This window comes from Bufo bufo, chromosome 2 (assembly GCF_905171765.1).
Source record: "Bufo bufo chromosome 2, aBufBuf1.1, whole genome shotgun sequence".
Lineage (NCBI taxonomy): Eukaryota > Metazoa > Chordata > Amphibia > Anura > Bufonidae > Bufo > Bufo bufo.
The window spans coordinates 541,278,474-541,412,565 of record NC_053390.1 but is presented as its reverse complement, the minus strand read 5'-3'; the positions used below and the strand labels follow the sequence as shown (position 1 = coordinate 541,412,565).

The following is a 134,092-nucleotide window of genomic DNA, read 5'->3' as shown; positions in this document are numbered from 1 at the left end:
CCCTTTTAATGATAACTGACTTGGAAAATGTATTTTCCCGAACACAATGAATATTGTAGTTATGATACTGTTGTCTCCTGCATTTACATATCCAAGAGGTTTTCATGTAATATGCACTGAAATATGCTTGTCCTCTAGAAACTAATTTTTGGAAATAAAGATTTTAATTTTTTGTTTCAAGAGTTTGCTTTACTTCAGTCCATATGAAAAAATATCCCTAACTTTTTGAAAATCAAATTTTCTTAAATTTTCCATTAAAAGAGTTTCCAAAAAATTAGCACAGGACAGGAACTTGTATAAAATAAAGGAAAAAGCATCACCCTTTAAATGTCCAGCTGCTCTGATCCTGTAGCGATCATGTGACCACTGCAACCCATCACTGGCATCAGCAGTCATGTGCTCATGTGCCTTCTGAAGCCAGCGACTGACTAGAGTGGTAATCTAAGCGACATGACATTGTTGCAGGACCAGTCAAACCGAGAGTGGAGGTGCACACAACTACAGCATATGGTTGTGAAGAAGAGAACAAAGAGTGGGAGAGAAGTAGAGTGAAATGTTTAAAATGGATAGACTCTAGATGAAGGTGTCTGAGAAATTTGCAGAAATTTCTTCATTTGTTACTATAGTATAAGTGAATATAATTTCATAGTAAACATTCAATAGGTTGCTGAAAACGCCCCACATTCTTAAAGCAATGACAACCGGCTGTGCAGGAAATTACAGGAGCTGGCTTAGCTACTGCTATCAATGCCAAATAGGCTTAAATCAGAGGTACAACTGAGAAATCACAAAAGAAACAACTAATAAAACATAAACTTAGCATGCAGTGTGGGACTGTGATGCCTAGGGGCCCCCAGTAAAATGTATTCTAAAGGGCCACTGCACAGCTGCATGCAAATATTACCTGCACACACAGTGGCAGACAGCAGCAAGACGCTACAAGATGATTATGGAAGACGGGTTCCTAGGAAATGAGAATAGTGACTCTCCTGCCTCTGTACCTAGAAGTCATCTCAGAAAACTCATGCGTCTATAATAATAAACTGGGTGGTTTGTTAAATGATGTACCCAGTTTTTATATGAACACTAGCATTTAATGTTTGTGTGTCGTTAAAAGATATCGACAGTGTCCCCCATAACAGTGACCTCTTCAGCACCCTGCCACTTTAAAATGGGACCTCCACAGCAGCTCATCCCCCTTAACTTTGACCTCAGGGGCCCACCCCCTTAACAGTGACGTTCACAGTACCCTGCTGCCTTAACAGTGACCTCCACAGCAGTTGCCCCTTTAATAGTGGCCCCTGCCCCCTTAACAGTGACCTCCACAGCGGCCTGTCCCCTTAACATTAACATCAGCATGCAGGAACTATGCCAGCAGTATGAAATAGGCCTTACTATTACATTGATATCTGCCTGCCTTTATTTCAGGCTGACATTGTAACTATACCTGAATTGGCTGCACAAAACTGACTAGGGTCTAGTGGTCACTGGTCTCTACTGCACTGGTGTCACAATGTAGGGGGAGGGGAGGAACCACCGAATGACCACAGAAGGAAAATGACCCGAATCTAGGCCTCACGGCTAGGAAAAGGAAAAAGGTCACCACCTAGGAAACCCTAAACCTAGCCCTGACTCCTGTCAGTATTAATAGACCAGAAACCTAGGCCTTAGAAACCCTGAAAATCCCTAGGCGTAGTGACAGGGTCTGAGACCACTGGTTCCTTCCCAGATGAACGATCCATCGTCTCCCTAAGGCCTAGGAAACAATGAGCGAAGGGGGACAACAAAATACAAAGGGGAGTACACTTATCTTCAATAGAAAATGGATGAGCAGGAACTCAGAAGAGGACAACACACCAGCTCTTCCAACTCCAGACAGATAATATCAACCGCATGGTAAGAAGTGTGAGTTCAGACTAAATAGAGGAGCAGTAATGACCACAAGCTACACCTAAAACAAGAGGTGTGGTCATACCAACAGCACTGCAAAGTGAAAACCGAGAGACTGTCAGATAACCTCATGTGATGCAAGTCTCTCACATCTTCTAACCTCTGTCACGGGAGGGATCATGACAACTGGGCTCTGCAGTTGTCTGTCTCTGGGATATTTTCAAGGTGCATATGACAGGAAGAGGAACTGTCCTCTAAAGTCATTCTCCCGCTAAATCCTTCCCTCCGATACTAGCTGAAACAACTCCAACCCCCTGGATCGCCATGTTTATTTCCATTGGTGTGGCAGTGACATCCTAACCAACCCCTTTGTCAGGCTTTTCATTGGTGGCAGTGGCTGGCCAGCATCACAGTTGGAAGGAAGGAGCGCTCTGCTTCCTTCCTGCTCTTCCACCTGAAGTTGAGTGTGATGTGCGTGTCCCGCGCGCATGCTCCTAGCATCTCTCCTCGTCTGTATTGCCGAGGCCCGGCAAACACTCATCCAGGGCCCGGTCCTGGGCTGCGTATCGGTGGTTGGGGACCACTGTACTAAGCTATGCCTCTAACTCCTCCTAGTGCATAACTATACTCGTCCAATCCCACCCAATTCCCTTAGGGTTATGGGTGAATAGTTTAAAATTTCTTTACAAATATCCTTACAAATTTTTCTACACCTGTTTTACGAGTAAAATTTGTTGCAAGCCCCCTTTTTTGTAACTATTTAGGAGTGGCAAGTGTGTGACAGGGGCTAGGACTTCAGCTTCAACACATTTACTATCTTTTACGCCTGAAAACAGGTGTAAAAGAGGAATAAAAACAACTCTGCTCAGGAGCCCGGATAGTTTTTACTCCACGCACACGGACTCCTGGATGTGCGCCTAATTCATAAATTAGGATAATCCTCTGGCAGTGCAGAGTTCGAACAAAGATCAGCATAAAAAACTGGTCTTTGTAAATGACCCCCAATAAGTACAACTGCTACATTCTATCATAGGGTACATGGCGATACCGATACATGAAAGAACCAACTGGTCCTACCGCATCCAGGATTTCTCTGGCATGTCGGTATGATGTCCACTGGAACCGGAACAAGGTCCCTGTGGTTTTGCAGCAATATGAAAAACCACATAAACAGGGGATGGTAACGGTCCCTGGTAAATCCCCAGCAGGGGGTGCTGTGGTGGCCCTGGAAGACCGAGCCATCCCAATGTTATAACAGGGTAATCTTTCTCTTTCCCCTTAGTGCTCAGTACTAATGCCCACATTGTGCCCCCTCACAATAGTTATGCCGAAATTGTGCCCCCTCACAATAGTTATGTCAACATTGTGCCCCTCACAGTACTAATGCCCACCTTGTGCCGCGTCACAGTAGTTATGCCCACATTGTGCCCCTTCACAGTAGTAATACCCACATTGTGCTCCCTCACAGAACGTATGTTCACATTGTGCCCTCTCTCAGTAGTTATGCCCACATTATGCCCCTTCACAGTAGTTATGCCCACATTGTGCCCCCTCACAGTAGTTGTATCCACATTGTGCACCCTGCACAGTAGTTATGCCTATATTGTGCCACCCTCACAGTAGTTATGCCCACATTATGCCACCTTCACAGTATTTTTGCCCACTTTGAGCCCCAATCACAGTAGTAATATCCACATCTTGCCCCCTCACAGTAGTAATGCCCAAATTGTGTCTCCTTCTCAGTAGTAATGGCCGCATTGTTCTCCCTCACAGTAGTAATGGCCGCATTGTGCCCCCTCACAGTAGTTATGCCCACATTGTGCCCCCCTCACAGTAGAAATGCCCTCATTTTGCCTTCCTCACAGTAGAAATGCCCACAATGTCCCCCCTCACAGTAGTTACGTCCACATTTTGACCCAGATGATCTGATCACATCCGGTACTTCCCAGGAGCAACAGCATGATTCTGTCACACACACATTGCACTAGGCTGTGTAGGAGGAGGCTGATTCTCAGGCCTGCATGCTCCTCCCACACAGCCCAGCATCCTACTGGCGAGTGGCGCAGGTGAGCTGAACTGTGAAGCAGGGAGCAGACGGCTCCTTTTTTCACCATGTAAATGAATGTCCTGGGCGCGCCCTCAACCCTCTGTGCCCAGAGCATGTGTCCCGCATCCGTCTCCCCCTCCCTCACCAGGCCTCCTCAAAGCATTGCCCACATGGTCCCAATCAATCTCCCGCTATTATTGTGTCTGAGAAAAAATGGGACTCCTCAATGAAGAGGATAAACCTCCATTCCAGCCTCCATTGCTGTCTTGCTGTCCACCATCAGACGATCCGTCCGTGCTGGGGTTTGCCTCTTTACACCTCTTGCTGTGATTCCATTGTATTACCAACCACCGGACGGGCAACATTGAACAGTGCTGACCTCCCATCCTAGCCACATAGTGATCTGCTGGAGTAATAAACCAAGGTATCTCAGTTCAATGACTCTGTCCCTTTCAGTTTGCAACAGCTTTCATGTGGCTAGGTCAGGGATGGGCAAACTACGGCCTGCGGGCCGTATATGGCCCGGCGGACCTTTTTATCCAGCCCACAGAGCTGTCTGGAGGCAGCAGGAGTGGAGATGAGTGCTTCCATTGTGGAAGCGCTCATCTCCATATTCATCTGTATTGCCGTCCGCAGGACAGCGATACAGATGAATGGTGCGGAGGAGCAGGGGAGAGGCATCTCCCTTGCCCGTTCCTCTGATAGGCTACAGGCACTAGGCCTGTAGCCTATCAGAGGCCAGTGCAGGCGGTGCGATGACGTCATTACACCGCCTGAGCCGCACAGAGCGGGACACAGGCCGGAAGAGGCATCGCATCACTCACAGCAGCATAAGGTAAGTATATGTGTTTATTGTTTTTATTATTTATAGTATACTGTGGCAATAAGGGGGGTGGGTGCCCTATATACTGGCACAATATGGATTGGTACTATGGAGAAAGGGGGAAGCACTATGGGGGCCACTATGGAGAAGAGGGGAAGCACTATGGGGGCCCTACATACTGCCAAAATATGAGGGGGCACTATGGAGAAGTAGAGGAAGCACTATGGGGGCCACTATGGAGAAGAGGGGAAGCACTGTGGGGGCCCTATATACTGGCACAATATGGGGGGGCAAATATTTTTTTGTGGAGCAGCTGCACAGATGAGGAAGACCACGTTAGCCCTTTGTATATCATGTACCTCCACTCCTTTTGCTATTACTTATTTAGAAGGACCGCACAATTCCAAACATATTGGAAAATCTCAGTTGTGATTTTGTGTGTGTCTCATCATTTTCAGAGGCGGATGATTGTGGCACGCTGCTGTTGACTTTTTCTTCTGCAGCCACTTGTATGCCACTTGTGGTCATGCCTCCTTCTATATAGGCCTCACCTTTTCCATGATGCATTTTCGGAACACGGCACACCCTTTCACAGCACATATGGGCACCAGTGCTGATGCAACATCCCAGCACTGCAGAGAGAGAGAGTACTGTGAGGAGGACGGGAGTGGTAGTCGTGGCTAGAAGTAGTTGCTCACTGTGGCGTTCTCCACTTTGGTGCTCCTTGGATGCAGTGGATGGAGGGGTGCAACCATTCCTCCCCTTGGGGCACACCCTGGTATTGGGGCTCCTGCCTGGGTGCCCTTGATGTTGAATGTGTGTTGGGATGGGGTGCAAAGCAGGAGTTCTGGGCAGAGTGATGGCGGATGGCGGTGCAAGCCAATGACCAGGCCTTATTTGAGGGTAACAAATCCAAGGCATTTTACTAGGGAAGTTTGGGCAGTTCATAAACAAAGTCACTGGTAGTAATAAGTTCAGTTTGACAATCTTTCCAAGGCTGAATATGGGAAAACAGGCTGTAAGATGACTGACACTGTGTGTCTACCTTTCTATTAAATCTGAACAACTTCCCAAATCAGCCAAAGGGGTGCAAAATGTCTCTTACAATATGTACAGTAGTTCACAGGCACAGATCCTCAATAGTGCAGCAATTAGAAAAAATGCCTGTTTGTCCTGCATTTACTATTTCCCATAGACTTCCATGCATCATCTGAAACTGGAACCTCTTGTCTAAAAAACACCACCAAAAAATACACCAAAAACCGCAAAACTCTTCAAAAACACCTGTAAGGGATCGCTCTCTCTCAGGAGTCGGCAATGACAGACTTCGCATAAACAGGGGCGTTTAAGTCCAAAAGGTGCTTTATTTTGGCACTTCAGCAGCAGCACAAAACATAAACACCTGCCCGTCTAGGCACTACCTAATACATAGGTTTTCTCTACCTCACCTATAGAGCACAGTTCACACTTAGGGTAAGATCCGGCTTTTCTCAGTCCGAAGATCCAGCAGCCTCCTGGCCTTCACACAGCCTCGTGACCCCAGCCCTCCTGGCTGGAACCACCCAGAGCCTCTGCAGGCTTCCTTTACCAAGTCCTCTCTGGACTCCTACACTGAGGGCTGGTTTGTCCCCCAGTGATTAAACCCAGCTGGCCTCACCTGTGGTGAAATAGGGGTGTGGACTGAAATATACACCCCCTCTATACCTCTATCATGTATGAGGCCTGTCACTGCCTCACACACCCCCAAAAAAAACTATGTGTGACATCACCTTTAGTCACTGGGAAAACCATCAGTTGGTACCTGGGCCCAAAAAAACTGCATGACGAGTTGCGCCAACTTTATCACAACACGTGCCTTTTTGATCAATTTGGTCCAATTTGCCAAATGTGCACGTTCATGAACATTTCAACATTATTGATAAATCCCCCAAACCACCCCCAATTATCTTTATCCAGGATGTGTGAACATTTGTATTGATAGGGGCTTGGCCTGAATAGGCTTTGCACCTCATGGTGCCATTGAAACATATGGTACTATTGGTTTTGGGTTTTCTGCCCTTTCCCCCCTTTTCTCTGTTCCCTTTGTGTCTCTGTTTATCTTCCTCAGGTGAAGTAAGCCAGTTGGATACCGGGCAGCTTCAGGATTGGTCAGTTTGGCTGAAGGGTCAGTGATTATTATTGGTTAAATCTGTTGCTGTCCGGTTGCTGGGCCTTGTTCTATTTTTATCTAGGTCCTGGATTGGTTTGCGGTGCGGTTCGGCGGGAAAGCTACCTATTTAAGAAGGTATCGTACCTGTGGAGATCAGTCGCCGTGTCAAGAACAGAGAAGAGGCTTGTTCTGCCCGCCCTCCCTGAATATTGTTGCGGTCTTTGTTTCATTTAAGGGGGGGGGTTAGTCGCTCAGAATTCTGGGTGGATTTAAATTAATTCAGTAAATGGACTTTAATATTATTAAATATGGTTTTATATTGGTTTAAAGTGGTTGAGTTATGTAACCCCCAATAATTTAATAAAGACCGCGGCCTTTTCATCCATTTGAAGTTTTGTTGTATTATTAATTATTTAAAAGGTTATTGTTGAATATGGCACCATGACTGTGCAGTAAAACATCATCTCTGCTCCATCCTGTTTTCTAGCACAGGATTAAAAACGCACCCCTGAATATCTGGCTATGCAATATGTACCCCTGAATATCGCTATGCAATATGTAATGGACCCTCACTCCCAAGCAAGACCACCCAAGTCAAAGATGATGAAAGAAATGCACAAAACACTTAAATTGGGTGTTAAATAGAATGAATTTATTTAACATCAAATGACTGTATTTTTATTCAGTGCCTCAAATGTATTCTCAGGCCAATTGCTATGAAAAGGGCACTGAAAATTGCACACCTCCGACTCATGAAGAGTCACCCCCAGCACTCAGGAGAGGAAAACCCCCTGTGGAGGAAACCTCTAGGGAACCGTGGCTGGAGGGTTGCCCTTCCCTTGGGCTTAGAAGGTTAATGCCAAAATGGAACAAGATATTTTCTCAGAATGTGTACATTTTCAATGAGACATGATAGAAATTCATTATAGATATGACAGAAAGGACATCAAATAGTCATACAGGTGAAAGAGTGAAATACACAGATTAGTAAGCAGTTACACAATATTAAACACTCTGTGCCAGCCTCTTACGGAGATAGCCAAATTCGACCACTCCTGGCCTTACACATAAGCGTTCAGCAGCTGGCGCTGGATGTGAGGGAGATCTGGCTGCAGAATCTGTCACCCCATTGATGGCTAGGGCTAATTTGGATGATCTGGCTGGCTAGGCGGATAGGGCTGATCTGGCTGGCTAGGCGGATAGGGCTGATCTGGCTGGCTAGGCGGATTGGGCTGATCTGACTGGCTAGGCCGATAGGGCTGATCTAGTTGGCTAGGCGGGCGTCCCCTTCCTCCCTCTACAGATGGTGAAGCTCCAGGTCTCCAGACACATCAAGCATGGCTCTGCATATGGCCGTTTGTCCTTCTGTTATGGAACCTTCGTCTGTGGGTTCTTTATGTCATAGACTTATGCATCTATGACATCAGCAGCACAGTTGCCATAGTTACTACAGGGGCTGATTACCTATACCTACCTCATTCACTTTCACTTTGAACTTTGCTGACTAAGGAAAACTGCCAGAGAAGTTCAGTGTCATGGAGGAGGACAAAGTGGCAGAGGATATTGGATCCACTCCTACCCATACCCCGCTACCTGAGTAAATGTGTGAGTCTAATGGATTAATGGGAGTCAAATTCTTATGGTATTTCCTTTGTTTAATATTATAGGTTAAGCCAAAAAAAGCAGTGTCTAAAAGAAGGAACATGGAATGTGCCTTATGTATGTTACTGTGTCAGTCTTGTATTGACAGGACTGTAGCTGAAGAGTCGCCTTCTTTTACAAGTGTTTGCAAGCCTTAATGAAATCGGAAGTTAGTTCTTCTTTAGCCAACAAAAAAGCTATGCTGGTTAAGGGCCATAGACAGGGTCGCCACAGTTCTCCATTAGTTCAGGATTCTTCTGCTTCTGACGGGGAAGAGGAATCTGTAAGATATTCTGATATTTCCTCTGGTTCCTCTTCTGATGAAGCAAAATAATAGCAAAGACAGGTGCACTCTGCGGTCTTACTAAACCCTCAAACTGATTTTAAAATTGAGAGATTAGCCAACATGTCCCACGGTGTAGGACATGTCTGAGCCCGAGCACCGCGCCAAGGTTTCTCAAGTAGCTCGGGACCTAACATTCACCTACCTGTGCCATGTGGGCAATACCAGGAGCCAGTGGGCAAATTACAGGAGCATCTGTAAGCATCTTCTGATGAAGAAATAGGAAGACAGTGTTTTCCTGTTGAAGATGTAGATAGACTAGTGAAAGCTATAAGATCTACTATGGGCATTGAGGAAGCTAAAGAACCTAGGTCTATGCAGGACATTATGTTTGGAGGGTTGGAATCCAGAAAGCATAAAACCTTCCTAATTCATAAGAATGTTACATCTTTGATAAAAGGAGAATGGAAAAGACCAAATAGAAGAGTTTTTATCTCAAAAAATCTTAAAAGAAAATATCCCTTTGAAGAGGATGCTTCCGCGACATGGAATAAAGCTCCAAAAATAGATGTCACGATCTCTAAGGTGTCCAGGAAAGTAGCGTTACCCTTTGAGGACACAGGAGTCTTAAAAGATCCCTTAGATAAAAAGGCAGAAGTATTTCTTAAAGGTGCATGGGAAGCATCTACTTCCTCCTTTAGGCCAGGAATTACTTCTACTTGTGCGGCAAGATCTATGATTGTTTGACTTTCTGAACTTGAGAATCAGATTCGCAATAGGGTTCCTAGGGAGGACATTCTTGCTTCTCTGCAGACCATTAAAAAAATCTGCGGATTGTCTGGCTGATGCTTCAGCAGACTCTGTCAGATTAGCCGGGAGATCCTCCGCATTATCTAACTCAGCTCGTAGGGCCCTGTGGTTAAAAAACTGGAAGGGAGATCTTCCCTCTAAAGAGAAGCTATGTGCAGTTCCGTGTGAGGGAGAATTTTTGTTTGGATCGGCGTTAGATGAATTACTTGAAAAAGCAGCAGATAACAAGAAAAAAATTCCGGGTTTATTTTCTTCTTCTTCTTTTGCGGGTAGAACAAATCGTTTCTTTCGTCCCTTCAAAAGGAATAGAGATAAAGATAAAAGAGAAAGAGAAGATAGATTCAGAAACCAAAGGGGAGAGGTGTCTTCTTTAATCAATCTGGAGGTGATAAAAAGAAGTCAGACCCCCAATGACGCCAGGAATCAGGTAGGGGGAAGGTTAAAAAAAATTCTCCCTGCCTGGGCCCAGATTTCCAACAGCAGTTGGGTCCTGGATATCATCAAATCAGGTCTAAAACTAGATATTCGTTCTTATCCTCCAGACAAATTTCTGATGACAAAGATACACCCATCAAAAGCAGGAGCTTCAGCCATGGAAGAAGAAGTCCTAAAATTGTTTTAAAAAAAAGGTGTTCTAATTCCAGTACCGGTAGAAGAGGAAGAAAAAGGTTTCTACTCCCATTTATTTCTGGTGAAAAAGCCAGATGGCTCTTACAGGACCATTATAAACTTAAAAAAATTAAATCTGTACCTAAATCTAAAAAAGTTCAAGATGGAATCAATAAAATCGGTGGTACACCTGATTTTCCCTTCTTGTTTCATGGCAGTCAAAGATTTAAAAGACACATACTACCACGTACCAGTTTACAACGAACATCAGAAGTTTCTAAGAGTGGCAGTACAGATAAAGGGAAAGTTATTACACCTACAGTTCGAGGCCATGCCTTTCGGCCTATCCATGGCCCCTCGGCTATTTACAAAAACAGTAGCCGAGATGAGCGCCCACATAAGAGAACAGGAAATTCTTTTTGCTCCTTATTTAGACGATTTTTTGATCATAGAAAAATCTGAAGAGAAATGCAGATGGGCGGTGTTAGGATGGATATTGAACAAAAATCTCGACCTTCCCCATCTCAGACTCAGGTATTTCTGGCTTCTCTGAGGCTTAAGACTCCTGACGAAGCCAGTGGGTTGGCGAAACGCGCGTTGAGGCATAAGTATACTGGGAGCCTCGGGTCACCTATCCGATATGGGTAATCTATTTATGTTGTTATAGCTGCCAGTATCATTATAGTGCTATGCAGTTTGTGTATCTATTCCCTGCTGTGCAGACCTGTTACTATGCATCCTTGATATTGGGCACTGGTTTCCGTTTTTTAATGGTCTCTACACAATGCAGGATTTCAGGATATTTTTGCTTACAAGTATATAATTTTTTCCAATTATGTTTACACTTTGTATTTAACCAGGCTGCATATACACTCACCTAAAGAATTATTAGGAACACCTGTTCTATTTCTCATTAATGCAATTATCTATTCAACCAATCACATGGCAGTTGCTTCAATGCATTTAAGGGTGACGTCCTGGTCAAGACAATCTCCTGAACTCCAAACTGAATGTCAGAATGGGAAAGAAAGGTGATTTAAGCTATTTTGAGCGTGGCATGGTTGTTGGTGCCAGACGGGCCGGTCTGAGTATTTCACTATCTGCTCAGTTACTGGGATTTTCACTCACAACCATTTCTAGGGTTTACAAAGAATGGTGTGAAAAGTGAAAAACATCCAGTATGCGGCAGTCCTGTGGGCAAAAATGCCTTGTGAATGCTAGAGGTCAGAGGAGAATGGGCCGACTGATTCAAGCTGATAGAAGAGCAACGTTGACTGAAATAACCACTCGTTACAACCGAGGTATGCAGCAAAGCATTTGTGAAGCCACAACACGCACAACCTTGAGGCGGATGGGCTACAACAGCAGAAGACCCCACCGGGTACCACTCATCTCCACTACAAATAGGAAAAAGAGGCTACAATTTGCACAAGCTCACCAAAATTGGACTGTTGAAGACTGGAAAAATGTTGCCTGGTCTGATGAGTCTCGATTTCTGTTGAGACATTCAAATGGTAGAGTCCGAATTTGGCGTAAACAGAATGAGAACATGTATCCATCCTCTGATGGCTACTTCCAGCAGGATAATGCACCATGTCACAAAGCTTGAATAATTTCAAATTGGTTTCTTGAACATGACAATGAGTTCACTGTACTAAAATGGCCCCCACAGTCACCAGATCTGGTGTTCCTAATAATTCTTTAGGTGAGTGTATATGTGTTGTTTGCTGGCACCATTAATTGTATATTCCATGGGCCTGTGACCTGTAGTTGCTCTTGGGTGATCTCTACTACCTGGGGTTTTGTGGTGAAGGGGTCCTACGGGCCCCCCCCCCCCCCATGTTTTCACCTATGTGTATGTATTTCTAATACTAATAAACATTTTTGCTATATTTTATAGAAGATTATTTGCATATTTATTAGTGGCTACTAGTTAGTTCTGTTGTCGGAGTTTGCTAAAGGCAGGAGCCTGATCATGCTTAGTACAATTGAACGTACACAAAAACATTTTATTTATTTTTTTAAATGCTTTTATTGTGCAAAAAAAAAATAAAAAATTAATACACATATTAGGTATCGCCGCATCCATAATGACCTGCTATATAAAAATGTTATGTGATCTTACCCGTTTGGTGAACGTCGTAAAAAAATAAAATAAAAAATGTGCCAAAAAAGCCATTTTTTTATTACCTCACATCACAAAAAGTGTAATACCAAGTGATCAAAAATTCATATGTGCCTCAAAATGGTATCAATCAAACCGTCACCTCCTCCGGCAATAAATGAGCCCCTAAATAAGACAATCGCCCTAAAAAAAATATATGGTTTTCAGAAAATGGAAACACAAAAACATGATTTTTTTTCAAAAAAATGTTTTATTGTGTAAATCCAAAATAAAATATAAAAAAATAGACATATTAGGTATCGCCGCGTCGTTACGACCTGCTATATAAAAATATCACATTATCTACTCTGTCAGGTGAACATTGTAAAAAACAAAAAATAAAAACTGTGCCAGAACAGCCATTTTTTGGTTACCTTGCCTCACAAAAAGAGTAATATATACTGTATACACACACAATTCACAACTACCTCTGGCAAAAGATTTATATACTGCAGGAATAACCCTAATATATATATATATATATATATATATATATAGAAGGAAACGGACAGCACTTCCAAATAGAAAACCGTAATATATTCAGCCACAGTGGCACAGTGAGGCAACGTTTCGGCTCGAACACAGAGCCTTTCTCAAGCATATGGGAACTTATGACTCTATTTCTTCCCATATAGACGGCTTGATATCCTATTCTTTCAGTATTAATCTTTCCGGTAGCTTTATGATGTGTACACAGTACTAGACAACCTTATCATGCCCCACATGTGACTTTTTATTCCCCTTTCACGTCTGGCTTTAGCGGTGCTCTGTCCGCCCTGGGTGGCTGTGGTTTGCCGGCTTTGGGGACGCTTTTCGGTTGCCGGATTACGGCTCATGTGATGCGTTCATGTGACCTGTGACTTGGTAGCTGGAGCGCCTCCCTCTGGCTCATCACGTGCACCTATGGTGGAGTCGGGTTGCCGGTTCACGCCTCGCGACTGACGTCACTGATCACGTGTGGTCAGGTGACGGGTCACGTGACGCAGTGTGTACTGGTATCCTGGTTACCGGGCATGCGCACTGACAGACCGGGGATGCTGAGATGGGCGCCATCCAAGTACACTGCTGTGTAAGTTGCTTTTTACATAATTTATGCGGCCGATTGACCGTTTATCACACAGGTGATCACTTTGATTAATGCACATGCCACTTTATGCGAATATACAATGAAGTATGTGATTTTTGAAGACTAATAATCATAGTTTCACGAGATGTATAATAGTTTGTTATGTCACTGATTTGATTACATGTTCTGTATCTTCTGTATAATTTTTTACACTTGATTATGTATTTTATCTCACTTTGTATATCTGAGGAAACGGACAGCACTTCCAAATAGAAAACCATAATTTATTCTGCCACAGTGGCACAGTGAGGCAAAGTATCGGCTTGAACACAGAGCCTTTCTCAAGCATAAACCATAAGTGTAATACAAGGTATAAATAGACAAACATGATTAGGGGTTGAGCAATCAATCAACATAATCATTATAGTATAAATGCATAAAAAAGTGAATACAATGTGATATAACATGATACAGTGTGTAGTAATAATTATAAGACACATGATTACATGTAAATTACTAAAGTTGATAATAATAAAGTGCAAACAATGAATAAAATCCATAAATGACACCAATATAAATCAGCTGCTGTGTATCATAACAATTAAATTAGAATAAAAACAGGAGAAGCAAAGGATAAGATCAGTAACATACCACATAGAACCATCGTACATCCACATGCGGTCAATGGCCAAACTTGGCGTCTGACAACTAGCAATGCGCAGGCGCCAGGTTGCGTCTCAACAGTATGATGTCATGCCGTGCCCGAGGTGGACGTCTCGCACATCTCCTCCCCATTCGGACGCGGCCAGACCGGAAGCTGCTGCCAGTGTTCCAACGCGCATGCCCACATCAAGACATGTCGGGGAGCGCCATATTGGATATTGGCAAAATCAACCCAAGTTGTAATATTATTGTAATAACAGCTAGCAGGAAGCAAAAATAGGAAGTGGGCACTCCTGATCAAGGGGGTACACCATCCTAATGATGGGCATGCAATATGAGCCCAATCGGCACTGCCGTGCCAATCGCGCATTCAAGCGCCGCCCCATACACACCTCCTGCCAAGAATAGGGTTCTCCTGACAACTATGGGATACATTGTACAGCATATACAAATATATATCAAGGCTCAACCTGGACAATAGCACAAGTAAGCAAAGAGTAAGTATAGGTGTGCTCAAACCCCGTCAAACCAAGCACAGACCACGCCGAGAACCACAGCGTTACTTGAAATAGAGAGAAAAAGGTCCAGCTTGGTTAAAAATATTACCTTTATTTTTCAGTGCAAATAAAAGCCAGTTACAGTCCAATCTACGCGTTTCGGATCAGAGACAGTAGCGATCCTTACTCATGACAATACACACACTAAGGAGAGGGTTGGATATATAGCGCCTCCACTATAAAACAGGTGGACACACTAACTACAAGCCCCTCCTTCAAATGAAATTGACAACATGTGCAGAAAGACATAATTGATTAAAACAAAAAACACACACAAGTCATGGATCAGAAATTCAATAGTGTAATATCAGATCGTGTTTCCGATTGAGTCCACTTGGTATAGTGGACCCCATTTTAAAAATCCAAAGAGACTCACGGTTCAAAAGCTTCTTTCTGTAATCACCACCCCTAGGTGGTGGAGTAACCCTTTGGTCCGTGCTTGGTGTGACGGGGTTTGAGCACACCTATACTTCCTCTTTGCTTACCTGTGCATGTGAACCCAGGTGATGCTCCCCTGTATTTAGCCTTTTTGTTACCAGTGCATACTTAGACATTTTTTGAGCCAGAAACATGTTATACTCCTCACTGCGTGAAATCGATAACTGTGATGAGAGATTATCTAAAATGGATGCTATATTTAATATGGACGATAAATCTGCTCAAGATTCTTTGGATCTAAAAATCCATATGGCTTCTTTGGAAAGGCTTCTGGTGAAGGAAATGAGAACTTGGTGGGACCTTACTACTCTAAAGAAATATGTGGATCGTTCCATGATACCTCGTGGACTTCGCTTAAGGAAAAAACCCACCACAGTGTATTCAGATGCCTTCGTTGCTAAATGGCAGGATATTTTATCAGACTGTTCCCTCAATCTGATGGGCTTGATTACCGCACATGAGGAGGAAACGCTAACAACACTCCGCGAGGAAATTAAGGCCACACAGGAAATCATTGTTCCTCTCTCCTCTACATCTATGTTCACGGACCTGGACTCTAAACTGCAACAAAATCTGAATAAACTTGAGGATAGTCTCATCTCCGTGAAACAAGCAAAATTCTATCGGGATCTCCAGGACTATAAAACGCAGTCAGTCTACATATGGTCTGACCAAAAATTCTGCACTCCATGTTCTATTATGAAGAAACATCATCGTTCTCAACGAGGAAGGAATCAGTCTAGGAGTGTGGTTTTTAGCTCCACTGACCCGGAATCTTCCGACTCGGTTTCGGAGCCCTTACCACCTGGAGCTCCAGATTTTGAATCGGATGACACGTCCGTTGCTGCTGAAAATATTTTCCCTACTAAGAAGGCAAAAAACGGCGTGCAGGACGCAAACATTCCAAAGGGAGGTCGATATCCTTCGTGCAACAGGAGAATGCGATGAATATCCAGGTCCTAAACCTATCCGCAAAGGTTTTTTCACAGTCACAACTAGATGTTCTATCTAGGGGTCTTTCATTCTCCCCGTCTTGTCAGGCCGATATGTATCGTACCATTATAGATTTAAATAGATTTGCACGGGGCCTAACTGTGAAAAAACATTTTGCGGATTGCCAGGATTCCACCCCAGCCTCTTCTGACGAGCCTACCATGCCTATGTGTAATACTGATGTAGTTTGTTTTGATGAGTCCCATCATTTACCTGTGTCCTCTTTTTCTTTTCAAGAACTGTCCAATTTATATTTTTTACAGCAATCCCGTACTATTGCTGATTTCGATCCGGGCAGTGATTTTGCACATAAGTTCATTACTTATAATCATGGGTTTTATCCCATTCATTCTCGTACTCCTGCTCTGGATCGATACCAGGAATTAGTTATACGGGATCTATTTGCTTTGCAAGGGGATATGCAATCACCTAGGGCGACTTTCTTTAATAATTTGTCATATAATGAACGACAAGCCCTGTCCGAACTTGAGTCAATGCCCGACATTTCCATCAAATCGGCTGATAAGGGGGGAGCAGTGGTCAGCCTGGATAAAGCTATTTATAAATCACAAAATTTATTGATGTTAGAAGACACCTCTGTTTATGAGGAGCTTCCAGGTGACCCTACTCCCCTGTTTCAGCAACAAATATAATGTCTCTTGGAGAAGGGATTGGAAAATGGCTATTTTGACCAACGTCAAAGTGATTTTATTTTTGTTCAATTTCCAGTGATCCCCATTTTCCACCCCCTTACCAAGATACACAAGGGAGGCTTCCCCCCCCCCCCATGCGCCCCATTGTGTCGGGCATTGGCTCTTTTTCGGAACATCTTTCAGCCTGGGTTGACTCTTTGCTGCAGCCATTGGTGCAGGAAATACCTGGTTTCCTACAAGACACCAGGAGTGTTTTACAGGCTTTTCATAGCCTGAAGTGGGAGCCACGTTTTGCATGGATTACTGCATATGTGGCTTCCCTCTATACAGCCATTTCACATGATTTGGCCATACAGGCATTACGTTGGTTTCTTGCTGTATATTCTGATTTTTCATCCTCTTTCCAGAGCTACGTGTGCGATGTGTTTTTTTTCTTATTAAAACATAATTTTTTTATGTTCAATGAAAGGTTTTTCCTACAATTGTCTGGAGTTTCCATGGGAGCTAAATTCTCCCCTTCCCTGGCCAATGTGTATATGGCCTGGTGGGAACATGCGTTTTTGGATCTCAGTATCTGAATGTCAGATCCAATTTCTGGATACCACTGTCAGGTACCACGAGGGACAATTACATACGTACTTATTTACTAAACCGACTGATAAGAATACCCTCCTGCACTTTGACAGTGGTCATCCACGCAATATGGTTAAGCATCTCCCTTTCTCCCAATTCCTGAGGGCCAAAAGGATTGTTTCTAACCCCGATGTTCTTGAAGACACGCTTGAGGTCATGGTTTACAAGTTCAAACAAAGGGGTTATCCTCCTAGGTTATTACAGTCTCAAATTGATATGGTCCATGCTATTGATAGACGAGATACATTGAAGAGGAAGGATGCTTAGGGATCCCACAATAGGATTCCATTTATCTCACGATATACTGAGCACAGTAGTGAGGTCAACCGTGTCATCAGTAAACATTGGGGCATTTTGGGAGGTTGCTTGAATCAAATTCCTGAATTCAGGTCCCCCCCTCTATTCTCCTATCGGAGATCCAGGAATTTGCATGACCAGCTGGTGAGAGCTGATATTGGTCCTGGTCCTGGATTAGTGCAGGGCACATTGACGCAGCAGAGCAAGGGATGTTTGCCATGTCTCAGCTGCGTCAATTGTAAACACATTTGCAAGGGCAAGGCTTTTGTACATCCCATGACGGATGTAAGGTATCCCATCTCTTTTTACCTCACATGTAATTCTAACTTTGTGATTTATGTCTTAAGCTGCCCTTGCAAATTATTATACGTAGGTGAGACATCAACTGATCTCAAAACCCGTCTAAACAACCATCGATCTACCATCAGGAAGAAACGTCAGGATTTACCTATTCCTAAACATTTTGTACAGATGAATCATTCATAGACGTGGAGGTAACAGAATCTTGCTATTAAAAAAAAAGGAATTGTTTTGGATACATACATTAAATACCTTGAGACCTAATGGTCTGAATATTGATTATAATCTAGGGGTATTTTCTTAAGGGAATGGTTTGCCCCACAATGTCTCTTTGCATTTTTTGTTTTGTCTTTGTCCTGTAGTGGTGATTGATGTTAAACATAAGTGTTTATATAAGATCTTACTCATGATCCTATTTTCTCTCTCTTGTAGAATTTTTGATGAAAGATGTGGAGCAATATGGAGAAGACATTAGCATACTATATGGATGAACATCGTTATCCCATGCCTGTCTAGTATAATTATGTTATGGTTATTTCTTTACTTGTGCTGTTGTCCAGGTTGAGCCTTGATATATATTTGTATATGCTGTACAATGTATCCCATAGTTGTCAGGAGAACCCTATTCTTGGCTATGTCAGGAGGCGTGTATGGGGCGGCGCTTGAATGCGCGATTGGCACGGCAGTGCCGATCGGGCTCATATTGCATGCCTATTATTAGGATGGTGTACCCCCTTGATCAGGAGTGTCCACTTCCTATGTTTGCTTCCTGCTAGCTGTTATTACAATAATATTACAACTTGGGTTGATTTTGCCAATATCCAATATGGCGCTCCCCGACATGTCTTGATGTGGGGATGCGCGTTGGAACACTGGCAGCAGCTTCCGGTCTGGCCACGTCCGAATGGGGAGGAGATGTGCGAGACGTCCACCTCGGGCACGGCATAACATCATACTGTTGAGATGCAACCTGGCGCCTGCGCATTGCTAGTTGTCAGATGCCAAGTTTGGCCATTGATCGCATGTGGATGTACGATGGTTCTATGTGGTATGTTACTGATCTTATCCTTTGCTCCTCCTGTTTTTATTCTAATTTAATTGTTATGATACACAGCAGCTGATTTATGTTTGTCTATTTATACCTTTTATTACACTTATGGTTTATGCTTGAGAAAGGCTCTGTGTTCGAGCCGAAACTTTGCCTCACTGTGCCACTGTGGCTGAAGAAATTACGGTTTTCTATTTGGAAGTGCTGTCCGTTTCCTTCTACATTTTTGGGTAAGAAGTTACACCCTGGGACATAGCACCCGTGACTACTATCGTGAAGTGGTGCTGCCATATAGTTCCCTTTATATATATATATATATATATATATATATATCGTATTTTTCGCCCCATAAGACGCACTTTTCCCCCCCCAAAAATGGTGGGAAAATGCCCCTGCGTCTTATGGGCCGAATGCTTCCATTTTACATCGCAGTCTGCGATGCTGCAGCTTCGCAGCCTGCGATGTATGAGCGGGGAGAGAGGAGGGGCTGGAGTCCGGAACTTGCGGCGGGGCCAGGTGCAGTCACTGTACTCTTACACCGGGCCCCGCCGCTCACCGAAGTATTTCAAGACGGTAATCCTTAACCTGTTATTAAGTTTAACTAACGCTGCACTCTCCCATCTTCCCCTGTATCTCCTGTATCAGTACACCACTTACTAACAAGCTTCCATACTAGGCAGAGCGAACGGCAGCAGTAACGTCACTCATTGACGTTGCGCGCCTGCTCCTCCAACTTTATGAAGGAAGCAGGCGGAGCAGGCGCGCGACGTCGGTGAGTGACGTAACGCTGACAGCCGCTCTGCCTGCTATGGAAGCTTGTTAGTAAGTGCTGTACTGATACAGGGAATAAAGGGGAACAGGGGAGAGCGCAGCTTTAGTTAAACTTATTAACAGGTTAAGGATTACGGTCTGGAAATACTTCGGTGAGCAGAGGGACGGTGTATTGGGGGGACACTGTTATGAGGATGATCTGTGGATGACACATATATAGCAGTGTCATCCACAGATCTCCCCATAACAGTGCCATCAACAGATCCCCCTCCCCATAACAATGCCATTCACAGATCCCCCACCCCATAGCAGTGCCATCCACAGATGCCCCTCCCCATAACAGTGCCATCCACAGATCCCCCATAAACAGTGCCATCCACAGATCGCCCATAACAGTACCATCCACAGATCCCCCATAACAGTGCCATCCACAGATCCCCAACATGACAGTGCGTTATCCACAGATCCCCCATAATAGTGTCATGCACAGACCACCATTAGTTCAAAACCCACCAAAAGCACACCTTTTGGTTAAAACATTTTTTTTTCTTATTTTCCTCCTCAAAAAACTAGGTGCGTCTTATAGGCTGGTGCATCTTACAGGGCAAAAAATACGGTATATATATATATATATATATATAGAAGCGAAAAAGAAAAAAGCAGCACACAAAGTAAGTGGGTGCAAAAAATCCTCCTGGGGACCTGTGACCAAGATCCCAAATTGCATAGAAAACGAAAAGAAGGCAGCACTCCAGGTGAACTTGAAAAAAGTGGACGGTTTATTCACTCATTCAGCGACGTTTCAGCTCTCTCAATGGAGCCTTTTTCAGCTGGAAAAAGGCTCCATTGAGAGAGCTGAAACGTCGCTGAATGAGTGAATAAACCGTCCACTTTTTTCAAGTTCACCTGGAGTGCTGCCTTGTTTTCGTTTTCTATATATATATATATATATATATATATATATATATATATACACTGCTCAAAAAAATAAAGGGAACACTTAAACAACACAATGTAACTCCAAGTCAATCACACTTCTGTGAAATCAAACTGTCCACTTAGGAAGCAACACTGAGTGACAATCAATTTCACATGCTGTTGTGCAAATGGGATAGACAACAGGTGGAAATTATAGGCAATTAGCAAGACACCCCCAATAAAAGATGGTTCTGCAGGTGGTGACCACAGACCACTTCTCACTTCCTATGCTTCCTGGCTGATGTTTTGGTCACTTTTGAATGCTGGCGGTGGTTTCACTCTAGTGGTAGCATGAGACGGAGTCTACAACCCACACAAGTGGCTCAGGTAGTGCAGCTTATCCAGGATGGCACATCAATGCGAGCTGTGGCAAGAAGGTTTGCTGTGTCTGTCAGCGTAGTGTCCAGAGCATGGAGGCGCTACCAGGAGACAGGCCAGTACATCAGGAGACGTGGAGTAGGCCGTAGGAGGGCAACAACCCAGCAGCAGGACCGCTACCTCCGCCTTTGTGCAAGGAGGAACAGGAGGAGCACTGCCAGAGCCCTGCAAAATGACCTCCAGCAGGCCACAAATGTGCATGTGTCTGCTCAAACGGTCAGAAACAAACTCCATGAGGGTGATATGAGGGCCCGACGTCCACAGGTGGGGGTTGTGCTTACAGCCCAACACCGTGCAGGACGTTTGGCATTTGCCAGAGAACACCAAGATTGGCAAATTCGCCAATGGCGCCCTGTGCTCTTCACAGATGATAGCAGGTTCACACTGAGCACATGTGACAGACGTGACAGAGTCTGGAGATGCAGTGGAGAACGTTCTGCTGCTGTAATGACCGGCGTCACGCACAGGGAGGGAAAAGGGAAAGCCCTGCCCAAGGGAGAGGGAAAGGTGGTGACCCCTGACTCACCTTGCGGCTGACACCTGACTACCCTGACGTCCCTAGACGGGTTCCTCACCCGTGCGGCGATCACGTGCCTAAACCCTGGCTTTTCCTACAATGAGCCCTAGATAGTGAACGGGCCGGTGGGATCGCTAGTCCGCACCACTGACACTAACACCAGGGAGAGGACAGACAATACAGACAAACACATACACCCAGGTGGGCGACCACAGCAGTCCACAAAGGTCCAACAGGGATCCGGAGGGTAGCGTTCTGGACCAACAACCAGAGAACGCAGCAACACAGCTCCAGAGGGTCAGAATAGATGTCCAGGCAGGAAGCTCTATATCTGGCAACCAGAGAAGTGTAAGAGGGGAATATAAGGAGGTTGGGAGTGCTGGACAAGGAACAGCTGAGGAGAAAGAGCTACGGATCCCTGAGTGAGCCAAAACGGTTGCAAAGCAAACCCAGAAAGCTACCATAAGGAAACAGCCCTATCTTACATAGAGCGCGCAGCCAACCGCTGCGACTTCCTGACCCCGGGTATAACGGAGTCAGGCGTGGTTCTTGACACCCTCGTGACAGTACCCCCCTCTCTACGAGGGGCCTCCGGACACTCAGGACCAGGTCTCTCAGGATGAGAGGCATGAAAAACCCGAACTAGCCTGTCGGCGTTTACCTCAGACGCAGGAAACCACATTCTTTCCTCGGGACCGTAACCTCTCCAATGCACCAGATATTGAAGAGAGCGGCGGACCCGACGAGAATTAACAATTTTGGATATCTGAAATTCTAGATTACCATCCACAACAACAGGAGGGGGTGGCAGCGGTGACGGTTCTAGAGGTGGAACATATTTTTGGAGTAACGACTTATGAAAAACATTATGGATTTTAAAAGTCTGAGGTAACTCCAGGCGAAAATCCACGGGGTTGATGATGGCTACAATTTTGTAAGGACCAATAAACCTAGGACCCAGTTTCCAAGAGGGAACCTTCAATTTAATATTCCTAGTAGACAACCACACATAGTCATTCACTCCTAGGTCCGGACCTGGCGACCGTCTCTTATCAGCCATGCATTTGTATTTACCTCCCATATTTTTCAAGTTAGCTTGCACCTTCTGCCATATCGATGAAAGAGATGACGAAAACCGTTCCTCTTCCGGAACCCCAGAAGACCCCCCCTCTTTGAAAGTACAGAATTGGGGATGAAAACCATATGCACCAAGAAATGGTGACTTGCCAGTGGATTCTTGACGACGATTATTTATGGCAAACTCAGCTAACGGTAAATATGATGACCACAACTCTTGGTTTTCAGGCACAAAACATCTTAGATGTGTCTCCAGGTTTTGGTTGGTATGCTCAGTCTGTCCATTCGACTGAGGATGGAAAGCTGAGGAAAAAGACAAGTGTACCCCCAAACGGGAACAAAAAGCTTTCCACAATTTAGAAATAAACTGGGTACCCCGATCCGAAACAACATCGGAGGGGACCCCGTGAAGCTTCACGATTTCACTGACGAATACCGGAGCAAGAGTCTTAGCATTAGGTAGTGTGGGTAACGCAATGAAGTGTACCATTTTGCTAAACCTGTCCACTACTACCAAAATAACTGTTTTACCCGCAGACAAAGGTAAGTCAGTGATAAAATCCATTGACAGATGTGTCCATGGTCTATTGGGAATGACGAGTGGTAATAGAGACCCTGCAGGACGTGTATGTGAAACTTTTGCGCGCGCACAAGTAGAACAAGAAGACACAAAATCCAATACATCCTGACGCAACCTTGGCCACCAAAAACGACGAGACAATAGCTCCAAGGTTGCTTTACTACCCGGGTGCCCAGCAAGTGCCGAATTATGATGTTCCTTTAATAATTCGAAACGCAGGTTCAACGGTACAAACAATTTCTCTGAGGGGCAAGAGACCGGGGCGTCCCCCTGGGCCTCTAACACCTTCCCCTCCAGAACAGATTGTACCGCAGAAACAACCACTCCTCTTTGAAGAATGGGCACCGGATCACTCACATTACCCCCTCCAGGGAAACAACGAGATAGTGCATCAGCCTTGGTATTCTTTGCCCCAGGACGATAGGCAATCAAAAAGTTAAACCTGGTAAAAAATAGCGACCACCTAGCTTGTCTAGGGGTGAGACGCTTAGCTGATTCGAGGTACAGAAGATTTTTGTGGTCCGTAATCACAGTGACAGGGTGGACTGCCCCCTCTAAAAAGTGACGCCATTCTTCAAACACTAGTTTAATAGCTAATATGTCACGGGGTTCCGAAGGTGCACTCGGTCCCCCATTGCCCGCAGACCTGTTGCTTAGCTTTGGGAATGAGGATTTGTGCTTGACCTCATTCCCAGGGCGGCTTTGCTGGCTGGGTGGCTCCCTGCTCCTAGTCTGCCTTGAGCGCCGAGCTGATCACTCGGTGCTCGACTGGTTGGCCTGTCGGTCATGTGACGCTGGCCACATCACATGACCCTCACTCCCCACTATAAATACAGGCAGCCTGCTGGCCACAGGTTGCCTGTTCATTTCTAGGTTCCTGGCTATTTGTTGGACTACTGAATACTTACCTGATCCTGTTCCCTGACGATCCTCTGCCTGCTCCTCCTGTACTGCGCATCCATCCTGGTATTGTGACCTCGGCTCCCACCTGACTACTCTCTTAGGACTCCTCTTGTACTTCGCTACTCTCCTGGTATTTGACCCCGGCTTCTCCTGACCATTCTTTGCTTAATCCGTTGTACTGCGCAGCTCTCTTGGTTCTGACCCGGTCCGTTCATGTTCCGTATTTTGTCTTGTCTGTCTTCCCTGCACATATCCTAAGTTAGGGACTGCCGTCCAGTTGTCCCCTGTCATCAGGACTCGTGAGGCAAGTAGGCAGGGCCAGGGGTGAGGGTGGAGCGCAGTGGTCACTACCCTTCCCCCTGTGTGTGTGTGGACGTGACCTTTACAGATTAACAGGCCCAACAACCACTGTATCATGAATCCTCTTATTACCCTGACTGACCATGTCTCTAACTTGACACAGATGGTGCAGGAGCTAGGAGGGAAACTCCGTTCTTTTGAGTTAGGGCAAGGTTTTTCTACTCCTCTGCCCCCCAGTCCACATGTTGAACCCCAGATCAAGCTCCCAGAACCCTTTTCTGGAGACCAGAGGAGGTTTCTCTCCTTTAAGGAGAGTTGCAAACTCTACTTCCGTTTGCGCCCCCTGTCCTCCGGTCCCGAGAGCCAACGCGTGGGGATTATTATTTCTCTACTACAGGGTGACCCCCAGGACTGGGCATTCTCGTTACCTCCTGGGGCCAGTTGTCTGACTTTCGTGGAGGTTTTTTTTCAGGCCCTGGGTACGCTCTATGACGAACCAGACAGGGCCCTGGTAGCCGAGACGGCTCTTAGGGCACTGGTTCAGGGCCATCTCCCTGCGGAGGAGTATTGCACCCAATTCAGACGGTGGTGTGTCCCCTCTGGATGGAATGAACCAGCCCTGAAGAGTCAGTTTAGGTCTGGTCTGTCTGATATTTTAAAAGATCTATTAGTCAGTTATCAAGTTCCAGAGACCTTAGAGGAGATGATGACCCTAGTTGTCCGACTTGACCGACGAGTTAGAGAGAGACGACAGGAACGACAGTTCTGTTCTCAGATGGTGGCCCAGCCAGAGTTCTTTTCCAGGGACAACACTGAGGTCTCCACCGAGGATCCCATGCAGGTTGGCATGACCCGGGGTAAACTTCGTCGCAGACGCGGAGAGTGCTTCTACTGTGGAGATCCTGGCCATTGGATAAACAAGTGTCCTAAGAGGGTCCTCTCTGACAAGTCTCCTAAGGCAAGACAACCTAAAGACCAGGTACACTCTGATTTTTCTAAATATAAGCTTTTGGTACCCATAACAATTTCTCTGGGGGTTAATAAGTGGCTGGGTATGGCCTTTTTTGATTCCGGTTCAGCGGCCAGCTTTATTGACTTAGAATTTGCTAGTAAATTGGGTATTCCAATGTTTGCTTTACCTACACCTATCCATGTCATGGCTATTGATGCTACTCCCCTGATTGGTGGTACGGTGAGGTCATGTACCTCTGAAATTTCTCTGACCGTGGGTGTGTGCCACTCTGAGAGATGTTCTCTTTTTGTCTTGGAGAACCTACCGGTTGAGGTGGTACTAGGGTTGCCTTGGCTCCGTTTACATAACCCCACAATTGATTGGTTCAAAGGAGAGTTGGTGAAATGGGGACCTAAGTGTGACTCATGCTTGTCCGTGGTCCAGGCTGGGGTTTCAGTAAGGTCTAATACATTACCTTCAGTTATTAAAGAATATTCTGATGTATTCTCATCCCCTATTCCAGAGGTTCTACTGTCCCATAGACCGTATGATTGCGCCATAGAGCTAATAGAGGGTGCCGAATTTCCTAAAGGGCGAATTTATAATCTTTCAGGGCCCGAACGCAAGGCTATGGAAGATTATATTAAGGAGAGCCTTGCTAATGGGCATATTAGACCTTCAATCTCTCCTATGGGAGCAGGGTTTTTCTTTGTTAAAAAGAGGGATGGTGGTCTTAGGCCTTGTATTGATTACCGGAGACTAAATAAGATCACTGTCCAAAATAGATACTCTCTCCCATTGATTCCGGATTTATTTACCAGGTTCTGGGGGCAACCTGGTTTTCCAAGATTGACCTGAAAGGGGCATACAATCTAATCCGAATCAAGGAGGGAGACGAATGGAAGACAGCGTTCAATACTCCGATAGGACCCTTTGAATATCAGGTGATGCCTTTTGGACTCAGCAATGCCCCAGCTGTGTTCCAAAACTTAATGAACGATATTCTTAGAGAGTTTTTAGGTAAATTTATTATTGTCTATCTTGACGACATTTTGATATTCTCTCCTGATTTCGAATCTCATGTGTCTCATGTCAAACAAGTATTAGAGGTGTTGAGGGAGAACCAGCTATCCGCTAAGCAAGAGAAATGTGTCTTTGGTGTACAGGAGATACTGTTTCCAGGGCATGTTTTGACTCCTCACGCCTTTAAGATGGATCCTGGTAAGGTTTTAGCAATTAAGGAATGGGTAAGGCCTTCATCCTTAAAGGCTTTACAACGGTTTTTGGGTTTCGCTAATAACTATCGTAAATTTATCATGAATTTTTCTGTAATTGCTAAGCCATTGACTGACCCTACTAAGAAAGGGGCGGATTTGGAAAATTGGTCTACCAAGGCCATTTCTTCATTTGAAACATTAAAAAAGGCATTTAGTAGTGCTCCCATTCTGATCCAGCCTGATCAGGAGAGACCCTTTATTGTGGAGGTAGATGCGTCTGAGGACGGCGCAGGAGCAGTTCTTTCACAGGGTCCTGCTAGCCTCACTAACCTGAGAGCGTGTGCCTTCTTCTCCAGGAAATTCTCTCCCACGGAAAGAAACTACGACATTGGGAATAGGGAGCTGCTGGCTATTAAATGGGCATTTGAGGAGTGGAGGCATTTTTTGGAGGGGGCAAGGCATCGAGTAACTGTTGTCACTGATGATAAAAACCTAATGTTTCTCGAGTCGGCTAAGAGGTTGAATCCCCGACAAGCCCGATGGGCTCTGTTTTTTACCCGTTTTGATTTCTCCATTACGTTCAGGCCGGGAAGTAAAAATGTGAAAGCAGATGCATTATCCCGGAGCTTCCATGCCTTTCAACCCACTGAGACGCCGCCTGAATTTATCCTACCAGCAAACATCTTCTTAGCAGCTCTAACCCAGGATATCTCGGCTTGCATTAAGGCTGAACAACATCTGGCACCGGCATCCACCCCAACAGATAAGTTGTTTGTTCCCGTACAATTTCGTCTCCAGCTGTTGGGGGAGTGTCACGATTCTGCCTTTTGTGGACATCCGGGTGTTGAGGGCACTAAGGATCTGGTTTCTAGATCCTATTGGTGGCCCACTCTGACCAGGGATGTCAAGTCCTACATGTCAGCCTGTGAGGTTTGTGCCAGGTCTAAGACACCTAGGACTCGCCCTGCTGGTAACCTACGACCCCTACCCATTCCCAGTAGACCCTGATCCCATATCTCGATGGACTTTATAACTGACCTACCGCTGGCGGAGGGTAAGACTGTGGTTTGGGTAGTGGTCGATAGTTTTAGCAAGATGGTTCATTTCATTCCCCTGTCTAAACTTCCGAATACTAAAACCCTGGCGTCTATTTTTGTGAGAGAGATTGTTCGTTTACATGGCATCCCGGAAAACATTGTTTCTGACAGGGGTGTGCAGTTTGTGTCCAAATTCTGGAGGGCCTTCTGTCAAAGATGTAAAATTTCATTGTCTTTTTCTTCCACCTACCATCCTGAGAGTAATGGGCAGACTGAACGCCTTAATCAGTCTGTGGAACAATTCTTGAGGTTGTATGTTGCTGATGACCAGCAATTATGGGTCAAATTCCTTCCGTTGGCTGAATTTGCTTTGAATAACCGTGTCAATTCTTCTGCTGGGGTCTCCCCTTTTTTTGTAACCATGGTTTTCATCCCCGTTTTCATTCTGGGTCGTCCGTCTCCTCCTCTAACCCTGAAGCGGATAAACTCTCCTCCGAACTGTGCACAGTTTGGGCCCGGGTTCAATCGAACGTAGAAAAGGCTCAAAGTTCTCAAAAACTCAAGGCCGATAGGAGACGTTCAAGGGGGGTGAACTTTCAGGTTCGGGATAAAGTATGGTTGTCCTCCAAGAATCTATCTCTCAAGGTAACTTCTAAAAAATTTGCTCCTCGTTTTATTGGACCATATAAGATCACGGAGGTGATTAACCCGGTATCTTTTAGGTTGGAGCTGCCCGAGTCATTCCACATTCATAATGTGTTCCATAAATCTCTGCTTAAAAAATATTTTGAACCGGTAGTACCATCAAAAGCCTCGCCTCCGCCGGTTCTTGTTAATGATGCTGTCGAGTATGTGGTGTCTAAAATAGTGGATGTCAGGAAGGTGCGTAATGCCTTGCAGTACCTGATTCACTGGAAGGGGTATGGACCTGAAGAGAGATCTTGGGTACCTGCTAGGGAGGTTCATGCTCCTAGACTTGTTCGTAAATTTCATTTAGAACACCCTGAAAAGCCATCGCCTGAAGTCTTGGGTCCGGTGGCCCCTCGTAAAAGGGGGGGTACTGTCACGGGGTTCCGAAGGTGCACTCGGTCCCCCATTGCCCGCAGACCTGTTGCTTAGCTTTGGGAATGAGGATTTGTGCTTGACCTCATTCCCAGGGCGGCTTTGCTGGCTGGGTGGCTCCCTGCTCCTAGTCTGCCTTGAGCGCCGAGCTGATCACTCGGTGCTCGACTGGTTGGCCTGTCGGTCATGTGACGCTGGCCACATCACATGACCCTCACTCCCCACTATAAATACAGGCAGCCTGCTGGCCACAGGTTGCCTGTTCATTTCTAGGTTCCTGGCTATTTGTTGGACTCTCTGAATACTTACCTGATCCTGTTCCCTGACGATCCTCTGCCTGCTCCTCCTGTACTGCGCATCCATCCTGGTATTGTGACCTCGACTCCCACCTGACTACTCTCTTAGGACTCTTCTTGTACTTCGCTACTCTCCTGGTATTTGACCCCGGCTTCTCCTGACCATTCTTTGCTTAATCCGTTGTACTGCGTAGCTCTCTTGGTTCTGACCCGGTCCGTTCATGTTCCGTATTTTGTCTTGTCTGTCTTCCCTGCACATATCCTAAGTTAGGGACTGCCGTCCAGTTGTCCCCTGTCATCAGGACTCGTGAGGCAAGTAGGCAGGGCTAGGGGTGAGGGTGGAGCGCAGTGGTCACTACCCTTCCCCCTGTGTGTGTGTGGACGTGACCATTACATAATAGTTCCCTATTGCCAATATCGTTGTTATTTTCTGCTGCAGATAGTTTTTTAGAAAAGAAAGCACAAGGACGCCATTTGCCAGGAGACGGACCCTGAGACAGCACCGCCCCCACTCCCACCTCTGACGCATCGACTTCAACAATAAAAGGCTGAGAGACATCAGGTTGGACTAGTACAGGCGCTGAGGTAAACCTCTCTTTTAGAGAGTAAAAAGCAACTTTAGCGGCGTCAGACCATTTAGAAAAATCAGTCCCCTTCCTAGTCATGTCAGTAAGGGGTTTTACAATAAGTGAATAATTTTTAATGAATTTCCTATAGAAATTTGCGAAGCCCAAAAACCGTTGCAGTGCTTTGAGGTTCTCAGGAAGATCCCAATCTAAAATTGCCTGGACCTTCCTGGGATCCATACGGAAACCTGAAGCAGATAAAAAATAACCTAGGAATTGTATCTCCTGAACGGCGAAGACACATTTTTCAATTTTAGCATATAATTTATTCGTCCGTAGGACCTGCAGTACTTGTCTGACATGCACCTCATGTGTTCTCAGATCAGACGAATAAATTAAAATATCATCTAGGTATATTACCACAAACCTGCCGATTAGATGACTAAAAATGTCATTAACGAAATGTTGAAAGACGGCAGGAGCATTGGTCAGACCGAAAGGCATAACTAGATTTTCATAATGCCCCTCAGGGGTGTTAAAGGCTGTCTTCCACTCATCCACCTCCTTAATACGAATCAGATTGTAGGCCCCCCTAAGATCAAGTTTGGAGAACCACCTAGCACCCGCAATCTGGTTAAACAGGTCAGGAATGAGAGGAAGAGGGTATGGGTCTCGGATGGTTATCCGATTTAATTCGCGAAAATCTAGGCAAGGACGCAGGCCCCCATCTTTCTTTTTAACGAAGAAAAACCCTGCAGCCACGGGTGAAGAAGAGGGTCTGATGTGTCCCTTAGCCAAGCTCTCGGAGATATAATCTTTCATGGCTTGTCTCTCTGGACCTGAAAGATTATATAACCTGGTCTTGGGTAATTTTGCGCCGGGAATAAGGTTAACCGGGCAATCATATGGACGATGAGGTGGTAACTTCTGACAACCCTTTTCAGAAAAAACGTCCTCAAAATCCGAAATAAATGTAGGTAGGGTAGTTATGGAGGCGACTAAGCAATTGCTATTTAAGCAATTTTCTCTGCACTGCTCACTCCACTTCAATATCTCCCTGGCCTGCCAATCCACCACTGGATTGTGCGCTACCAACCAGGGAAGACCCAGCACTACCGGAGTGGGAAGCCCCTCCAGAACATAACATGAAAGCATCTCGTTATGGTGGTCCCCTACCCGAAGGTGTAAATTATGAACAATGTGGGTGAGGTTTCTCTGAGACAGAGGAGCAGAATCAATAGCGAATATGGGAATAGGTCTCTGAAGAGTACAGAGAGACAAACCCATAGTGCGGGCAAAATGGGCATCTATCAAATTTACTCCTGCTCCACTGTCTAGAAAGAAAGAAATAGTCTCCGTCTTATCACCAAAAACAATAACCGCTGGCAACACAAATTGCGATGTACGTATGGAGGAAACGTATACCCCCCGGCTGACATCTTCCACACAGCCTGGGGTTAGTAGTTTTCCGACGGTCTTTTGTTTCTGAGGAAAGAAGGACAGACATTAATGTAATGACCGGCGTCACGCACAGGGAGGGAAAAGGGAAAGCCCTGCCCAAGGGAGAGGGAAAGGTGGTGACCCCTGACTCACCTTGCGGCTGGCACCTGACTACCCTGACGTCCCTAGACGGGTTCCTCACCCGTGCGGCAATCACGTGCCTAAACCCTGGCTTTCCCTACAATGAGCCCTAGATAGTGAACGGGCCGGTGGGATCGCTAGTCCGCACTACTAACACTAAGAGGGAAACACCAGGGAGAGGACAGACAATACAGACAAACACATACACCCAGGTGGGCGACCACAGCAGTCCACAAAGGTCCAACAGGGATCCGGAGGGTAGCGTTCTGGACCAACAACCAGAGAACGCAGCAACACAGCTCCAGAGGGTCAGAATAGATGTCCAGGCAGGAAGCTCTATATCTGGCAACCAGAGAAGTGTGAGAGGGGAATATAAGGAGGTTGGGAGTGCTGGACAAGGAACAGCTGAGGAGAAAGAGCTACGGATCCCTGAGTGAGCCAAAAGGGTTGCAAAGCAAACCCAGAAAGCTACCATAAGGAAACAGCCCTATCTTACATAGAGCGGGCAGCCAACCGCTGCGACTTCTTGACCCCGGGTATAACGGAGTCAGGCGTGGTTCTTGACACCCTCGTGACAGCTGCCTGCAACATCCTCCAGCATGACCGGTTTGGCATTGGGTCAGTAATGGTGTGGGGTGGCATTTCTTTGGAGGGCCGCACAGCCCTCAATGTGCTCGCCAGAGGTAGCCTGACTGCCATTAGGTACCGAGATGAGATCCTCAGACCCCTTGTGAGACCATATGCTGGTGCGGTTGGCCCTGGGTTCCTCCTAATGCAAGACAATGCTAGACCTCATGTGGCTGGAGTGTGTCAGCAGTTCCTGCAAGACGAAGGCATTGATGCTATGGACTGGCCCGCCCGTTCCCCAGACCTGAATCCAATTGAGCACATCTGGGACATCATGTCTCGCTCTATCCACCAACGTCACGTTGCACCACAGACTGTCCAGGAGTTGGCAGATGCTTTAGTCCAGGTCTGGGAGGAGATCCCTCAGGAGACCATCCGCCACCTCATCAGGAGCATGCACAGGCGTTGTAGGGAGGTCATACAGGCACGTGGAGGCCACACACACTACTGAGCCTCATTTTGACTTGTTTTAAGGACATTACATCAAAGTTGGATCAGCCTGTAGTGTGTTTTTCCACTTTAATTTTGAGTGTGACTCCAAATCCAGACCTCCGTGGCTTGAAAAATTAGATTTCCATTTTTTTATTTTTGTGTGATTTTGTTGTCAGCACATTCAACTATGTAAAGAACAAAGTATTTCAGAAGAATATTTAATTAATTCAGATCAAGGATGTGTTATTTTTGTGTTCCCTTAAATTTTTTGAGCAGTGTATATATATATATATATATATATATATATAAAACAATGGCAGCACATCAGACCAAATATAAATATGGAGGTGCATGCCAATGGATCCGGTGTAACGTTATACTTCCCTACTTCGTGAGATTTCCCTACCCTCGTCACTTCCGGACATGACGTGAGGAGGTGTGCAGCGCCGGGAGCCTCACCGGCGGTTAGGGTAGGGAAAAATTATGGGCCAGTGCGCAGGCGCGGTGATCGGATGGATGTTCTCAGCTGGACACCGGCCGACACTGCGCATGCGACGGGAGCCTCACCAGCGGTTAGAGAAGGGAAAAATTGCGTACGGGACAGTTCTTTTTTCCTACCCTAACCGTTGGTGAGGCTCCCAGCGTATGCGCAGTGTCGGCCGGTGTCCAGATGAGAACATCCATCCGATTACCGCGCCTGCACACTGGCCCATAATTTTTCCCTACCGTAACCGCCGGCGAGGCTCCCGGCGCATGCACACTCTGCTGTGAAATTTCTGAAATTTCCCTAACCCGTCGTTGTGCGCCTGCGCGGCGCTGCATACCTCCTCACGTCATGTCCGGTGCGACCGGAAGTGACAAGGGTAGGGAAATCTCACGAAGTAGGGAAGTATAACGTTACACTGGCAACAAATCCAGGACAATATAGGAATTTAAAAAAATGGCAGCACTCTCACAAAAAATTTGTGAAAAGAACACTTTATTCACCCCTGTGGTCGTAACTAGGGATGAGCAAACTTGTGTTTCAAGTTTGGCGTATAAGGTTCAGGTTCGGGTTATGTAAGAATTCCCATATGGATTCTGCTACCACGGACCATTACTAAGGTTCCATTCACACATCCGCATAATGGGTCCGCATCCGTTCCCCAATTTTGCAGAAAGGGTGCGGACCCATTAATTTTCAATAGGGCCGCACTTCCGTTCTGCGGCCCCGCAAAAAAAATAGAGCATGTCCTATTCTTGTCCACAGCCACGGACAAGAATAAGCATTTCTATCATAGTGCCGGCCATGTGTGGTCTGCAAAATGCGTAACGCACATGGCCGGTGTCCGTGTTTGGCAGATCCGCAATTTGTGGACCGCAAAACAGTTGAGGACATGTGAATGGACCCTCATGGTCCGTGGTAGCAAAATCCATAACGGTATTCTTAGATAACCTGAACCTTGTACGCCGAACTTGAAAACAGAAGTTCACTCAACACTAGTCGCAACGTTTTAGCTCATAGCTTGAAAAAAGACTGAGCTGAAAACATTGCAACCACAGGAGTGAATAAAGTGTTTGAGAGTGCAGACATTTTTTTCTCTACATATATTTATATGTCTTTATTAAACTGGTGTAAAGTAGAACTGGCTTCATTGGAAAATGAAAGGAGGAATCTTATTGGTTGCTATGGGCAACTAAGCCAGTTTTCCTTTGCACTAGTTTTGATAAATCTCCCCCACTGTGTACTTCTATGTGTATATAGCATTGTGTGTCGTCACACTGTACTAATCTGTGTGGGAAAAGTGACCGCTCACTGTGCAGACTGCACACAATACTGTATTCAGAAGAGAGTACATGTAGTGAGAGCTGTCAATAATGAGATCTATATCAGGCTTATAACGCCATGGTTCTGACTGTAGATCGCTGCACTAATGTTATCAGCAGAAATATCTATTGTGTCTACAAATAATGGACTTTCTACAGAATGAAAAGGAAGAAATAGATCTGCTGATTACAGGCTGTAGCATACTGTAAGACGCACCATGTTCTGGATTGGAATGAAATCTTACAAGTTCGAACAACTTATATGTAAGTGGCTGATAGCTGTGCTATGTAACAGGATGTGGGTGTAAGGGTCAGCCCCTAGAATCACCAAGTTGCATTGCATTGCTAGTGATAATGTTTTACACAGACTGTGATGACTTCTTTCAGCCGCAAGAGGCCACTGTGTCTTTGAGTAAGAAATAAATGAAGTTGTTTTGTCCCAGAGGATGTAGGGGGAGTTTCAAGTACCCGGGCTTGGGCAGGTGTGTCTTCCTGTTTGATGTGAGCTGGAACACTGACTGCTGTTGGACAGAGCAACAGAGACTGTAAAGTGTGTCTGAGAGAAGTGATATCGTCCAATTCAGAGAGTAGTGATGGGACAGGGACTTCTGGCAGAGCTGAACTGGCGGGATGCCTGTACCTACAATCTAGAGAGAGAGGAAAAGACCACGCGCTGGGACAAGCAGGACGACACCTGTCACCATGTACCAGACCAAGACAAGCAGCCACCTCGTGGGAGAATGCGACATGACCTATTCTCTGGCCAGCTACCTACAGAACTGTGAGTGTGCATCGGTGCTAATCTGCGATAGGGCACAGATCAGGATTCTTTAGTCAGAGCGTTGTAAAAACGTGCCCTGGTTAGCAGGGGGCAGACAGGAAAATATCAGAGGAGAGTAGCCTGTATTTTTTATGTGTTTGCTGGTTGGAGAGCATTTAGTATATCAGAGATCAGTTACCTTTCCTGTAAATCTGTGTAAACTTGTTAACACTGTTCCTGTCATTTGTCGATTGCGCCCCTGGTGCATCGGCACAATGCTGTTAAACCAATTTTCCGGCCGTTATATTTGTTATTTAATAAAGCCGGTATCTGCTTCAGCCTCCTCGTCTGCTGTACTGTATTTGAACTCTGCCCTGCGGTCTCTTCCTCCCCTTACCTCTACATGGGGGCAGCAGAGCTTGTGCTGGTGCATGTGAAATCCACAGTAACGCCCACAGAGCCTCACAGGAGATGACAGCAGTCAGCAAAACTCATAGAAGAGCATTTCTGAGAGCATGTGAAGGAAAGCTGATATCAGTAAACTAACAAGTGCAATTTTATTATGTGCTGCATTACGGTAAGATATGGGGGTTATTGATTTTTAGTGCACAAAGGAGTCCATTGCCTTTAATTTTAGCATAAAAGTATAGAAAATCCGACAGCGCAGTGTGTTTTTAAACTGGATTTTTTTTTACTACTGGCTACTCTGTGTTTACTCACAGACATATACTCTATGTTGCTGTCTTTTTACATTATTAATGCTGTCTTGACGTTAAGGAGCTTAAGGCTGGGTTCAGACCTTAGCGTACGGGATGGAGCGCTCTGTATGCGCGATTGTACGCGCGTTTACAGACGCGGCTCCGGAACAAGCAAACGCCCATTGTCGCGCGTTCCCGCTGAAGTCTATGTACGGGAACGCGCGACAAGATGCCCCAAAGAAGCTCCTGTACTTCTTGGGGCATCGGGCTTTTTACAGCGCAATCGTATGCGCTGTAAAACGCTCAGGTGAGAACCATGCCCATAGGGAAGCATTGGTTCTTGCCTGTTGAGCGTTTTACAGCGCGTAGGAACGCGCTGTAAAACGCTAAGGTCTGAACCCAGCCTAAAGCTTAAACAGGGTTGGATAAAAGGAGTGATTCCCTGAGTAAGGACTCAAAAGAAGCAAAGGGGTGCCAACAGGATGAAAGTGCGAGTGTAGTAATTTATATAAAGTGTATATACTGTAGATCAATAGTGAATTCTCTTTAACCCCTTAAGGACCCGCGCCATACATGTACGGCGCAGCTGGACGTGACTTAAGGACCAGCACCGTACATGTACGGTGCAGGTCCGCCGGGTGCTCGGGCAGGATTGCGGGGGAATCAGGGCACCATGGCTGCTGTTACCGGCAAGCATCCATGCTGGGTAAGGGCTGCATGGTGTCTTTCCGCCCCCCTGCAGCTCCTAGAGCTGCGATTGTCTGGTCAATGAAGACCGGCACATCACAGCCCTGGAAGCAGAAGGAAACTGCAGGGCAGGTCAGGGGGGACGCGGGTCATGGGGAGGTGACCGGTGATAAACTAATTTAGCACAGGTCTCCTCCGAGTTCAGGCAGGGGACTCCAATGTTTGGCGTCCCCTCTCAGCGCTGCGATTGGCTGAAACAATGATCTAGCCAATGGCAGTGCTATAGCAGCACAGGAAAGGGCTGAACCTCCCTGCATGCAGCCATTCTAGCTGGTGACTGCATGCAGAGAGGTTCTGTGCTTCTCTGTGCTGCATGTTGGCTTGCTGGGACTTGTGGTGCACCACCACTGCAATTTGAGCTTTTCCTGCTGAAAATAGAAAGAAGAAAAAAAGAAGAACATCTGGAATTGCTGCACAGATTTTTTTTTTCATTTGCAGCTGTTCCAGATCCCTAAACCACCCTCCATCCCTGTTCCTGTCCCTTCCCTTCCCGCCCCCCAGCCCCCCCCCCCCCCCGTCCTTTTTTGACGGACACCATTTAGTCTGTGCGCTTTTTGGGTAATTTTTTAAATTTTTTTATTTTCCAGCTCTGCAACACTTTTTCTGCGTGCGAGCTGTGACCGCCAAGCGCTGATCAGTCCGTAATTCACTGTTCAGCACCTGGACAAATTTTTTTGGTGCAGATATATTTTTCTTTTCATCTGTGCTTTTTTTTTTTAAGTAATAGTTAGAATTTTATATACAGTGAGGAACAGAAGTATTTGAACACCCTGCGATTTTGCAAGTTCTCCCACTTGGAGGGGTCTGAAATTCACATTGTAGGTGCATTCCCACTCTGAGAGACAGAATAAAAAAAAATCAGGAAATCACATTGTATGATTTTTAAAGAATTTATTTGTCTTGCACTGCTGAACATAAGTATTTGAACACCTGAGAAACAGCAAGAATTCTGGCTCTCAAAGACCTGTTACTGTGCCTTTAAAAAGTCCACCTCTACTCCACTCATTAATCTAACTTAGTAGCACCTGTCTGAGCTCTTTAAAGACACCTGTCCACCCCACAGTCAGTCAGACGCCAACTACTACCATGGGCAAGACCAAAGAGCTGTCAAAAGACACCAGAGACAAAATTGTGGACCTCCACAAGGCTGTAAAGTGCTACAGTGCAATTGCCAAGCAGCTTGGAAAATAGATCAACTGTTGGAGCAATTGTTAGAAAATGGAAGAGGCTAAAGACTACTGTCAGTCTCCCTCGGACTGGGGCTCCAAGCAAGATCTCACCTCGTGGGGTATCACTGATGATAAGAAAGGTGACGAGGAATCAGCCCAGAACTACAAGGGAGGAGCTGGTCAATGAAATGAAGAGAGCTGGGACCACAGTTTCAAAGGTTACTGTCGGTAGAACACTACGCTGTCATGGTTTCAAATCATGCATTGCACGGAAGGTTCCCCTGCTCAAGTCATCACATGTCCAGGCCCATCTGAAGTTTGCCAATGACCATCTGGATGATCCAGAGGAGGCATGGGGGGGAAGTCATGTGGTCAGATGAGACCAAAGTAGAACTTTTTGGTCTAAACTTCACTCGTCGTGTTTGGAGGAAAAAGAAGGATGAGTTGCATCCCAGGAACACCATCCCTACTGTAAAGCATGGGGGTGGTAACATCATGCTTTGGGGGTGCTTTTCTGCGAAGAGGACAGGACAACTGCACTGTATTAGGAGAGGATGAATGTGGCCATTTATTGTGAGATTCTGAGCAACAACCTCCTTCCCTCAGTCAGAGCATTGAAGATGGGTCGTGGCTGGGTCTTCCAACATGACAACGACCCGAAGCACGCAGCCAGGATAACCAAGGATTGGCTCCGTAAGAAGCATATCAAGGTTCTGGAGTGGCCTAGCCAGTCTCCAGACCTAAATACAATAGAACATCTTTGGAGGGAGCAGAAACTCTGTGTTGCTCAGCGACAGCCCCAAAACCTGACAGATCTAGAGGATATCTGTGTGGAGGAGTGGGCCAAAATCCCTGTTGCAGTGTGTGCAAACCTGGTCAAGAACTACAGGAAACTTAGTTAGGTAGTGTTAGTGTAGATTTTTGCATGCATGCAACATCTTTGTGTGTGCGTGCATCCTTCAATTTATTTTTTTAACTTTTTTATCGACTCCTTTTCTCTATATTTCAAATTTATTATAAGCCCCTTCACGTGTGAAAACACAATATACAAACCTCTCACAATAAATAAAGGTTTACATATTTCACACGTCACACCCCAATAAAAATAAAAATGGCCCGTCCGTCCCAACGAGTATACTCAGCTGAAGAGGCATACACCATGCTTGCCTCCAATACTGAGTCTGCCAGTGAGGGAGAAGAGGATGCCACTTTCCTCTACCCCCTCAATATCATCATCATCCGCTGACGAGGGACCCTCTAGAAGGTGTCCTAGAATAACAGCTGAGGCAGCACCCCAGAGTGAGCCCATATGGGCCCAACCCCTGACAATTATCAGCCCCAAATTCCGGATTTTGAGGGCAGCTCCGGAATACAGATAGACTGTACTGGCTTCACTGAGCTACATTTTTTCAAAATCTTCTTTTTTTTGTAAATTTAATGGAGGCCCAAACCAATTTATATTCCCAACAATTCATTGATCAGAAACCTACATTGGCATACGCTAGACCCCTAGGTTGGACCCCAGTAAGTGCAGCAGAGATGATGAAGTTTTGAGGACTCGTGCTGCATATGGGCGTTGTAAAGAAGCCAAACGTTAGACAATATTGGCGTTCGGACATTTTCTACCAGACTCCAATTTACAGTAAGACCATGACCCGGAAACGATTTGAGTCAATTCAGAAATTCCTACACTACAACGACAATGCACAGTGCCCACCCCAAAACGACCCAACATTTGACCGTCTGTTCAAGGTTAGGCCTGTCAATGACCACTTTAACACCAGGTTTGCTGAGGTGTACAACCCAGATAAAAATGTCTGTGTAGATGAGTCCCTATAACTTTTCAAAGGGAGGATTAGATTTTGCCAGTACCTGCCTAGCAAATGGGCAAGGTATGGCGTAAAGATATACAAACTTTGTGAGAGTAGCTCCGGGTACACCCACAAGTTCCACATTTATGAAGGGAAAGATTCCCGGATAGAACCCCCAGAATGCCCCTCCATCCTAGGAGTTAGTGGGAAGATCGTGTGGGACTTACTGCGCCCACTGCTGGATAAGGGTTACCACCTCTATGTGGATAACTATTATACCAGCATACCCCTATTCATGTCCCTAACTGCCAGAGGTACTGTGGCTTGCGGCACAGTGTGCAAAAATCTGAGAGGCCTCCCTAGATCCCTGGTAGGGCAACCACTGAGAATGGGTGAAAGTAGGGATCTCCTCCATGAGAACATGCTGGTGGTTACTGATCACCATTCACACTAACACCAGCTCCCCTGCTCCTGTACGAGGTACCACAACTACTACTCCCAAACCAGTTGGTATCGTGGACTACAACAGCCACATGGGAGGGGTGGATCTTTCAGATCAACTTCTGAAGCCCTACACACGAAAAAACGAAAGTGTGGTACAAAAAGCTGGCCGTACACATTGTACAAAATGCAATGTGCAATGCGTACATGTTATTTCAATCTGCAGGCCACACAGGAACATTCCTTCAGTTCTAAGAGGTGGTTATCAAGGCCCTAATTTTTCAAAGCCAGGACGGGGAGAATTCCAGTACTTCAGGAAGTCATGGTGCCCATGTTGTACCAGGGCAACATTTTCCAGGTCAAATCCCCCAGACAGCAAGGAAGGGAAGGACCCAAAAAAGATGCAGGGTGTTCCAAAAGGGGGATAAGGAAAGACACTATTTACCACTGCGAAACCTGCCCTGAAAAACCTGGCCTGTGCATGCTGGAGTGTTCTAAATTCTACCACTCATCCATGGAGTATTAATTTAATTTCATCCATGATGTACCCTTTAGTTTTACCATCTTATATCTCTGATTTAGTCCGCATACCTTACAGATCCACTTTTCACCAACCACTACATATTCATTTCTGTGAAACACCTGTTAGGTCAAAAGTGCCCTTTCCACCCCTAAATGTTTGTATGGGGGTGCTCTTTCCAAAATGGGCTCACTTCTTGGGGTTTTTAATTTCTGGGGACCTCATGAATCTTTTAAATGCGACATGGCACCTAAAATCCATGTCTGCCAATTCAAGCCAGCGAAACCCATATTTTGCTGTTTGACTCTAGAGACCTGCTGTGCTCTTATACATTATTTTTTGAGCACATATGGGGTGTTGCCTTATTCGAGGGGGGGGGGGGGGGAATTGGGAACAAAATGTGTGTGTTTTTTTTTTCATTTTCACTGCCAATCGTTTCCTAATTATAGGAAACACCTTTGAGGTCAAAGTGCTCACTACACACCGTGAAAGATTCCTAGAGAGATGCAGTTTCCAAAATGGGGTCACTTTTTGGGCGTTTTCCGCTGTAGGGCCACCTCAGGGTGTCTTCATATGCAACATAGCTCCCAATTACCATTCCAGCTAAATCCGCTCTCCTAAAGCCATATGGTGCTCCTTCCACTCTGAAGCCTGCTGTGCGCCCATACATCATTTTTTGAGCACATATGGGGTGTTTCTGTAAACTCCAGATTCAGAGTAATAGATTTTGAGTTTTGTTTGGCTGTATTTCTAAGCCTTCTAATGTGCCAAAAAAATAAAATGTCATTTTCAAAATGATCCAAACATGAACTAGACATATGGGGAATGTAAAGTACTAACTATTTTGGAGGTATTACTATTTTAAAAGTAGAGAAATTTAAATTTGCTAATTTTTCCAAGTTTTTTGTAAATTTGGTATTTTTTTATAAATAAAAATGAAATATTTTGACTTATATTTACTACTGTTATGAAGTACAACGTGTGACGAGAAAACAGTCTTAGAATGGCCTGTCAGATTTGCTAAAAATGGCCTGGTCCTTAAGGTGAAAAATGGCAGGGTCCTGAAGGGGCTAATCACATTTACCAACACTGTTTGTTGATGAATAAGGAAGAAGAGACAGCTGTCACTCAAAGATCACTCCCTTGGAAACCAGAGGAGAGGAACTATAACAGAAGAGTATATATAAAGTATGCGGTACCTGAATTAAAGTACCATACACAGAGTATATAGAGTATAAATAGAATATGTGGTACTCACTCCACCAGGGAGGTGGTCTACAAGATACTGTAAGTTCAAGACACCGACAAACCTGCTCCTCCCCCACCAAGGTCGCTTGTAGATATTAAGCACAGATGGTGTCCTAAAAGAATGAAGAAGGGCTCTCTTTTCATCAATTGCTCTTTATTGTAAGGCTCCATGCGTTTCAGGGAGTTCCAAAGCTCCCCTTCATCAGGAGAACAAAAAAGATATAATAATAAACCTACAACTTTAAAGGTGCCAATTTTTTTTTTTTACTGTGACACAGACAATAATTAAGAAAAAAAAAACTGAAAACTATGATAGGCATTAGTATTTACCCCCTAAAAGGTGGAGCCACCTTGTGCTGCATTTACAAATGCAAGTCTTTAGAAGTGCGTTGGTGTGCAGCAGTCTTCAAGTCACTTCACAGACTCACAATTAGATTCAGGTCTAGGCTTTGACTAGACCATTCCAAGACATTTAAATGTTTCCCCTTTAACCACTGTAGTGTAGCATTAGCAGTATGTTCATGGTCATTGTCCTGCTGGAAGGTGAATCTCTGTCCCAATCTCAAATCAGGTTATCCTCAAGAATTGTTCTGTATTTAATGCCGATGGAAACTGTTGTGTTTGTGCCACACATAGTGTTTTTCATGATGGGCAATAAGTTCCATTTTAATCTAATCTGACCAGATAACATTCTTCCATGTGTTTGGAGACTCTGCCATATGCTGATTGCCAAACTTCAAACATGTTTTCATTCAGGGAGAGCATTGGTAGGCTAAGAAGCCTGCCTGGATCTTACATTTATCAGTCTTCAGTGTTTAGCACTCGCTGATGAAGGAGCGTCTTTACTAACACCCAGTTGTAAGTACAAATAATTAAGTATATTACAAAATCACTTAACATCTATGTTCCAACACAAAGAAAATGACAGTTACTCTTTACCTTGTCTCTCATTTGGGCACCATTGGAAAACTCCTCTTTTAAAATCTTTCCTTTGCCCTGTAGGGTATGGTAAAACTGGAGATTTGCACATGAATTTAATGCAAGGTATTGGTTAGAAATTGGTAGAGCTTGCTACAAGCATATGTGTCATCTAGAGCTATATATTTCTATCTACGGTATATCAGTTATAAATTGTAACAATTTCCATTTGAAATATGATAAAGTCCAGGTACTTAACACTTAGAAGATATAATTAAGCCTCATTTCCACAACAGTGAAGAAAAAATTGCTGTTAAAAACCGCTAAGCAGTTGATTTATTTTTCACAGCCGTTTTTTCGTGGATGTCATAAACAACACCCTTGACTTGTATGGGTTCTGTTGCACCATGAAAACAGAAAACAGAACATGTCCTATTTCTTGATAGCCAGCATTCATGTATGTGTGAATACACTAATAGACTGTCATTGTTCGGAAACGGCTGCGTGACACCTGTTAAAAAACGACCTTTACGCGACTATTCTTTGTGTGAATAAGGCTTTAGATAAACAAATAGATGTTACAAACGTACAGAGTACCTGCCTGTAGTATATTGCACTGAGACATAAATTTATTTGACAGTGGGTCAGAAGAAAGAAGGACTGGCTGAATATAACATATGATATCGATTGCTACAAAGTGAAGTTAACATGACATGGCTACAGTTGTCAACAGTGATCTGACTACAATTGTCTGACTACGATGTGACAGAATTAGACATTGTAGCTATTAAGCCACATCTGTAGTGCAGGGGTGAAAATTAAAACAGAGCCTGTGATGGAGACAGTGAGGAAGAGCCAGAGAAAGATGCGATCGAGAACCTGAGCCACAAATTTCCAGTCCTGTACAACCTGGAATAAAAGAAATGTAAATTAATGAGGAGTTTTAAGGCTATGACCAATTTTTTTTATAATTACTCCAATGCATCTAAAATAAAAAATAAATCAGCTTTGTGAATAGTGTTCCGCAATCATTTCCTACCATTTTGTGTCTATTGGACCTATTTATCTCCATGGTAACAGACAACAAACAGACCCTGTGTAGTCTGATTCTGCATTCATTTCCCCCCCCCTGTCTGTTCCGCACCCTCTTCTAATATGAAATGGATGTAAGAAAGAAGTAGGGGACTAATAAAAGAGAGTACATAGAGAAATTAACAAAGGCCTTTGTTTCATACTAGTTTAAAATTCACAAATTTATTAAGAGGCAAGATCTCTTAAAGTGTACCTGACTTTTCAAAAAAGGTTTGCATAATGGCAGTGCTTCGTTGTAGAATCATAACTGTGAAAAGAGCAGGTCTTTTGGAGGATTTCCTATTGTCTGCCTCAGCCATATTATTTTCTGTTTTACTTGTTCAACTAGATGCATTTCTCTCACAGAAGGGGGTATTTTCTTTCTGTGGAATCTGCCAGTACTGTGTGCACTGATATCCTATCCCTTACTTCCCGCTATGTTTGCTTTCTTCTATTGAGCGCACAAAGCTGCTAATGAGAGAGAGATCACACTTTCAGACACACATGAGCTTCTCCGCCCTTCAGAAGCAGTGTAGAAGCAGTTCTTCTGTCAGGCTCAGGAGCTTAGCTATCTCTGACATGCCATATTTCCTGTAAACCGCCTTCTGGGTTTCTGTTACTAAAGAGAGATCTAGCCTAAAACAGGCAGTGGACTACAAGTTAGGATGTCTGCTTGGATGAAGGCAAATTTTTTAAATGAAGTCATTTAGAAATGTGATAATTGCACCATTCTCTATTAAATAAAATTGTGTAAAAGTACTGACTCTTTAATATATTTGTCACATCTTTGCTTATACGTGTGCCAGAGAAATCAAATGGACACCAGCTATGAGCAGCTATGACACCAACTACACTGACGAGTAAAAGGGTAACAATGTTTTGAACTGTTGACTTTTAGGCTCCATTTCTCACCATCCACTACAGCTACAAATGTGAGACTACCATAATTTTATAGAGAATCATCTTGGCTATCTCATACAGAAATTGGACTTGCAATTATTTAGCATATGATTAGTTATGCAGATTCTTGTTATATAACTGCATTGTTACTGCTTTGCTCCTTAAATTCTAAATTAAATTTTTTATTATTTTGTTAGTATTTTGTAAATCCACCTTTGGCTTTCAACACTGCTTGAATCCTTCTGGGTATGTTCTCGATCAGATTCAAGCATGTCTCGACCGAAATCTGTTCCCAGGTCTCTTCTACACGTTCCCAATGTTGGTGCATACTGGTAGACTCACTTAGGTATGAATACAGCTTTTTCTTCCACTGTACCCACCAGTTGAGGTCTGGGGACTGTAGGGACCAATCCAGCACCTCTACTTCATTGTCACTGAACCATTTCTTCACCTATCTCGATGTATGCTTCGGGACATTGTCCTGCTAGTACTCGAGTGTACGAAGTAACTCATCTTGTAGGATACTCACATATAGCTCAGCACTGAGACCACCATTGATCCTGGTCAAGAATACAACGGCTTTGGCTGGGAAACAACCCCATTTCATCAGGCTTCCTCCACTGGACTTGATAGTTCCTTTAATTTCTCGATCACCCTTTTCCCTTGTTCCTTCCAGACCCATTTTGTCACGCTCTAGTGTTGGGGGGAAACACCACACTGAACATAGGAGGGAAAGGGGAAAGGAAATAAGGCCTGAAAACTAGGGAAGGAAGATGGACAACTCCTAGTGAAAACCCTAACCAAAGCCCTGACTTACTAACAGTATGAACAGACCCCAGAGGCAGGTGAGTTCATACACAGGAATACCTTAAGTCCTATCTTAACACCCTAAAGGACCCTGGTACTAATGGCAGGACTGAGACAACCTGTTCCTCCAAAAGGAAAGATGAACGGGAGTCTCCCTAAGGCCTAATACAAAACGACAAGGAAATTCAACACACAGAAAAGCCAAAATACAAAGGGAAAGGTAACACTTAACTTCCAAGAAGCTATGGCAGCACCAGGAACTCAGCCGAGAACCAAATACAATCTATCCACAGGTCCAACTGAAGCTATAAACCGCACAGCATTGTGGGAGAAACAACTATAAATAGGGAAAGTTAAATGACCACAATAGCAACACCTGGAGGTTAAGGGTGTGGCCAGTACCAGAAACAACACAGATGCCTATTAATCCACAAGGTAAACATGTCAAATCAAACCACGTGTGGCCTGTATCAAAGATCTCCTGCCACGTTGCGGGGACGTCCGCATGTCTCGGTATGTCCGTGACACATTTACACCTATCAGACCCCAGTCTATTGACTTTTGCCTCATTGCTCCAAACCTGTTTCCAGTCTTCTTGTCACGTACGTTCCCGCGACAGGTGGCAGGAGATCGGTGAGACTGGCAACACGTGGTTTGATCTGACATGCTTTCTGTTTGGATTAAATGACGTCTGTGTTGTTTCTGGTTTTTGCCACACCTTCTTTCCCCAGGTGTGGCTATTAGGGTCATTTAACCTTCTCTATTTATAGTTGCTTCTTCGGTTTATAGCTTCTGTTCGGACCCTTAAATAGATTGTGGTTGGATCTCGGCTGAGTTCCTGATGCTTCCATTGCTTCTTTGAAGTTAAGTCTTTCCTTTACCTTTTTTATTTTGTTTGGGTTCTGTGTGTTGCATTTCCCTATTGCTTGTATTAGGCTTGAAGGAGACTCCTGTTCGTCCTTCCTTTTGGAGGAAGAGGTAGTCTCGTGCCTGCCGATAGTACTAGGGTCCTATAGGGCTTGATAGGACTCTAGGTATTCCTGCATATTAACTTACCTACCTTTGATTTTGGTAAGGATTTTCACTAGGAGGTGTCACTCACTATCCTTCCCTAGTTCTCAGGCCTGATTCCCTGTTCCCCCCTTTTCTCCTGTGCTTGATGTAATGTTTCCTTCCCACAACGAAGAGTGACACTTCTACTGTGCACTGTTCATACTTTTTTGCAAAGTTGAGCCGACACTTCTTATGTCATCTTTTTTCAGGCCACCATTCCAGATGTGTGTAATGCATATCGCATGGTGCTTTCATGTATGTCTGTGATCTCACTATTAAAAAGCATACGAGCCACCTCCACTGCCGTGTTTGTCGCGCCAGAACTGATAGACCTTGTGATGAGCCGACTAGTTGACTCCAATATTTTGCCTGGATGTCCAGCTCTTGGCTTTGGAATGGATGGACAGAGTTCATTTCGTATTCTTCCAATTGTCATGGCACTCACAGGAAGCAATTTGGAAATTTTCTTGGCCAAGATACCGCTATCGATGAGCTGGATGATGCTGTTTCTCTTTTCTTGGGAATTCTTCCTCATGGCTGCTTCTCAATTTGAACCAGTGACCTTTCGCTTGGGAATCAACCTAATAACACACTGAGCTATTAGGGAATGTGAGAACAGGTTGTAATTTGTAATATACAAGAAGAAAAAGATTGTTCCACCACCAGGAGCAAAACAGTAATAATGCAGTTACATGACAAGAATCTGCATAACTAATCATATGCTAAATAGTTGCAAGTCCAATTTATGTATGAGATAGCTAAGATAATTGTCTATAAAATTATAGTAGTCTCCTGTTCAAAGCTGTAGTGGATGGTGAGATATGGAGCCTGAAAGTCAAAAGTTCAAAACATTGTTACCCTTTTGCTCGGCAGAGTATGAGCTGGTGTATATTACTTAGTGCTCATGCACACGACCGCAAACAGCGGGTCCACAATATACATGCACCAACCGTTTGTGCACTGCATCACAGCTGTGAACCCATTTACAGATGTAGCAGGGTTAGCACTCAAGCTCTTAACTCAAATTTCTTAACTCATCGCATTATCTTGAGACAAAAGCCATTGAAAAGCAATTAAAGGTGTTTCCTTAACGCATTTAGTTTGGATAACACGTCTCATAAAGTACTACATCCGTACTTGAATGGGTCCGAAATCCAGAAGGTGCGGTGCGGAGTAGCACTATGGAGTGCATGCACTACTTTTTTGCTGTGCGGACCATCGGATGTGAATTGCGGATCCTATTTAGGTGAATCAGTCCTGCGTCCATATACGGCAGCACTGCAGTTAGTGCCCGTGCATTGTGGACTGCAATTTGTGATCCACAGCACGGGTCCAGCCAGCACACATTCCTGTGCATGAGCCCTTACTCTGATGGGGAGCACTGGACTTTAGGGTGGTGAGCATAGTATTTTTTATTGTTTTAATATCTTTTCTGCTTTTACAAAAAATATTAACTAGGATAACCTCTTTAAAGGAAATTTATGACTTATGTAAATAAACCTTACTCATAGCACTATGAAAAATTATACACCTTTCTTATTTACTTTGTTTTGTAACTCATGCTACTTTTCAAGATGTCTGCTTGTCAAGAAATTGGTATGGCTTTCATCTGCGAAATAAAATGTCCAAATGACACTACCATTCAGTTTATTAAATACATCAGAGCTTTCTCTTGAAAGAAACCATGCAGGTTTATTAGCTGGACATTTGCAGTAAAGGTTCTTAGCAGGGCCTGCCTTAGGGCTGTGCCATCTACACAATCACACAGGGCGCATTACCCTGGACTCATGAAGGGAATGCCTGTTGGTCCCCATTGCCAGGCACCTGGCATCTGATTCACGATTTCTGGGCACCCCTTCCGGGCCCGGACTTACCGGGCAGATTACCAGTGGGCCGGTCTGTCAGAGGGCAACCTGACAAGATTATACAGTACCTGCACTTATAATGCAAACCCTGCATCATCAGTGCAGTTTGGAGGCTTGAAAAGCTCAAGGACCTGTGATGATGTCATTACAGGTCCTGAACCCTCTCTGCACTGAAAATGGTGTAGTTCCGAGGTTAGGAGGGTGCAAGACCTATGATGACTAAGGATGGAGGAAAACAGCAGGAGAAGCTCTCTAACTCCAGCCTCACTGTTACTGTCCTGCCACAAGTGGGGAAGGGGTGGTCAGGGGACATTAATGATGGGTATTTTGTGCTTCATCATGGGGGTATTTATTTGGCGCTGTTGGGGAGCTATATTGTGCTGCATTGTGGTATTTGGTACTTCTGGGGTGGCATTTTGTTTTTATTTGGCACTGCTGGGAAGTATTATATGCTGCACAATGGTATCGGGTGCTGCTGGGACGTATTTTGAGCTTTATCATGGTATGTAGTGCTATAAGGGAGGGTAATGTCTGTCCCTGACCACATTATTAGGTATTTTTGTGTTACAATGTTATTTCCTATAGGATCAAGTTAATCAAAATTCACTACCACATGCATTGTGCACCTTTATTTTTATGAGATATCATGTGCTGTTAGGTAATCGGGGCTGTTTTGTAATCCACCAGATGCAGATATCGTTGAGTATTTGCATGCTATTCACCGGTCGCTGCTCTTCCCAGCAGCAGGTACGATGCGGTGACGTCATTGCACCTGCTGAACTGGGCAGGATACTGGAGAGCGCACAGGACGAAGATCATTCCCCAGACAGTAAATCAGCCTGTGTGCTGTCCGGCCCAGCTCAGCTCAGCAGGCACGATGTCACTCCATTTTGCCTGTTCCTGGAGACAGCAGGATGTTCTCCATTCATCATGGGAATGAGACTACGGTAGGTGAGTTACATTTTTTTATTTTATTAAAACTAAAAGTGCTACATTCTTGGGGAACTAAGGGGTAAGTGCAGTACTCTGGAGTAAGGCACTACCATTTCAACACCTAGCTACTGTCTCTAATGTCTAGAAGAGAATGTCATCTTTGTATTTTCTTCCAGGTCCTCTCATACTGTGCTTTGGTGATGTGTTTATGCAACTGTTGTGAGATGTAATGTGCCTGGTTTTCCAGCAGGTGGCATATGCTCTGACAGAGCCTTAGACAAGAATGAAACTAACCATTCCATTATTTTCCCCCCTTTGGGCAGGAGTGGGCCAATCCTTCTTCCCACCAAGGTTGGGGTTGCTGAGCAAGTAGTTGGTTAGACTATGAAAGAGACCAGACAACATGGCGCAGTGAGGGGATGTTTTCCCCTCCTGCTGCAGGAGCCCCTGGAAGCAGCTTGTAGAGCACACTGACTCCTTGTATTTAATAGTATTATGTTAAGAGTATTATGAGGGGGTCAACGGCCAAAGGCATCCCACTCAACAGTACCAGAACCTCTAGAAAGTCTGGTAACCAGCCTGATATTAGCATAGCAGAGAGAGCAGCATTTAGAAGACCTGCCACCATTTTGCATCCTGTTGGAACCAAGTAAAGCAGAATTGCACTACACCCTTTTGAAACTGATTGTATTTTACTGTGTGGGTGTACTAAGAGGCATAACTACTGTGTGGGTACACTAAGGGGAGCATTCTACTGTGAAGAGGCACTAAGGAGACACAACTACTGTCTGGAGACACTAATGGGGTATTCATAACTGTTGGGTCACTAACGACATACTTACTGTGAGGTGGCATAACTACTGTGAAGGCACAGTAAGATCCCTCCTTGGGCTTCTCAAAAGTTGGGAGATATACATTTGCCTCAGTGCTGGTAGGACAAGGGAATCATGGCAGCAACATTCTGCAGATGCCAATCTGGCCTCTTCTAATCAGGTCTGCATCCAGGGGAAGATTGGCCATAGACCCTACAGGGAAATTTCCCCGTGGGCCGATGCCTAGGAGAGCTACCCAAGCCCTCCTCACGGCCGCCAGTAAGGTACATAATGATCTCATTCTCTCCCACGCGCCTGGCCAGCAGCCACAGGTGTCCTCCTGAATTCAACTGTATCTATGTCCTCAGCACAGCGATACAGATGAATACTGTTGAATTATTCCATTCCCCGCCATTTGGAACCTTATTTTTTGTGATGCAGGTGGCATGTGTGACATTTTGCAGCTGAAGTCCTGGCCAGAAGAGGCCAGAACTGCATGACATCTTGAAATTGAGGACAGTTGAGTATAGTTATAGCATGAGGTACACAATAAGGGGGCTGAGACTATGAGGCACTATTGGGAGCACAAATCATGAAGCAGTATGGGGCAAAGAGCATGAGGCACTATTGGAAGACACAGAGGAAGAGGCACTCTTTAAAGTGGTCACAGATCCTAGCACTATATAAAGGAAGCACAGAATCTGGCACTATATAAATCAGACACAAATCCTGGCACCATATTAAAGGGCATCTGTCAGCAGATTTGTACCTATGAAACTGGCTGACCTGTTACATGTGCACTTGGCAGCTGAAGGCTTCAGTTTTTGTTCCATCTTTATATCTGTCCCCATGCTGAGAAACATGATGTTTTGGTATATGCAAACGAGCCTCTAGAAGGAATGGTGGCCTTGCCCTTACACCTAGAGGCTCTGCTCTCTCTGCAACTACAGTGACCACTGCACTTAAATTGACAAGGCCAAGAAGTGAAAACATAACTTCTGGCCCTGCCAATCAGAGTGGAGAGGGCATGGCAGTTGCAGAGAAAACATTGCCTCTAGGATACACCCCCGTTGCTCCTAGACGCTCATTTACATATCTTAAAAGATAATTTTTCTTAGCAATACACGCACATATGAACATGAGACCAACACAGATGCCTTCAGCTGCCAAGCGCACATATAACAGGTCAGCCAGTTTCATAGGTACAAATCTGCTGACAGATGCCCTGGCAGATGCACTGGCGGCCATGGTGAAAAGGAGGGGGGGGGGCAGCAGGGCACAGGGAGATGAGCGCTTCTATTGTGGAAGCGCTCATCTCCATAGTCATCTGTATAGCCGTCCTCAGGACAGCGATACAGATAGCTGTGCTGCGGCGGGGCAGGGGTGGCAGAGATGTGTCCCTTCCCTGTTCCTCTGATAGGCTGCACTAGGCCGGCAGCCTATCATAGGCCGGTGCAGGCGGCGCGATGACGTCATCGCGCCGCCTGAGCCGTACAGTGCAGGACACAGGCCGGAAGAGGCCTGCATCGCTGACATGGAGGTAAGTGTAACATTTTTTTTTTTTTATATGAACAATACTTTTACTGGCACCTTATGTGGGGGGGAAGGGGGATCTCTTGTTACTGGCACATGATGGGGCTCTTGTTACTGGCACATGATGGGGGCTCTTGTTACTGGCACATAATGGGGGTGCTCTTATTACTGGCACATGATGGGGTGGTCTTATTACTGGCACATGATGGGGGTGCTCTTATTACTGGCAAATGATTGGGGGGGTGCTCTTGTTACTGGCACAAGATAGGGGGGCTCTTGTTACTGGCACATGATTGGGGGTCATCTATGGGGGCACTTATTACTGGCACATTATTGGGGGAACTTATTACTGGCACATTATTGGTGGGCACTATAGGGGCATCTATTGAGGCCACAAAGAAGGGGTATTTTCTATGGGGGGCTCTGTATACTGGCATTTTATACTGGGACACATTATGGTGGGTACTATGGGGAAGGGGGGAGAGCAGTACTATGGGGTCATCTACAGGGGGCACTAGGAAGGGGTATTTTATACTTGCAAATTATGGGGGACACTGAGGGCATCTACTGGGGCACTATATATGGGGCATTGTATACTGGTACATTATGGGGGGCACTAGGAGGAAGGGGGGAGAGGAGCACAATGGGGGCATATACTGGGGCAGTATGTAGGGGTATTTTATACTGGCACATTATGGGGGCACTATGGGGACATTAGCTCAACTGTGGGCATTACAAGGGGGTCACATTATAAGGAGAATTATATATGCTGGGGAGGGGGGGCATTATGGTGGGCTTTATTACTCCCCCATGGTATGTGCTCCCTAGTAGCAGCACCAGCCTCTCCCTGCTCTGCTATCCCTCTGCCCCTTCTCCAAATCTTTATTATGAAATCTTTCTCATTAGGATAAAACACAACATCAGCTCCACGAGCCCCCCAGCCAAAGTGTTGAAGTGGCATCCGAGATCCCCAAGGGCCAAGCCAAGTAATTGTAAGTTTTCATGTGGAGTATGTTTATGCTATACAGATATAGCATACACTGTGCCACACAATATACAGTATACCTCTACACTGTGTAGTCTGTTCTATAAGCACCACATTCTTTTGTGGCAGTGGACAGAAAATAATCTGGAAGTGCCCTTTCCAAGACTGGGCTCTGGATCCGCCACTGCACAGAGCAAGAGGTACTATATACTAGTTTCACAGAACATGGCACGATATAAAAGGGGCACAGATCCTAGCACTATATATGGGGGCACAGATCCTAGCACTATATATGGGGGCACAGAACCTGGCACTATATATAGTTGGTACAACTCGTGTCGCACTATATACAGGGGCCAGAGCATGATGCTATATAAACGTGGAACACAGAGTATGTGGCACTATTTAAGGGGGCACATAGCATTAGGGAATATATATGTAAAACAGAGTGTTTGACACTCTACAGGGGACTGTGTGTGGTGCTTTATTTTCAAGAGGTATAGACATGACTGTATTAAGGGGAAAAATGTATATTGCTATAATATTCGGAGCACAGGCACCATGGCACTGAGGAATTTGTGGTGTGGATATGTTGGATGGCAAGAAGCTGAAGTCATCTGGGTGGCAAACTATGTAGATACAAGTTGTGGCAGGCAAATGTCACTATGGTGGCCTGAACAAGATGGGAAGAAAAGGAAAAAGAGGAGACGTCACCTGTAAGTCACTAAATGTAAATGATTACTCAGCCACTAACTGTGTCTTATCAGTGTGATGATGGTCACATTCTCTTTTGTGAAATTACTACTCCCAGCACACCTTTACACCTGCTCAGGCCTTACTGAGACCTGTAGTTACACTTTACATACTTATACAGCAAAGGGCTAATCTGATTAGGCAAATAGTACCTGCACTGAGCTGTATACACTCACCTAAAGAATTATTAGGAACACCATACTAATACGGTGTTGGACCCCCTTTTGCCTTCAGAACTGCCTTAATTCTACGTGGCATTGATTCAACAAGGTGCTGATAGCATTCTTTAGAAATGTTGGCCCATATTGATACGATAGCATCTTGCAGTTGATGGAGATTTGAGGGATGCACATCCAGGGCACGAAGCTCCCGTTTCACCACATCCCAAAGATGCTCTATTGGGTTGAGATCTGGTGACTGTGGGGGCCATTTTAGTACAGTGAACTCATTGTTATGTTCAAGAAACCAATTTGAAATGATTCGAGCTTTGTGACATGGTGCATTATCCTGCTGGAAGTAGCCATCAGAGGATGGATACATGTTCTCATTCTGTTTACGCCAAATTCGGACTCTACCATTTGAATGTCTCAACAGAAATCGAGACTCATCAGACCAGGCAACATTTTTCCAGTCTTCAACAGTCCAATTTTGGTGAGCTTGTGCAAATTGTAGCCTCTTTTTCCTATTTGTAGTGGAGATGAGTGGTACCCGGTGGGGTCTTCTGCTGTTGTAGCCCATCCGCCTCAAGGTTGTGCGTGTTGTGGCTTCACAAATGCTTTGCTGCATTTGCCTCAAGGTTGTGCGTGTTGCCTCAAGGTTGTGCGTGTTGTGGCTTTACAAATGCTTTGCTGCATACCTCGGTTGCAACGAGTGGTTATTTCAGTCAACGTTGCTCTTCTATCAGCTTGAATCAGTCGGCCCATTCTCCTCTGACCTCTAGCATCCACAAGGCATTTTTGCCCACAGGACTGCCGCATACTGGATGTTTTTCCCTTTTCACACCATTCTTTGTAAACCCTAGAAATGGTTGTGCGTGAAAATCCCAGTAACTGAGCAGATTGTGAAATACTCAGACCGGCCAGTCTGGCACCAACAACCATGCCACGCTCAAAATTGCTTAAATCACCTTTCTTTCCCATTCTGACATTCAGTTTGGAGTTCAGGAGATTGTCTTGACCAGGACCACACCCCTAAATGCATTGAAGCAACTGCCATGTGATTGGTTGACTAGATAATTGCATTAATGAGAAATAGAACAGGTGTTCCTAATAATTCTTTAGGTGAGTGTATATGTACCAGTACCAAGCTTGGTTCTAGTGTTGTATTTATGTCCTGAGTTTGGTTCTAGTGTTGTATTTATGTCCTGAGCTTGGTTCTGGTGCTGTATTTATGTCCTGAGCTTGTTTCTAGTGTTGTATTTATGTCCTGAGCTTGGTTTTGGTGCTGTATTTATGTCCTGAGCTTGGTTCTAGTGTTGTATTTATGTCCTGAGCTTGGTTCTAGTGTTGTATCTATGTCCTGAGCTTGGTTCTAGTGTTGTATTTATGTCCTGAGCTTGGTTCTAGGGTTGTATTTATGTCCTGAGCTTGGTTCTGGTGCTGTATTTATGTAATGTGCTTGGTTCAGGTGATGTAATTATGTCATGAGATTGGTTCTGGTGATGTGTTTATGTACTGTGCTTGGTTCTGGTGCTTTATATATGCACCAAGCTTGGTTCTGGTGCTGTATATATGTAACAAGCTTGGTTCTGGTGCTGTATTTATGTACCATGCTTGGTTCTGGTACTGTCACGCCCATATTTATGGTCGTGACTCCTGGACCCGCATGCTGTTGCCTGCGGTTTGGTTTTATTGTCAAACAAATGGTGAGGGCTGCTTGTATGTTGCCTCACGTGTGGTTGCCGCTGGCAACATGATTGTACTTGGCAGTATGGCAGCCTGAGCTGTTGCTAGGCAGCTTGCTGTCAAGTGCATGCGGTTATACCTGGTTGGGTGTGTGTGTGTGTATGTATGCACTTTCTATGTCTGGTGTGCACGAGGTTTATGTATGTGTGCACTGTCACACTTCCCTTCACTTGTGGCTGCCCGTGGCAACGTGTGTATTGTGTACATGTGGTGGCAGTGTCTCGGCCTTCTGGCTGACTCCCAGGACATGGTTGCCACGCATGTCGTTGCCTGCGGTAACAGCTGCAGTGTAATTGTTATTGTACACTTTCCCTTTAAGTGGCTTTTTCCCTTGCCTGGTGTAGGAAGGGTTAACTCCCTTCTTAGTGTGTGATCACTGGGTGTGTGTGTGGGTGTGGCTACTTGGGCTATTTAGCTTCCGCTGGATGCCTGTATCTGAGGGGTACTTCAGCCATGGTTAGCTGGAGGCATCCTCCTGGTTATATACCATCTGCCAGTGAGGGCCACCCTTGTGGTCATAAACTTTATGTCTGATGTTTGAAGATGTCTTTATGGTCTATCGGTTTATTGCAAATATGGATGTCCTGGATTACCTGTGTGATATGTGTTGTGTTCTGTGTCCCTCATATGTTTGTGGACAGCAGTAGTTATGCACGGGTTCCAGTTAGTGTGGCTGTGGCAGGTAGGTTTGGAACTGCTTTAGTTCACCTGCCATATTCATATGTTGTATTTGTTTCCCTTTCCTTGCAGCTTGGCCTGTGAGACTCCTGTTCGTCAGCATCTAGGAGGAACACGTCGTCTTACCCTGCTCCTAGTGCAGGGCCACCCTGAGGGCTAGTAGGGACCCCATAGGTTCCGGAGTATGAGCCCTCCTACCATCAGGGTCGGCTCATACAGCTAGGAGTCAGGGTCAGAACTAGGGACGTAATAGGAGGTGACAGGCTCCCTGATTCCTGTCCTGGCCAAGCAGCGACCACCATCTTCAGTCATCGCACGGCTGAGGGTTTTCCCCATCCGTGACAGGTACTGTATGCATGTAATGAGCTTGGTCCTGCTGATGTATTTTTCTAATGAGCTTAGTTCTGGTGCTGTATGTATGTACTATGCTGGGTTCTTGTGCTGTATTTATGTAATAAGCATGGTATGGCACAACTACAACTGCATAAGCACAACATCCTCTCTATTCACTGTGCTCAGCTGTTTTTGGAAGTCCCAAAGTGTTGAATAGAGGGGTGACCACTCATGTGCAGCTTGATCGCCATTCACTTTGGGGCCTGTTCCTGAAATAGGAGTAGCTCCTATTTGCCATAAATGTCCAAGATAGGACAACCTCTTTAACCCCTTCATGACATCTGCCGTACATGTACGGAGCATGTCAGGACTTAAAAGATGGCGCCCGCTCTGGATTGGGGCGAGTGCCATAGCCGCCGGGTGCCTGCTGTTTCACATAGCAGACACTCGCAGCTAATGTCTGTGATTGGTGGTAATGCCAACCGCGGACATTTAACCGCTCAGATGTCATCAAATGTGACCAGGGCAACTATGAGGGCTAAAAACGGGATCAAAAAGTAATACACACCCCATTAGCAAAAACTACAGCTCCTCCGGCATGTCTTGTTAGTCAGAATATGATGATGACAAGAAAAAAAAAGAATTTCAAAAGTTTTTTTTAGTATTAAAAAGCTAGAAAAACTATAAAAGTGTGGTATTGCCGTAATCATACTGAACCAGAGAATGAAGCACACAAGTCAATTGTACCACATAGTGAACACTGTAAAAACAAAATCTATAAAACTTCCCTCTACATTATACATGTAATATTAATTGGTGGCATTAGAAAGTACAACTTGTCTCACAAAAAAACAAGCCCTCATACGGCTATGTGAACGGTAAAATTAAAAAAGTTATGGCTCTGGGAAAGCAGAGAGCGAAAAATTAAAAAGCAAAAATGGACATTTGCTGCATAAGAAGAGGTTAAGCATTAATTGTGACTTCTTTTCGGGGGGAACGGTGATGACGTGAAGACGTGAAGTCACGCCTTCCTCCCCTCCCGCTGCTCGCTGCCCCGCTCACTGCTGTATCCTGATTGCGGCGTCTCTCCTCTCCTCTCAGGCCGGCCGAGTGCAGAGAATCGGGATCGCCTCCTGGCCTGGCCCCCCTGCCTTCTCCTTCCTGCTCCTTTCGCTGTGCTTCCGGGTGAGGTGTGGGGCCGTTCCGCTTTTCCTCCTGCCTTCCTGTGCTGTGGGCGGCTTGTGCGCCGCTGGAGACTGACTGTTTGGCTTCCCCCTCCTCTCCAGTTCCCTTTGCTGGTTCGGAGCTCCTTGCCGACTGCTGGTTGGTGGTGACCTGGACTCTCTCCTTGTGCCTGCCTGGTGGTAGGGTCCGGAGCCGGCGTGGGGTTCTGTGGCGTCCTCTTCTCCTGCTCTCCCTCCTGCTGTCTCCTGGAGCCGTTTGGAGTTGCTGGCCCTCGTTGGTGGCTGGGGGGTGGATTTTCCCTCCGTGGTGATTTCTGCTGCCGTGTATTGGGTCGCTGTGCTGTGTGGATGGTGGAGTCTGGTAGCCCGTCTTCGCTGGCGTTCTCTGGCGCCCCCCTCGATGGTCCTTTGGCTCCCTGGGTCCTGTCGGTCCTTTTGGCGGCTTTTCTTCTCTGCCCTCCAGCCGGGCGGACTGGGGGCGAAGAGCGGTGAGACTGTTCCTGTATCGTATTTTTCTGTATATTGAACTAACCATCTAACCAGCTAACTGTTCCCTGAACCATCCAAAGGATAATGTATGCACCCTATTTGAATTAACTAGCTAACCACGCTCCTAACCAGCCAAGGGACACTTATCCACTCCACTGAACTGACCAGCTAATTATTCTCCTAACCATTCAGGGGACACTTATGCATACTTAAAATAAATAGAGTGAGCAAGAAGGAGAGGAAAAAAAAAAAAAAAAGAGGACGAAAAAGAAATTAAAGGGAGAAACGAGATAGTTAATTCAGCAGAAAGGAAGGAAAGGGGGAGGGGAAAAGATAAATAAAAATGGCACCAAAAGCCAGTATGCGATCCACGGATCTATCGGGCCAGAAATCGGCCCCTAAAAGCTATGAGGGACCAAAAATAGATCAATTCCTAAAGTCCCCAAGGGTCAACACGAGAGGCACACAAAGGGATATTGGCAGTGGCACTAAAAAGCCTGATAATCCGGAAGTGACCGAATCGGACCCACAAAAAGATCCCCTCTACCATCAAAGGGAGGAGGGTATAGAGAAAGAAGATGTGCTTGACATTAACCCCTCCCCATCGAAAGAGATATTAATGGCGGTTGAACAAAACGGGGACCTAATACAGGCCATTGCAGTTCAACTTGGGGCCATTCAAGTCGATGTGAGTCTGATCAGAGACGATCTTTCTAAAATCCGGGAAAGAGTTGATAAGGTGGAAAGTACGATTGTCACTATACAGAATGATTGCCAAAAAATCAACCTAGAGATGTCCACTCTGAAGTTAGATGTTAATTTCCTTAAAAGAAAGGTTCTGGACTTAGAGGATAGATCGCGGAGATATAATGTAAAAATTCTGGGGATCCCAGAGGGTGCGGAAGAGAATAATCCTGCTCAATTTATACAAACGTTACTGGCGGAAAATTTTGGGAGGGAACATTTCTCACCCCAATTTTTAGTAGAAAGAGCACATCGGGTTCCAGGTGGTAAAATTATCCCGGGGAGACAACCACAGACATTTCTTGCTAAAATGCTCACTTCAAGAGATAGAGACATGGTACTAAGAAGGGCGAGGGAAAGTCCCCCCGTGATATATGATGGAAACAGACTGGCTTTTTTCGCAGACTTTTCAAAAGAAGTTCAAGAAAGGAGACGTTTGTTTAGCACCGTGAAAAAGACCCTGAGAGAAAGGGGCATCAAATATTCACTTATCTTCCTGGCTAAACTACGGATAATCTCTAATGGCTCAACCCTCTTTTTTGATACGCCGGATAGAGCCGCGGACTAGCTTGAACAAAATAATATGTAAATTTAGACAATTTTTTTTTTTCTTTCTTCGGTCATATAGCGGGGAGGTGTCGAGCGGTGGGGTGGGGGGGAGGGATGGTCATAGGTAAGAGATCTGCTGCATTGTGGTGGATTACTAGTTGGTTTGGTGGGGAGGCGGGAATGGGGTGGGTTGGGCTGCGGTGCGTCTCGGGGAGAGAGAGGGGAGAGAATTAGGAAAATGTATTTATTTATTTTTTAACCTCTATGTGTAATGGCTATCAGAATTATCACCTGGAATGTTAGGGGTTTGGGAGATAATAGAAAGAGACAAGCGGTTTTTGACTGGATGCGTAAACATCTCCCAGCAATTGTATCCCTTACTGAAACACATCTTACTAGGGATACCTCCAGGTTGGCCACCAGGGGATGAGCTGCGCACACGTATCATTCTACTTTTTCCAGCCACTCCAGGGGAGTGACGGTCTTTGTCCATAAAGCGATTGACTTCTTGTGCGAGGCGTCATCTGTTGACCAACAGGGGAGATATGTATTTCTATACTGCAGGCTGGCGGGGAAGATGTGTATTCTGGCATTTGTCTATATTCCACCTCCTTTTTCCTTCGTGGTACTTAAGTCCCTGTTGGAATTTATGGACAAATGGTCGGAATGCCCTACATTGATTATTGGGGATTTCAATTGTGTAATGAATCCTGCAGCAGATAGGGTCTATGGGTATCGAAGGAGAGGCCTCCGCCCAGGGGTCTCCCCTCGCACGGTTTTGTTCTGAGGCCGGGTTTGAAGATATCTGGGGAAGTCTGGGTCGGGGGAAAAGTTTTTTTTCATGCATTAGTAAACGAGGGAAATCTATGTCCAGAATTGATTATGCCCTGATTAATAGGAAATATTTACGGTATGTAAAGCGGCTGAAGTATGAAACTAGGTCATTTTCGGACCATTTACCACTGCTCCTTGAGTTTTGCTTGACCCAGGACAAACAAATAGTGAGGCTTCCTTTCAGATTGAATCCCTATTGGTTGTCAATATTGAAGAACCATGACACAATACAAAGGGAAATCGATCAATTTTGGGAGGCCAATTATGGGTCAACCAGGATTCAGGTAGTATGGGATACTCTTAAGGCATATATGAGGGGAATAATGGTTAGTAGCATTGCAAACCTAAGAAAGGAATATGGGGAAAGCAAGGAAATTTTTTTAAAACAAGCCTCTGTAGCAACACAAATCTTCTACATGAATAGCTCAGAGGAAAACAGGGAAACAATGCAGAAGACCACAGAAGCATATTCTAACTTTTTGCTGGAAATGGCGCAACATACTCTATTCTTCAAGGGCCAAAAATATTTCACCGAGTCAGGGCGACCAGGGAAACTCCTCTCTAGAGTGATCACGAGTCAGGACCCTAAAAAGAATATAGATAATATTCGGTTGCCCAATGGAAGGACCGTGACGGACCAAGCTTCCATTGAGGAGGCTTTCCGGGACTACTTTTCAGACATTTATAGAGCCGATGGTAGGATCACGGAGGAAAGGATGGACTCCTATTTGGATAATATTGTCTTCCCCACTATCAATGCGGCCCAAAAGAAGGCACTTGAGGCTGATCTTTCGATGCACGAGCTTGAAGGGGCAATTAAAGTATGCTCGTCCAACTCTACCCCCGGCTCAGACGGACTTCCATATGAATTTTATAGTAAATACAAGGAGGTAATTTTACCTAAACTTCTGGAGGTGCTGACTGAATCGGTGGTAGAAGGGAACCTTCCTGGCTCAATGATGGAAGGGTTAATAATTTTAGTTCTGAAAAAAGGGAAGGACCCCATAGATATGGGATCGTATAGACCAATCTCATTATTGAACACCGATGTAAAACTCCTTGCAAGGATTTTGGCGTCAAGACTTTCTGGGGTCATCTCTTCCATCGTCCATCCAGATCAGAACGGTTTCATGCCAAAGAAGGGTACGCATCATAACCTTCATCATCTCTTTGCAAACTTACAGGCTCCTGGGGGATCTGATCGCTCCATCCTGTCCTTATGCAGCGTACTCAAGTTGTGTTTTAGAAATGTTCCTGGGTGTTGTAGTGCAATGGACACTAACCTGAGACGCTGACTCTCTGCAAGGGTAGGGGATGATTAGGAAATGTTCGTGACGCCAGTGCCAATTAAACGGTGGCACGCCGTTTGCTGCTAGCAGGAATAACTGAGGAACACGTGATGTTAAAGCAGAACTCCAACTTTAGTAGTTATCAGGCATACAGGGACAATAACGGAAACACAGTTCCTTTGCATACAGTCGATCTTTCAATACGGTTGATGCAGGCAATACAGGTGTAGCAAGGTGACTTCAGAGTGTGAAACACAGGACTTGCAGTACAGGCAGCTTGCACTCTATTCCTGTCTGATCCTGGAATCTAGAAATTCTTCTCCAAGGTCCAATGCCCTAGCTCTGGCGTATATCCTTGGTTTTATCTATTAAAGTACCTCCTCTGTTGTCTTGAGTACCTCTTGCTTTCCTTGGCTTGCCTCTGTCCCTCTCAGCTTCCTCAGGCTCTGGAAATCAGATATTCCTGCTTCTGCATATGGGATCTCAGGAGGGGAACCTTCTGACTTGGATTTGGAACCCGGTTACAGGGACTTCAATACCCTCTCCTGGCACGCAGGCTTCCGGCCTGGACTGGTCTCTGACATCGTCTAATCTCTGGTTAGACTAGACTCTGAACTAGACTAGACTCTGGACTAGACTAGACTGACTTTCCCTTCCTTGACTGGGCCTTATATAAACTAGGGCTCCCTAGCTCCCTCTAATGACCAGGAGCTGGAATGACACCCCTAGCAGGCCTGTACATGCAAGTTTCACAGTAACAGGGAAAACATAGCATTACATTACATGACATTTTATAAAGATGACATATACCAACTTCCCCATAAGTAAGGGGGGGACGACAGCACACCAAGTGACCCTTTTGTAGTGACGGGCATTACAGTCCCCGTACACTACACTTAGATGCCTCTAAGGCCTTTGACAGGGTGGAGTGGCGATTCCTCTGGAAGTTGCTGCTCAGGATGGGCTTTAGGGGAGAGATTTATAAATATTATTAAAGCTTTGTATAGACATCCCATAGCTAGGCTGAGCCTTAATGGGAGCATTACTGCTAGCTTTGACTTAGAGCGAGGTACCCGGCAGGGCTGTCCCTTATCTCCTCTCTTATTCAATATATACATCGAGCCTTTGGCGTTGGCTATTAGGCAAGATCCTCAAATTAAAGGGTTCGGAACATTAAGAGAGGAAGATCGCATTTCCTTATATGCGGACGATGTCCTATTTTTTATAGAGGATACAGAAATAAATGCCCCAAGAATTATTCAATCGGTTAAATTATTTGGTGAGGTATCAGGTTTAGACATAAACTGGTCAAAGACAACTCTGATGCCATTAGACCATCTGCCGCAAAAAGAGCCCCTGTTAAACCAGCTAGAAGTTGTTGATACCTTCCAATATCTGGGCATGATGATATCCCCTAAGGTTGAAGTTTGGGGAAGGAAAAGAGTGAGACTAAAAATAGAATTTTTATATAAGCATCTGGAGTGTGGGGGCTTAAATCTCCATACCTCAAAGGCTATTTCGTCGCAGCTCAATTATGGATGTGCAACGAGTGGGTAAACAGTGTATCTTTGACTGACCTAATAAGTGCCTCTACGCATAACAAAATTTTTACGTTCCTAGAGTCTGGGTTAATGGTTGATGGGGACCGGGGTTATAAAGAAACCACAAAATCACTTTTTAAAATGTGGGCTATTACTAGAGGATGGTTGGGGGTAAAGGGATCACTTAATTTCACGTCTCTTTGGCATAATAAACACTTACAGTCTTTGGATAGTATAGCAACCGATCAATTTTGGCAAAAGAAGGGGATTTTATACCTGGCACAGGTTGTCAAGAATAAAGAAATCAAGACATTTGCGGAACTATCACATAGTGTACAGAACCTCTCATGGTTTAGGTATTTTCAGCTTCGTTCGGCACTTTTTAGCTTGGAAGATAAATCACGATTGGAAATAGATACGTTGTCACCACTAAATCAATGGTTAGGGAAGACATCACTAAAAATGAAGATTTCAAATATATATAAATTACTGATTAAGTCACGTTTTTCTGACACACAATCACCAGGTCAAAGGGCCTGGGAGGTGGACTGCCCAAATATAAAGTCGGTGGGATGGGGAAGTATTTTTACTAACCTTGACGTACTTTCTCATAATTTCAATCACGTTCTAACACAGTTTAACATCTATCATAGACTTTATGTTACCCCCGTTTGGTTAAACAGATGTGGATTAAGAGATACCTCTAATTGCCCTCGCTGTGATAATATAGGAGCGGATTATCTCCATATGATGTGGCTTTGTCCAGGTCTGTCAGCATACTGGAAGGGCATTAAAAATCTTCTCACCCACAAGTTAAAAATATGCATATCTCTTGACCCACAATTGTTTCTACTTAACGATTTGTCTTCATGAACTATTTATAAATATCAAAAGATTCTATTAGGTAGAGTACTACTACTGGCCAGACTATTGATCAGTTGAAATTGGTTTGCACGCCATCCCCCGAAATTAAATAACTGCATAAATTTGGTTATCAAGATTAAAAATTATGAACGGATCTTGTATAAGCAGAGAGGTGGATTAGAAAAATGGAATAAGATATGGGAGGCTTGGAGGCTTTGATAGGCTTCCTCTCTTTTTTTTTTTTTTTCTCTCTCTCTCTCTCTCTTTTCCTCTCTCGGGGGGGGGGGGGGGGGGGAGGACACTGGACGCATCGCAAGGGGGGTGGGGGGTGGGAGGAGAAAACATGGGACTGGGGGATAAAAGGGAGTCAGTTTAAATTATATCAAATGTTAATGATCATTTCTTTTGTTTTTTTCTTTCTGTCACTTCCTTGTATACTAATAAAGTTGTTGAATAAAAAAAAAAAAGAAAAGGAAGTCTAGATTAGTATAGTACTGGCAGACTGCCTTTATTTGGATATGTCCCCAGGAATGCGGAGAACTGCAGGATGCAGAAGCAGCACACTGAGGTAGCTAGAAGTCAATAACAGCAGATCACAGCATTGGGGGAAGCTGGATTGATCCTCACACTGTCCCCAGCAGAACATACTTTGTTAAGAAAAAAAAATTAAAAAAAATTGTGACTTCTTTTCCCCATCAACTTTAGTTACATTTTAAAATCGATGTTAGCAATTTAGCGCTTATAATAAAGTATCATATTAGAAAATGTACATTTAATATTACACTGATTAAAAGAATATTCTGGTTGTAAAAATGATCCCTTATCCACTGGATAGGGGGTAATTATCAGATTGGTGGGGCGGGGTCCTACTGCTGGGACCCCTATGGTTACAAGAAAGGAGACCCCATACCCCTCAGAGTTTCCCAAAATGAACGGAGGGGCAGCTTGAGCATGTGCAGTGCCACTCCATTCATCTCTACGGGAGTTCTGAAATTTGCTGAGCGAAACTCACATAGAAATGAATGGAGTGGCAGTTTGCATGCCCAATCTGCTACTCCATTCATTTCGGGGTGTGGAGTACAAGGTCCCTATTGTCATGATCCCAATGGTAGGAGGCCCATCGATCTAATAGTTATCCCCTATCCTATTGGAATACCCTTTAAAGATTCTTTTACATAAAACAAGAAAGCCTCAATCCCAGCATGGTTTCATGGATTACTGACACTTACCTGTCTAATAAAATGTTCCTTTTTGACATGAGTTGAAATATATTTAATAGAATCAGACGCCTTTTCCAAGAAAGCAATTAGAATTTTTTCTCCATCATTTGCTTGAATGTGTTTCCTTTTACCAGATATTTTTCCTTTGGAGGCCGGAGCAGTATTTTCAGAATCCAAAAAGGAGAATCGATCAACATGCCCTTTCATACATAACAGTCTCGGAAGCTTCTGCAAAAAAAGTCCTTTTACCCATGGGGCCATTGGATGGTACGTTGCAGAGGACCGGTGGTGGACGTTAATAACAAACACGGTGACAATGATAGACAGTGTCACAAATATCATGATAAATAAGAGATATTCTCCTATCAAGGGAATGACCTTAGAAGAGGATGGAATGATCTCTTCAATAACAAGAAGAAACACTGTAAGTGATACCAAGACAGATGTGGAGAGGGACAACTTTTCTCCTTCATCAGAAGGAAGGTAGAACACAAGGACCGTGAGGAAAGACAGTCCCAAGCAAGGGACGATAAGGAATAGTGTATAGAACAGTGGCAAACGCCTCAAAACAAAAGAATAGGTTATGTAAGGGTAAGAGTAAAGCCCGTCTTTCCTCATCCCTTTTAGACCAGTGGCATTTAAGATATCCCATTCTCCATTATCAAAAAAATCCTTTCTGTCTACATTTGCATCTAAAAGAATGAGATCAACCATGTTCCCATCATAAGTCCATGATCCAAATTTCATTGAGCAGTTCTGGCGGTCAAATGGAAAAAAAGTGACATCCATAGTGCAGGAGCTTTTATAGCTTGCTGGTGGAGTCCATATTACTGTCCCGTCATATCTTATTATTGCTTTTGTCATCAAAGATCCCTCAAAACGCCCATCTGCACTGAAAAACAGTCAAACCAACAATTACTGCAGGCTAAGGTGGCAGATTCAATAATAGGTGATGTAAAGACACAAAATCGTACTGATATTGTAATTTACAACCATTCACAAATAAGATTTGGACATATAAAAAGGGTTCAATCTCACCTTAAATGCAGCTTATCTAAGTAACCAGTCTAACCATGTTAGGTGTGCTAGGCATCACACTACATTACTAAGGTCAGGCATAATACACTAGGAACACTGCCTCTATGACGAGGACTTTCAATATTTGCTGTAGAAGTCAGAGTACCTGCATCCTAGAGGTCCTCTGTTGTCAGTGACCAATCTTGGTTCTTGCAGGAGCTCTGTACAGTATACTACTGTAATTAGTTGATCTGCTTTAGTAGGGGACACATGTATTTTTCGAAAATTGACTATAGAAAAAGACCCCCAGGTCCATCTAGTCCGTCCTTAATTCTGTTTCTCTTAGGATGGATATGTATTTCTCCCAGGCATGTTCAAATTTACCTTCTGTAGATTTCCCAACCACATCTGATGGGAGTTTCTTCCAAGCCCCAACTTCCCTTTCAATGTAATAATAATCCTGATATTGGTCCCGATCTTCCACCCAACTAATTTTAGATTGTGCCCCCTTTGTTCTTGTGTTTAGTATTTTATTAAAAACACTTTCCTCCAGAAACTTATTTATGCCATTAACATTCTTAAAGGTTTGGATCGTGTTCCCCTTTCCCTTCTTTTCTCAAGGCTATACAGATTAATTTCTATTGAAAATAGAGTTCTGAAAACAGCTCAGCAAGGCTAGATATATTGGATTAAGTAAAAAAGGGTTTGTCTCACAAAAAAAGATTCAAATTTTTTTAAACCAGCACCTGGATCTGAATACTTTTCTAATTGCAGGTAATTAAAATTTTTGTATAGCCAGTGAGGTATTCAATAAAATAGATCAGTATAGCACCACCTGCTGTTTGTTTTATTCATTATTTCTCTGTCCACATTGCTGAGGTGGTCACACATGTTCAATTCCATCCATCAAGTGCCACCATATCTACTGTTAGACATGCCCCATGAGAAAGGACACACCTCCTAACTTAAAATAAATCTAGCAGAGCAATTGGGGAAATGAATAGGGAGATCTCTGGATCCATGTGAGGTGCAGGGCTGGTTCTAGCTTTCTTAGAAAAAAAATTAACCATATTATGTCAGATTTTTATTTCTTTACATTATTCCTGGATAACTCCTTTAAGATTCCCATTATATGTTTTATGCTTTAGACCCTCCACCATTTTTGCAGTCTGCTTTTGTACCCGTTCCATTTTTTCTAAAAAAAAATTGTAGGTGAGATCTCCAGAACTGGACACGGTATTCCAGATGTGATCTTACTAGTGGTCTATACAGCAGGATCACAATACCCCTAACTATATCTATAGCTATACAGTCAAGCATCCTACTTGATTTCTAAGCTACCTGCCCACACTCTGCACTCATTTTGAAGCTGTCTGATATCAGAACCCTAGATCCTGCTCTAATGAAGTCTTGGTTAACACAGAACTGTTGATATGATACTCAGATGACACTAATAATAGCATGAGAGAGAGAAAGTGAGCTATGTGCCTTGCCTCTCCTTATAAGACTTCTTGTACTCCTGATACACTGAATACACTAATGTGTTATATCATATTATGTATTCTTACTTTTCAAATAGGACAATATCAGGAAGCCACAAGGATTCGGAAGGTACTCTGATATAAGTAATTCCTCCATAATCTTTAGGATTCCATTGCAATTTTAAATCCACCCATTCCTATGGCAAAGACAAACATAATAAACATAAGCGACAGGGTAATAAGGATTCATAACATCCTTGAGTACAATTTAAAAATTGGCAGCACATACATTCAAATACCATATTCTAGTGTATGCTTATAAACTGACAACATGCCTGCTGTCTCCATACACCAACCTGCATTAGGAAAATGAAAATTGGGACCTGGTTGGTTGATTCAGTAGTTTTTACATAAATTCCTCAAAATTTTTTAAGCATCAAAGTTTTGTTGTATAGTAAATCATATAAAAGTATTTGTCTCTTTACTGATTTCTTCTATTTTTGCATATGTATCACTTTTAACTGTTTCAGATGTTTAAGGCTGAGTTCACATCAGCGTTCAGCCTTTCCGTTCTCCTGCTCTGCTATAGGAGCAGGAGAACGGAAAGGACGGATTCGGCACATAACTGAGCTGAACAGAGCCTATGGACCCCATAGACTATAAAGGGGTCCGTTAGGTTTCCATTAAGAGGAAGATTTCTGAAGTGGAGACAAAAGTCGTGCATGAGTAATATTGTCACACACATAGTGTCCCCCAAAAATAATTGTGCCAAGCTTATACTGTGCCAGGGTACCCCCCACAGTAAAAATACATCCAACAGTCCCACCATTAGAAATAATCCCCCCCCCCCCCCCAGATTGTCCTCATTTAGTAATAGTGCCCTCTATAGTGTCCTAATAATAATGCCTCCAGTAGTAATAATGCTCCCTTAGTGCCAAAAGTATTAATACTGTTCCCACAGTCCCCCAGTAGTAATAATCATACCTTAGTGCACCCCAGTTTCAACAATTCCATCTATAGTGCTCCCAGTAATAGCAATGCCCATGATAATGCTGTCAGTAGTATAGGTAGTAATAAACCCACCACAGTGCCACTCAATAGTAATAATGGCCCTCCCATAGTGTCCCCAGAAGTAATAATGTCCACCTATAGTGCTCCCACTAGTACTTATGCTCCTATAGTGCCTCAGAAGTAATAAAGCCCACCATAGGGCCCCCCAGTAGTAATAAATCCCCCATAATAAATCCAGTAATAACAATGCTCACCCAAAAATGGCTGCTGTCATCGATACGGTGTAGGACATGGGCCTCTTCTGCCCTACATCCTGATCTGCTTACGTCCTGGCTCAGAGTTTGTGATGATGTCAGTGACCTGCTGCATTATCCAACTGTATCATTGTCCTTAAGATGGCGATACAGTTGAAAGTGTAGTTTCAGTGCTTTAGCAACCAGCAATGAAATATTGCTGGATGTTAGGGCAGTCATGTGTACCTCCTCAGGAAGTGCGGTGTACGTGTAACGCCCCAGAGGTGCATTACCACCTTTGCACATTGCCACTATCTTCTATGGTTAACCACGTGTCATCCTATGTATTTATTTCCAGGTCCTGCATAATGTGCATCTCCAATTTTGCAACTGTTTGTGTTCTCATGTAATGTTCCTGGTTTACCAGCAGATGGCGGCAAACATGGCAGATCTACAGGTACCTAGGGTGGAACCTTCCTTTCCATTCTAGCCCCCTTCTGTGGTGTGGTGGGTGTTTCCCCACTTGCTGCAGGGAGGGAGGAGTTTAGTTTAGAGTTGAGTTGAGTTGGAGTTTACCCTGGAAAAATCGAGAGAGCAGGGGGCTCTGAAGAGGGGAGGGTGTCTGGTTCATAGGAAAAGGTCAGAAATTGATGGAAACTCCACTGAAATGGTTCGGAAACAGCATGGGGAGGATGTCTGGATGCATCTTGGACTCCCAGATCGCTGCTGGGAACCATGTTCGAGTAGTACGCCACTTTTACAGACTGATAATAATATGCACCAAACCGAAGATAAAATCGATTTTAGAGGAAAAATTGTTAGGAAACATTCTTTCCTGTTTATTTGCTTGTATAAAAAGTGCAAGTGCTGCCAAAACTTACAAGGAAGAGGCACTACGATACAACCTGTATATCACGTAAAGGAGGGCCTCATTCACATTGTGGTACAATTGTTCAGGTAGTGGGACTCCTACACTCATAAAGCCTATGCACTAAGTGAAAGGGCTGCCAAAAATTACAAGGAACCGGCACTCCAATACACCCTTTATTACACATAAAGAAGGGTATCATACACACCCTTGAAAAATTATGATTGATGGCCTGCTGGTGACCCTCAAAAACATTAGGAGCAAGGGCCTGCTGGTGACCCTGTAAAACATTAGGGGCGAGGGCCTGCTGCTGATCTGACAATCTAAAACATTAGGGGTGAGGGCCTGCTGCTGATCTGACCATCTAAAACATTAGGGGTGATGGTCTGCTGCTGAGCTGACAATCTAAAACATTAGGGGGAGAGCCTGCTGCTGATCTGACTATCTAAAAAATTAGGGGTGAGGCTGTGCTGCTGAGCTGACCATCTAAAAAATAAGGGGTGAGGGTCTGCTGCTGATCTGACCATGTAAAACATGGGTGTCAAACATGCGGCCCGCAATGAATATCTTTGCAGCCCGGCAAAGATGCAGCATCGCAGACTGCTATGTATGAGCCGGGAGAGAGGAGGGGCTGGAGTCCGTAACTAGGGGCGGGGCCCGGTGCAGTCACTGTACTCTTACACCGGGCCCGCCGCTCACCAAAGTATTTATAAACGTGAATCCTTATCCTGTAATTAAGTTGAACTAACGCTAACCTCTCCCATGTTCCCATGTTCCCCTGTATCCCCATAGCACTTACTTAAGCTTCAATAGCAGGCAGAGCGGACGGCAGCAGTAACGTCACTCACTGGCGCCTGCTCCGCCCACTTTATGAATGAAGCAGGCGGAGCAGACGCGCGACGTCAGTGAGTGACGTTACTGGTGCCGTCCGCTCTGCCTGCTATGGAAGCGTGTTCGTAAGTGCTGTGGGGATACAGGGGAACATGGGAGAGCGCAGCATTAGTTCAACTTAATAACAGGATAAGGATTCACGTTTATAAATACTTCGGTGAGCAGAGGGCCGGTGTATTGGGGGACACTGTTATGAGGGGGATCTGTGGATGACATATAGCAGTGTCATCCACAGATCCCCCCCATAACAGTTCCATCCACAGATCCCCCACCTCATAACAATGCCATCCACAGATCCCCCATAACAGCACCATCCACAGATCCCCCACCCCATAACAATGCCATCCACAGATCCCCCCACCCCATAACAATGCCATCCACAGATATCCCACCCCATAGCAGTACCATCCACAGATCCCCATAACAGTGCCATCCACAGATCCCCATAACAGTGCCATCCACAGATCCCCCATAACAGTGCCATCCACAGATCCCCATAACAGTGCCATCCACAAATCCCCCATAACAGCCCCATCCACAGATCCCCCATAACAGCGCCATCCACAGATCCCCCATAACAGTGCCATCCACAGATCCCCCATAACAGTGCCATCCACAGGTCCCCCACATGACAGTGCGTCATCCACAGATCCCCCATAATAGTGTCATGCACAGACCACCATTAATTCAAAGCCCACCAAAAGCACAACTTTTGGTTAAAAATATTTTTTTCTTATTTTGATCCTCAAAAACCTAGGTGCGTCTTATAGTGAAGTTTAATATTTGTATATATATATAGGTCTCACTTGTGTTATTGGGCAACGGGATGTTGGGGGTCAGCAGTCATGAAACAACAATGTTGTTCTATGAAAATGTACGTTTTTTTTTTGTTTTTTTTTGATGCGGCCCACATAAACTTAAATTTTGTTTTTTTGGCCCATGTTAGCCTTTGAGTTTGACATGCTTGATGTAAAACATTAGGGGTGAGCGTCTGCTGCTGATCTGACCTTCTAAAACATTAGGGGTGAGGGGCTGCTGCTGATCTGACCTTCTAAAATATTAGGGGTGAGGGTCTGCTGCTGAGCTGACCATCTAAAACATTAGGGGCGAGGGCCTGCTGCTGATCTGACCATCTAAAAAATTAGGGGTGAGGGTCTCCTGCTGAGCTGACCATCTAAAACATTAGGGGTGAGGGTCTGCTGCTGAGCTGACCATCTAAAAAAATAGGGGTAAAGGTCTTCTGCTGACCTAACCATCTAAAACATTAGGGGTGAGGGTCTGATCTGACCATCTAAAACATTAGGGGTGATGGTCTGCTGCTGAGTTGACATCTAAAACATTATGGGTGAGGGCCTGCTGGTGACCCTCTAAAACATTAGGGGTGAGGGTCTGCTGCTGAGCTGACCCTCTAAAACATTAGGAGCGAGGGCCTGCTGCTGTGCTAACCCTCTAAAAAATTTGAAGCGAGGGCAGCCTAATAAGCATGTTGATATGATGGAGGAGGAGGATGAGAAAAGGAAGATTCAACCATATACCCTTTATATTATACTCTATTATGCTCCCAGCAGCACTAAATACCCGCTCTGACAAAACGCTGGCAGCAGGGCAGACCAGCACCTCCAAGGCGTAGAGCGCCAGTTCGTGCCACGTGTCCAGCTTGGACACCCAATAGTTGTAAGGCACAGAGGGATCACTGAGGACGCTGACACGTTCTGCTGGGTACTCCTTCACCATCTTCCAAAACTTTTCCTTTCTTGTGACACTAGGCCGCGCATCAGGGTGAGGGTGCTGGTGGGGTGTCATGAAACTGTCCCAGGCCTTTGAGAGTGTTGCCCTGCCTCTGTTGGATGTTGGAACTGCTGTGTGTTCCCCTCGTCTCCCCTCCTCGGTTGCCCAAGGAACTACGTACTTTGCTGCAAGTGTTGTCAGCTGGAAATTTTTGGAGCAATTTTTCCACAAGGACCTTCTGGTATTGCACCATTTTGCTAATCCTCTCCACCACAGGATTGAGAGATGAGAAGTTCTCTATGTAGCGGGGGTCGAGAAGGGTGAACAACCAGTAATCGGTATTGGCCAAAATGCGTATAACGCGAGGGTCACGGGAAAGGCAACAAAACATGAAGTCAGCCATGTGTGCCAGAGTCCCAACAGACAAGACTTCGCTGTCCTCGTCAGGAGGATGACTCTCAATCTCCTCATCCTCTTCCTCCTCTTCGGCCCATCCACGTTGAACAGATGGAATAAACCTCCTATGGGTACTACCCTCTGAAGCGGAGGTAACCGTCTCCAACTCCTCCTCCTTCTCATCATCATCATCATCCAATTCACTCTGAGAAGACGAACTGAGGGTGGTCTGGCTATCACCCTGTGTACTGTCTTCCCCCATTTCTACCTCTTCCACATGAAAAGTGTCTGCCATCATTGTGAGCAGCGAGTGTTTCAGTAGACACAGAAGTGGGATGGTGATGCTGATAATAGCGGCATCGCCGTTCACCATCTGTGTTGATTCCTTTAAAGTTGCGTAAAAACTCACAGAGGTCAGACATCCATGCCCACTCGTTGCTTATGAAGAGCGGAAGCTGACTGGAAAGGCGACGACCATGTTGCAGCTGGTATTCCACTACTGCCCTCTGCTGCTCACAAAGCCTGGCCAACATGTGGAACGTGGAGTTCCAGCATGTGCTCACGTCGCACAACAGTCGGTGAGCTGGCAATTGCAAGCGCTGCTGCAGTGTTGCCAGACTGGCGGCAGCTGTAGATGACTTTCGGAAATGGGAACACACGCGGCGCACCTTCACCAGTAGCTCAGGCAAATTGGAGTAGGTTTTGAGAAACCGCTGAACCACTAAGTTGAACACGTGGGCTAGGCATGGTATGTGTGTGAGCTTGCCGTGCTCCAAGGCCACCAGCAAGTTACGGCAATTATCAGACACAACCATGCCCGGTTGTAGGTTGAGTGGCAAGAGCCACGGCTCAGTCTGGTCTGTTATACCCTGCCACAGCTCTGCGGCGGTGTACTGTTTGTCACCTAAGCAAATTAGTTTCAGCACGGCCTGTTGCCGCTTCCCCACTGCAATGCTACACTGCTTCCAGCTACTGACTGATGGCTGACTGGTGCTGCAAGATGAGAATTCAGAGGTGGAAGTGGAGGAGGAAAAGGGGGAAGGGGGGGTTGCATCCACTAATGTAGGTGGTGGCGGAAATCCTGATGGAAGTAGGGCCCGCAATCCTTGGCACCGGTTGCACCTGTGCCATCCCAGGGTACGACTCGCTCCCGGCCTCCATAACTTTCACCCAGTGTGCCGTCAGGGAAATGTAGCGTCCATGGCCAAAAGCACTTGTCCATGTGTCAGTCGTTGTGGGGCTTCCTAATAACTGCGTTGGTCTGGCGGCTGGGGAGCGAGTAACGAGGGACCGCCGCCGCCATCAGGCTGCAGAAAGTCTCAGTGTCCACAAGCTTAAATGGCAACATTTCCAGGTCCAGCAATTTGGAAAGGTGCGCATTTAGTGCTATGGCCTGTGAGTGGGTGGCTGGGTATTTGCACTTTCGTTCAAAGGCCTGGTGTATGGACATCTGTATGCTGCGCTGGGACATAGAAGTGGATGTGCTAGCTGATGGTGCTTGCAAAGGTCCAGGTGCAGGGCGGGAGGCATCCGGGTCTGCGTCTTGGACAGAGTATTGGACAGCACGTAACACAGGGGAAGAGGAGACAGTGGTGTGACCCACAGACACCGATTGTGGACCCAGGCGTTCGGCCCACCTATTAGGGTGCTTTGATGCCATGTGGCGGATCATGCTGGTGATGAAAAGAGCTCCTCGGAATATCCGAGTGTGAGATTACTTGTTTTCCAAAACTCTCCATGGTGGGAGGAAGGAGGATCAAGGTGAGAAATCTGTTGACCAGACTCTTGGCTACTGAGACTGGACTTTGTGGAAGACAGGGTAGTGCTTAACCGACTGGAAGCGTTATCTGCTGCAATCACCTGGTCGCACTTGTGTGACGTCGAGAGTGGTATCCTGCGCCGCCCTGCAAACTGGGACATGAAGCTAGGTATCATGGATGAGTGTGTTTCTTGTGCTCTGGCAGCAGGCACAGTTTCACCGCGCCCAGGGGCCACAGCCTCTGCATGCACCATCAGCAGCACGGCCACTTCCCTGTCCCTTACTGCTCGCCTTGAGCATATTAAATGGTATATATGCTTGCAAGTATGTCACACGTACAGTAGTGCAGGTTTTGTAAGTGTATGCGCAAATAAATTAAACTGAATGTCACAGATATTTAGGATGCTCAAACGTTATACAGGAGATGTAGCGCAGGTAATGTCGCTGTCACCAGCGGAGAAAAAATTTAACTGAATGTCACTGATATTTATGATGCGCAAACGTTTTATAGGAGATGTAGCGCAGGTAATGTCGCTGTCATCAGCAGCGAATAAATTAAACTGAATGTCACTGATATTTAGGATGCTCAAATGTTATACAGGAGATCTAGCGCAGGTAATGTCGCTGTCAGCAGCGGCAAAAAAATTAAACTGAATGTCACTGATATTTAGGATGTGCCAACGTTATACAGTAGATGTAGCGCAGGAAATGTCGCTGTCACCAGCGGCGAAAAAAATTAAACTGAATGTCACTGATATTTATGATGCGCAAATGTTATACAGGAGATGTAGCGCAGGTAATGTCGCTGCTGTCACCAGCAGCTAATGTTATACAGGAGATGTAGCGCAGGCAATGTCGCTGCTGTCACCAGTGGCTAACGTTATACAGAAGATGTAGCGCAGGCAATGTCGCTGCTGTCACCAGTGGCTAACGTTATACAGAAGATGTAGCGCTGGTAATGTCGCTGCTGTCACCAGCGGCTAACGTTATACAGAAGATGTAGCGCAGGCAATGTCGCTGCTGTCACCAGCGGCTAACGTTATACAGGAGATGCAGCGCAGGTAATGTCGCTGCTGTCACCAGCAGCTAATGTTATACAGGAGATGTAGCGCAGGCAATGTCGCTGCTGTCACCAGTGGCTAACGTTATAACAGAAGATGTAGCGCAGGTAATGTCGCTGCTGACACCAGCAGCCAAACAATTGCACGCAATTTAGCGCACATTGCGCTAATATATTTCGCAGCCAGATAAAACAATAGTCCTTAAAAGGACTGTTAAGTCTCTAACACCTTTCAACACTTAAAACTCCCTAAAAAAACACACAATTCCTCTCCCTACACTATCTGTCTCTTCTGCTGCAGCTCGCCCTAAGTCTGAGCTGAACCACATGTCATTGGGTGCTATATAGTGCCGAGCATCGCGATGCTCGAGTAAAAAATGTGTTCGGCCGAGCATGCTCGCCCAACACTAATTGCTACCTCATGTGGATTACAAATGACTTTATTACCCCATGTGGATTACAAATAATTACATTACGTTATTTCCCATGGATTACAAAGGACTCTTTTGCATTTTAGCTCCTATTCAGTGCACTTTATCTCCAAGAAGGACTGAAGAAAGGACTCAAATGTGATTTTGATAGATTATTGCACTTCCTGATTGCATTGAATATGTGCTTTAAATATTTGCCTCATCTATTTTGCACTATTTCTGCACTAACCTTTTAAATTTTCAGCAACGTTCAAGTATATTGCCCATTGTCTGGACTCTCTTATATGGCTACAACAATGTAATTATATGCACTTTTTGTATGGACTTTACATAGTTAGCCAGATAGTCAGAGCCTTACGTTTTTGCTTATTATGGACTGCCTCTGAGGACGTTAAATACTAATAGTTCTTACTTGACCTTGTGTTAGATAAATTGCATTGCTACACAGGGGGAACCAAGTAGTAAATAACAAGCAGATCTAAGATCGTCAAGGGTAACCCGCTGCTATTTTGTGTCTGGAGAGATTAGAGAGCTCGGCCTCATCCTCCTAATGTGTATATGTTTAAGGCCTTGTGCTTAGCCAAGGTTATTTATTCTTAGGTCTTGTGCGTTGCCAAGCCAAGAAATATGTGTGTAGCTACCTGGTCAGTCATCAAGATGACGACGCGTAAAGCATTTTAAGACCTTGGTGCTAGGAAGGGAATACAGGATGAAGCCACCCTTTTGTTTGCGGGCGTATCATGACATGTGGAGGGATTATAGTATATGACACCCCCACGCTCCATATACGACTATGGCCACGTCATGGAGTATTGAGCACTTAGTGCAGTTTATTTGGTTTATTGGTTCGCTGCGAGAGGGAAAACCACGATAAGACACCCTACTCAGGCAGGAACTCTCTTAGTTAGCCGTCTTATATGTTAGTCTATGTATGTGTATTTTCATGCAGCACTTAAATTTTTCCCAGGTACCCTTGGAGAATATATATATATATATATATATATATATATATATACACACTCTAAGCCCAAGCCGAGGGCGGCTTGACTTTTAAGTAAGGGGCTATGTAATGCCCCAGAGGTGCATTACCACCTTTGCACCTTTCCACTATCTCCTATGGTTAACCACGTGTTATCCTATGTATTTATTTCCAGGTTCTGCATAATGTTCATCCCCTATTTTGCAACTGTTTTTGTTCTCATTTAATGTGCCTGGTTTACCAGCAGATGGTGGCAAACATGGCAGAGCTACAGGTACCTAGGGTGGCACCTTCCTTTCCATTCTAACCCCCCTCTGTGGTGTGGTGGGCGTTTCCCCACTTGCTGCAGGGAGGGAGGAGTTTAGTGTTGAGTTGAAGTTTACCCCCTGATAGGGGAAGGCAGCAGGTTCATGTCCCTGTTGGACAAGCCCTGTCTAGGCCAGCTGGAGCACATTCAGCTCAGCTGGACATGGAGGCAGAAGCTGGAAGCCTCTAAAGCTAGGAGTAACGTTCCCTGGACAAATCTAGAGACAGACCAGATTACAAAGTGAAGTACAACATAAAGAAGAAGCTGAGTTATATAGCCAGCCTGTAAGTACAGCAGAGCCAGAGAGCCGCAGGTGTAGCAGAGAGCAGTTTGCCTGCCACAGTTAATGCCAAAGCCTGCTGGAAACTAAGATAAAGCCTGTAAATCATTTGGAGAAAGGTTTATTGAGAGTGAGGCCTCATGCACACGACCGTTGTGTGCATCCATGGCTGTTGTTCCGTTTTCCGTGATTTTCTGCGGACCCATTGACTTTGAATGGGTCCGTTGAAAACTCGGAGAAATGCACCGTTGTTCATCCGCGGCCATGATCCGTGTTTCCTGTCCGTCAAAAAAATAGGACCTGTCCTATTTTTTTGACGGACAACGGTTCACGGACCCATTCAAGTCAATAGGTCCGTGAAAAAACACGGATGCACACAAGATTGGCATCCGCGTCCATGATCCGTGGCCGTAGGCTACTTTCACACAGACGGATCGCAGATCCGTCTGCATAAAAGCTTTTTCAGAGCTGAGTTTTCACTTCGTGAAAACTCATATCCGACAGTATATTCTAACACAGAGGCGTTCCCATAGTGATGGGGACGCTTCAAGTTAGAATATACTAAGAACTGTGTACATGACTGCCCCCTGCTGCCTGGCAGCACCCGATCTCTTACAGGGGGCTGTGATCCGCACAATTTATATATTTTTTTTTAGTGATTATACATTTATTTTGTGCGATAATTTTTTTACAATTACTAAAAAAAAAATAGAAAATCTATAAATTGAATCTCTATTTCTGAAATGTTTCAGCCGGGATTTGAACTCCCTAACTTGTACACGTTAACCACTAGACTATACAGCTACATGTTAACCTGCACAGAAATATAAAATAAGTCTTCTGCTGAATAGGAATTTTCACTACATCAAAAACTACACAGTTTAGCATTCAGCTTTATAGCTGAGTGGATAAGGTCATTGCCTCTAATGTACAACAGATGGCTAACCTTGGCACTCCAGCTGTGGTAAAACTACAACTCCCAAGATGCCCCCCTTGCTTGGTTGCTCTCAAAACTCTATAGAAATAAATGGAGCAGGCTGGGAGTCGTAGTTTCACCACAGCTGGAGTGCCAAGGTTAGCCATCACTGGCCGGTGTCCCCAAGCACTGACTCCATATATGGATATAGCTATTTATGGAGTCAGAGCAGGGACTCCTAAGCTGAACTAGAGTCCCGACACACTCCCCTCTTCAGAGCAGGGGATACCTGGGGTTCTCCCGTTGACCTCCATTGTGCTCGGTAGAACACTATCGGCTACCCTACACCTGGATACCATATACTACATCACTAAAAGGGGCCCTGTGCTCTTGTCACTTTATTGCAACTGGCGTCACGAAAAACAAACACTTATCTCAGCTTAAGGGGGCCCCCATGGCTATTGCCCCTGCCTCTGTTGCATACACCCTGCGGTAAAGATGTATCAGTTAACCCTTTTACTACCTTATACCACTAGAGATATGACTATTATCCCCTTAACCACACTAAAACCCCAAAGATGTTGCAACATTGAGCGTCATTAGTATCAGAGTTAAAGAACTGATCACATTTTCTTAAAAATTCCTCTTGTCTTTTAAAGGTTTGGGGCTAATTGCTGCTACCAAGAAACAGATAAATGCATGGAAATATCTCATGTGCTTTTTTTTTACATATCACAAAATCACTGCTTAAGCATCCAGCATATTTTGCTGGGGTAGTGATGCTGCTATTACCGCAAAATGTGAACAGGTCTAAGTCAACTCTGTACCTCAGTTTACTTCAGATAGTCTATGTACAAAGATAGAATTCCTTTACCTGCCGCAGCCAGACGTTTGTGGTCATCAATTGCTTTTTTTCATCCTGACAGAAATATCAAAGAAAAATCTGTGTTCGTTCAGTAAAAAATAGTGCATAGTGTTTAATAACTGTGTGACTTGTCTCATATACTGTCAGAAATGGGTCAACCATCAAAATCCTACTTACCTGAGGCTTTAAGGGTCATTTTTACACAAAACATTGCAGATTGTTGCCATTTTTTAAACTTATCATTCACTAGAGGGCAATAGAGACCATCGTACCGACAGAAGAATTACAGGAACATTGTATGTACTGGAGTTACATTTGTATTTGCCATGATGGATTTTATGACCTATTTTAGAGTTTTTAGCTTTTCAGCATTTTTTTATCAGTGCATGTCGTGCAGAAAACAAATTCGTCATATAATGGGTAGTAACCTCTATTATATTATACAAGCATTGCACCTCTAAAATATGCAATATACTGCTTGTCATATATAAGAGCACCCTCTTACCTATTATAAGTGAAGGTACATTTAGATAATTGTTTATGTGATTAATTACATAATCACTTTTAGCGACATAAGGCTACATGCACACGAACGTTGTTTGTTTCCGTGTCCGTTAGTTGTTTTTTTTTGCGGAAAGGATGCAGACCTATTCATTTCAATGGGTCCGCAAAAAATGCGGACAGCACACAGTGTGCTGTCCGCATCAGTATGTCCGTTCCGCAGCCCCGCAAAAAAAAATAGAGCATGTCCTATTCTTGTCCGTTTTAGGCATTGTTACAATGGCTCCGCAAAAAAATTGGATGGCATACGGATGTCATGGCAATTTGCGGACCGCAAAACACATATGATCGTGTGCATGTAGCCTAAAGCTGATGACAGACAATTTTTTTCATGCAAAGATTATCGTGTACAAATATGTTTGCAAGGGATCGTTTACCCGCTTAATCAATCACTGTATTGTGCAACGATTTACATAAAACGCCGTTTTTTTACATTGTTTACGTTGACGAAAGATCACACGATGTACCTTTATGTGACTACAATTCAGTAACGACAAATGAGAATTTATTCATTCACATAAAAACTTTACAAGTGATGAGTGTTTTAAGTGCAATCGTTCTGTCGCTATGTGCATTTATACTACACAATTATCATCCAACATAATCAATATTGTAAAGATTATCTGCTTGTTTCAATGCGCTGCAACCCCTCCTGACATGTCTACTGTATTTTGCATCCTCCTGGTAATGACAATTCTAGAGCATCTATTCTTATGACTTTAAGTTGTGGCATTCCTTTATTATTTCTGCTGAAAATTATGAATGGATTACTAGTGCAGTGCTCCAGAGGCCCACTGAAAAGGGTTAATTATTGCTAAAAGGGTTCATTTAATGTTACAGAGTTAAACATTGTGATTTGTTGTTAAAACACTTTGTTTCTTTGTGCCCTATATATCGAGTGGCAATGTATAGGCAATATATAGTTAACCCTGGCAGACCTGGTTAGGTTACTATGGTTATGGACTTGGTCCACCCCCTGATTAGTTAGTGAGTCTTCGCTGAGCAGAACAAGAGATGACCTACATGTGTGTTCTCCAGCGAACTAGACCCAGAGAGAAGAATGATCCAGGAGTCACCTCTCCTGAGACTGAAAAACTATTTAACTGAGATAATACCCCTGAGAACAGACAACCATAGAAGGTCTAGTACCACCAAGGCTGTGCACTGGATTCAGACAGTAATCTACCACTAGTTTATGGCATTAAAGACATTACTGCTGTGGAAAGGTTTAATTGACTCCGGCACCTGCCACACTTTGGGATGGGCTGGCCATTCAGATCTAAGATCTATACCCATCAGCCTCAGCCTCAGAAGGAGTTAACAAATATAGAAAAGTACTGTATGCCTTTTATTATCTTGGAAAGATTGCAAAGTGATTAGAGAGTGACTCAGGGGCTACTACCATTATTATTGCCACTACCAATACACAGCTATTGGGAAAAAATAGTTTTGTATTATCTAGACTTCCGGCTGTACAATAGAGCTGTCATGAACATACAATAATCAGGGTGACTGTATGACACAAATCACCTGTATAACGGACAGATACAGAAATATTCACAAATCATATAGTGTGATTTATTATCCACAAGACATTACGAAACTCATGTGCTACAAACTTGATTAAGTGCAGTAAACAAAAAATCTGACCCCAGTGGGTCCCCCATTGAATACCGGTGATATGTGGCGACAATCACCCTAGTTATAGCCTATGCGATATCATCGATAGGTTAATCTAATGTATCGATTCAAAGTAATGATTTTTCTGTGATTAATTGAGTTAGGCTGAGTTCACATGACTGTTTATTCTTCCGTTCCTCTGATCCGTCAGCAGAATAAAGGAAAAAAATGCATCCTTTAAAAAAAACTGTGTGCAGTACTTTTTTCCCCATCTAAAATAACGGATATCAGATGGAAATGGCTTAAATGGATGCATAACCGATACTCAGGATTAGCCACTGAGGAAGAGGGAGACCCCTCGAAACGCGTCTGGCTGGTCCTGCAAGCTACAAATTACCCACCCTAACCCGAGGAAAGAGACTTATACATCGTTGGTCAATACAAGCACATTGTTGGTGATCTGGATACCAGTGAAAGCGAAACTGGTTAGATCTATCGCGAGACTACGCGATCCCTGCACATCACTTCCTGGAAGGCGACACGCAAAGACATCACGTGGAACGCCGAGACCGGAGGGCAGTAAGCAGTGAATTTAAAGTACCGGATCCCACATTGTGACATAAAGGACCCAGCGACCATTGGCAGCATAAATCACACAGGCATTCTAAAAGGGCAAGGTAAGAGGGTTTACGGATAGGGGGACGCCCCATTCATAAAACCCGTCTATTTCAATATATACTGAACCCTGAGTGCGGACTTTGTATGCTGGTGAAACCGGATGGTTCACATCTCTATATTAGCGCTACATTAGTTGCTACATCAATTTACATGGACACAATTATCACCTAAGAAGACACATGCAAGTTCTTTACAGCTGCTCATTCAGCAGTCTTTTCACTTTTGAATAACCTTTCATTCACAGGTATCAATCCTTATACGGGACATTTCTGTCACAGATTTTTGATCTTATTTATTATACACAGTATCACTTTCTTTCTTTTTTATCAATCCATCATATTGAAGCAACTTTTCTAAATATATCGCTATAATATTTGTATTTTGCGCAACAGAGCGAATGTGATAGAATATATGTGCCAACCCCAGTGCATATTATGATACATTGCATTTTATTTTGTATTTTACATTTTATGTGATATTTTATATAAACATTCTACTATAGACATACCAGCTGGTGAGTGCCTGTTTTTATTTTTATTTTCGATACTCAGGATCCGTTTGTTGTTTTTACAGGTTCCTTTTTTTCAGTATTTTTTTGTACTTCTGACGGACCAGAAGAATGGAAAAAAAAAAAAAAACGGTGATGTAAACTCGCCCTTGAAGGGGTTTTGTCACTTCAGTAAGTGGCATTTATCATGTTGAGAAAGTTAATACAAGGCACCTACTAATATATTGTTATTATCCATATTGCTTCCTTTGCTGGCTGGATTCATTTTCCATCACATTATACACTGCTCATTTTCATGGTTACAGACCACCCTGCAATCCATCAGCGGTGGTCGTGCTTGCACAAAATAGGAAAAAGAACCAGCCTATGTGCGCTCCCATGGTCCCGGCCACCAGAGAGGCTAAAGCATTTTTCTATATTGTGCAAGCACGACCACCACTGATGGATTGCAGGGTGGTCTGTAACCATGGAAACGAGCAGTGTATAATGTGATGGAAAAATGAATCCAGCCAGCAAAGGAAGCAACATGGATAATCACGATACATTAGTAAGTGTCTTTATTATAGTTATAGTAGTTTAATTCTTGATGTTCTCTGTCTATAGCAATATCTTCTCAGAAGAGAGAAGATAGTAACCAGACATATTCCAGTACAAGGTCTGTGATAGTCAGCTATGGTCTGATGTTTATTGCCAGAAGGTACTGTTCAATCAAATATGTTTTATCAGCTATTGATTTTACAGCTGCTTTTTGCATTAAAACATTAAAATCTTAAATGTAATACCTACCTATAATAACATGCATTTATGTTATCAACAATGAAATAAGCGTAATGTATAATAACAACCCCCAGACAAGCAACCCCAAGCACATGCGTGAGAATGAATCTCTTGCCCCAGCAAGATCCCTTCTCATACATGTGCTGTGGGTTGCGACCAGACTAGGAGCATGTAATTGGACCTGGAGCGCAGTGCTAGCCCGGTAAGCAACTTTAAATAAGTACGAATGAAAAAGTTGTTCTTCTTCTAATCAGGGAGGGGGCATGAAATACTAAACAAAAAAATCGATAACCCCTTTAATATAAATATAAATGCATATTGTATGGTGTTATTCAAAATATTTTAATGATAATTGGTAATCACGTATTAATAAAACGTATTTTGGCAGATCTCAAATTCTATGTTTTTATTTCACAAAGATTGATATTGCATTGGACAGTTCATGTTCGTCTTGTAGAACATTAAAATGTTTTCTTACCACATCCACGAGCTGGGATATTTTCAGGCCAAAATTGACTTTTATTGTCTTATTGGGGTTATGCACAGGCCTCACCCATTTCTGGTATCCCATAAAAAGGTTCCGCAGGAGAGCATCTTCTATTTCTGCCAGGGGATGGATACTGGAAAATACTAAACACATAGTGGAACACATAAAGAATAACTAATTATTTCATTGTTACATAGTTTAAAGGGGTTGTCCCACGAAAAACATTATACAGTTTTCAAACCAGCACCTGAATCTGAATACTTTTGTAATTGCATGTTATTAAAAATTTTGCATAGCCACTGAGTTATTAAATAAAATATATCTGTGTAGCGCAACCTGATGTTTATTTTTTATTTCTTTGGCCGCTTCACCGAGAAGGCCGCACATGCTCAGTTTCATGTTTCAATTGTCCCCTGAGCTGTGATAGGGAGAGCATGGACACGCCCCTTTAGCTGCAGCAGAAAAGACACTCCCCTTGAGCTGTCAGCTTGATATAAATCTAGCAGAGCAATGAACGGGGAGATCTCTGGATCCATGTGAGGTACAGAGCTGGTTCTAGCTTTGTTAGAAAGAGATTGTCATGTACTATATGATGTCTGGTTTTCATTTTTACATTAGTCATAGGATAACCCCTTTAAGTTTATTATAGTCATAACTATACTACTATGGCTACTATGTTTCTGATTTCTTTGTTACATGATGCCTGTAATTGCTAATAGGTATTACTCCATAAACTTTAAAGGGGTTAACCAGGAAATTTTAATGATGACCTCTCCTCAGGATGGTGGGGGTCCAAGTCCTGATCCCCCTACTGATCAGCTATTCCAGGGAGTCGCCACTCTCACCAGAGCTCTGGGGAGTGCAGCCGGCTCCTGGCAGGTCACCAAGCACAGCGCCATACATAGTAAAGTGGCAGTGCTTGGTATTGCAGATCAGCTCCATTCACTTCAATGGGGCTGAGCTGCAACTAGGCCATGTGACCGATGTACGGAGATGTCACATGGCCTAGGAAAAGACCGCAGCATTCATGAAATGCTTGGCCTAGTCTAACAGCTGATCAATGGGGGTGCCAATCTGATATTGATGATCTATCCTGCTTTGTTGATTTGTCCAATCTGGGACATTTATGGCTTATCAATAGGATATACCATAAATGTCGAATAGATGCAGCTCCCATCTTGGGTACCTTCTCCTATTTCAAGATCAGAGCGCAGCATCCTCTCCATTTACTACTATAGGACTTCGGAAAATAGTGGAGTTAGCATGCTCAGTTATTTTTGGAAATCTCATTGCGGTGAATGGGGTGATGGTCGTGCATGTTAGTAAAGTGTTGACGTAATCACGCCTGGCCCTGAACTTTCGCACCTGCGCGTTCATCTTCGGGACTGGTGCATGTGCAGTACTTTTCAGACCTTTGCAGTCCTTAATCATAACTGGGGTTGACTAAAATTCAGGTGAGCTGGAACTTCACTATGGACATTGGATGTCATCAGTGCATGTTCAGTACAGATTTCTTATGCCCGGAAAACTTTAGGCCCGTACTGCTCATGTCTCGATCCCCGAGGTGAACACAAACAAGTTCAGGGCCAGGTGTGATTATGTGACTCAAGCAGGTCATTTCCTTAAAATAAAAACATTCTTTTCTTGCTTATATCTTTTTCAGACTGCGGCGCAAAGGTTACGAATGGGTACAAAACTGAAGCATTGTGTTGCGGTTTTGAGACCCTTTGCCGGATCTCAAAACCGGACGGCACAATGCAGATGTGAAAGGAGCCTTAGTATCAACTTGAAGTATGGCCACTGTTATAACCCTAAAAGAAAGGGGTACACTGAAACAAAATTTACAAATGTGAATATAAACTATCTATATACTGTACAGTATGTATCATGGTGAAAGGTACCGTACTGATTTTGGCTTTCTACTTGGAATCTGCTAGTGATTTGGGAATATGGTGTTCACCTCTGTAAGAGGTCTGCTTACTCTCCCTGACACAGCGCCATTCTTCTCTGTGGGTTTTGTTTGGTATCACAGCTCAGCCCTAGTCACTTGAAAGCTCACAGATAAGAATGGCGCTGTATCTGCAGCTACCTTATCTGATATACTTCGGAATTCCATTGTGTGCAGTGCAGCTCCCTAATATACTTTACAAGGGCAATTCAAAGCTACAGGGAGAAAGCCGCTGAGAAATCAGATTCCCTCTGCAGCTTATGAAAGCACAATTGGATTTTCCATCCTGCTGCTCTTTTCTATAGTTTTAGGCCCTTGAATACCGCATGTTGTCCCTGGTACATTTATACTGGAGATACACCTTGTTTCCCCAATATAATTATATATTGTAGACATTACTTTCCCAAAGAGGTACTGTACATTTAAATGGAACTATCCATTTTTAGAACATTTGAACATTTTACTCTTGATTCTGTCTTTTGTTCTCGTGCATTGCCCCTGTAATACACAGACAGTGGATTGCTTTCCTTCAGCACTTGAACATTGCTGAAGTCGCTTACTTGACATTACTTATTCATAGTGTTTAGTAGCAGATGAAAACTGAATGAACATCAAGTGCTGTCATACTTAGTCTTTCCTGCTCTAACATGTAATTGGATAACTGGAGCATGCTAACTCGTACGGCATCTACATCATCTTTCAGAGAACACATCAGAATTATATTGAGATTTGTACCCAAATGCAAGGAAATATCCCTCAGCTGTTGTTGGAGGATATACCAGCCCAGGTTTACTAATCCTATAAATGGCGTTATCTTAGACAGCAGAGTTATTACAGGGGCTCTGGCTTCATGATAAATCTGCTGCAGGGATAGACACTTTTCTCTGACTCTATACCAACTATTGGTTGGCTTACTTTCAGCTGCACCAACATTGCACTAATTTGCACCGGTTTTTAGGCAGATTCTAGGAGCAGACACATTAGTAAATCTGGGCCATTGTGTGTAAGTCCTTAAAAGCAAAGATGATTGTAAAATAGTGACCTACTAAGTGATCCTTGCCTATAAAGAGCGCAGCAGCATGACGTACTGTAAGCACGTTGACGTGCCGCGTGCCCGCCTCCTTTCATCCACCTCTCCTAGCCGACTGGCGTCCGTCACGAGATGTGTCTTGGATCTGGCTATTCACCGACCGAGGGAGTAAACACTCAATGGCCCTGACGTCGCTGATCCTGGCTGTCGGTCCTGGGCTGCTCCGGGCTGTTTCCCTCTTCATCCTCCAGCGCTGTGTGCTCCTCTGCTGTCCGGATGGCGGTGTTGGATTCGGCGGTGTAGAAATCGGGAGATCCGCTCCAGATGAAAAGTCCTCGCTTCATTCGGAACCACGCAAGCTGCATTTATGGGCGGCGGGTTTTAAAGCTCCAAACTTCACTCCACGCTGTGTAGGAGGTCAGGTGGCTTCCCCGCCGCATCGCTACAGCGCATCTACACACTGGTCGGTCAAGTCTGTTCCTGTATTTATGAATTACTAACTTAGCGGTTTTCTTAACTCTGGCTCAGTTCGGGAACATATCCCTCCTCAATGTGCTTTCAGCCGGCTAACAACTTACTTAACAAGCGCATCCCTTTTTTTCACTAACTTACTAATTCAATTTATGCGCAGGAGTTTGGAGTGATCATTAAACCACCCTAGACGGCACAGATACAATACCCTTTTGGTTTGGATGGTCAATATGTAAATACTGTTAACATATTTATTGCCCCGCCTTCCAAAAAGTTGCATCTAACCTCTACGCTATGTCTGTGTGACCCCTGGCTTTATCGTTTCAGTGTCTGGGAGTCTATTCATCGTATGCCTATTGAGTTACAACTGTATATCAGATTTATTTTGTCTTCTCTTTGACTATGCTTAATGCATTTGCTTGTGTTGTGGATGCTGAATTGGAACTCCACTCTCATTTTGGCCAGATATAAGATTTAAGGCCTCTCTGAAGTTTCTGAGGGCATATACTTCTTCTTAAGTAAACGGACTGTTGGATATCGTACTACGTTGGATTTATAGCGGGAACCCCCCCCTCTTTTGTACTATATGTTGGTATAAGTGTAAATGATGATTATATAATGACTAATCAGTTTGATATTTTGTCGTTTGAAACCTCCAATAATTCTTGATAATATTTTAACGCTCCAATCTGGGAGCGCATAAAGCTAAGTTTGGTATTGAGGTACATGTGTAGTCCCTATGATCAAATCTTACATATTATTTAGCTGGCCTTAAGGGCGGTTTCTAAAGTAATATCCTTACCCATCTTAACTTTCCCATCATCACTACCAAACTCTAGGAATAGGGGGAAGAAAAAAGGTGGGGGAAAAAAAATACCATAAAGGAAAAATTCTGATTAAGGCTCGACAACATGCCGCCCAAATCTCAAAATAGGGGGCTTTAACTACTACCGTCTCCTCTTTACAGTCTGACATTTCTCTGATAAGAGACGACATGAATAAACTACAGTCAAGGGTTAATGACACTGAATCCTCTATAAACGAAACTACAAAGGAAGTTTCTAAAGTGAAAAACAAAATAGAGGAGATTGACAGTGACCACAAGATGTTAAAAGACAAACTCACAGATTTAGAGGACAGATCCCGAAGAGGAAACCTCCGACTGCTAGGACTCCCTGAAGGAGTAGAAAGGGAGGATCCCAGGGGGTTTATTCAGAAATGGCTTTTGGACACCATAGGCACAGATGTTCTTCCCCCTATGTTTACAGTGGAACGTGGTCAAAGGATCCCAAACAAAAAAAAAAACGTTGGTGGCCCTCCACGTACCATACTAGTCAAAATACTGTGCTCTAGAGATAGAGACACAGTTTTGAGATGTAAAAGAGAATTATCCGATCTACAATACAACGGCAACAGAATTGAAATCTACCCTGATTTTTCAAAAGATAATCAACTTTAAAGGCTGGAATTTCGTGATATAAAAAAACGTCTTATCCAAGCCAATATTAAATATACTATGCTGTATCCTGCCAAATGAATAATAATTCATAACGATGCAGTTACATTTCTTTCTACACCAACAGAGGCATTGTCTTGGTTAAATGCTAGGGGGTCTATGAGAGGATTTGGTTTTTAGGATATATATTGTCGACTTTGATATTCATACAGGATGGATAGAGGGGCTTAGGGAGGGATGGGGGTGGGCTATGTCGAAGTGTATGAGGTGGTTTTGCCTTGTGGACCATAGAGGAGGGTGGGGGAGGGGGGTTTCACTGTCGCTGAATCGAATGAGGAAATGGGGAGGGGGTCTCTATATGGGGATCATTTTACTCCAGAGGATATATGCCATATCACATACTTACATGGAATGTCTGCGGTCTAGCGGAAAAAATTAAGAGGAGAGTAGTTTTCGATATTATCGCTAAACACCTCCCAGCGATTGTGGGCCTACTTGAAACTCATTTTTCAGCCAAAAATAATCCCTTTTATGAAAAAGAATTGGGCTCACTACGAGTATCACTCTTTCCTATCCGTCTATTCACGCGGAGTAAGCGTATATATTCATAAAAAAGTTGATTATGAACCATTCGATCAATTGATAGATAAAGAGGGAAGATGTGGAGGGTTTGATATGCGTGCTGGCCTTCGTATATATCCCCCCTCCTTTCTCCTCACTGGTTTTGACAAAATTAGCTGAATATGTTTGTAATAGGGATAAATGCCCAGTTCTGGTGATGGGTGATTTCAATTCGGTGATGGATAACGAAAGAGATAGCGTTTCATCCCTTACCAATAGATAAGCGACTCCCAGAACCTTGACATTTGTTGTCCAGGATCTTTCAGGAGATGGCATTAACCGATGTCTGGTGCTTTCTATATGGAGATAAATCCATCTTCTCCTGCTATAGTAGATCTTGTAGTGCCATGTCCAGAACCGATTTAGCCCTGGACAGTGTGGACTTTCTAGATAGGATTAAAAAGATGACGTATAAACCCCATGGCATTTCCGATCACTCCCCAGTCTTACGATTGAGGAATCACAAAGACATAAAATCCTTCAGATTAAATCCTCACTGGAACCGAGTGATAAAGGAGCAAGAAAGTTTTGAGATTTCAGAATTTTGGGCTCAAAATATTGGGTCCACGCATATCCATTTTGTTTGGGAGGCTCTCAAAGCTTTTTTACGGGGCACTTATTTCACCAAAATAGGTAAAATGAGGGCAAAATTTATTAATACCGAGAAATTGGTAGCCGAAAAAGTAAGGGGTCTGGAGATGGATATCAGTAAGCACAATAATAAGGCAACCCAACAACTATTGATAGACGCCAGGGGGAAATATCAAAACTTTTTAAATAATAAAGCGCAACACAAAATCTTATTCACCAGGCAGAGGGCTTTTTGCGAGATAGGTAAACCAGGCAGAATGCTATCTTCAGTCATTGCAAGTCAAAAGACTCAAAACATAATAAAAAGCATCAGGACAGGTCCTGGAAATATAACCTATAACCCAGAAACTATTAAGTCAACGTTCATTAAGCACTTCGTCAATCTGTATCATATGTAACTCGGAGAGAGGGAGGAAAGAATAGACACTTACCTAAATAATATTGAGCTCCCCAAGTTAACTGAACAGGATTGCTCTCTATTAATCGCTCCAATAAGCTTGACAGAGCTTCAAGAAACTTTGGGTAGTATTAAGGGGAATTCTGCCCCTGGTAGAGATGGGCTCCCCTTTGAGATCCATAGATGTCACGGGGAAACCATTCTGCCCTATTTACTACAAGTGATCCCAAGTCTTGGGATGATAGCTCCCTTCCCCCCTCTTTAATGGAGGCCCTTAATATCCCTAATTCTGAAAAAGAAGAAAGACAGTACCGAGGTCGGATCATACCGCCCAATTTCGTTACTTAACACCAATTATAAGATCCTTGCGAAGCTTCTTGCCAATAGGCTCAGGAGGGTTATTCATGCATTGATTCATCCAGATCAGACGGGCTTCATACCCAAACGATACATGCAAACTAATATCCGTAGAACCCTCTTAAATGTCTACGTAGGGGAGGGTGAGGACCGCTCCATCCTGTCCTTAGATGCCGAAAAGGCTTTTGACAGGGTGGAGTGGCCCTTTCTTTGGAAGACAATGGAAAGAATGAATATGGGTGCAGTTTTGTTAGGTGGGTGCGTCTACTTTATTACAAACTGATGACCAGTATCAATATAAGCGTGGTAGGCTATGAGCTATTTCCACTACATCGCGGTACTAGATAGGGCTGCCCCTCTCCCCGTTTTTGTTTGCCTTGTTTTTGGAACCTTTGGCATGCAAAATTAGACTGGATAATAATATCACAGGTTTCGGTGGGAGGGGGACAGATGACAAAATTAGCTTTATATGCCGATGATATTCTTATTTTTTTGAAAACTGGATGGAAGGCATTAGCCTCCGTGATGGATATCATAGATGAATATGGCTCCTTTTCGGGCTACAAAGTTACTTGGAACTAAACTGTATTATTACCCTTAATCCAACCCATCCCCCGTAATATTTCCAATATGAGGGTGTTACTTCCCACTGATTCTATAGATTTATCTCTGGATAAGAATCAGCGCGGACTTAGCCAGATATAACTCATTGAACACTAACCCTATGATTAATAAGATGAAGAATAAAATCAGGACTTGGCAGAAGCTACCACTTTCGCAAAGTGGAAAGGATTGCGCTTGTGAAGATGGTGGTCCTCCCTATTGTACTCTATACTATAAGGGTCCATTCACATGTCCGTATGTGTTTTGCGGTTCTGCAAAACACGAACACCGGCAATGTGCCATGTGTGTATGCATGATGTGGAAAATAACTAACTTCTGTTTTTTACCAGGGGCTTTAATGGCCCGTATAAGGACATTTTTTGTATTCTGGAAACAGGATATCTAGGTACAAAAAGGAAACAGTGCCCTATTAGTGCCATGTTGCAGTATCAAGAAAATTGTCAATGGTGATCCCTAATAAAACATAACTTTTAATCAGTTTAATTAATAAGAGTCCCTAAAAATATAACAGATCAACAAGAAAAAATACACAATGGGAGTGCTCAATGACACTCAAACATTATGGTGCACGGCGGCACCTAAAAAAGTAACCAATAGTCCTACCATATCGTGGGAGTCCTCCGGACTTCGTGGATACACAATTGATGATATGATCCTGAAAAATCAAGGGAGGTAACGGACAAGTACGGAAGGGGGCTCTAGATCCCTAGACAGCCCTAAGGTACGGGTGCTATGCTGGCCCTATCGTTCTAGCCATGGAGCACCCGTCCTAAAAAGAACGACCCCGTCCGGAACCTTGCCTCTCATCAGGGGAAACATAACAGAGACTGGATAGGAACTAAGACCAAATCCAGAAGGGCAAAAATCAAGTATGGTCTAACAGCATAATGTACATACAAATAGGTACTGATACATAATGTAAACAAATGCCCAAAAATGATAATCAAGGCTATTTCATTGGAAATGGCAACCCAAGATATAGGCTCCACTACTAAAATGCTGGGCCTATGCAAGTGCCGTGAGATATGTGGCACTTGCCGTAGTGTGGGGGAACCTTATGATGCAAAGTAACCTCCAATCCGGTGGGCCTGAGCATATACCGAGGCAGTAAGATAACCTGTGTGCAGGCGGCCGCCCGCCCAGATTTAAATCAAAGCCAAGTCTCAAAATGAGGCCTAGGACGCAGCGCGGTGACATCGGAATGCTTGCCGGCGCTAACCACGCATGCGTGACAAACGCTCAACGGAGACAACGCTTCCCTAATGTAGAATTCATTGATGACGAGTTCCGATGCATCACGCGTCATCAAGTAAAGCCACATAACGCGTCATTAACATAGGATGCTTTCTTAACATGTGACCAAGTTGAAGGGTGTTGCCAGGCAACCGGGACATGTTCCCGGCAACCCTCAACCACGTGGTCCTAAATATAGGACAGCACTGTACATAAAGGGCATTGAGTGGCGATTTGATGTAAAAGGTAAACTGGTGACCCAGTGTTCAGCTGCCTGCTACAGCCTTGACAACACTGGAGTCTGGAGGGGTGAGTAGTCACTGGACCCAGGAATGCAGTATTAACTCGTCCACTGTTCTCCACCTTGAATCTTAAATGTAACCATATCACCATATCACTGTCCTAACCCTAAGAGATAATGGACTTAAATTGCTGACTGTTTTAGACCACTGGGTATACTGTTATCAACTCCTTCACTAACCAAGACAACCAGGGATATTTATATAATCACTTTAATGTCCTAGATCACTCAGAATATTGACCTTAACTTTTTCTCTGCCCTAGATCACTAGGGATGCTAACACTAACACCTTTAATGCCATAGCCCACCAAACATACAGACATTGAACTCTTTACTGTGCTAAAACACCAGGAATACAGATATTAAGGCCTTCACTGCCCTAGATCACCAGGGATGTAGACAATAACCTTTACTACTGTAGACCTGAATGCTTTTTAATGCTATTCACATGGATGATGTGTGGTCCTGTCTGTCAGCAAATTATTAGATGTGAAAGGAAGCACATGAGAAAATGGGAAGCTGACAGGCCAGCCCATCCTGGACCGGGATCCACCTAGGATAGAAGAAGAAAGTGGACCAGATGGCAGAGAGGTGTACAACAAAAATGAAGAATTAACCAGTCTCCAAAGGACTTACAATATAGATTCTAAGGCAACAGTGTTCAGGAGGAGCCTCAGGTGCCTGAGTACACTATGTACAATTTGACCCACCTGTGTATAGCTCCACATCCCAAATAGGAAACATGGATAAGCAACGTGTCCAAAGAATGTAGCAGAAGAGTTATGCCTGCCGTTGAGAGGAACTCACTCTAGTTGCAAGATTTAGCATAAAAGCACACTAGAACACCTCACCACTGGACAGGGGAGGGCTAGCAGCCTTATTCCTGGGGGCCAAATCAGGTCAAGTGGCCCATTTTTATTTTGCAGACTTTTATTTTCTTTTATACAGGAACACATTGCATTTACTTCCCCCCAATGTGGCACATGTAGCGCGCTGCGCCAATTCTTTTGCTCTCTAATTTTTCAAAGCTCCCTTCATATTTAAAAATGTGGCACGCGTAGCGTGCTGCGCCGATTCTTTTGCCTGGCCATTTCTAAAAGCTCTGTAGGAATGGAAAAACCGCACCGCGCAATTTTTAAGCCTCGCCCATTATTAAAAGCCCCTCCTACCTATAATAGACCACTCCCAACAAACACTGTACAGCTGAAATTCTATTGTTGAGGCCTGTCTCTACACATCATACGGAGAGGGAAGGGCCTGTCCTAACATTATACAATAAACAGCAGGCTACAGTCAGGAAGCTCCTCCGCTCTCCTTCCTCCCCAGATCCTGCTCAAGGCCTGTGGTTCCCCCCACCATCTTCCACCCGCTCGTGGCCTGCTGCCCCCTTTGGCCTTCCTCACCCAGCTCTGAATCCTCCTTCTGCAAATGGCAGGGGGAGGAGCCAGAGCATCTCCTCTCCTATATAGCAACACATACCTCTTACATCCAGTGATATCACCTTTGTTGTAGACGTTCTCTTTCTTTATCTTCTCCATTCAAACCAGACCGCCATGATGATTTTTTAGCCTTCTCCCGTCTATGCAGAGATTGTCAAACAGACATTAGTTTCCCACATTTCCATAATCTTCACATCTTCTGAACACCCTTTTCTGCCACCCCCAGTACTATACTGCAGAAACAGTCCCCCTGGAAATACTACTACCACACAGATAGTGCCCCCTCCAACAATTATTGGCACACAGTGCTCTAAAAAACAACTGTGCCCAGACACTAATAGTATAAAGATAATGTCCCCCAAAAATAATTGTGCTAAGCTGATACTATGCCAGGGTGCCCCCCAAAGTAACAGTGCTCCCCAAAATCCCACCAATAGAAATAATTCTCTGCCAGAGCACACTTAGTAATAATGCCCCTAAAGTGCCCTAGTAATCATGTTTCTCATAGCCCCCCAGTAGTAGTAAAGCTCCGCATAATACCACCTAGTAGTAATAATTCTTCCTATAATATGACAGTACATGAAATACCCCCGGTTAGTGCCCACAGTTGAGCTAATGTCCCCATAATGTATGCCAGTAAAAAATATCCCTTATTAGTGCCCCCAGCAGATGCCCCTGTAGTGCTCCTCTCCCCCATAATGTGCCAGTAAAAAATGCCACTTCTTAGTGCCACCAGATGCCCCAATAGTGCTCCACTCCCCCATAGTGCCCCCAAATAATGCCCCATAGTGCTGCTCTCCCCTATAGTGCCTCCAATAATGTGCCAGTAAAAAATGCCCCCTTAGTGCCACCAGATGCCATAGTATCCTGCCCCCATAATGTACCAATAAAAAAGGCCCCTTTAGAGCCCCCACTTCCACATAGTGCCCCCTAAATAATGCCTCTATAGTGCCAACAGATGCCCCATAGTGCCGCTCTCCCCTATAGTGCCCCCCATAGTGTGCTAATAAAAAAAAAAGCCCCTTAGAGCCCCCAGATGCCCCCATAGTGCTCCTCTCCCCCATGGTGCCCCCCCATAATGTGCCAGTAAGAAATACCCCCATAGTGCCCCCCAAAAATGGCCAAGAAATAAATGCCCCCAGAGTGCCACCCCAAAAAAAATGGGGCTGTAAGAAATGCCAGATGCCCCTATAGTGCCAGTTCCGCCCACAAAGAAAAAAAAAAAAACACCAATACTTACCTCTATCAGCAGTGATGCGATGTGCGATGCAGGCCTCTTCCGGCCTGTGTCCCTGCTGTGTGCTGCCTGGCTCAGGCGGCGCGATGATAATGACGTCATCGCACCGCCTGAGCTGGCCTCTGATAGGCTGCAGACATTAGTGCCGGCAGCCTATCAGAAGAACAGGGAAGGGAGACACCTCTCCCCCCCTGCCCTGTCGCAGCACAGCCATCTGTATCGCTGTCCTGAGGACGGCGATACAGATGAATATGGAGATGAGCGCTTCCACAATGGAAGCGCTCATCTCCTACTGCCCCCCCACCGGCCCTGAGAAAATAAAAAAATCTAAAAAATTATTCGTTAAAGACGGCCCAGCGGCCCTGCCCTAACATGCTTTAGGGCGGCCTGGGGGGCAATTGCCTCCCTGCCCCCCGTCCCAGCCCGCCCCTGCCACGGGATGCCCAAGTCAGAGTCACCTAGTTAAGTGCAGAGTAGAAAGGATTGCTCCATCTACTATAAAGAGACACCCTTTGGCCTATGGTTAGGTTACCTGTGCAGCTGTGAAACTTGTACCATCTGAGGATAATGCATTTCTGTGTAACATCAGTTGATCCATTGCAAGTAAGACTTGTCCTGAATTGTCTACATTTGCACTCTTCAGTAAAGAACTGTTTTGCTGCACTTGTATCTCTTCATTGCTTCCTGCACTATATTTACACTGCAAGGTGTTGGCATCATGACAACTTGGACCCTGCCTTGCACTGTAAAACTATCAACACCAAGGGCACCTCGACCAGCATCAGGCAGGAGGACCAGAAGAACCAGAGTGTGCCCTTACTCTTCTATCACAATGCCCATCAGCACAGCCTTGGCTCTCTCATTCCCAGAATACAGGCTGTCATGATGTTTATCTGTATTCTGCTTATGGCATTCACTGTAAAGTTTGATTTCTGTGGCACTGGTCTGCCGCTGCGTGTAAAAAAACATGATTGGATGAATTGTACATATAATTCGTTTGCGTCATATATGTTTTTGTGGCTCTAAAATGAGAATCATGCTAAAATACCAATGTAATAGATGTCATGCTACTGATGGTCAAGTTCAGACTCTATACATGAAATACATCCATTCATCTGTTTCTGAAGCTGAAGAAAATTTGTGCTGAAAGCGAAACCTGTGATTGAATGTCCAAAACATCTGATCCTTCCCTCTATTCTCAGTCAGGATGTATTATCCACATCACTGAAGAAACATCTATGAACTGCTTGGTAGAATAGATCTGGATAGATTAGACAGATAGATAGATATTCAGAAAGTCTTCAGACCCTTCCACTTTTTTTCACATTGTGTTATGTCGCAGCCTTGTCCTATAATAAAAAAAAATTCAAGTGTTTCTCCGTCATTTTCCACTCAATACCCCATAATGACAAAGTGAAAACAGAACGTTCAAAATATTTGATACTTTAATGAAAAGGAAAAACTAAAATCTTGTATTGACATAAGCATTCAGACCCTTTACTCAGCACTTAGCAGAAGCACCTTTGGCAGTGATTACAGCCTCCAGTCTTCTTGGGTATGATGCCACAAGGTTTGCACACCTGGATTTGGGAATTTTTGGTCATTTTTCACTGCAGATCCTCTAGAGCTCTGTCAGGTTGGATGGGTACCGTCAGTTGACAGACATTTTCAGGTCTCTCCAGAGATGTTCGATTGGGTTCAAGTTAAGGCTCTGGCTGGACCACTCAAGGACATTCGCAAAGTTGTCCCTAAGCCACTCCTGTGTTGTTTTGGCTGTGTGCTTAGGGTTATTGTCTTGTAGGAAGGTAAACCTTCGGCCCAGTCTGAGGGTCCAGGTTTTCATTACGAATATCTCTGTACTTTCCCTCAACTCTGACCAGTCTCCCTCACCACTGTTAGCATGGTATTGGGTAGAAGCATCTCAAAGATGCTCAGAGCTAAACTTCAACTGTCATAGCAAAGGATCTGAATACTTATTTCCACGTAAAATTCCGATTTTTATTTTACCACAAGGCTGCAACATAACAAAATGTGAAAAAAGTGGCAGTGTCTGAAGACTTTCCAAATGCTTGTGTATTTATGTGTGTGACTGTAATACCTTTTTAGGTAATGGCAGATGTATTATTTGAAAGTATTTATCTATATTTTTCATGCACTGTACTCTTGCTGCTCCATACACAACCTCATAAATTAACCTATTCATGTAGCACTTGTAACACTGCTCATCCCGATTGTCCTGGTTCTCTGGCTATAAGGCAGGTTTAGAGGTAAAGAGTAATACTATATACAATCAATACAGGCTTATGTGTCAGAGTATGGGGATAGTTAAATGACAACTTAAAGTGCTCTGAAACAGCTTCAGTCAGTGTCACATAGCATCTTTTACCCCTGTAGAAATCAGAAAATGAATGTAGGGTGGCAGAAAAACACAATGCATCAGATTTTACTCACTCTCCCTTAAGCCTGTACTACAGAGGTGGCTTGAGCCAGCGATTGTCAGGAGGGAAGCAATCGCTCCCAGCTATCACTTGCGAACAAGCGGAGGAGACCACTGCTATTACAGAGAAGTGATTGCTATGCCATCGCTCATCCCCATACTGTCTAGTGGTGTTTGCTCTTTCATTGGGCAATTGGCGGCAGTATAACACTGTCAGATCCTCGATAATGAACATTCATATGGACAGTGTAATATAGCCTTTAGTCACACATCTGAATCAATAGATTGCACCTACAATACAATCTATAATGCAGGTAATACCACCAGCTACAGTGCACATATACTAAAGTCAACTATCATCCAGAATGGCCAATTTAAGTCAGTTCATATATGAATTTGAGTTTGGAAAACCTGTACGTATGTGTGTGTGTATATATATATATATATATATATATATACACACACACTAAAGCCATAGTGACCATACACTGTCGTGAGATAACTTAGACAGTAGGTGCATAGTCAGTTGATGAAATGGGCAAGTGTAAGAATCTAAGTGTCTTTGACAAGGGTCAAACTGTGAAGGATAGACAAATGAATCAGAGCATCTTCAAAACGGCAGGTGTTTAGGTGTGTTCCGAGTATGCATTGGTTAGCCCCTACCAAAGTGGTCCATGTAAGCCAGCAACACAGTAAATGCCACCCAGAGTTCATTGATGTATGTGAAAGTGAAGGCTTATCAGTCTGGTGTTATTCTACAGAAGGGGTACTTTAGCAAAAATTACTGAAAATGTTGGTGTAGGCTCTGATGGAAAGATGTCAGAACATACAGTGGATCAGAATTTGCTGTGTATGGTCCAGACCAGTCATAGTGCCCATGCTGACCCCTTTCCACTGCTAAATACAATGGGCACATGAGCATCAGAACTGAACGAACCATGGAGCAATGGAAGAAGGTGACCTAGTTTGATGAATACCGTTTTCTTTCACATCATCTGGATAGCCAGGGCAATGTGATCCTCTGTGTTCTGTTGGGAAGCATTGGGTAACATAGTACATAAGGCCGAAAAAAGACATTTGTCCATCCAGTTCGGCCTGTTATCCTGCAAGTTGATACTAGTATTCATATTCATTCTTACTTTGACGCATACAACCTACCTAAATGTTGTTGCCCATTAAGTACATTCCTTCCTGATAACAGTATGCCCTAATGGCAATGGTCTCTTTCAGCAGGATGATGTATCCTACAATGCTGCAAAAATTGTTTAGGTATGGTTTGAGGAACATGACAAAAAAAGTTTAAGGTGTTAACCAAGTGACTAAGATCTTAATATGTTCGATCCAGTGTGGAGTGTGCTGGAATAACACGTCCGATTCATGGTAGCCATAGATCACATAGCAATTGAGTCCTCAGCCACAGTGCCATACATTGTGCCCAATTCCATAGTACCTTATAAAGCTAGCCATTGTGTCAATAAAGGATTTGCTTGAACTAAACCCCCAGGTTTCTCAATGCCTCGGAGAAGCTTTGAGTGGCCACGCAGTTTAGTGGTATTACATATTTCTCTTTTCAATAATTGGGTGACCATCTAATACAGAGTCTTTCATAGTTGCCAACTGTCCCAAATTTGCATGGACTGTCCCTGATTTTCCTGGCAAATTCAGGCTGTACTGGGCAAACATAGGTGAGTCAAACATAAACTCCACCCATAAGTGGGTGTTCCAAGGTGGGGTTGGTGCATTCCCACGGTATGGCTTAAGTGACCCAAATTTACTAACTAAAACGTTGGTAAGTATGGTCTTTTTGAGAATGACTCCTCCCACTTGATGTCATCATGGGAAACTCATTATCTTACTCCATCCACTCTCCTGTACTCTCTTCCACTGACTGCAAGTCAGATCTAACCTACCAATCAGCAGCAGCTTACATGTGACTTTCAGTTCCTGGTAAAACTCATTTGTCACTATTAGAATCTGGTGGAGCAGCTGTGGGGCAGCAGTTGTCCTCAACCCACTGGTGGAAAGAGGACAACAACTCTGTATGCTATATCTCCTCTGTATGGAGAAGAAAGACACTTTAGATATTTAAAGGGGTTATCTTGGAAAAGATAATGACGACTTATCCTCAGGATAGGTCATCATTATCAGATTGGCGGGGATTAAAGTCCCGGCATCCTCGCCGATCAGCTGTTTCAGGGAGGAGCTGCACTCTGAAGAGCAATGCAGGCTTACGGCAGCTTTCCAAGAAAAAATGGCATACATTGTATAGTGGCAGTGTCTGGTATTGCAGCTCAGTCCAATTGACTTGAATGGAACTGAGCTGCAACTAGGCCATGTGACCGATGTACAGTGATATCACTGGCCTAGAAATAGGCTACAGCACTCAATGCCTCTTCTAAGGGCTCATGCAGACGGCCGTTGCCCGGCCGTTCCGTGCATTGTGGCCCCCAATGCACAGGCAACATCCGTGCGGTTTCTGCAGATGGATGCAGACCAATTCAACTTGAATAGGTCCGTGATCTGTCCGCACCACAAAAAAATAGAACTTGTTGGTCTTCCACTGGTGAACTTAGTAGTGCTTCCATGGGGTTCTGTGCCTCTGTTCCGCAAACTCCGGAGTGCGGACCCATTCAAGTGAATGGGTCCACACCCATGATGTGGTGTACAAACGTCTGGGGCCCGTATATTGCGGACCTGCTGTCTGCATGAGCCCTAACGCTGTTCGGCAGGGTCCCATGTGTTGGCCCCCACAAATCTGATATTGATGACGATGACCTAATCGTTTCAGGAGAGCATATTCAGTTTTGAAACTAGATAACAAGAAGAAAGGTAATGATGGCTTTCATGCAGAACTTACATGGATCATGTCATTTGGCATCCAGAAGAAATGTGACACTTGGAAAATAGTTTCACTTTGGCCCACAATTTTTACACTACCCTTATATTACAATAGGACTTTTGGCAGAAGGGAAGTTGTGATATTCTGAACAAAGCTGTTACTTTGCTCTTCAAGGAATCATACAGGCTTGTCGTCAGAAGTAGCCATCTTGTAGATTTGATGAATGTGTCCTGTAGCCATCCACCATATGGACTGCCATCCTCCAGCAGCAGTCTGATTTATACACAGTGTACACAGTACACAATGTAAAGATATTCAATCACAAGGGATTTTCTACATCAGTATTTCAGCCATCCTCCCACACATCACCTGAAACATTTGCATGATAATGTAGTATATTTTTAACAATCTGTCCATAAAATGTCTTTTTTTAGGGTATGTGAATGTGTCTGAGATAGAAGAGAGTGGGAACAATGTAATGCGCTGTAGAATATGTGGGCGCCATATAAGCAGTGTAAAATAAAATGGGAATGGTTTTCAGTATCAAATAGTATTTCTATCATTGCCTGTATATTTTAAATGTATATCTCTCTACTGATGAGCATCGAAAAATTATATGACTGTAGAATTGCGGCCAAATCTAGTTGTCTATGCCAAGCCATACTCTCAATATGTTACACCTTTAAAGTGTAGATAATTGAGTGTACAATTCCATCTGTTAGAATTAAAGTTTCCGCAGAACGCCCATGGACGCCCAAAAGAACCTGTATTAAGGACACAATACAAGAAGCAAGTATAACAATGACAGGTTACTCACCAGAGTTGAAGGAACACACTGTAATGAGTTGAACAAGGCAATGAGCCCACAGGGTCATATTCATCAAGCGTCCCCTTCAATGCCAGCTTCAGTGATGTGCTGTCATAGAGCAGATTTATATGACACCACAAAGTAATCCTGGAAAAGACAGAGGAAGGATTTAATTCAGTTCCATCAGCATGAGAAATCATCAGAGCGTACTTTACAGTTTCAGCTGCCTGCTTCTCCGAGCATGGATCCCTGTCCTCGGGATCCTTAGCCCTGCCTCATTTAACTCCTCCAGTGCCTACTGTCTTCAGACGTGTTATAATATCACAGCAAAAACATTAAGTCAAGACGCTTCTATGTAACTGATCCTGTAGGAGCTTCCGATTATTGTAAAGCAAACTGAGTACTGATAGACTAAATAACTATAAAAATAATGTGTCCTATTACAGCATATCAGATTATTTTCCTGCCTATACAACTGTTATATTAAATGACAAATGGATTGTATCCATTCTGTTCATCTGTTCATTAAATTGTACATTCATAGTCGAAAACCTTCTATGGTCTAGTAGAAAAAATGTTAAATTTTACAGACTGTAAGGGCATGCTGGGTGTTGTAGTTTTACTACTGCTAGAGAGCCACATGTTTGAGGTAAATAATCTAAGATAACCTGGTGTTCTTCACTGGTGTAAGATAACCTCATATACTTCCCTGGTAGAAGATAACCTTGTATACTTCACTGGTGTAAGATAACCCTTATATACTTCCCTGGTAGAAGATAACCTTGTTTACTTCACTGGTGTAAGATAACCTCATATACTTCCCTGGTAGAAGATAACCTTGTATACTTCACTGGTGTAAGATAACCTCATATACTTCCCTGGTAGAAGATAACCTTGTATACTTCACTGGTGTAAGATAACCTCATATACTTCCCTGGTAGAAGATAACCTTGTACACTTCACTGGTGGAATTTAAGCTGCAATACCAGAAATAACATACGGTCAGCTGTGGTGCTATTTTTGAAGAAAGCAGTCCTGATTTTCCAACCTTATAAAACCCTTTTTAGGAGCAGTGTTTTCTCTAAACTTGGAACTCTGGAAAGGAAAGTGTGAAAACAAGATACTCATGAGGCCAATAAGCCCCCTAACAGCTATAGCTCTCTGCAGGTTTTTTTTTTCAATCTATCATTTCCGGAGTTCGTGGCTTAGGTAGAACTGTGGTTAGGAGGTAAGGACTCTTCCAGCCTGATGCCCAGGTTTACCCAATGATGATGAAGACAGCAGACCTAAAGGGAAAAGTGTGAAACGAGCTACCACGAGGGGCTGTTTGAGTTCACTGAAGATGATAAAGAAGTAGATTTCATCAGGCCGGCTCAATCAGTTAATAACCATCCTTGCTGTGCCAGGAACCTTATTGATCAAGCACTGTTGTAGTGTACCCAGTGAATGTTTGATGAATGGATTTATGGTGATCACTAAGAATTTTCACACTTCAATGCCTAAAGGTTAAGGGTCTAAACAAAGAGAAGGGCACATATTGAAGGAGAATAGAAACCAGTGGGAAGGGAGGGGTGGGGGTGATGATTCTGAAGACAGTGAAACCTCTCCAAAAGACCACCTCTTTATCCACAGCAGATTTGGGATTTAATACAGTATTATGCATAATGTCCTTCTTTGAGAAGACAACTCACCAAGAAGTCTTCATTTCAATTCAATGTTGGGTGGCTGTCTCAAACCAGTTTCCCTAAACAAGGTTAACATTATAAACATATTTTTGTAGGATACAAGTATGATACAACTAAAATAGTGGGGCATGAAATACTTCTAGAGACTGATGATGAGGCATGCAGGTAATGGCACCAAATAAATCTCTAGACCATATTTATCCACCTGTCTCTTATTTCCATTTGGTGGTTATCTGGATATCTGAACACATCAGTTATGAATCTCTCATTTAACCACCAGGTGTCACTATTTCTTGTCTGAAAAATAATGGCCATTGTAAATCAACTTGCTATTAGCATGTACTTATCAAAGGTCAGGATCTTCTGAAGTTTCATATCATTGTCTGAAATACTTGATTAAACATTTTCTTATATGTGTGCAATAAAATGTGTGTCATCCAGTTATTTTGTGTGCCCTCAATTTTTTTTTCTTTTTATTGCACTTACTTATCTGGGCAGAGGGTGTGGCCCTAGGAGTGAACACCATCCCTATGGTTAGTGCTCGTTGGTGAGCCACTGTTTATAACCTTTATTCTTTTTTACTATATACCCTATCAGTTGAGCTCCCAATTTGCACACCATGGATATCTGGAGCCACATGGAAGATAAAGTTAAGAAAGTAGACACATTTGTATTTGAAGAAGTGGTAAATACGAATGATCAAACTATTACAGTAAGGAATACCACAGACTTATTTAGGGATTTAGAGAAATTGTAACATAGACAACTCAAACAAAAATGGGAGATCAAATCCTTAAATAAATATTTAGAAAGTGGGATAATACCTAAAGGGTTACAAATTACTAAAGACCCATCTTAAGATCTGTACAGTGAAGATTTCTACACAGAATGGAGTACCATTTAAAATACACAATCACGGTCATTAATACAACTGATTATTAAAAGACGCATGCAAATTCTAGAACAGACCGTCATTGAAATTGCATAATTGAGAGTAATAATATATACATTAACACAAGATGAGGAATATACTAGATGTCAAGAACGTACATGTAGAGGACTAGATCATTTGGAACGAGAAATAATTAGTAAAAAAATAAATACATTTAAACTGAATATAAAGAAAAGTCCATTACTGAAAAGCCCACCATTGAAAGCAATAGATAATACTACTACAACGACTCCCAGCAGAAATGTGACTGAGAGGGAGACGGACCTAAATAGAAATCAAACATACAAACAATATAATATCCCGACATCTAACCGATTTGAGTGACTTGCAAGTCCACATTTTTTCGACCAAACTCCACCCCATCACAGAGTAAAAACCAAAGAAATACACCAGAGGTCACCAGAAAGGAGATATGCGAGAACACCACAATCACACGATTACAATCTCAAACACAGACATCACAAACACATGGACAATTTAGAGAAGAGACGACCCATGGATTACAATTACGACCAGAATTATCAAGGGAGGAGTCACGAAACATACCCCCGAACACGTGCACAGAACGAAAAAAGATACGGAGAGGGAAGAGAAGAAACAAGAATCTCACACAGGCAACACAGAGCACGCCCATAGAAGACAACAATAGTGAATTTGAGCATAATTTGTTTATCTGAAGCACAAACTAGCCTTCTAAACAAAGGATTAAAATTTGCTCCCATGACCACATTAGACAAATTTAGCACTTACATTAGTATAGAGAAGTTTATTAGAAAAATTTGTTTAAAGAAATATTATATGAAGAATCCCAATACACCTAATCACGTAGAATTTGCCACCAAATACAAACACACTGATTTGAAAGTAAAATCTAAAAATTACCTAAAACAAGAGATTAGCAATGAGAAAAATATTGAATCTGAGATTAGGAAATAAAAAGAGGGGCCAGTATTGAATAATTTAACTAAACGTGGAACTGATGCTATAAAGCAGTTACAAGAACAAGAGGATGTCACAATCAGATTAGCCTATAAGGGTGGAGCGATTGTCATTCAAGATACAGAACAATATAACAAAGAATGCATAAGACAATTATCAGATACATGCAAAAAATGTAAAAGTGATCCCACACTTGAATATTATAAGGAACTTATATCATATTGTGATAAGGGACTCAATGAAGGGATTTTACTAGATAGTGAACCCAAATACATAGTGGGGACACCAAAACGTTTACCCATTTTCTATTGTATTCCCAAAATCCACAAAAATTATAATGAACCCCCAGGACGCCCCATGATATCAGGCATAGGTTCCATTTCCTCCCATTTGTCACAATACATAGACCAATTATAACAACCGACAGTTAAACAAATTCCATCCTATATTAAAGACACAACTGATATTATATCAACATTAGAGCAAGTGGATTTTGGTGACAACTGGATATTGGTAAACTATGGATGTGAACTCCCTCTATACTATTATAGATCACAATCAAGGCATGGGAGCATTAAAGTTACAATTACAGACCATTAGCCAGGTACAGTTAAACCAGATTGACTTTATAATAGAAGGAGTCAAATACATTTTGACTCATAACTATTTTATGTATGAGTCAGATTTCTATGTCCAGAAAGGGGTACACCCATGGGTACCAGATTCGCCCCCAGTTATGCTAATTTATTTATGGCCAAATGGGAGGCAGAGGTGATTCATCCACATCTGGGGCCAGATCTGGTACTCTGGCATAGATTCATTGACGATATTATTTTCATTTGGACAAGTACAGAAGAGCGTCTAAAGACCTTTTTACAACAGATTAATGAGAATGAAAACAACCTGAGGTTCACTACAAATACAAGTAGATCCCACATTGAATTTTTGTATTTAAATATCCCCATCAATAATCAGAAATTGTTATGTAATACTTACCACAAGCCTGTTATGAAAAATAGTTATATCCTTTACTCCAGCTGCCATCTCTCCAGATGGCTTTCTAACATAACGACTAATCAGTTCAGGAGACTAAAAAGGAACTGTAGATTTAACGAGCAATTTGAAAAGGAAACCACAACATTAAAGCAGCAATTTGCAACTAAGCAATATCTGGAGAAGATAGTAGAAACATCATTAAAGAAGGTGAGAGATATGAACAGGGATACATTTTTTACAACTGAAAAAGAGGTAAATACACAAGATAACCAGTTACGAATTATACTACATTTCCACTCGCAACACCGGAAAATAGAGAAAAATATAGGAAAACATTGGCACCATCTATTAAAGGATCAAACTGTGGGATCAATATTGACATCTAAGCCCCTTATTACATATACAAAGGCATCCAATTTAGGTTTGCTAGTAGCACCATCCAAAAAAAGAAAAGACTATGTACAAATTCCAATTGGTTGTTCTCAAAGGGATTTCACAGATGCGGTATGTGTAATAACTGTAGAACGACAAATTTTCCGAGCAAGACTTTAGAGGTACACTCTACCCATAGTTCATTCCATCACACTATTTGTCCTGTAATACGACAGATATGATCTACCTTTTGGAATGCCCATGTCATAAACAATATATTGGACATACAAAGAGAACACAGAAAAAACGTGTAGCTGAACATATCAACAACATTAAAGATGTATTTGAAAATCATACAGTTTCACAACACTACAAACAATACCATAATAAAGACCCCACTTCACTTGTATTTCTGGCCCTAGAAAAAATCTGGAAATCATGGCGAGGAGGAAACCATCTCGCAAGTATGTCTAGAGCAGAATCTAGGAAAATATTTGAATTTGATACATTAGTACCTACTGGCCTGAATGCGGAGATGAAATTGTTTGGATTCTTATAGATTCTTAGAGTTTTTTAGGGTGGGAGCCAGTTGGTGGATGGGAAAATGGGGTAAGGCTGTTTTAGCAGCACCTCGATCTCCCCTCCCTGGCCGGTCTCCATCCACGTCCACCATTTTTCTTCTCCTCACATGACCCCCTTTTTCTACTCCTCACATGACCCCCTTTTTCTACTCCTCACATCACCCCTATATAGAATATGAAGAAAGCAACTGTCAAGGTCTTACCTTGTCCTCATGGTGACGCTATTTTGGACATGTGCAGACTGCATTCTCTTATAAACTCTGAGTGCATCACCACTTGCCTGCTGCCTGGGCGTCGCACAGTGATGATGTGGCAACACCTGACTATATCAGTCTGCTCAGGCTTCAGGTTCATTGCCCTTGCGTTTGTTCTCCAAGGTGCATCTCTGGCAGTCTGAGCCCCTTGTGTGTTCCTGTGTATGATCCAGCCTGGCTGACATTTCCTCTTGCTCTCGACCCCGCATCGGCAGACATACCCGCTTTGGACCTGATTCCGGCTTGGACGACTACCTGCATTGCACTTGACCGGCTTCTTCCTAACCTCGCTGTCCCTGATGAATGTTTATTTATGTTCCTTTAAATAAACAACTTTATTTTACCTGCGTTTGCATGTGGTCTGGTTTCCTGGCTCCCGTGACATTACGCAAGGGCCATGAATCCTGCTGATGCAGGTACTCCCACGCTCTCTATGTTGGTCTCCAGGCTCGATTAACAAGATCACCTTTTAGGTCAGTTCGCTCACGTGTTGCAGACGTTGCTTGCACGCACCGTACACCTTCCTCCTGGTGCTGCTGGGCCGGTAGTTCCTCCTGCTGCTGCTCCCATTGCCAGTCCTGCTCCTGCAGTTGCAGCTGAGGTCCCTGTTTCCAGAGGGATGACTGGTTCAGCCCCCATGCCGCAGCAATATGGGGATGAACCGAGTCAGTGTCGTGGCTTCCTAAACCAAGTGGGCATATATTTTGAGATGGCCCCTCAGGCGTTTCCTTCTGAACGGTCCAAAGTGGGCTTCCTGATTTCGTTGCTCTCGGACAAGGCCTTGGCCTGGGCGAATCCCTTATGGGAGAACGATAAACCTGTGATACGCGATTACCCGAGTTTTGTTTCCTCCTTTCATTGGGTATTGGATATACCTGCTCATTCTGCCTCTGCTGCAAAGAAACTCCTGTCCATTCAACAGGGTATATGAACCATAGCTGAATATGCCATTGAATTCCGTACCCTGGCTGCAGAGGTGCATTGGAATAATGAGGCACTGGTGGCTGCCTTCACGCATGGTCTCTCTGATGCATTGAAGGACGAGGTTGCGGCTAAGGATCTCCCTGATGATTTTGATCGATACCAGGCTCAGGGAGAGGCCGTCGTTTAAGGAGCGCCTGCGGAGGCCTCCTACCAGATTGGCTCCTATGTTTTCTTTCCCACCCATTCCTCCCTCACCTCCCACTCCTCCTGAGGATGGTGCGTCTGGCAGTGAACCTATACAGCTGGGATTCACTCGCCTTTCTGAGGCTGAGCGGGACTTTAGGAGGAGGGAGGGCCGGTGCCTGTATTGCAGTCTCAGTGGGCATTTCCTGAAGTCATGCCCGACCCGTACGGGAAACGATCGCACCTAAGGTCCTGTTGGGGGGCAGATCTTGGGTGGAATTTCCTCGTCCCCAGCTTACCGTAAAGATAAATCGCTGATCACAGTTGTCCTCTCCTGGACAGAGGCACAGCGGTTACTTAAGCATTGGTGGACTCCGGTGCTGGCAGTTATTTTATTGACAGTACATTTGTTGCTGCAAATTCCAAACCCCTGCAGCTTCGTGTTACTCCACTGGCCATCGAGGCCATTGATCGGAGACCTCTGTGACCGGTGCAGGTTACACACGAGAGTGTTCTGGTTGATATGGAAATTGGGGCTGTTCACAGGGAATCTACCTGTTTTCAGGTTATTTTGGCCCCGCACTAATAAGTGGTTTTGGGGTTCCCTTGGCTTCAGAGGCACAATCCGACCTTTGATTGGCAGTTGGCCGAGATCCTCTCTTGGTCTCCACAGTATGGCGCTGTTTGCATAAATGGGCCTGTTAAGGTACTTTGTACCTCCTCGGATTCTGTGTTGCCTCCTGAATATCTTGAGTATCTGGATGTATTTGACAAGATGTGCGCTGGTGCCCTTCCTCCTCATCTTCCCTATGATTGTGCTGTAGATCTGCAACCCTATGCCATTCCCCCTCATGGCAGAGTTTATTCTCTTTTCGTTGCAGAGAATAAGGCAATGGAGGAGTACGTTGCGGACGTGCTTTTCCGGGGACACATTCGCAAGTCCACTTCTCCAGCGGGTGCTGGCTTTTTCTTCGTAAAGAAAAAGGGAGGCGAGTTGAGCCCTTGCATTGACTATAGGAGTCTCAGTAGCATCACTGTCAAGAATGCATATCCGATTCCATTGATTACCGAATTGTGGGACCGCCTCAAGGGAGCAACGGTCTTTACCAAGCTTGACCAAAGGGCAGCATATAACCTCGTAAGGATCAAGGAGGGTGATGAGTGGAAGACCGCGTTTAACACCAGAACCGGTCATTATGAATATCTGGTTGTGGCAAAAATAACCTTGCCACTGGGTTTTGGAGAGCTCTGTTTGCCAGCCTCTTGCCTCAGGATTATGGCCCATATACTAACTTTGAAGGAGAAGGTAGACCGGACGCACAGCCTAAATCTGTGGCACTGTTTTGGGCAGGAAAGCCATGCTTGCGGTCAGCCAAATGTAACTTCCATGGAATTCAGGAAACCCTGCTCGGATCTGGGTGATTTTTGGATATGTTGTTCTCCCAGATCAGAGTTATCCATGGATATATAAATTATGGGGATATGTGGGGTTTTGAGGTGTTTTCTGTGTTTTGGGGAAAAATGTGTGTTTTCTGCCTGTGAGTGATTAAGTTAGCCCATTATGTTTGGTTATTGTATCACAGGCAGAGCCCATTGTGTTTTGGTAATTGTATTTTGTTGATTGCGTCAAAGACAATGCCTATTCTGTTATTGAGTGCGTCACAGGCAATGCCATTGTGTTTGTTAATTGCGTCACAGACAATGCCATTGTGTTTGTTGAATGTATAGTTTTTGTGTTTAAACTGTAAAGGATTGGTTGCTATGTTATGTCCTCAGTTACCAACCACGTCCACGGGGGTGGTACCCTTGTTGGAAAATGTGTATATAAGTCAATGCTTGTGTGTTCAATAGAGAGACCTGCTTTACCCCTTCATGAAGTTTTGGCTCATGTTTGGGGGATGGGATAACTACAGTCTTGGGGATTGCTATATCACAATACTCCCCTGAGTATAAGCTCTTGTAAGAGCTTGTTCATGGTTCCTGCTCTCTGGATTTAGGAGAGGTTCACCCACTGGAAGCTGAAGCCCGGTCTTGGGTCCAGCGTGGGTGGAGGACGGTGAGACCCCAACCAAGCTGCGGCGGTTCGTGGGGTCTGTGGTGGTTATGGTGTCAAGTTGAGTGCTTGGAGCCCTCGGGAAGCACTAGGAGCAACCATCAACGGAGGTACCCAGTCGGGGTGCCAGGAGATCCGTTACACTGGTCATGCCTTTTGGCTTGTGCAATGCGCCCGCTGTCTTCCAGGAGTTCATTAATGATGTCTTTTGTGATATGTTGCAGCAATGTGTGGTGGTCTATTTGGATGACATCTTGGTTTATTTGGACTCCATTGAATTACAGTACCTGGATGTCAGATGGGTGTTTCAACAGTTATGTAGGAATGGGCTTTTCTGTAAGCTTAAGAAATGTGAATTTCACCTGTCTCAGGTTGCTTTCTTGGGCTATATCATTTCTGCTGAAGGATTCTCCATGGACCCTCAGAAGGTTTCAGCAGTTCTGCAATGGCTTCGCCCAAGTGGTCTCCGTTCTATTCAGTGTTTCCTTGGGTTTGGCAACTATTATCGGAAATTTATCAGGAACTTTTCCGCATTGGCCAAACCGATCTCAGATCTGACTAAGAAGGTCAGCGATCCCCACAATTGGACACCTGCTGCTTCCCAGGCTTTTGAGGGCCTAAAGTTTACTTTTACATCGGCTCCGATTCTGTCTCATCCCAATCCTGGTTTGCCCTTTGTCCTAGAGCTGGATGCGTCTGAGACAGGAGTGGCGTTGGACACCTGATGGACCCTTGCTTCCTTGTGGGTTCTACTCTAAGAAGCTGGCTCCAGCAGAATGCAATTACGAGATTGGAGACAGAGAGCTCTTGGCTATCATCCTGGCTCTCAAAGAGAGTTCCTGTTCTCATTCTCACCGACCATAAGAATCTGACGTATCTCTCAGAGGCCAAGAGGCTTACACCCCGTCATGCTAGATGGACCTTATTCTTGTCTCGTTTTAACTATGTGGTCTCCTATTTGCCCGGCTCCAAGAATGTTAAGGCTGATGCCTTGTCTCGCCAGTATTCTGAGTTGTCCAGGGAGGACTTCGTGCCGACGCAAGTCATACCTTCCGATCATATCTTGGCTGCTCAGTCCAATGCACCCATGGTGAGACCTGCTGGCAAATGTTTTGTGCCTGAGGGGTTGCGCATCAAGCTGTTGCGCACGTACTACAATTCAAGGACTGCCGGTCATCCTGGTAAGAACCAGATGTCCTGGGCTGTTTCCTGTCAGTTCAGATGTCTCTCCGCACTGATGTTGCCGCGTATGTGGCTGTTTGTTCTGTCTGTGCGCAGAACAAATCTTCCCGCCGCCTACCCTTGGGTTTACTGCATCCCATTCCCAATGGGGAGCGTCCCTGGTCTCACCTGGCCATGAACTTTATTGTTGAACTTCCTGAATCCCGAGGTTACACGGTTATCCTCATGGTTGTCAATCAGTTCTCCAAGATGTTCCACTGTGTTCCGTTTAAGAGGCTGCCTAGCGCTCAGGAGCTGGCCTCGGTGTTTGCCAGGGAGGTCTTCCATTTACACGGGTTGCCTAAGAAGATTGTCTCAGACCGCAGAGCCATTTTGTCTCTAGGTTCTGGTGTGACTCTTGTTCTCAGTTGGGTGTTCACCTCTCCTTCTCCTCAGCCTACCATCTGCAGTCTAATGGTGCCGCTAAGCGTTCCAACCAAGCCCTGGAGCAATTTCTCCACTGCTATTGTCACGACCGCTATCCCAGCAGCAGTCGTGTCGCACCAGACGGAGGGGAAGGGGGACCCTATCTACGGATGGGAAATAGAATGGCCACCCCTGACTTACCCTAAGCTGGCACCTGTCTGCCCTGATACCCTAGACGGGGTGTGAACCCGTGCGGCGAGCAGGATGCCTAAACCCTCAGTCGCCCTAACAAGACTGGACTGGGGAAAGGCCGATGGGAGCGCTAGTCACCATCACTCACGTCTAGGAAAACAACAGGGGAAGACAGCAAAAAACAAACAACAGCAGAGATAGACTTATCCAGTCACGAGCAGAGAAGGCGATCCCAAACACAACAGTCCACGCCGGACAAGAGCTCCACAGCAACACCATCCAACGATCTCCTTCAAAGGTCAGAGTAGCATTGGAAGTAAGGACTATATCTGTGTCACGGGGTTCCGAAGGTGCACTCGGTCCCCCATTACCCGCAGAACTGTTGCTTAGCTTTTGGAATGAGGTTCTGTGTTTGACCTCATTCCCAGGGCGGCTTTACTAGCTGGGTGGCTCCTTGCTCCTAAGTCTGCCTTGAGCGCCGAGCTGATCACTCGGTGCTCGACTGGTTGGTCTGTCGGTCATGTGACGCTGGCCACGTCACATGACCCTCACTCCCCACTATAAATACAGGCAGCCTGCTGGCTACAGGTTGCCTGTTAATTTCTAGGTTCCTGGTATTTGTTGGACTGCTGAATACTTACCTGATCATGTTCCTTGACCATCCTTTTGCCTGATCCTCCTGTACTGCGCATCCGTCCTGGTATTGTGACCTCGGCTCCCACCTGACTACTCTCTTAGGACTCCTCTTGTACTTCTCTGCTCTCCTGGTATTTATGACCCCGGCTTCTCCTGACAATTCTCTGCTTGCTCCATTTGTACTTTGCAGCTTTCCTGGTATTGACTCGGTCCGTTCATGTCCTGTTGTTTGTCTGTCTGTCATCCCTGCACTTATTCCAAGTTAGGGATTGCCGTCCAGTTGTCCCCTGTCATTAGGACTCGCGAGGCAAGTAGGCAGGGCCAGGGGTAAGGGTGGAGCGCAGTGGTCACTTCCCTTCCCCCTGTGTGTGTGTGTACGTGACCGTTACAGATTAACAGGCCCAATAACCACTGTATTATGAATCCTCTGGTGACCCTGACTGACTATGTCTCTAATCTGACGCAGATGGTGCAGGAGTTAGGGGAAAAACTCAGCTCTTTTGAGTTAGGGCAAGGCTCTTCCACTCCTCAGGCCTCCAGTCCGCATTTTGAGCCCCAGATTAAGCTCCCAGAAACCTTTTCTGGAGACCGGAAGAAGTTTCTCTCTTTTAAGGAGAGTTGTAAACTTTACTTCCGTTTGCGCCCCGTGTCCTCTGGCCCCGAGAGTCAACGCGTGGGCATTATCATTTCCCGATTACAGGGTGATCCCCAGGACTGGGCGTTCTCTTTACCTGCTGGCGCCAGTTGTTTATATTCTGTGGAGGGGTTCTTTCAGGCCCTAGGTACCCTCTATGATGAACCAGACAGGGCTCTAGTAGCCGAGACGGCTCTAAAGGCACTGGTTCAGGGCAATTTACCAGCGGAGGATTATTGCACCCAATTCAGAAGGTGGTGTGTCCCCTCAGGATGGAACGAACCAGCCCTGAAGAGTCAGTTCAGGTCAGGTCTGTCTGATAAATTAAAGGATCTTCTGGTCAGTTATCAACTTCCAGAGACCTTAGAGGAGATGATGACCCTTGTTGTCCGACTTGACCGACGGGTTAGAGAGAGACGACAGGAACAACAGTTCTCTTCCCAGATGGTGGTCCAGCCAGAGGCCTATCCCAGAGACAATGCTGAGGTCTCCACCGAGGAACCCATGCAGGTTGGCATGACCCGAGGGAATCTTCGCCGCAGACGTGGAGAATGCTTTTACTGTGGAGATTCTGACCATTGGATCAACCAGTGTCCTAAGAAGGTCCTCTCTGTCAAGTCTCCTAAGGCAAGGCAACCTAAAGACCAGGTACACCCTGAATTTTCTAAATGTAAGCTTTCGGTACCCATTACGATTTCTCTGGGAGTAGATAAATGGACGGGTAAGGCCTTTATTGATTCTGGCTCAGCGGCTAGCTTTATTGACTCTGAGTATGCTGTTAGATTGGGTATTCCTATGTTTGCCTTACCAACTCCTATCCATGTCATGGCTATTGATGCTACTCCTCTTATTGGTGGTACAGTGAGCTTATGTACCTCAGAGATTTCTCTAACCGTGGGTGTGTGCCACTCAGAGAGATGTTCGCTTCTAGTCCTGGAGAACCTACCTGCTGAGGTGGTACTAGGGTTGCCTTGGCTCCGACTACATAACCCCACTATAGATTGGTCCAATGGGGAGTTGGTGAGATGGGGGCCTAAGTGTGACTCGTGCCTGTCCGTGGTACAGGCTGGGGTCTCAGTAAAGTCTGATACTTTACCCTTTGTTGTTAGAGAATATTCTGATGTATTCTCCTCACCAACCCCAGAGGTTCTACCCCCCCATAGACCTTATGATTGTACCATAGAGCTAGTAGAGGAGGCCAAGTTTCCTAAAGGACGAATTTATAATCTTTCTATGCCCGAACGCAAGGCCATGGAAGATTATATTAAGGAGAGCCTTGGTAAAGGGCATATTAGACCTTCTGTCTCTCCTATGGGGGCGGGGTTTTTCTTCGTTAAGAAAAAAGATGGTGGTCTTAGGCCATGTATCGATTACCGGAGATTAAATAAAATCACTGTCCAGAATAGATACTCCCTCCCATTGATTCCGGATTTATTTAACCAGGTCCTGGGGGCAACCTGGTTTTCCAAAATTGACCTGAAAGGGGCATACAATCTAATCCGAATCAAGGAGGGAGACGAATGGAAGACGGCGTTCAATACTCCGGTAGGACACTTTGAATATCAGGTGATGCCTTTTGGACTCAGCAATGCCCCAGCTGTGTTCCAAAACTTCATGAATGACATTCTTAGGGAATTCTTAGGTAAATTTGTTATTGTCTATCTTGACGACATTTTGATATTCTCTCCTGACTTCGAATCCCATGTGTCTCATGTTAGACAAGTATTCGAGGTGTTGAGGGAGAATCAGCTATCAGCTAAACAAGAGAAATGTGTCTTTGGTGTGCAGGAGATTCTGTTTCTAGGGCATGTTCTGACTCCTCACGCCTTCAAGATGGATCCTGGTAAGGTACTAGCAATTAAGGAATGGGTAAGACCTTCATCCTTAAAGGCCTTACAACGGTTCTTAGGTTTCGCCAATTACTATCGTAAATTTATTATGAATTTTTCCGTAATTACTAAACCGTTGACCGACCTTACTAAGAAAGGGGCGGATTTGGAGAATTGGTCTACTGAGGCCATTTCTTCATTTGAAAAATTAAAAAAGGCATTCAGTAGCGCTCCCATTCTGATCCAGCCTGATCAGGAGAAACCTTTTATTGTGGAGGTGGATGCGTCCGAGGATGGCGCAGGAGCAGTCCTTTCACAAGGTCCTGCCAGCCTCACTAATCTGAGACCATGTGCCTTCTTCTCCAGGAAATTCTCTCCCACGGAGAGAAACTACGACATAGGGAATAGGGAGCTGCTGGCCATTAAATGGGCATTTGAGGAGTGGAGGCATTTTCTGGAGGGGGCAAGGCATTGTGTAACTGTTGTCACTGACCATAAAAACTAGGGATGTCCCAATACCATTTTTTTAAGACTGAGTACGAGTACCGATACTTTTATTTAAGTACTCACCGATACTAATTTTAACAATAAAATACACACACATGTATTTTCTGACCACTGACCAACCAAAAGGCCCAAAAACAGAACTATAACATTCCAAGGAGACATTATACTGTATGGGGGCCACAAAGAGACGTTACACTGTATGGGGGCAGCCACAAGGAGACGTTATACTGTATGGGGGCAGCCACAAGGAGACGTTATACTGTATGGGGGCAGCCACAAGGAGACGTTATACTGTATGGGGGCAGCCACAAGGAGACGTTATACTGTATGGGGGCAGCCACAAGGAGACGTTATACTGTATGGGGGCAGCCACAAGGAGACGTTATACTGTATGGGGGCAGCCACAAGGAAACGTTATACTGTATGGGGCGGCCACAAGGAGACATACTGTATGGGGTCAGCCACAAGGAGACATTATACTGTATGGGGCAGCCACAAGGAGACGTTATACTGTATGGGGGCAGCCACAAGGAGACGTTATACTGTATGGGGCGGCCACAAGGAGACGTTATACTGTATGGGGCAGCTACAAGGAGACGTTATACTGTATGGGGCAGCCACAAGGAGACGTTATACTGTATGGGAACAGCCACAAGGAGACGTTATACTGTATGGGGCAGCCACAAGGAGACGTTATACTGTATGGGGCAGCCACAAGGAGACATACTGTATGGGGTCAGCCACAAGGAGACATTATACTGTATGGGGCAGCCACAAGGAGACGTTATACTGTATGGGGGCAGCCACAAGGAGACGTTATACTGTATGGGGCGGCCACAAGGAGACGTTATACTGTATGGGGCAGCTACAAGGAGACGTTATACTGTATGGGGCAGCCACAAGGAGACGTTATACTGTATGGGAACAGCCATAAGGAGACGTTATACTGTATGGGGCAGCCACAAGGAGACGTTATACTGTATGGGGCAGCCACAAGGAGACATACTGTATGGGGTCAGCCACAAGGAGACGTTATACTGTATGGGGGCAGCCACAAGGAGACGTTATACTGTATGGGGGCAGCCACAAGGAGACGTTATACTGTATGGGGGCAGCCACAAGGAGACGTTATACTGTATGGGGGCAGCCACAAGGAGACGTTATACTGTATGGGGGCAGCCACAAGGAGACGTTATACTGTATGGGGGCAGCCACAAGGAGACGTTATACTGTATGGGGGCAGCCACAAGGAGACGTTATACTGTATGGGATGGCCACAAGGAGACGTTACACTGTATGGGGGGCAGCCACAAGGAGACGTTACACTGTATGGGGCGGCCACAAGGAGACGTTACACTGTATGGGGGGCAGCCACAAGGAGACGTTACACTGTATGGGGGGCAGCTACAAGGAGACGTTATACTGTATGGGGCGGCCACAAGGAGACGTTATACTGTATGGGGGGCAGCCACAAGGAGACGTTATACTGTATGGGGGGCAGCCACAAGGAGACGTTATACTGTATGGGGGGGCAGCCACAAGGAGACGTTACACTGTATGAGGCGGCCACAAGGAGACGTTACACTGTATGGGGGCAGCCACAAGGAGACGCTACTGTAAGGAGTCAGGACAATAATTTTTGAAGCCCCCCCCTCCTCAGTATAATAGTCTTGTGGCCATCATACAGTAATGTATATTTCTTCTTGCCCTAATGCCTGCTTTTAGAGATCAATGTGCAGCTTGCAGGCAGGAAGGGAAGGACCAGGGCCATAGAAGATAGACACTATCACTTTTAGAGGGACTCGCTCCTGGCAAACACAGCTCTGCTGCAGTGAATGCAGTGGAGCAGACTGTGATGTAATTATAGTTATTGCAGGGACTCAGAGAATCGTCTGAGAGTTTATTAGTTAAAACGAATCGAATGAGTCAGAGACTGTGTCACCCCAGATTTCCTGCTCTGCTACATGCACCCTGTACACACACAGCTCCACTACATGCTATGTTAATAATGCCGCCCCCCCCTTCCCCCGGACGGACTTACAGGGAGCCGCAGAGCAGGAAGCCTGGCAGGGACTCGGTGACTCATTGGATTCTTTTAACTAATAAACTGTCAGACGATTCTCTGAGTCCCTGCACTACGCTCCCTGTGCTGTGATTCAGTGCTGGTTGCCTCTGATTGGTTGGAGGGCGGGGAGGGGCGGGGCGGAGCTAGCTTCCACTCTAGGCTCCAATTACACTGCCTGCTGCTGCCTGTGAAGCTGTTAGCTGTGGGAGATGCAGGGGCCGCGGACAGACACATAGAAGCGGTGCACAGGTATCGGCAGTGGTATCGGGGACATTTGCACGAGTACATGTACTCGTGCAAATGCCCCGTATCGGTACCGATACCGATACTGGTATCGGTATCGGGACATCCCTAATAAAAACCTTATGTTTCTCGAGTCTGCTAAGAGGTTGAATCCCCGTCAAGCCAGATGGGCTCTGTTTTTTACTCGTTTTGATTTTTCCATCACGTTCAGGCCGGGAAGTAAAAATGTGAAGGCGGACGCATTATCTCGGAGCTTCCAGGCTTTTCAACCTACTGAGGTACCACCTGAATCCATCCTACCAGCAAAAATCTTCTTAGCAGCTCTTACCCAGGATATCTCGGCTCGCATTAGGTCGGAAAAACATCTGGCACCGGTATCCAACCCAACAGATAAGTTGTTTGTTCCCGTACAATTTCGTCTCCAGCTGTTGGGTGAGTGTCACGATTCTGCCTTTTGTGGACATCCGGGTGTTGAGGGCACTAAGGATCTGGTTTCTAGATCTTATTGGTGGCCCACACTAACTAGGGATGTCAAGTCCTATGTGTCAGCCTGTGAGGTTTGTGCCAGGTCCAAGACACCTAGGACTCGCCCTGCTGGTAACCTACGACCCCTACCCATTCCCAGTAGACCCTGGTCCCATATCTCGATGGACTTTATAACTGACCTACCGCTGGCGGAGGGTAAGACTGTAGTGTGGGTAGTGGTGGATAGGTTTAGCAAGATGGTCCATTTCATTCCCCTGTCTAAACTCCCGAATGCCAAAACCCTGGCGTCTATTTTTGTGAAAGAAATTGTTCGATTGCATGGTATCCCGGAAAATATTGTTTCGGACAGGGGTGTGCAGTTTGTGTCCAAATTCTGGAGAGCCTTCTGTCAAAGATGTAAAATTTCGTTGTCTTTTTCTTCCGACTACCATCCTGAGAGTAATGGGCAGACTGAACGCCTTAATCAGTCTGTGGAACAATTCCTGAGGTTGTATGTTGCTGATGACCAGCAATTATGGGTCAAATTCCTTCAATTGGCTGAATTTGCTCTGAATAACCGTGTCAATTCTTCTGCTGGGGTCTCCCCTTTCTTTTGTAACCATGGTTTTCATCCCCGTTTTCATTCTGGGTCGTCCGTCTCCTCCTCTAACCCTGAAGCTGATAAACTCTCCTCCGAACTGTGCACAGTTTGGGCCCGGGTTCAATCGAACCTAGAAAAGGCTCAATGTTCTCAAAAACTCAAGGCCGATAGGAGACGTTCAAGGGGGGTAAACTTTCAGGTTGGGGATAAAGTATGGTTGTCCTCCAAGAATCTATCTCTCAAGGTAACTTCTAAAAAATTTGCTCCTCGTTTTAGTGGACCATATAAGATCACGGAAGTGATTAACCCGGTATCTTTTAGGTTGGAGCTGCCTGAGTCATTCCACATTCATAATGTGTTCCATAAATCTCTGCTTAAAAAATATTTTGAACCGGTAGTACCATCAAAAGCCTCGCCTCCGCCAGTTCTTGTTAATGATGCTGTCGAGTATGTGGTGTCTAAAATAGTGGATGTCAGGAAGGTGCGTAATTCCTTGCAGTACCTGATTCACTGGAAGGGGTATGGACCTGAAGAGAGATCTTGGGTACCTGCCAGGGAGGTTCATGCTCCTAGACTTGTTCGTAAATTTCATTTAGAACACCCTGAAAAGCCATCGCCTGAAGTCTTGGGTCCGGTGGCCCCTCGTAAAAGGGGGGGTACTGTCACGGGGTTCCGAAGGTGCATTCGGTCCCCCATTGCCCGCAGAACTGTTGCTTAGCTTTTGGAATGAGGTTCTGTGTTTGACCTCATTCCCAGGGCGGCTTTACTAGCTGGGTGGCTCCTTGCTCCCAAGTCTGCCTTGAGCGCCGAGCTGATCACTCGGTGCTCGACTGGTTGGTCTGTCGGTCATGTGACGCTGGCCACGTCACATGACCCTCACTCCCCACTATAAATACAGGCAGCCTGCTGGCTACAGGTTGCCTGTTAATTTCTAGGTTCCTGGTATTTGTTGGACTGCTGAATACTTACCTGATCCTGTTCCTTGACCATCCTTTTGCCTGATCCTCCTGTACTGCGCATCCGTCCTGGTATTGTGACCTCGGCTCCCACCTGACTACTCTCTTAGGACTCCTCTTGTACTTCTCTGCTCTCCTGGTATTTATGACCCCGGCTTCTCCTGACAATTCTCTGCTTGCTCCATTTGTACTTTGCAGCTTTCCTGGTATTGACTCGGTCCGTTCAAGTCCTGTTGTTTGTCTGTCTGTCATCCCTGCACTTATTCCAAGTTAGGGATTGCCGTCCAGTTGTCCCCTGTCATTAGGACTCGCGAGGCAAGTAGGCAGGGCCAGGGGTAAGGGTGGAGCGCAGTGGTCACTTTCCTTCCCCCTGTGTGTGTGTGTACGTGACCGTTACAATCTGGCAATGACTGCGAGTTAAACTGAAACTAATATAGTATCTGGGAGTGGCAGACAGGACTCACCTGAGAAGGATGCCTACAAACTCCCAGTCAGGACAAAAAGGTTCACAAGGCAAAACCTGGATGACATACTCTGAACCACGGAGCAAACTCACAAGCTATCGCGAGTAGCAAGTCGCTGCGACCTTCTCCTCCCAGACCTGTCTGGATCAGTCACAGTCGTGACAGCTATATCTCTGACCATCATGACAATTGGGTTGATCTGCTGCCCTGGGCGGAGTTTGCCAGGAACTCTGGAATGTCTCATCCTCCGGAATGTCTCAGTTTATGACGAATTTTGATTTCCAGCCCTCTGTGTTGCATGAGTCGTTCTTGCCACAGGGCATTCCGGCTGTGGAGGATCATCCTCATGCCCTCTGTTCCTCTTGGGTGTGGATTCAAGAGTCGTTATGGGTTTCTGCTCAGCGTCATAAGCTCCAGGCTGACCGGAAGCGTTTGCCTTCTCCTTTGTACCGAGTTGGAGAGAGGGTGTGGTTATCGGCTCGTAATCTCAACCTCAAGGTGCCTGCTCCAAAACTGGCCCCCGTTTTGTTGGACCTTTTCGCATCCTCCGTAAGGTGAACCCGGTTGCCTATGCCCTTGACCTTCCTCCTGGCATGCTTATCTCCAACGTCTTCCACGTGTCTCTATTGAAGCCACTGGTTTGCAATCGCTATACCGCCTCACTTCCTCGTCCTCGTCTCATTCCTGTGGGCAATCATGAGGAGTATGAGATTAGCAGCATCCTGGCTTCTCGTCTGCTCTGAGGTCGAGCCCAATTCCTGGTTCACTGGAGAGGTTATGGTCCTGGGGAGCGCTCCTGGGTTTCCTCCGCTGATGTTTGGCCTTCTCTGTGCTTTCCATGCTCGCTTTCCGCAGAAACCGTTTTTTGCTTCGCGGAGGAGGGGCCATTGAGGGGAGGTTACTATCAAGGTTTTCCTTGTCCTCATGGTGGCACCATTTTGGACATGTACAGACTGTAGTCTCTTATAACCTCTGAGTCCATCATCACTTGCCTGCTGCCTGGGCGTCGCACAGTGATGATGTGGCAACACCTGACTATATCAGTCTTCTCAGGCTTTATGTTCATTGCCCTTTTGTTTGTTCTCCACAGTGCATCTCTGGCAGGCTGAGCTCCTTGTGTGTTCCTGTGTATGATTCGGCCTGGCTGACGTTTCCTCTGGCACTCGACCCCGCATCGGCAGACGTACCCGCTTTGGATCTGATGCCGGCTTGGGGGACTACCCGCTTTGGACCTGACCCCAGCTTGGATGACTACCCGCTTTGGACCTGATTCCGGCTTGGACGACTACCCTCATTGGACTTGACCGGCTTCTTCCTAACCTCGATATCCCTGATGAATGTTTATTTATGTTCCTTTAAATAAACGACTTTATTTTACCTGTGTTTGCAGGTGGTCTGGTTTCCTGGTTCCCGTGACAGAAACTTAAATAATCAGCAGTATATATATAGAATAACAAAGTGTGTAGGTCTGAACAGTACAGGAGACTCCCCACACAATACATATACATTTCAATTTTAACTGTTTATTATTATTATTATTATTATTATTTTTATTTTCATTTTTAATAAGTAGACACTTTTAGGGTACTTTCACACTTGCGGCAGAGAGATCCGGCAAGCAGTTCCGTCGCCGGAACTGCCTGCCGGATCAGGCAAAACGTATGCCAACTGATGGCCTTAGTAAGACTGATCAGGATCCTGATCAGTCTTAAAAATGCCTGATCAGTCGAAAAAATGCATTGAAATGCCGGATCCGTCTTTCCGGTGTCATCCGGCAAAAACTGATCCGGCATTTATTTATTTCACCTTTTTTTCAGTCTGCGCATGCGCAGACCTGAAGGACGGATCCGGCATTCCGGTAATCTGAATTTTTTTTCGCCGGAGATAAAACCGTAGCATGCTGCGGTTTTCTCTTTTGCCTGATCAGTCAAAACGACTGAACTGAAGACATCCTGATGCATCCTAAACGGATCAGTTCTTTTCAGGTATAGAGCCCCTCTATGGCGGAAAAGAAAAACGCAAGTGTGAAAGTAGCCTTAGTGCTAGATATGTGGATTGATGACATTGGATTTATGGGTATCATTACCACAAGAAAGACGCAAAGAAAACACATTTAGCGTCTTTACCGCAAGAAAGACGCAAATAAAATGCACTCAGAGTCTTTAAGCTTTTAATTATCAAAATTATATAGGGTGGTTATATATTTATTTGCTATTTATTCTCAATATATTTGAATATGACTGAAGCATTTTTCATGAGACACCCAAGATATGTGGACATTATGGGGAAGTAACGTGAACATTTGATTACAATTGAGATAAATTGGGATATGGGCATAAAATATTTGATCCGGTCCATATGTTATTCTCCTCTGAACCTACACCTCTCCTAAGTGATACTCCCCTATATAGGGAGCCAAGGTGCAATATGCAGTCAACCACTGATGAAGGAGCAGTAAGCCCCGAAACGCGTTTGGTGACAAGATATAGAGACTGTATATTGGGGCTAATGTACCCATAAGCATCAACGCCTGGACCCGATGAAATTGCTCTATTGAGCAACAGAAGCGCTTCGTTATCATTAGCAGCAGAGCATTTTTCAAGCGCAGGATATATTGGCGAGCTTCTAACCCCTTGGGACGCCGGCTTAGTGCAACTACCGAAAGACCGCTGCGATATACCCGCCTGCTGCGGCCACTAACAACGCTGATACAGCGCAACTTTCTAAGGACTGCTGAGATACATCTACCCGTAAGCTGCAGCCACGCAAGATACTGACATAGTACAACTATATAAGGACTGCCGCGATACATTTATATATCCCCCTCATAATTCTGGGTCAACGGATGGTTAATGTAGCCACCAATACATATATTTACTAATATTAATGGAGAAGCAACGCAAATAGAAACTTATCAGCAGACTAACATCGAATAAGTATTTGTGGCCATTTAAGGGCAAGCAACACGTCCAGCATTTACATATTGGTGAACACATAATGAGTGTGTTACATATTGCAAAATTGAAAATATTCTTTACGACATCCATTTTATCACTTCCAATATTTTTATCTTTATTATTTATCCAATGTATTCTGCATATTTTAAGGTGATTTTGTTTATATTTGCCTTATGTACATAATAGGCAAAGGTTATGGAACATTAATCCACACATATTTGAACTGAGTGCATAGCACCAGGATAACCGACGTTACCATTTGTGTTGACCAATGCTTTATAGCTCATCATTATTTAGTACCAATATGCAAACATGATTTAACATGTGATGTGTATGTGACATTCAGTAACACAATTTTTTATATATATGTTTTTTATATACAAGTTGTTTTAGAATTAAAGGTTTTATATCGCCATTTGAATATTCTCTGTGTCATCCAGATATTTTGTGTGCCCTCCAATTTTTTTCTCTTTTTATTGCACTTATTTATCTGGGCAGAGGGTGTGGCCCTAGCAGAGGGTGTGGCCCTAGGAGTGAGCACCATCCCTATGGTTAGTGCTCCTTGGTGAGCCACTGTTTATAACCATTTTCTATATATATATATATATATATATATATACACACTGCTCAAAAAAATAAAGGGAACACAAAAATAACACATCCTAGATCTGAATTAATTAAATATTCTTCTGAAATACTTTGTTCTTTACATAGTTGAATGTGCTGACAACAAAATCACACAAAAATAAAAAAATGGAAATCAAATTTCTCAACCCATGGAGGTCTGGATTTGGAGTCACACTCAAAATTAAAGTGGAAAAACACACTACAGGCTGATCCAACTTTGATGTAATGTCCTTAAAACAAGTCAAAATGAGGCTCAGTAGTGTGTGTGGCCTCCACGTGCCTGTATGACCTATCTACAACGCCTGTGCATGCTCCTGATGAGGTGGCAGAGGTCTCCTGAGGGATCTTCTCCCAGACCTGGACTAAAGCATCTGCCAACTCCTGGACAGGATAAAGCGAGACATGATGTCCCAGATGTGCTCAATTGGATTCAGGTCTGGGGAACGGGCGGGCCAGTCCATAGCATCAATGCCTTCGTCTTGCAGGAACTGCTGACACACTCCAGCCACATGAGGTCTAGCATTGTCTTGCATTATAAGGAACCCAGGGCCAACCGCACCAGCATATGGTCTCACAAGGGGTCTGAGGATTTCATCTCGGTACCTAATGGCAATCAGGCTACCTCTGGCAAGCACATGGAGGGCTGTGCGGCCCTCCAAAGAAATGCCACCCCACACCATTACTGACCCAATGCCAAACCGGTCATGCTGGAGGATGTTGCAGGCAGCAGAACGTTCTCCACGGCATCTCAAGACTCTGTCACGTCTGTCACATGTGCTCAGTGTGAACCTGCTTTCATCTGTGAAGAGCACAGGGCGCCAGTGGCGAATTTGCCAATCTTGGTGTTCTCTGGCAAATGCCAAACGTCCTGCACGGTGTTGGGCTGTAAGCACAACCCCCACCTGTGGATGTCGGGCCCTCATATCACCCTCATGGAGTCTGTTTATGACCGTTTGAGCAGACACATGCACATTTGTGGCCTGCTGGAAGTCATTTTGCAGGGCTCTGGCAGTGCTCCTATTCCTCCTTGCACAAAGGCGGAGGTAGCGGTCCTGCTGCTGGGTTGTTGCCCTCCTACGGCCTCCTCCACGTCTCCTGATGTACTGGCCTGTCTCCTGGTAGCGCCTCCATGCTCTGGACACTACGCTGACAGACACAGCAAACCTTCTTGCCACAGCTCGCATTGATGTGCCATCCTGGATAAGCTGCACTACCTGAGCCACTTGTGTGGGTTGTAGACTCCGTCTCATGCTACCACTAGAGTGAAAGCACCGCCAGCATTCAAAAGTGACCAAAACATCAGCCAGGAAGCATAGGAACTGAGAATTGGTCTGTGGTCACCACCTGCAGAACCACTCCTTTATTGGGGGTGTCTTGCTAATTGCCTATAATTTCCACCTATTGTCTACCCCTTTTGCACAACAGCATGTAAGATTGATTGTCACTCAGTGTTGCTTCCTAAGTGGACAGTTTGATTTCACAGAAGTGTGATTGACTTGGAGTTACATTGTGTTGTTTAAGTGTTCCCTTTATTTTTTTGAGCAGTGTATATACATACACTCACCTAAAGAATTATTAGGAACACCTGTTCTATTTCTCATTAATGCAATTATCTAGTCAACCAATCACATTGCAGTTGCTTCAATGCATTTAGGGGTGTGGTCCTGGTCAAGACAATCTCCTGAACTCCAAACTGAATGTCAGAATGGGAAAGAAAGGTGATTTAAGCAATTTTGAGCGTGGCATGGTTGTTGGTGCCAGACGGGCCGGTCTGAGTATTTCACAATCTGCTCAGTTACTGGGATTTTCACGCACAACCATTTCTAGGGTTTACAAAGAATGGTGTGAAAAGGGAAAAACATCCAGTATGCGGCAGTCCTGTGGGCAAAAATGCCTTGTGGATGCTAGAGGTCAGAGGAGAATGGGCCGTCTAATTCAAGCTGATAGAAGAGCAACGTTGACTGAAATAACCACTCGTTACAACCGAGGTATGCAGCAAAGCATTTGTGAAGCCACAACACGCACAACCTTGAGGCGGATGGGCTACAACAGCAGAAGACCCCACCGGGTACCACTCATCTCCACTTCAATCAGGAAAAAGAGGCTACAATTTGCACCTTGCTATCAGCACCTTGTTGAATCAATGCCACATAGAATTAAGGCAGTTCTGAAGGCAAAAGGGGGTCCAACACCGTATTAGTATGGTGTTCCTAATAATTCTTTAGGTGAGTGTATATATATAATTATTATATATATTTTTTAAATTAAATCCATGTGATGATTTTTTGTACAAGCAATGCATCTCTATTGCTGTGTATTACTATGTAATATACCATTAATGTGAAATTAACAGGTCCTGAAAGATGCTGGATTATCAAATTCTCCTGATCACTGGAGGCTATGGGAAATTAATTGAAATTGTGAACCTCCCTGGAGACTTTATTATAGTTAATCAGAGTAGAGCCATAAGTGGTTATCTTTGATTGCATGTCTGGTCTTCAGAAACTCTAATTACACTCTTTCACAAAATAAATAATGCACTCAGATAGAAATGTCATATTGCTGCAAAACTCAGCATGTAATTTTGTCTCAAGTCTGATTACAGGTGTGGTCTGATTAGACACTGGGTCCTGCAACAAGAGGGCATACAAGTGTTTCCCCTGCTGTCCTATAAGTCTCTCAGAGGCTACTTTTGGGTAGTTTACCTCTTGGTGAGAGATCGTTGACTACTAGACATGCTTTTACAATGCACTTAAAGACATTTTTCCAGTTCACAGATTTTGAGAGAGGGTGCATCATTGGACTGAGAAAAGCAGGATGGTCATTTTAAATTGATAGTTCTGACTTAGCTGTTAGGAATTGTTGAGAGCAGTGGTTACATGAGGGCACACACACAGCTCCAGATGCCCAGACAGCACACCACTAGAGAAGATCGTTTAATCTGCCTACAAGCACAAGCAGCTCCCACAGTTTCATTGTCCACCATACAGACCCCTGTCTCTGGCCAGACCATTTCCAGGTGCTTACCAGAAGGAAATTTGCTGTCACAGCACCAATTACGTTTCCTGCCATTAACATCCAGCCTTTGTTTACAATTGTGTTGAAGCCTAGACTGCTATGGAAGCATATCATCTTTAGTAACAAATCCAGGTTCTGTTTAGCATCCTACAATGGTCGGGTTCAAATATGGATGTCTCAGGGTGAGCGCTTCAATCCAGCCTTTGCTGTGAAGTGACACACTGCCGCAACTGCTGTTGTGAGGATCTGGGGAGCCATTGCATATGAAAGTCAGTCACACCTAGTAGTGATATGAGGGACACTAACATCTAAGTCATATGTGAAGGACATCCTGCGACCACATGTGTGGCTTCTCATAGGCTTCCAACTGGCATGTTTCAGCAGGATGATGTTCGTCCCCACACAGCAAGGGTTTCCCATGAAAGTCTTCTCCAGATTGCAACACCTACTTGACCTGCCCAGTCATCAGATTTATTGCCAATCAAACATTTATGGAACCAGCTGAGATGACAGCTTCAGAAACCTACAAGTGTGCAGGATCTACAGGCCCAGCTGCCACATATGTGGGCAAATGTGCCACATGAGTCCATGTCCAACCATATCTCATCTTCTATCTAGCGAGGCAGCCTAGCAGGATACTAGTAACTAGAGCCTCCATTCACTTGTACATCTGTAGTGTACGGGGACAGTAATGCCCGTCACTACAAAAGGGTCACTTTGTGTGCTGTCGTGTCCCTTTATTTGTGGGGAGATTGGTTATAACATGTAATTGAATGTAATGCTATGTATTTCCCTGTTACTGTGAAATTTGCATGTACAGGCCTGCTAGGGGTGTCATTCCAGCTCTTAGTCATTAGAGGGAGCTAGGGAGCCCTAGTTTATATAACGCCCAGTCAGGGAAGGGAAAGAGAGTCTAAGGAAGTAGTCTAGTCTAACCAGTTGGAGATTAGACAATGTCAGAGTCAAGTCCAGGCCTGAAGCCTGCAGACCAGGAGAGGGTATTGCAGTCCCTGTAACCGGGTTCCAGATTCAAGGAGAAGGTTCCCCTCCTGAGTTCACATGTGCAGAAGCAGGAACACCTCAGTTAAAGAGCCTGAGGAAGCTGAGAGAGACAGAGGCAAGCAAAGAAAAGCAAGAGGTACTCAAGACAACAGAGGAGGTACTTGATAGAGATAAAACCAAGGATATACGCCAGAGCTAGGGCATTGGACCTTGGAGAAGAGTTTCTATGTTCCAGGATCAGTCAGAAATAGAGTGCAAGCTGCCTGTACTGCAAGTCCTGTGTTTAACACTCTGAAGTCGCCTTGCTATATCTGTATTGCCTGCATCAAATGTACTGCAACAAACTGTCTGCAAAGGAACTGCGTTTCCAGCTATGGCCATGTTTGATAACTACTAAAGTTTGAGTTCTGCTTTAACATCACGTGGTTCCTCAGTTATTCCTGCTATCAGCAAACGGCGTGCCACCGTTTAATTGGCACTGGCGTCACGAACATTTCTTACCATCACCTGCCCTTGCAGAGAGTCAGTCGTCTCAGGTTAGTGTCTATTGCACTACAACACCCAGGAACATTTCTAAACACAACTTGAGTACGCTGCACCTCTCTTTTGACGTCACGAACAGGATACGCACGCTTTCTAGTGCAAGAAGCGTGAACTTTGTGCCTTATACCGTTGCCCTGTGACCAAAGTGACCAACTACCTTTTTTATTAAAGTGGACTTTGTGGACTGAACAACATACCCAAAGTGTACTTAAAACCTCCAAAAAGCGCTGTGCAGTGTTGCGCTATCAAGAGGAAGAAAATCGCCACATTGGAGTGTGGTTTTGTGGACTTTTTACAATCCTGCTTGCTGTCAGTGAATAGACAGCGTTTCTTGCTAAAGATGGCCGCTGAGCTTGCTGAATTTACTGCTGCGTCATCTTCATCCCGAAAAAGCGATAAAAATTGGCGCCTTTCTGATGAAGAAGCGGGAAAGGATTCAAGGTCAGGCGCCACAGCCTGTCTGGACATTTGCATGTCTGCCAGCATGGACTCCGCCTTCCACATACTGGAATACCTGGGGGGCGGCCTCCCAGGGCAATGGGAGGAGCTGGTTGAACTTATGGGCGCCACCCTGTCGCTCTCCAGAGAAGGATCGAGCATGTTGGAGAGTGAGCACTGCTTTGCTGCCCCGTCCGCGCCTGAAATACCGAACATGGACATTGGTGTAGAGCCAGAAGAGGCTCCACCGGCCTACTCTCCGGGACCGGAGAAACCCGCCTGCCCGCCACGGGAGAAAGAACCAGAGCCCTGCTATGGCTCTTGGAGAGACTTCTTTCAGCCCTCTTTCAAGTGGTCTTCGTTAATGGCAGAGATCCGGGAGGCCGCTATAAAGCGGAATACAAAGACTAAAATCTATTACGAGGAATTGACCAAGACTATCCATGAACGACACACCAACACCCAACCCCGCCTGGAAAGGAGAAAGGGGTTGGTGGTGTCCTTTGACAAAACCCGTGGCTACGGGTTCATACAAGATTACTTAACTGGCAGAGACTTATATGTAAACAGGAGATCTGTCAAGCGAGACTACTTCCCTGCGCATCTACATAATCTCCGCGAGGGAGAGGAAGTGGAGTTCACCCCTGCCGCGAGCCTGAGAGGCCCATATGCAACTGCCGTGACCTGTCCCAAGCGAGGACCTGAGGACTGGGAAGCAGAAGAAGACTACTCTGGCTGCGAGCGGGAACCTGAACGCTCTCCAGAGCCGGGCCATCACGCCTTCCAGGAGCGGAGCTCCTTCATTGGGCCTAATGTCTTCTGGCAGCCAACCGTGTTGGAAAAATGGGTGAGCCCCTATCCTTCCCCCGAGCTGCCTCGCCGGGAGAAAACCATCCAGGACATGGAGAACTTAAAAGGACTTCGCGTTGCCTTTGAGAATATCCGGCAGGGCCGGAGACCCGATGCGCCACCAGAACCTGCAGAGGCCGCGTCCGAGGTATCGTTGCCTGAACCTGCGCCGGCGGCGCCAGCAGTTGACAGCGACTCCGACACGGAAAGCATCGGTGACCAGATTGTCCGGCTGGAGGAAAAGTTGCGGGAGCTGCGCAAGATCGCGACCGCCAGGATCCGGACGCCGCCGAAGAAGGACGAGGTAAGGGTGCCTGTCACCACCCGTAACCCCCCGTCTGCTAATGTTGCTCCGTCAAGGCCCCAAGGGAGACCCATTACTCGTGGAAATTGCTGCACAGAGCCCACCGGACCGCTTGCGGCGGCGGTACCAAGTCCACTACATCCCACAATTGTTATGCCGGGACCGGTACGGTCCACAGGAGGGTATACCCCTAGGCCTATGGGGCCAATACCTATCAGGGGTCCCTTCACTTTGCAGCTGCCCCCTAACACCGTGATGTGGGCACATCCTCCTGTAGAGGACTACTACAGGCCATATTTGCCAGCAGGGCCGGGAGATTATGACATGCCTCTGTAAATCAGCCTGCTAGGCCTTTGATTTGTGTTTCCACGGAATTATGTTGAGGACTTAATCCTTCCAGGACAGGAGTCCTATGTTTCCCTGGTCCTTTGTTGCTGCTGCCAGTTCATCCACGGCTCAGTGGTAGGTGTTAACCACTGAAATCATAAGGTCAACAAAGCCAAGTTTGTTTCCAGGATCTCCTGCCTGCTTTTGCTACCCCACGCCAAGTTGTGCCTGTTCCTTAGTTGCACCTTTTACCCCTAACCCCCTTTTCAGGTTGATCAGGGGTATTACAGCGCTTGTTTTATATTGTGCAACTGGATGTTAAGGAACTGTGCCCAGAGATGGACTCAAAAGAACCTGAGCCTCTGAGATTCTTATTCTTTTTAAAGGAAATGTGCCCAGAGATGGACTCCACCGCATGAGAGCCTCTGTGATTTACCAAAAAGGAACCTGGGTACGGACTCATGTTTGTTCTTTGAGCCTCCAAAAACTTTTATACGGTTTTATCTATTTTGCTGTTCTATTAAGGACAATTTGCACCTATGGACTATGCTGGTTATAATGTTACGCTGTGCCAGGTCAGCGCCCCAGTTCCATTCACTATCCTGAGAGAAGAGAACGACGCCCCTTGTCACCACCCTTTACCTGTGCCAATTGGACCTGATATGAACGTAAATGCAGATGAATTACATATATGTATGCCTGCATGTGTCTTTTCTGTTTCAGGTAGAGAATCCAGTTGGGAGAGCCCTGATGGAGTACGAGGTCGTACTCAGCTTAAAGCAGTGGGGTATGTAGTGTACGGGGACAGTAATGCCCGTCACTACAAAAGGGTCACTTTGTGTGCTGTCGTGTCCCTTTATTTGTGGGGAGATTGGTTATAACATGTAATTGAATGTAATGCTATGTATTTCCCTGTTACTGTGAAATTTGCATGTACAGGCCTGCTAGGGGTGTCATTCCAGCTCTTAGTCATTAGAGGGAGCTAGGGAGCCCTAGTTTATATAACGCCCAGTCAGGGAAGGGAAAGAGAGTCTAAGGAAGTAGTCTAGTCTAACCAGTTGGAGATTAGACAATGTCAGAGTCAAGTCCAGGCCTGAAGCCTGCAGACCAGGAGAGGGTATTGCAGTCCCTGTAACCGGGTTCCAGATTCAAGGAGAAGGTTCCCCTCCTGAGTTCACATGTGCAGAAGCAGGAACACCTCAGTTAAAGAGCCTGAGGAAGCTGAGAGAGACAGAGGCAAGCAAAGAAAAGCAAGAGGTACTCAAGACAACAGAGGAGGTACTTGATAGAGATAAAACCAAGGATATACGCCAGAGCTAGGGCATTGGACCTTGGAGAAGAGTTTCTATGTTCCAGGATCAGTCAGGAATAGAGTGCAAGCTGCCTGTACTGCAAGTCCTGTGTTTAACACTCTGAAGTCGCCTTGCTATATCTGTATTGCCTGCATCAAATGTACTGCAACAAACTGTCTGCAAAGGAACTGCGTTTCCAGCTATGGCCATGTTTGATAACTACTAAAGTTTGAGTTCTGCTTTAACATCACGTGGTTCCTCAGTTATTCCTGCTATCAGCAAACGGCGTGCCACCGTTTAATTGGCACTGGCGTCACGAACATTTCTTACCATCACCTGCCCTTGCAGAGAGTCAGCCGTCTCAGGTTAGTGTCTATTGTACTACAACACCCAGGAACATTTCTAAACACAACTTGAGTACGCTGCACATCACTTACATATAGTATCATTACATTCACACATAGAAAGTTTCATTCGATTCCAACAATTCCCTCTTGATGCGTTATTTTTTTGTCAATGAGAGTATTTTATAGTTTATAGTGGACTACTAGAAATTGTAGGCTACAGAGTACCTGATAAACAGGCATCTTTTTTTGCTGTATTATTGTTAAATGTAAGAATTATCTTCTGTTCCATTTAGAATGGGAAATCACTGAAAAGGACATATATGAAAAGAAGTAAATTAGGTTTGTAATAGCCATTTCTAGCTGTGACTACTGATACACATGAAATAAAGGGATCTTGATTAATGCCATAATAATCATGTAAATCCATAGTGTTTTCATGCCACCCATCAACAATTCCATTTTCCCCATACACAGGTTACTGGTAGTATTATGAATACAGCTTAAATGAAAAAACCAACTCCCTATCACAGCTGGTTGTCCCAGCACCTCAAAGCATTACATTGACAAGAGGAAATGATATAGAGACTTTAGAAATTTATTATTATCGCCCTCACAACAGATGTTCTAACAGATAAACTTAATAAAGAACTGAATTTTCACATGCTTGCTGCATTTCTTTGAAATTTGTCCATTATCTGACATAAAATGTGTCTCAATATAGGTTCTATTGAGACACATTTTATGTCAGATAATGGAAAAATTTTAATTTTACTGCCAGTGTCAGAGCTTTCTCTTTCCATGCTGTTCTGCATCAGACGCTCAACGTAGGGCCAGGCAAAATATGTAATATATATAAAATTGTGAACGCACACAGTCCAGTGGTCAAATTATCTCCAGCATCCAGTTGTTCTCATAATAAATTACCCAGTAGGAAGGCCACGCAGGCTGCCGATAAATGCTGGCTTTTAATTCAATGCCATGCATGTTGCTGGTGGCAGAACAACTGGATGCTGGAGATAATTTGACCACTGGACTGTGTGCGTTCACAATTATATATATATTACATATTTTGCCTGGCCCTACGTTGAGCGTCTGATGCAGAACAGCATGGAAAGAGAAAGCTCTGACATTGGCAGTAAAATTAAAATTTTTGCCCAAGGCCCCATTTTCTTTAAAACCTACCATGTTTCATACCAAGAACCGTTCATGCAGTATTAACAAGTTAAAATATGCTGTGCATGTAGGGTTACAGAGAAGAATCCTTTACGTCCTGACATTTTCCTCAATGTCAACAATATGAAGAACAGGTTAAAGAGAGCCAGGGAGTGCACTTAGGTATCAGGCCATGATAGCAGAAAGAAAATCCTTGCCGGTCACCCAGCTGCTGACTGATGTAGGTCCTGGCAGCCTCTCAGCCTTCTATAATGAAAAGGTTGAGTGTCAGGTTCTCTGGTACAACAGGGATTGTGGAGACAGGAGTTCAATTATTCATTCTTATTCACTTTGGCCTCACTGACTTTCATGAAATCTATTTCTAAAGACGACGGAAAGAGAGCCCCTATGTAAAGTAGCATTTCATGTTTAGCAGATCGCTTATCTGTTATGGACAGAGAAGAAGGAAAGAATCAACTGTATCTGAATGATATCACAGGTATATATCTTAGGGTACCATAAATATGCAATCACTGGAGTACGAGATTGTATGTAGACTGTCAGCACTGGATGCAAGATTTATATCAATTTACTGTACTTGCCTCGATATTTCATAATCTTTTAATGATCATGAAGCTTTTCATAACAATGCGGTTTTACGGGCTGCAATAATTTGCCC

General features: G+C 44.6%; 1 protein-coding gene across 2 annotated transcripts; it reads right to left on the bottom strand.

Moving 5' to 3' along the window:
* Positions 1-43,065: 43,065 nt before the first annotated feature.
* Positions 43,066-101,670, bottom strand: CHRNB3 (cholinergic receptor nicotinic beta 3 subunit). 2 transcript variants are annotated; one of them, XM_040420474.1, is made up of 6 exons: positions 101,449-101,670; positions 83,642-83,793; positions 79,029-79,073; positions 67,383-67,492; positions 64,807-65,689; positions 43,066-43,365 (listed from the first exon to the last, which is right to left on the bottom strand). In XM_040420474.1, the coding sequence occupies exons 1-6, from the start codon at positions 101,510-101,512 to the stop codon at positions 43,228-43,230; spliced, it is 1,392 nt and encodes a 463-aa protein (XP_040276408.1). In that variant the 5' UTR covers positions 101,513-101,670; the 3' UTR covers positions 43,066-43,227. The 2 variants fall into 2 exon arrangements, with proteins under 2 accessions (XP_040276408.1, XP_040276409.1); XM_040420475.1 differs by lacking the exon at positions 101,449-101,670 and adding an exon at positions 94,159-94,194.
* Positions 101,671-134,092: the final 32,422 nt, after the last annotated feature.

Coding starts and splice junctions, on each gene's coding strand:
- CHRNB3 (XM_040420474.1), bottom strand. CDS start 101,512: ATGAATATGACCCTGTGGGCTCATTGCCTTGTTCAACTCATTACAGTG. Junction 83,794..101,448: donor AGTGTGTTCCTTCAACTCTG/GTGAGTAACCTG, acceptor CTATGTGTTTAG/TATTTTCCAGTATCCATCCC. Junction 79,074..83,641: donor TATCCCAGCTCGTGGATGTG/GTAAGAAAACAT, acceptor TATTTCTGTCAG/GATGAAAAAAAGCAATTGAT.